General features: G+C 46.2%; 1 protein-coding gene across 1 annotated transcript; it reads left to right on the top strand.

The window, feature by feature from the left end:
• Positions 1-17,612: 17,612 nt before the first annotated feature.
• LOC144508245 (protein-glutamine gamma-glutamyltransferase 2-like) lies at positions 17,613-74,335 on the top strand. The gene is made up of 16 exons (XM_078236061.1): positions 17,613-17,803; positions 18,059-18,329; positions 18,586-18,744; positions 20,705-20,810; positions 39,395-39,580; positions 44,128-44,367; positions 50,043-50,161; positions 51,149-51,277; positions 57,906-58,083; positions 60,162-60,297; positions 64,397-64,500; positions 64,970-65,212; positions 65,461-65,730; positions 67,417-67,577; positions 69,312-69,448; positions 73,248-74,335. Exons 1-16 carry the CDS (start codon positions 17,613-17,615, stop codon positions 73,414-73,416), a joined length of 2,799 nt encoding a protein of 932 aa, XP_078092187.1. The 3' UTR covers positions 73,417-74,335.
• The last annotated feature ends 52,124 nt before the right edge of the window (positions 74,336-126,459 follow it).

Below are 126,459 nucleotides of genomic sequence, written 5' to 3'. Positions count from 1 at the left end.
AGTATCATGTTTAACTTGAAGGGGAACCTGAGATTGTGTGCTTACTGCTTTTGTCCTTATAGGTGGTAAAGAATATGGGTTTAGGGGCTTAAGCCGAAGAAGCTTTGTGAATTGCAGTAGTACATCTTATAAATGGTGCTTACTGCAACCATGCTGGTGGATGCAGTGAATGTTGAGTTGACGTGATGAGGTACTAAATTTCCTTGCATTTTTAGGGTCTGATCAATTAATCTGCCAAAGCATGTATGTTCTCATTTAACGTGGCCAGTATTTATTGCTCATCCCTAACTGCCCTTAAGCTGAGGGCATTTAAGAGTCAACCATGGATCACATGTCGGCCAGACCAGATAAAGATGGCAAATTTCCCTCCCGATAGGACACTAGTGAACCAACAATTGAAAATGGTTTCATGGCCATCACTAGACTGTTAAGTCCAGCATTTTTTTTATTGAATTGAAATTCCCCCATCTGTTGTGGTGCGATTTGAACCCAGGTCCCCAGAGCATTGGATCTCTGGGTTACTAGTCCAATGACAATACCACAACACCACTACCTCATATAAAATAGAAAAGTCTTGCTACAACTGCACAGGACACTGGTAAGATCATACTGAGAGTATTGTGTACAGTTTTAGTCTCCTTATTTAAGAAGAGGTATACTTCCACTGGAAGCAGTTGAAAGACGTTTCACTGGTTGATTCCTGGGATTAAGTTATTAGTCTATGAACAAAGGTAGAACAAGTTGAGCTTTTACCCATTTAGAAGAATGAGAGAGAATGACAAGATTCTGGGGGATAGACGCTGAGAGGATGTTTGCCCTTGTGAAGGATTCCAGAACTAGGTGCAACAGTTTCAAAATGTGGGCCATGATTCTTCAATCTCCACCACACTGCCAGAGAGAATGGAGAGGTTGGCGCTCAGCCAAAACTCCATTCATTGCAGCGGGACTGGAGAATCCCAGCGCGGTCAGAGAATTCCAGCCATGGTCTCCTATTTAAGGCAGACATAAGGGATTACTTCCCTCAGAGGGTCATTGATGTTTGGAATTCTCAGGCTAGGTCATTGAATATATTCACGACTGAGTTTGACAGACTTTTGATCAACAAGGGAGTTGAGGAATGCGGGAGTTCAGGCAGGAAAGTGGATTTGTGACCACTATCAGATCAGGTCAGATCAGATATGATTTTATTGAATGCACAGCAGGCTTGTGTGGATAAGTGACCTACTTCTGTTCGTATTTCTTAACTTACATTCTGGTGGAAAAGAGATCTGAGATTTCAGCTGAGGACTAAAGCTGTAGAATTGTCCATTTCATAATCTCTGCTCAGATTTCTGTCCTATTTACCTGTATTACACACACACAGCTCCTTGTAAATGTGCCTTTTCTATTCTCCCCTCTGATGCAGCTCTCCTTTGTACTTTACAGTAGCAGCTTCTTTGCCTGCCAGCCACATGACTTTTGTATGTTAACTTCCTTCCTGCTGGTACAACTTCCAGATCAAGGGTTGTCAAGCCACATGGATCAATGTTACTTATTGTTCAAGGAAGATACAACTGATCCCGTAACAGTTGATGCAAACTCTTGAAAGTCCTTTGCAAACATTCTGACAAACAAAAATAGATGCCTCAGATGTTTTTAAAAAGTTACAAATCTTTCTTACTCTACAGTTTCCAGGGAAAAGGTCAATATAGTAGGCATACTTCACATGTCTTGGATAAAAATCAGAACTCAGGGTACAATGCTATACAAACTGGGCTCAAACAGATTTACTATTCTCAATCAAGTGACATGTGATGAGGTTGATTAAAATAGGTATTTTTGCTGACTTGACAGTTGAAGCAGTAAAGTCTCCCATTGATAATCCCGAACAACACAGATAAGGACAAATAGTATGAATGGAATTGTGTTCCAGATTGAGTTGTTGGCTTCAAATGGGGGGAAGAATGAAGAGAGAGAATCTTAGATTAAAGAAAAACGTTTGAAATTCCTTAGGTTTTTCTATTGGTTTCTAACTCTCACTCAAGCAGCCCATCGGTAGAACCTCTGCGGTAACAAAAGTGGTTCAGGTGCTCGGGCCTCTGCCATTTCTTTTGAATTACTTGGTAAAGTGATAAATTCTGTCTGCCTTTGACAAGATAAAGGATGGATGGGATAGTAGAAGCTCCCTCCTGACTTTCCATGCTGCTGGCACATGTATCAGGGATGATTTCGCATCTGCGTTCACCATGAGTGAAACAGCGATGTGGGTGCAAATTCTTATGAAAATTAGAAAATGAGATTCTCACCAACAAGGTCTCATTATCCACTTTTTCCTTGTTGTTTTCGACAAGGTTTCCACCCAGAACGGCGTGGACCTCATTTTAATACATTTAAATAAATTTCAATATGCTTAGCGGGCTTCCCTGCCATATGTCCCTCCCACATTTAGAATTCCCCCTTGCCAACGTGATGAGGTTAATCAAAGGGAAACCGCTGGGGGTGCACAGGTAAATATAGGCCCCAGGAGGAGTGGGTCATGCCTTGGCAGTGCCCGGGATACTGCCCCCTGGCACCCTGACACTGCTTCCTGGAATAGCCATGCCAAGAGCAGTATCAGAGGACAGTGCCAAGGGCGCCCCTCTCGGGAGCTCCATTAGGGTGGGTGTTCTCTTATGTGGACTAGAACGTAGGGGGTATGATTAAGAAGTTTGTAGATGATACAAAAAATATGTGTGCAGTTGATAAACAAAATGGAAGCTGTAGACTGCAGGACACTATCAATGGACCAGCGTTTCTTAAAGAATACTTTGCTTCTGTTTACACAAAAGAGAGGGACCAAGCAGACATTGCAATCAATGAAGATGAGTGTGACATGTTAGATGAAATTAAGACAGTGAGAAAGACAGTATGAAGGAATTTCTGAAAATGGATAAATCGCCAGACCTGAATGAAATGCATTCTAAGTTGTCAAGAGGCAAAAGAGAACAAATAGTGGAGACTATGAGTATAATTGTTCAATAGTCTGTGGGGGGAGGGGGCGGAGCTGTGTTCCATTATCAGAGGGTATAGATGTGGTAAGAGGGCAAAGGTTTAGAGGGTTTCAAGGAGAGGGTTTTCACCTTGTGCGTAATGGCGATCTGGAACTCACTGCCTAAAAGGGTAGAGTCAGAAACCACTATAACACTTAGAAAGGACTTGGAAATGTGCTTGAGGTGATGTAATCTAAGAGGTTAAAGACTAAGAGCTGGAAAGTGGAATGAGGTTGGACAGCTTCTTGTCAACATGAGGGCTGAATGGCTTCCTTCTGTGAAGTAAATTTCCATGATTTTGCTGCTGACATGGCATGTATGTCAAAGGTGTGGCTGAAGGGGCTATCGTTGCTATCTGCCATACATATCAATTATCATCCCACTGACCTTACAAACTCCAGCAAGCCCTGAACTAGAGATAGCCAATGGGCATGATTCTCTTTAAATCATGGGGAATACTGGGGCCTTCATCTTTAAGTACTGTAAACCACAGATATATCCAGTCCTGTACGTCAAATCTTCCTTTCAGTCTGACTTCTCTAATCTATTCATCAGAGAAGCAAGAACATTTTTAAAAGTGTGTCTTTGCACAGTTTGGTGTGAGAACTATATCTTTGATTTGTTTTATTATTGTCACATGTATGTTTCATGCACACTGTACAGACAAAACATACCATTCATAGAGAAGGAAACGAGAGAGTGCAGAATGTAGTGTTACAGTCATAGCTAGGATGTAGAGAAAGATCAACTTAATGCAAGGTAAGTCCATTCAAAATTCTGACAGCAGCAGAGAAGAAGCTGATCTTGAGTCGATTGATACATGACCTCAGACGTTTGTATCTTTTTCCCGAAGGAAGAAGGTGGAGGAAAGAATGTCCGTGGTGCGTGGGGTCCTTAATTATGCTGGCTGCTTTGCCGAGGCAGCGGGAAGTATAGACAGTCAATGGATGGGAGGCTGGTTTGCGTGACAGATTGGGCTACATTCACGACCATTTGTAGTTCCTTGCGGTCTTGGGCAGAGCAGGAGCCATACCAAACTGTGATACAACCAGAAAAAATGCTTTCTATGGTGCATCTGTAAAAGTTGATGAGAGTCGTAGCTGACATGCCAAATTTCCTTAGTCTTCTGAGAAAGTAGAGGCGTTGGTGGGTTTTCTTAACTATAATGTTGGCATGGGGAAACTAGGACAGGTTGTTGGTGATCTGGACACCTAAAAACTTGAAGCTCGCAACCCTTTCTACTTCGTCCCCGTTGATGTAGACTGGGGCATGTTCTCCTTTACACTTCCTGAAGTCGATGACAATCTCCTTCATTTTGTTGACATTGAGGGAGAGATTATTGTTGCCGCACCAGTTCACCAGATTCTCTATCTCATTCCTGTACTCTGTCTCATCGTTTTTGAGATCCGATCCTCTACAGTGGTGGCGTCAGCAAACTTGAAAATCGAATTGGAGGGGAATTTGGCCACACAGTCATAGATGTATAAGGAGTATAGTAGGGGGCTGAGAACACAGCCTTGTGGGGCACCGGTGTTGAGGATGATAATGGAGGAGGTGTTGTTGCCTATCCTTACTGATTGTGGTCTGTGGGTTAGGAAGTTCAGGACCCAGTCGCAGAGGGAGGAGCAGAGGCCCAGGCCATGGAGTTTGGACATGAGTTTCATGGGAATAATGGTGTTGAAGGCTGAGTTGTGGTCAATAAATAGGAGTCTGACATAGGTGTCCTTGTTATCTAGGTGTTCCAGGGCCAGGGAAATGGCATCTGCTATGGACCTGTTGCGGTGGTAGACAAACTGTAATGGTAGTCCAGGAGGCTGAAGTTGATTCGTGCCATGACTAATCTTTCGAAGCACTTCATAATGACAGATGTCAGAGCCACCGGCCGATAGTCATTAAGGCACGCTGCTTAGTTTTTCTTTGGTACCAGGATGATGGTTGTCTTCTTGAGGCAGAAAGGGACCTCAGATTGTTGTAAAGAGAGGTTGAAGATGTCTGTGAATACCTCCGCCAGCTGATCCGCACAGGATCTGAGTGCACGTCTGGGTACCCCATCCGGGCCAGTTGCTTTCCATGGGTTGACCTTCAAGAAAGCTGCTCTGACATCTGCAATGGTGACCCTAGATACAGGTTCATCCAGGGCTTCCAGGGTGGAGCGCATGCTCTCACTGACCTCTTGCTCAAAATGGGCATAGAATGCATTGAGCTCATCAGGGAGGAGTGCGTTGGAGCTTCTTTGGCACACAGTCTATTTGCATGCATTTAAATTGAATTAATGAACTGCCCGCCCAACGTTATCAGCATTTCCCCCTTTACCACTGCGTTCACCAATCCGGAACCGCGCCGTAATGGACCTGCTAAATAAAAGTCTGAATCGGGCACTCCAGCTGCTGAAGAGCGCGTTCAGAGCTTCCAACGGCTCTCTGGCTCAGATCAGTGGGGGGGGGGGGGGGGGGGGGAGGACAGAGACGGGTCAGATCATTCTCTGGTTGGGGGGCAGAGGGGAGTGAGGCCAGATCGTTGTCTGGTGGTAGGGGCGTGGAGGGCTGATTGTTGTCTGGTGGGGAGGGAGGAGGAGGTGGGTCAGATGTTCCACTGGGGGGGGGGGGGTGAGTGAGGCTAGATCATTCTCTGAGGGGGGGGAGGAAGGAGGCCCGATCGCTCACTGGTGGGGGGGGGGCAGATGGATCTCTGGTGGGGAGGTCAGATGGATCGCTAGTGGGGGGGAATGGGGGCAGGGATCTGCTGCCACTTTGTGGGTGATCGGTGCTGGGGGAGGGGTGGCGATCGGTCTGGGTAGTTGGGGGGTGGGTAAGGGGGACAGTGATGTGTGTGGATAGCGGGGGGGGGGGTTGATAAGGGGGACAGTGATGTGTATGGATAGCGGGGGGGGGCGGTTGATAAGGGGGACAGTGATGTGTATGGGGGCCATCACTCCCGCTTGTCGCTCCCAGGCCGCTTTCTCCACTTTCTGCGGCCCACGAGCGATCTGACATGGGCGCGCTTTTTCAAATTATTTTCCAACTGCGCATACGCAGTTCAGAGCTCCGATCGTTTCAGGACTGGAGATGTTTTTTTCAGACTGAGTGCGTATGGGGGCACCTGAAAACAGATTTCTAAGTCGGATCTGCATTCCGCCCAGATTCAGCACTTAGAATGAAAATGGTAAAATCAGGCCCAAAATGTGACATTGCATTTCTCACAATATTTTCCGCTCCTTACACCATACACGAACAGGAGAGGAAATGCCAGGCCCATGTGCTAATGCCAGATTAAAACCTTACTTTACAAAATGTTGCCTTTATTTGGTAACACCATTTGTGCAATAGAGGTTCAAACAAAACAAAAACAGAGAAAACATTTGCAGAATGAGTAACAGCTGTTTTGATAGAAATTAAAGTTTCCAGCAAATATTTAAAGTTAATGCTAGTTTCTATTTGTTTACCTTCTATTACCAAAAGTGTGGACCAATGCATTTGATTAAAACCACAAAGTGACCTCAACATTTCACCATTTAAGCTTTTCATGCAGTTAGTACATCTAATATAGGATCAAGTCCATGCACTACTAACAACATAACGTTGCCTTGCTGGTTAATGAACATCATACTTTAGTAAAAGCAAGCAAGATGTCACCACCTATGAGCTAAGGTTACCTACCCTGTCATCTGAAAAGTCTGTGTTCGTCATGTAAACATATTTGCAAATTTACAATAATAAGCTAAAATCAGATGCATCTAAAATTCCAGCTATTTGATGCAGTGAGAGGGAAATCAGACAGGCACAAGCAGCTTAGTAAATTAGTGAAAAAAACCAAGGAGAGGATTTCCCAGTTCCACCTGCAGTGCGAGTCATTGTGGGTGGGATGGAAAATTCAACCAACCAGCTAAAGGCCCGTTGACATCAGGTGGGGATTTCCGATCCCACGATGGGCAGGACTGGAAATTCCTGGTCCAAATAAATTGGCACGGTTCTCTTCTTATTTCTCATTGCCTCCTCATTCTGCTCCATGACAGGAGATGAAAACGTGACTAACCTTCTCTCTTCTGGTTGCTGCCCCTGTTCTCTGTACAAGCAGCACCTCTGTGCCCTACCCAGCCTCCTTTCTAGTCGATTCCGTACTTTTTCATTTCTTTGTTTTTCCCAAGTCCCTGTCCAGAAGGATGTTGAAGGTTCGATTCAGACTGGTCGTCACAGCTCCTGAGAATATAGATGATTGCTCCAGTCCCTCCAAATACAGGTTCCCTACCTCCTACCCTTGTCACTCCAATCATAGCTTCTCTCTGGAGGAGAAGCCAGTGTAGGAGGGTGGGAATCTGACACTGGAGGAACGGGAGTAGCAGCATGCGAGAGACAGAGGCTGGAATTCTCCGACCTTGCTTGTGGCTGGGATTCTTCAGTCCTGCTGCAGTGAATGAAGTTTTGGCTGAGCATCAAATTATCTGTTTTCACTGGCAGTGGTGGTGGGGTTGAGACTGGAGAATCACGGCCAGAATCTCTAATTGGGTGAAAAGCTTAGCCCTTATGCTTGTATGCTGCACCTCCAATTAAATTGCATGTTGTTACTTGCCTCCGCCATGTGCCCATGCTGTCAGTTCTTCATATGCAGACCAGAAGAGCCAGCAGGAGTGAGCTTTCCTGTATGTGCTGTCTTTAATTTCTCGCAGGCTACTGGAGGCACCTGCCAACCTCTCCTATTTATTTTAAACCCTGGCCAGGAACACTTAGTGTCCAGATTTCATTACAGCCTTGTTCCAAACATGGGTGAAAGAGGTGAATTGAAGAGGTGAATTGAAGATGACATCAAGCCATGCTTTGACCTTGTGTGGTACAATGGAACCTTAGGAAAATTGAAGTCAGTGGGAATTGGGGGAAAATCTCCACTGGTTGGAATCATACTTGGCACAAAGGAAGATGATTGCTATTGTTGGAGCCCAATCATCTCAGCCTTAGGGCAAACATCGTGACTACAAAAGTAGGTCAGAGACTGGGTGTTGTATAACAAGTAGCTCGCCTCCTGACTCCTCACTCAAGCATCTCCACCATTTACAAAGCACAGTCAGATTGTTATGGGATGAGTGCAGGTCCAACAACACACAAGAAGCTCAAAAACATCAAGGGCAAAGCAACCCACTTTATTGGCACCCCATCCCTAACCTTAAGCATTCACTCCCTCCTCCAGAAGGGCACTGTGGCTACTGTGTGTTCCAACTACAAGACGTATTGTTCCAATTCGAAAATGTTTCTCCTGGAGCCTACTTCAAATCCGAGGCCTCTATCACCTAGTGGCCACCATTGTCACCAACCTCCCACAAGTCACACACCTTTCTCTATTAGAAATATATTGTTCCTGGATTATCAATGGATCAAAGTCCTGCAAATCCATACCTAACAGTAATGTGAGATTACCTTCACTGCATAATCTGCAGTGTTTAAGAAAGTGACTTATCACTAGCTTCCTGAGGGGCATTTGTGCTTGGGGCAATAAATTCTGGCCTTGCCAGTGCGGCCTAGATCCTTTGAAGAATAATAAAAATAATTAAGGGGTTCAAAAGGATGGATAGTTTTAATAGAGTAAATAAGGAAAAACTTTTTCCGGTGATAGGGTCAAACAGAGGACACAAAGTTTGAGGCGACTGGCAAAAAAAAATCAGTGGTACTATGGGACAACATTTGTTTACACAGAGAGTTGTTTGGATATTGAATATGCTTCCTGAAAGGGTGTTAGAGACAGATTTTATGGCTACATTTAAAAGGAAATTGGATGATTGGTTGAACAGATAAACATTTACAGGGTTGTGGGGAAAAAAAAACAAATCAGCGGAACTAATTGTTCTGTCTCTTTTCCAAAGAGACAGAACATGTTTGATGGGACAAATGGTCTCCTGCACTGTATCGTTCTATCAGTCGATAATAGATTTGGTAGGGAAATGTTACTTCCACCAGGTTGACTTAGGATAATTGTCAAAAGATGGGAGACGCGATTTTTAAAATATATACGTCTATACAAACCTGAAATGAAAGATTTGAGTGACTGGAAGAAAGGAGTATAGGGCTAATTGGATAGTTTCCTAGTGAGCTGCATGATTCGATGACTCTAATTCTATTCTTGCAACATCTATGAGAATCTGGGTGTGTAGAGGGAATTACCAGTTAAACCCTCTCTATTTTAAGCTCATTATTTTTCATTTCCATTGGAATTGCTGAGTTTGTTTTGATTGGCCTCAAGTAGAAGTGGATAAAGCCACTCTTGCAAGCTCTCTTTTTTGAATGGTTGGGAAACAAATACACATTTGCCCTTTCCACACCATGGGTCGGATAATCCAACCTTGCCCGCAGTTGGAATTCTCCGACCCTGCTGCTGTAAATGAAGATTTAGTTGAGCGCCAAATTCTCCGTTCTTGCTGGCAGTGGCGGTGGGGTATGAATGGCTGGAGAATTCCGGTCCATGCCTTTAAGGATAGAAATCTTGCAGTTTTACTGTGTGTAGAGCAACAAATATGAAAGGATTGCAGTCAAAGTGTGCTGAAAACATTATGAGTCAGGACCTTGATAATCTATTGAGACAGTTTACAATATTTTTGTCACATCTTGAGTCACAAGACAGACATGATCATGGTTAAATGCATTGCTTAATAAAGTGTAGAAATAATAACCCAAGTGTTACATCATGCAAAATTACTGCATGTTATTGACACATATGTATGAAACTACTTCAACTGAGGTTGTGACAGAAACTTGAATTCAATTAAAAACAACAGATAGTGACGGGTCGAGCAATTTCATGGGACCAAACTCCCCAATTATATCCTCATATCACAATGTCTAGGTTTAGCTTGCAATATGTGTTGGAGCACTTTCCATCATGATCTCGAGCCCACTATCCATCCGTAAGAATGCCGGTGAGGGCTTAAGATTTGGAGTAACCCAGAAATTGCAAATCTCTCATCTCCCCCTCAACGCCCCAAACCTCACATCCCTCACCTTGAACTTATGTCCTCTCGTAACTGACCCTACAACGAAGCTCCTTATCCATTCTGTCCATGCCTCACATAATCTTGTACACCTCAATCATGTCACCCCTCAGTCTTCTCTACTCCAACAAAAACAACCCAAGCCTATCCAACCTCTCATCATAAATTAAATGTTCCATCGCAGGCAGAAACCTGGTGAATCTCCTTTGCAACCACCCCCACCCCCTCCAATGCAATTGCATCTTTTCTATAATGTTGCGACCAGAGCTTCCTTTTATAATCCATGCCTTAATTGGTAAAGGCAAGTGTCCCATGTACCTTTTTCACCATTCCACTAATATACCCTTCCGTCTTATTGGAAAGTCTTGTTGAAGTTGTACAAGATATTGGTAAGGCCACACTTGGAATACTGTGTGCAATTCTGGTCACCCTATTATAGAAAGGATATTATTAAACTAGAAAGAGTGCAGAAAAGATTTACTAGGATGCTACCGGGACTTGATGGATTGAGTAATAAGGAGAGGCTGGATAGACTGGGACTTTTCTCCTCTGGAGCATAGGAGGCTGAGTGGTGACCTTATAGAGGTCTATAAAATAGTGAGGGCCACAGATCAGCTAGATAGTCAATATCTTTTCCCAAAGGCAGGGGAGTCTAAAACTAGAGGGCATAGGTTTAAGGTGAGAGGGGAGAGATACAAAAGTGTTCAGAGGGGCAATTTCTTCACACAGAGGGTGGTGGGTGTCTGGAACAAGCTGCCAGAGGTAGTAGGAGAGGCGGGTACAATTTTGTCTTTTAAAAAGCATTTAAATAGTTACATGGGTACGATGGATATAAAGGGATATGGGCCAAATGCGGGCAATTGGGATTAGCTTAGGGGTTTAAAAATAAATGTGCAGCATGGACAAGTTGGGCCAAAGGGCCTGTTTCCATGTTGTAAATCTCTACGACTCTATGGGCCTGATTTTACCATTGCGTCACGCCTGAAAACAGGCGCAAAAACGTGGTAAAGTCGGGTGTGAGAACATTAACGCGATCCGCACCTGCGTCCGCGTAGATTGCCACTTTACCGAGACCCGGGAATGGCTGCGATCCGATTTGCGCCCAAAACGGGCGCAACAGCGATTTAAATGCATTTGCATGCATTTCAATTGAATTAATGAACTGCCCGCCCAACTTTATCAGCATTTCCTCCTTTACCACCGCATTTGCCAATCCGGAACCACGCCATAATGGACCTGCTAAATAAAAGTCTGAATCGGCGCCCCAGCTGCTGAAGAGCGCGTTCAATGTTTCCAACGGCTCACTGACTCAGATCAGTGGTGGGGGGGAGGAGAGAGGCGGGTCAGATCATTCTCTGGTTGTGGGGGGGAGGAGGAGGAGGCGGGTCAGATGTATCTCTGTGGGGGGGGGGAGTGCCGATCGTTGTCTGATGATGGGGGGGGAGGGCTGATCATTGTCCAGTGGTGGGAGGGGTGGGCTGCTCGCTGTCTGGTGGTAGGGGGGGGAGGGAGAGCTGGTCGTTGACTGGTGGTAGGGGGGTAGGGTTGATCGTTGTCTGGCGGGGGAGGAGGAGGCGGGTAAGATGTTTCTCTGGTGGGGGGGGCAGATGGATCTCTGGTAGGGGGGGCAGGGGGCAGGGGGGTCCGCTGCCACTCTGTGGGCAATCGGTGGGGGGGGGGATGGGGGCAGGGGCGATGATCGGTCTGGGTAGCGGGGGGATGTTGATAAGGGGGACAGCGATGTCTGTGGGTAGGGGAGGTGATTAAGGGGGACAGCGATGTGTGTGGATAGTGGCGGGGGTGGATAAGGGAGACAGTGATGTGTGTGGGTAGTGGGGACGGTGGATAAGGGGGACAGCGATGTCTGTGGGTAGTGGAGGGGTGGATAAGGGAGACAGCAATGTGTGTGGCTAGTGGGGGGGGTGGATAAGGGGGACAGTGATGTGTGTGCGTAGTGGGGGGGTGGATAAGGGGGACAGTGATGTGCGGGGGTAGTGGGGGGGTGGATAAGGGTGGGCAGTGATGTGTGTGGGTAGTGGGGGGGTTGGATAAGGGGGACAGCAATGTGTGTGGGTAGGGGGGGGTGGATAAGGGGGACAGCAAAGTGTGTGGGTAGAGGGGGGGTGGATAAGGGGGACAGCAATGTATGTGTGCACCATTGACCCGCTTTTCGCTCCTGGACCACTTTATCCGCTTTCTGTGGCCCGGGAGCAATCTGACATGGGCGCGCTTTTTCAAATTTTTTTCTAACTGCGCATGCGCAGTTCAGAGCTCCGATCGTTTTGGCCATGCTAAGCCCTGCCCACAGCGCGAATGGGACTGGCGATTTTGTTTTCAGGCTGAATGCATATGGGGGTGCCTGAAAGCAGATTTCCAAGTCGGCTCTGCATTACACCCAGATTCAGCACTTAGAATGAAAATGGTAACATTGGGCCCTATGACTACGACTCTTCAGATATATATGGACAAATACGCCAAGGTGCCTTTGTTCCACAGAACGTCCTGGTGTCATGCCGTTCATTGAATACTTCCTTGTCAAATTACTCATTCCAAAGTGTATCACCTCACACTTCTCAGGTTAACTTTCACCTGACATATATTTGCCCTTTGGACCATCCCATCTGTATCTTCTTGTAGCCCAAGACACTCAGGGCCTGATTTTACCATTTTGAGTCTAAGTGCCAAATCCGGGCATCAAATAGATCCACGCCTGGAATCCTCTTTCCAGCGCGCCCATATGTGTTTTGCCGGCTCTGGTCCAATTCGCGCTGTGGGCGGGGCTTAGCACTGGCGGACCGATCGGAGCTCTGAACTGCGCAAGCGCAGTGCGAAAAAAATCTGACAGAGCGCGCCCGGACGCGAAAGAAAGACAAAAGCAGAAAGCGGAGAGAGCAGCTCTCTGACGATCATCCTCTGGTCGGGGGACCCAGATCATCCTCTGGTTGAGGTGGGGGGGGAAGGGGTGGGACCCAGCTCATCTTCTGGTCGGGGGGGGGGGGTTCTGCCGCCAGTCTGCGGCCGATCGGTGGGGAGGGAGGGGGCAGGGGGTTCCGCCACCACTCTGCAGGTGATCCCTCCTCCCCATCGGAGGAACAAATCCCTCCTGCCGGAGTGGACGTGCGGCCATGCCATCCCACAAACCCCCCCGACCAGAGGATGACCTGGGTCAGAGAGCCGTTGGAGGCTCTGACCCTGCTCTTCGGAAGCTGCAGCGACGACTTCAGATTTTTATTTTGCAGTTCGCTTACAGCGCGGATGCAGAACAGGCCAGAAGACGGTAAAGTGGGATTTGGCGGTAGGGTTGGGCACGCAGTTCATTAAGTCGATTTAAATGCATGCAAATGACACCCGATTCGGGCCGGACCCGCGCCCGTATTGGGTGTCGGTAAAGCTGCGATCTGCTCGGAATCGGGTGCAGATTGCGGTATAGGCCCAACGCCCAACTTTACTGCGATTTCGCGCCCGTTTTGAGGCGCGAAGTTTTGGTAAAATCGGGCCCTCAGTTTCACTGTTAACCTCCTGGCTAATCTTTGTGTCATCCCCAAACTTAGTAATCCTACTCCCCCACATAGTCATCCATGTAATTTATATAAATGACGAATAATGGGGGACCCAGCATAGATCCTTATGGTACACTACTGGACACTGGCTTCCAGTTACTAAAGCTGCCTTCTGTCATCACCCTCTGTCTCCTACAACTGAGCCAATTTTGAATCTACTTTATCCACTTACCCTGCATCCCATGTGCATTTGCCTTCTTTACAAGTCTCCCATGTGGGACCTTGTCAAAAGCATATAAACTACATCAACTGCATTACCTTCATCTACACACCTGGCCACCTCCTCAAAAAAATTCAGTCAACGTTGTTAGGCATGACCTCACTCTGATGAAGCCATGCAGATTGTTTCTGATTAAGCCTTGCCTCTTCAAGTTGAAATAGATGCTCTCCTTCAATATTTTCTCCAATAGTTTCCCTATCACTGATGTGAGGCTCACTGATCTATAGTTCCCTGGCTTATCTCTACAATCCTTCTTCAATAGTGGAATCACATCAGCTGTTCTCCAGTCCCCATGGCCAGAAAGGATTTAAAATTTTGGGTTAGAGCTCCTGCAATTTCCTCCCTTGCCTCCCACAGCAGTTTGGGACATGGGGCGGCACGGTAGCGCAGTGGGGCGGCACGGTAGCGCAGTGGTTAGCACTGCTGCTTCACAGCTCCAGGGTCCCGGGTTCGATTCCCGGCTCGGGTCATTGTCTGTGTGGAGTTTGCACATTCTCCTCGTGTCTGCATGGGTTTCCTCCGGGTGCTCCGGTTTCCTCCCACAGTCCAAAGATGTGCGGGTTGGGTTGATTGGCCAGGTTAAAAATTGCCCCTTAGAATGCTAAATTGCGTAGGTTAGAGGGATTAGTGGGTAAATATGTGGGGGTAGGGCCTGGGTGGGATTGTGGTCGGTGCAGACTCGATGGGCCGAATGGTCTCCTTCTGCACTGTAGGGTTTCTATGGTTTCTATGGTTCATCTGGATCTTGAGATTTCTCCACTTTTAAGCCTGATAACCGCTCCAATACCTTGGGTTTCCCTCTGTCAATTTGCTCAAAAACGTCACAGTCTCTCTCCCTGACTTCCTTACCTTCATCCTCATTCTGTTGGGTGAAGACGGATGTGAAGTATTAATTTAACGCTCTTCCAATGTCCTCTGTCTCCACCCACAGATTGCCCTCTTGGTCCTTAATGTACCCGACTCTTTCCCTGGTTATCTGCTTCCCATTGATATACTTTTAGAATATCTTGAGACTTTCCTTTCTTTTACCAGCCGGAGCTTTCTCATATCCCGTCTTTGCTTTCCTAATTATTTTATTTAGTTCCAACCTGCATTTTCTGTACTTCATTAATGCCACCTCTGATTTGTTCCCCTTGTACCTGCTAATAGCCTTTCTTTTCCTTCTCATCATATCCTGAATATCTCTTGTCATCCATGGCTCTATGGACTAGTTACTCCTTCCTATCACCCTGGAGGGAACATGCTAGCCTGGTACCCTCCCCATTTCCTTTTTGAACCACCCCTCCCCTACTTTTCTGTAGATTTCCCCACGAGTAGCTATTCTCAGTCTAGTTTGGCCAGATCCTCCCTTGTTTTTGTAAACTCTGTTTTCCCCCATTCCAAAACTTTTTTTTGCAACTTGTCTATTTCTTTGTTCATAACAAGCTTAAGTTGTATCATGTTGCGATCGCTATCACTAAAATGCTTCTCCACCACAACCTCAACCATCTGTCTGGCTTAATTCCCCAGATTTAAGTCCAGCACAGCCCCTTCCCTGGTTGGACCCTCTAAATATTGACAAAAAAAGTTCTACAGTACACATTTCAAGCAATCCACTCCATCCAATTGGACAGTTATTTTAGGAGGCTGGATACAATGGTGCTGCATTCACTCTCTAGTTCAAAACCCTGTCAGAACTGGGTGTGGAAAGGTAATTGTCAGTTCTGCCTTTTGCCCATAATTTTTAATTTCCATTGGACTTGTTGAACTGGTTTAGATTTGACTAATGCAGAAATGGATAAAGTGAGCTTGCAACGTATTTTTCCAACCTTTGGGATAATTGAAGAAAAAGTCTTGAATTTTTATGTGTGTAAACGCAGCAATGTATTTTCAGTGTCAAATAATAAAAGATTGCAATGAATGTATGCTGAATATGATATAAATCTTTGATAATCTATTGTGGGTAGTTAAATGCAGACATAAAGTGTAGAGATAATGGCCGTGATTCTCTCAAAAGTGCTGAATTGGTGGGAGAACAGTTCTAAATCCTGACTGTTTTCTCAGTTCAGCTTCTCACCTAAATCTCCGCACTCTGTGCACACAGAGATCCCAGTCATGAATATCATTAAAAACCCAGGGGGCGGGGCCTATTCATGCCAAAGAGCCTGAAATCGGTGGGATAAGCGGGAACCCGCGCATGCGCACATCACTGGGAGATCATGGAAAAGACCTCCCAGCATCCAGATCACTGCCCTGAAACCCCCACAGACGTCGCTGGCCTCACCGCTGGCCCCCACAACCCCCCAAAGAGACATCGCTGGCCTCACCGCTGGCCCCCACAACCCCCCAAAGAGACATCGCTGGCCTCATCACTGGCCCCAACAACTGCCCCCCCCCCACCCCCCACCCCACAGAGACATTGCTGGCCTCATCGCTGGCCCCAACATTCCCCCACACACATCGCTGGACTCATCGAAGGCCCCACAACCCCCCACAGAGACATCGCTGGCCTCCACAACCCCTCCCACATAGACATCGCTGGCCTCCATAACCCCCACAGAGGCATCGCTGGCATCACTGGCCCCCAACAACCACCCCCACATAGACATTGCTGGCCTCATTGCTGCCCCACCCCCTGTCTCCCCCCACATACAGACATGGCTGCCCGCTTACCTCATGCCCCCATGGTTGCGGATAATGCGGGCATGCAATCCCTCCATCCCTTGAACATACTGTCCTCACTGCTGCCCTGCAGAGAACTAGCATTGTGCTGACATGCACAACCCCAGCGTGTCATCATTCCCTCTCTTGAATGGGAGCCCTGAGTATTGCACCCCGCCTGGAGACAGCAGCCTATTGAATGGCAGTCAATCAGCACCCTGAGGGATGAATGACATTCAACTGAATGCAGTCTTCAAAATTTCTCACAAGTATTTGTTGCCAACTTGACTGGCCACACTCACTGCACCCGCACTCTCCTTAATGAAGCAGGCTGCTAAGTGTTTGCATTCTGAGCACTAGAGTTGGAATAGTGCCGCGTACTGGCACTTTAACAACCTGTTGCTGGAGGACAAGCGGTTCCACCATAGCCTCAAGGAGGCTTCCCTCCTTGAGGCTATGGTGGGATGTGGGCAAGACTTACATCCGTACCTTCAGGAGTGAGGGGGTCGACAAAGAGGCGGAAATCCAGGGTCGAGGAGCTGGAGCAGGAGGTTTTCGACCTGGAGTCACGTCTCGGTCAGCCTGACGCGGACCCGGTCCTGCAGCTGGAGTACAGGGAGAAGAAGGGTGCACTCCAGAAACTGCAACTCGTCAGGTCTCACGGCGCATATGTGAGGTCGTGGCTCCAGTTCCGCGTGGACCTGGACCCCCTTCTTCTACTCGCTGGAAAAAGGGTGGGCTAACCATCAGCAGTTCCTTATGCTGCTGACCGACGATGGTTCCCCCGTCTCGGATTCAGAAGGCATCAGGGCCATCACACGACACTACTACACTGCCCTCTTCTCTCCAGATCCGTCCAGCGAGGATGTCCGTAGAGTTTTGTGGGAGGATCTGCCGCATGTCGGCCCAGGGGGCGCCGGGAGGCTTGATGCTCCTGCAAGCCTGGAGGAGCTGGCCGGCGCCCTCGGCAGCCTCTCCAGGGGGAAAGCCCCGGGGCTGGAGGGGCTGACCATGGAGTTCTTCAGGGCATTCTGGGACTTCCTGGGGAATGACTACATGGGGATCCTGGGGGAGAGTCTTGCAACAGGGGAGATGCCACTCTCTTGGTGCAGGGCTGTCATTGCCCTGCAGCCCAAGAAGGGGATCTTCGCCTACTAAAAAACTGGCGCCCGGTCTCCCTCCTCAGCACAGACTATAAAATCTTTGCCAGGCCAATGTCAACACCCTTTGGCTTCGTGCTGGACCACATGATCCACCCTGACCAGTCCTACACAGTCCCGGGCCGTTCGATCCACGATAATCCCCATCTGGTCCAGGACCTAATCCACCATTCCCAGGGGGCTGGTCTGTCGAGCGCCTTCCTGTCTCTTGATCAGGAGAAGGCGTTTGACAGGATGGATCACAGGTATCTGCTCAGAACTCTGCGGGCATTCGGGTTCGGGATGCATTTTATTGCCCGGATCCAATTACTGTACTCTGCCGCAGAGTGTCTCATTAAAGTTAACGGGTCCCTGATGGTGCCCCTTCGCTTTGGGAGAGGAGTGCGACAGGGCTGCCCCTTGTCCGGCCAAATGTATTTGATTTGCGTGGAGCCATTCCTGCGCTTCTTGTGGAGAAAGTTGTCAGGTTTGACTGTGCGCGGACTGGGCTGACCTGCCAGGATCAACTGTGCCAAGTGCTCCGGACTCCTGGTCTGTCTGTGGGAGACGGACTCCCTTCCGGAGGAGCTCAGGCCTTTCACCTGCAGTAGGATCAACCTCCTCTATTTGGGAGTCCATCTTTGCCCGGCTGAGGAATCCTGGCTGGCGAACTGGCAGGAGCTGGAGACCAAAAGTCACCGCTCGCCTGAGCCGCTGGACAGGACTGCTCCGAGTGCTATCTTAAAGGGTGCAAGTTCTCGTCATAAAAAAGCTGATTGTCTCCATGTTGTGGTAACGGCTGGCCATTGTGACCCCTCCCCCTGACTTTGTCACAAACATCCAGAGAACCCTTGTCCAGTTCTTCTGGGACAACAGACTGCACTGGGTCTCTGCTGAGGTTCTGTATCTCCCGCTTAGGGAGGGCGGTCAGGCGCTGGTGTACCTTCGCACCCAGGTGATGACCTTCCGCCTCCAGACCCTGCAGAGATACCTTTACGTCGAGCCTCCTCCACGATGGTGTGCCCTGACAACGTATTTCTTCCTCCAGGTGCACTGCCTGAATTATGACGTGCAGCTCCTGTACATAAATCTGGGGAATCTTCGGACCTCCTTGCAGGCGTTGCCCGTCTTTTACCAGGACCTCCTCAAAGTCTGGAACACGGTGGCCTCACGACACAGCTCTCCCCCGTCAGGAGTAGCGGCTCTCGTATGAGAGTCGCTGCTGAGAAATCCACTCCTCCAACTATATAACTTCGGGTGGCTGGCGGAGAGGAGGGCCGTGGACGCCGGGTGAACAGGATCGGGGACGTGCTGGATGGCGGAGGAGTGGGCTGGATGAACTCTCACACGCTGGCTGAGCGCGCGGGGGTGGCCGTCCGGCACGCAGCCAAAGCCATCCAAGACCTTAGGACGGTCGTGCTTGGACCCGAGGGCACACGTGGTCTTGAGGAGGCGTAACTGTGCGGTGGGATCCCGCCCGAGCGTGCCCCTGCTCGGACGGAATTTCACATTGGCCTAAAGCCTAGACCCCCCTCCCAGGTCAGGCACCCCACAGCTTGAGTCGCCTCATGGAAATGCCTCTGTATCCTTTGCTACCGCACGGAGGCGTTTCCTGTACGGGCTGCTGCTGCACACCTTCCACTACCGCATCTCGCCCATCGCCCGGATACATCTTGACGGAACTTAGAACCATAGAACCACAGAAAATTACAGCTCAGAAACAGGCCTTTTGGCCCTTCCTGTCTGTGCTGAACCATTTTTTGCCGAGTCCCACTGACCCCCATTTGGACCATATCCCTCCACACCCCTCTCATCCATGAACCCGTCCAAGTTTTTCTTAAATGCTAAAAGTGACCCCGCATTTACCACTTTATCCAGCAGCTCATTCCACACTTCCACCGCTCTCTGCGTGAAGAAGCCCCCCCCCCTAATATTCCCTTTCAACTTTTCTCCTTTCACCCTTGTTGGCGACTTGTTGCCGCCGGGTGGTGGAGGTCCCCAGTGGAGGTCCCTCTACAGAGGGATCTCCCCCCCCACTATCTCAGGGACCTGGGGTGGAGAGTGTTGCAAGCATCAATTGTAGATTGTACTGGTTCTTGGCTCCAAGCGTGCCCTTTTTGCAATCTTGTGGAGTCCGTGGACCATGTCTATGTTTCATGTCATAGCCTGCACAACCTTTTCAGTTTTCTCAAAAACCTTTTATTGATGTTTTATTTGCACTTCAGTCCCACGCTCCTGATCTACGGGCACCCAGTGCGGAGGGGGGCGGGGAAGAAAGACGACTTCCTCATGAACCTGCTGCTGGGCCCGGCAAGGTGTGCTGTCTACAGGTCCAGGCAGCAGGCGATTGAGGGGGTCATCCATCCAGGTGCCCCTGGAAAGGGAGCATGCGGTGTCCGAGGACACAGTTGATGCCTTCCGTGCCCATTGGGCACCGCAGGGAGTGGGGTGTATTATTGACCCCTTTAATCACATTTTAATTTGATGTTTTAAGTTTCCTTTCCGCTTTGTCTTTTGTTTCAGGCAGTTCCCCTCCTTTTAGGGAGCTGCCCCTTTTGAGTTGCCCCTGAGTTAATTTGATTTCATTTATTTGGTTGGGAAAGAAAAGAGTTCCCTCATAAGCCAGAGTTGTTTATAAGCTGCAGGAATGGACACACAGCCAGTCACGCCACAAAGATGGCTGCGCGGGAACCAGCTCCCAGATTTTCGGAGGCAGACCAGAAGCACCTGCTAGATGCCATGGAGGAGAGGTGTGAGCAGATCTTCCCCGGCCAGGGCCCCAACCCAAGGGGTGCATCTGCCACGGCATTGTGGGAGGAGGTGGCAGAGTGGTGAATGCCAGGAGCCTGACACCACACCCTGGCTGGCAGTGTCGCAAAATAATGTTCAACTTTCTGTGAGCAGCAAGGATGAGTGAGCATCCCTCTTGAAACAGCACACATGCTTGGCACAGATCTCCAATCCTGCTTAGACACCTGAAGGGCATGCAACAAGTGACCCTTCCCCCAGGAACAGAATCTAACTCCTTCCCCCCACCCCTCAACAAGCAGCCTTCAGTGGTGACTGCTTTCCCCAAACTGTCAGCACAACGCCCAAAACACAGGCACACATTGCACATCATGTACTGCAATATGTTAATGCTTGCTATCCACCTTGTGTCCCCACAGGAAAAGAAAATCCACAACGCACGGAAGACGACACAGACTGGTGGTGGTGTGCCTGACCTGTGGCAGCTGAGTTACATGGAGGAGTGTACCATGGGGCTGGCAGGGGGTGATGGGCCATACCGACAGCCAGGTCGACGTACAGCATGCAAGTGAGCAGAAGCGCACCCTCAACATTGGTCCTCCTCTAAATAAGTGCGATGCTGCATGGAATGTTTTGCCTCCCTCCCCCTAACATGTGCTTTTTCTTTCCAGCTCTGGACCCAGAGGAACCCGGAACTTCGGGTGTTGCCGCCGCTCCCGCTGATCTGGAGCAAACTGCCCACGACTCCTTGGATGACACCTCGGAAGGAGGCACTGAGGAATCCTCCGAGATGTGAAGATGCCAGCGTTGGACTGGGGTAAACACAGTAAGAAGTCTCACAACACCAGGTTAAAGTCCAACAGGTTTATTTGGTAGCAAAAGCCACTAGCTTTTGGAGCGCTGCCCCTTCATCAGGTGAGTGGGAGTTCTGTTCACAAACAGGGCATATAAAGACACAAACTCAATTTACAAAATAATGGTTGGAATGCGAGTCTTTAAAGGTAATCAAGTCTTAAAGGTACAGACAATGTGAGTGGAGTGAGGGCTAAGCACAGGTTAAAGAAATGTGTATTGTCTCCAGCCAGGACAGGTAGTGAGATTTTGCAAGTCCAGTCAAGTTGTGGGGGTTACAGATAGTGTGACATGAACCCAAGATCCTGTTTGAGGCCGTCCTCATGTGTGCAGAACTTGGCTATCGGTCTCTGCTCAGCGACTCAGTGTTGTCGTGTATCGTGAAGGCCGCCTTGGAGAACGCTTACCCGAAGATCAAAGGCCGATTACCCGTGACCGCTGAAGTGTTCCCCAATAGGAAGAGAACACTCTTGCCTGGTGATTGTCGAGTGGTGTTCATTCATCCGTTGTCGTAGCGTCTGCATGGTCTCCCCAATGTACCATGCCTCGGGCCATCCTTTCCTGCAGCGTATCAGGTAAACAACATTGGCCGAGTTGCAAGTGTATGTACCGTGTACCTGGTAGATGGTGTTCTCACGTGAGATGATGGCATCCATGTCGATGATCCGGCACACCTTGCAGAGTTTGCTGTGGCAGGGTTGTGTGGTGTCGTGGTCACTGTTCTCCTGAAGGCTGGGTAGTTTGCTGCGGACAATGGTCTGTTTGAGGTTGTGCGGTTGTTTGAAGGCAAGAAGTGGGGGTGTGGGGATGGCCTTGGCGAGATGTTCGTCTTCATCAATGACATGTTGAAGGCTCCGGAGGAGATGCCGTAGCTTCTCCGCTCCGGGGAAGTACTGGACGATGAAGGGTACTCTGTCCACCGTGTCCCATGTTTGTCTTCTGAGGAGGTCGGTGCAGTTTTTCACTGTGGCGCGTCGGAACTGTCGATCGATGAGTCGAGCGCCATATTCTTTTCTTATGAGGGCATCTTTCAGCGCCTGGCGGTGTCTGTTGCGATCCTCCTCATCCGAGCAGATCCTGTGTATACGGAGGGCTTGTCCGTAGGGGATGGCTTCTTTAATGTGTTTAGGGTGGAAGCTGGAGAAGTGGAGCATCGTGAGGTTATCCGTGGGCTTGCGGTACAGTGAGGTGCTGAGGCGACCGTCCTTGATGGAAATGCATGTGTCCAAGAATGCAATCGATTCCGGAGAGTAGTTCATGGTGAGTCTGATGGTGGGATGGAACTTGTTGATGTCATCATATAGTTGTTTCAGTGATTGTTCACCATGAGTCCAAAGGAAGAAAATGTCATCGATGTATCTAGTGTATAGCATTGGTTGAAAATCCTGTGCAGTGAAGAGGCCTTGTTCGCACCTGTGCATGAAGATGTTGGCATATTGAGATGCGAATTTGGTCCCCATGGCTGTTCCGTGTGTCTGGATGGAGAACTGCTTGTTGATGGTGAAGACATTGTGGTCTAGGATGAAGCGGATGAGTTGTAAAATTGCATCTGGAGATTGGCAGTTGGTCCGAGGGCAGCACTACTGAAGCGTCACCAGCATGTACCACACAATCCACTAACACAGAGACTATCACTACGGTGGGTACCTGTTTCGGTGCCACTCTGTTCATCTCGCTGGCCCTGAGATGCCCCGTTGTGAGGAAGGGGGGAAATCGGAAGGTCTCTGGATGTCCAGGATCTCCTGGGTGAAAGACACCGGCATGGCCTCAAGACCTTCCTCCTCCCTTGGGGTGCCCAGAGGCCCTAGGGGCATTCTATGGGATGCCAGCGTAGCTGGACTGAGCTCCACAAGCTCCGGCGTCACCTGGCACTGCCAGTCCTGGAGGCCCAGGTGCCCCATGACGTGTGATCCCTCAGTATGTCCCTCTGAGTGTTGAGGCTACTGGGTCACGATCTGGTGAGCACATCACAGCCACTGATGCATATCGGATGGAGGCGGGCACATCCAAGGGCTCGAGCACACAGAGGTCTGCCGGAGGCCAGGATTCAGCTGTCCCCAAGCCAGCTGCTGGGCCTCTGGGTTTGTTCCTTCCAAGGCTGCTGGAGATGCATCAGGAAACCCAGGGAGTTGTGGAAGAGCTGTCAGCAACCATGCTGTGACTGCAAGGATGTTTAGGGGGGTCAAACAGAGTGCTGTGCAGGAGGTGGTGCCGACGCAGCGTGCGAACCAGGTCAACACTGCAAGGGTGGCGACCGCAGAGGAAAGTCTGGCTCAGGGGTCTGTCCTCATGGGTGTCAGGGTCCAGGCCATTCTGGAAACACTACGGGCTATGAGCGACTTGTGTATCGGCATCCAGGAGGCACAGCGTTTGATGGCCATGGGTGTCGGGGGCATGTGGGAGACACTGCTGGTCATGGCTGGGACTCTCGCTGGCTGTGAGCCTGGACAACTTAGTCCAGGCTCAGAGGGCTGCTGCTGAGGGGCTCCAGAGCCTGGCTCGCTCACAGAATGCTGTAGCGGAGGGGCTCTGGAGCTTGGCCGAGTTTCAGAGGAGATCCTGAACATCCAGAGATCTTCCGATTTCCCCCCTTCCTCACACCGGGGCATCTCAGGGCCAGCGAGATGAACAGGGTGGCACCAAAACAGTGCAAGTCAGCCGGGGCCCTCCAGGTCCCGGCCACCCAGGGGACTTCCACCAAGGGCATCACAGGCAACGGGGCATGCATCACAGCTGGACACCTCCACCTCCGATGTGCATCCGGGGGTAGTACCTAGAAGAAGCAGTAGACAGCACAAAGTTAGAAAGTTGTAGTTCACTAGAGGGCACGGGTGAAGGTCAGCATTAGTCAGGGTTTGGTAATCATTTATGTTAAGAGCACAATAAACTGTTAATTGCACATCAAGCTGTGACAAATGTGTCTCTGATTCTCTCTCCACGCCCGCCCCCCCCCAACACACACACACACACACACACAGCTCAGTGTTCCCGATTCCCAAATATAGAGGTGCTGTCTGTTGAGCCTTGCAGACTCAGTCCATGTTTCAGAGTGCCTGTCCTACCTTCCCCAACATCCACCAGACCCTTGGTGCAAGTGCACCCCTCTCTTGGCCAAAAACATGTATCCTCAATCTTTACAGCTGCGTGGGCCAGGATGGCAGCGTGCATTCGGAGTACAGGTAGGAGTCAGACTTGAGTTGCACCAGGGGCAGGATCCCAGTGAGCATAACAGCGAGTCGTCACCATCCTCCAGCCTTCAACCAAGACTCGCAACCATTGCCAGCCCAAGCCCATTAATAAGGTCGGATGTTTCTGGGGAATAGGGTGGTGGGATGATAGGAGCAGGGGAAGGTGATGTGGTGGTTTGAGGGCCCAGGTTGGTTTGGAAGGGGAATAGTGGCTGCGCTTGCTCCTGGGGTGTGGTGGATGTGTGGTGGTTGCAGCCCCCTCACTGCACAGCACCAGCTGGTGAAGCGGGCTGCAATCAAGACATCCCTTGCTGCCCTACCTTGCCGGACGCCTTCCATTGCCGCCCGCTGTCTTTCCTCCGACTTTTCATTTGGCGGGACGCCCACCTCGTCCCCTCGCTGTTTCTCCGCCTCCTCCTCCTCCTCCTGCTCCAGCTCATCTCCCCGCTGCTGGGCGATGTTGTGAAGAGCGCTGCCCGGGGTGGGGCAGGGGGAGCGGGACTCCCTGACGGAACCTCACCCAGAGAGCTGTGAGGAAATAGAAGCCCCCCCCCCCCCCGCCCTCCACCTCCCCCGGACCCTCCCTCCCCTCTACAGATATCACTGGTCCATGGGCCAACACCTGAAGGCAGCAGGAGGAAGGCCACCAGGCATCTCCAGGGCCTGCCTGCAACATCCCCCACGCTCCGCTAGCAGCACTTACCTCCTCACTCCAGTTCAAGGCTGCCATGCCAGGTTGCGACTTTTAAATATCTATTCTGATTTGTGCCAAAATTACATCACGACAAAGAGGTGGGAGATGCAGACGTGGGCGGAGATTGCCGTGTGGATTCCGATAATTGCATGCAAAGGTATGTAAACTCATGCTAATCAGCGGTCCACCGGTTTTCTGCGGGTTCCCGGTGGCGCCATTTTTCTCCGGCTGGGAGATGCGCACGGGTCGTAAAAGCTGTCAGGGAACCCGTGAAATGGCCGACATGCGCATCTTCTGGCCCAACCGACAGAAAAGTTGCGGGTCGCAATGGGAAAATCACGGCCAATAATCCAAATGTTATACCATGTAAAATTACAGCAATAATTGACACATTTGTAGGAAACGATACTTTATTTACTTAAAAATAACATTGATTTGATTTATTATTGTCACATGTATTAGTATACAGTGAAAAGTATTGTTGCTTGCGTGCTATACAGATATGCAACATAAGACAACAGGCAGAATAATTTCATATGTACACACTCAATAAACATGTCCCCATATCACAATGTCTCGGCTTTGCTAACGGTATGTGGTGGAACACTTTTTATAGTGAAACTTTTTGTCACTTAGATGAATTTTACTGAGGGTTTGCTGAAAGTAAGACAATGGGTAAATCCAGGTCTTTAACAGTGTCAGACTCCCTCACCTTGAAATTGCAGCTTTCTGAGCTCTGACAAGAGGCAATCTTTTACATATTGCATGGCGAGGTTGGATTGACACTGAACGCATGCTTTACAAAGCCAGGCAGAGACCCTGAATGACTCTTTTCAGAGCAGAAAAATGGATAAAAGTCTTTTTACTGTGCAACATGTGATGGGGCGTGCTATAAGGCACTACAGCCTCTTCTAGCCGTGGGGGAGTAGGCTGAATTATGAGAGTTCGGCAGGGGCATTGGTTCCGTTGGCTAGATGGATAGCATGTGGTTCAGATTAACACCAATACATGAGACAGAATTCTCCCAAGAAAATTGTAAGTGTTGAATTCGTGGGAAAACTGGAGTAATTCGCGTTGGTTTTTTCAGTGGGAGTTCAGACTAGAATCTCCCACACTCTGTGCACTGCAGAGCCCACCAGCGTGAATACCATTAAATTTCAGAGGGTGGGGCCTATTCCCACTCCAGTGGGAACCCAGCGACATAGACCATCTCTGACAGAGCATCTTACACAGCCCCCCCCCCCCACCACCCCCTGCCATATTCCTGTAAATCCACATATTTACCCCACTCATCCCCCTAACCTAGACATCTTGAGACACTAAGGGCTAATTTAGCATGGCCAATCCACCTAACTTGCGCATCCTTGAACTGTGGGAGGAACCCGGAGGAACTCACACAGACACGGGGAGAACGTGCAAACTCCACACAGAGGATAGAATTTTCCTGCCCCCTATGCCACAGGAATCATCGTGGTTGGGGGGAGACGGACAATGCAAAGGTCTGTTGACCTCAAGTGCGGCCAGAAATTCCCACCCTGAGAGCCACTCAAGGCTGGAATTGAACCTGCGTCTGCTAACCACAGTGCCTCTATGCCGTCCTTGTAGGTTTCAATGTGATCACCTCTCATTCTTCAAAACTCTCGAGAATGCATTGGAGACTCTTCATTGGAGAGTCCCACCATTCCAGGAACAATATCCATGCTGAACCTTCACGATACACACTTTATGGCAATAACATCCTTACCAAGGTAAGGGGACCAATCGGCACACAGTATGCCTGGTGCACTCTAACCAAACTTCTATACAATTGAAGCAAAACCTCACTACTCTTGCGCTCAGATCCTCTTGCGATAAAGGGTAACCTACCATTAGCCTTCCCAATTTCTTCCTACACCTGCATGTTAACTTTCAGTGATTTATTAATGAGGATACCCAAGTCCCATCTGCACTTTGTAATCTTTCTCCATTGAGGAAATACTTTGCATAACTGTTCCTCCTACCAAAATTGATAACCTCACAATTTTTCACTTTTTACTCCATCTACCATATTCTTGCTCACTCACCAAGTCTGTCCAAACCCTCTTAAAGTTACCTTGCATCTTCCCCTTAACATACATTCCGACCTAGCTTTGTGTCATCCACAAGCTTGGAGAGATTATATTTGGTTCCCAAGTCATTAATATATATTGTGAACAGCTGGTCCAAGTATTCATCCTTACAATATCCCACTAGTCAAAGCATACCAATGTGAGAATGACCCATTTATTCATGCTCTGTTTTCTACCTGTTAATCATCCTTAATCCATGTCAGTATATTTCCCATTCCACATCCTTTCATTTTGCTAACCAACCTCTTGTGGCGCCCCCATATGCACTCAGCCTGAAAAAAAATCACAGGTCCCATTCGCGCCGTGGGCGGGGCTTAGTGTGGCCAAAACAATCGGAGCTCTGAACTGCGCATGCGCAGTTAGAAAAAAATTGAAAAAGCGCGCCCGTGTCAGATTGCTCCCGGGCCACAGAAAGCAGAGAAAGCGGATCGGGAGCGAAAAGCGGGAGCGATGGTGCACACACGATGGTGACAACGATCTAGCCTCACTCCCCTTCCCCCTCTCCCCCCAACCAGAGAATGATCTGACCCGCCTCCCTCCTCCCCCCACCACCGATCTGAGTCAGGGAGCCGTTGGAAGCTCTGAACGCGCTCTTCAGCAGCTGGAGCGCCCGATTCAGACTTTTATTCAACAGGTTCATTTATCCACCCACCCACCCCCACTGCCCAGACCAATCGCCACCCCTGCCCCCCTCTCCCCCCCCGCCACCGATCGCCCGCAGAGTGGCAGCGGACCCCCCTGCTCCACCCCCCCCCCCACCAGAGATCCATCTGCTCCCCCCCACCCACCAGTGAGCGATCGGGCCTCCCTCCCCCCACCAGAGATGCAGCTTACCTGCCTCCTCCTCCTCCCCCCCCCAACCAGACAACGATCTAGCCTCACTCCCCTTCCCCCTCTCCCCCCCCAACCAGAGAATGATCTGACCCGCCTCCCTCCTCCCCCCACCACCGATCTGAGTCAGGGAGCCGTTGGAAGCTCTGAACCCGCTCTTCAGCAGCTGGAGCGCCCGATTCAGACTTTTATTCAACAGATTCATTTTGGCGCGATTCCGGATCAGCGAACACGGCAGTAAAGGGGGAAATGTTGATAAAGCTGGGGGGGCAGTTCATTAATTCAATTTAAATGCATGCAAATCAGGCGCGAATCGGATCGCCGCCATTCTTGATTTCGGTAAAGTGGCAATCTGCGCAGACGTTGTCCAGATCGCATTAATGGCCTCACATCCGACTTTACCACGTTTTCACGCCCGAAAATGGGAGCGACGCAATGGTAAAATTGGGCCCTCAGTCAGTTCAAATTATAATTCATTGGCGTTTAGAAGGGTGAGAGGGGATCTCATGGAACCTTATCAAGGTATCGCATGGTAGGTTGTTGCATAAAGTTAAATCTCACGGGATCCAGGGTGAGGTATCTAATTGGATACAAAATTGGCATCTTGCCAGAAGCCAGAGGGTGGTTGTAGAGAGTTGTTTTTCAAACTGGAGGCCTGTGATCAGCGGTGTGCCTCAGGGCTCATTTTGTCATTTGTTATTTGTCATTTATATTAATGATTTGGATGAGAATATAGGGGGCATGGTTAGTAAGTTTGCAGATGACACCAAGATTGGTGGCATAGTGGACAGTGAAGAAAGCTATCTCCAATTGCAACGGGATCTTGATCAATTGGGCCAGTGCGCTGACGAATGGCAGATGGAGTTTAGTTTAGACAAATGCGAGGTGATGCATTTTGGTAGATTGAACCAGGGCAGGACTTACTCAGTTAATGGTAGGGTGCTGGGGAGAGTTACAGAACAAAGAGATCTAGGGGTACATGTTCATAGCTCCTTGAAAGTGGAGTCACAGGTGGACATAGTGGTGAAGAAGGCATTCGACATGCTTGGTTTCATCGGTCAGAACATTGAATACAGAAGTTGGGACGTCTTGTTGAAGTCGTACAAGACATTGGTAAGGCCACACTTGGAATACTGTGTGCAATTCTGGTCACCCTATTATAGAAAGGATATTATTAAACTGGAAAGAGTGCAGAAAAGATTTACTGGGATGCTATCTGGACTTGATGGATTGAGTTATAAGGAGAGGCTGGATAGACTGGGACTTTTCTCTCTGGAACGTAGGAGGCTGAGGGGTGACCTTATAGAGGTCTATAAAATAATGAGGGGCATAGACAAGGTAGATAGTCAATATCTTTTCCCAAAGGTAGGGGAGTCTAAAACTAGCGGGCATAGGTTTAAGGTGAGAGGGGAGAGATACAAAAGTGTCCAAAGGGGCAATTTTTTCACACAGAGGGTGGTGAGTGTCTGGAACAAGCTGCCAGAGGTAGTAGTAGGGGCGGGTACAATTTTATCTTTTAAAAAGCATTTAGACAGTTACATGGGTATGATGGGTATAGAAGGATATGGGCCAAATGCGGGCAATTGGGATTAGCTTAGGGGTTTTAAAAAAAAAGGGCGGCATGGACAAGTTGGGCCGAAAGCCCTGTTTCCATGCTGTAAACCTCTATGACTCTATGACTCTGACTCTAAATTCTAACGGGATTAGGCAGAGCAGATTCAGAAAGAATGTTTCCGATGGTGGGTAAGTCTAGAACTAAGGGTCATAGTTTGAAGGTAAACCTATTCGGACTGAGGTAAGGAGAAATTTCTTTGCCCAGGGGGTTGTGAATATGTGGAATCAGCCATGATTAAAATGAATGGCGGAGCAGGCTTGAAGGGTTGAATGGCCTACTCCTGCTTCGAGTTTCCATTTCTGTGTTTAGAATAGGTTCTAGCATTTTCCCTACTACTGACCTAAGGCTAACAGGACTGTAGTTCCTTGTCTTTTCTCTCCCTCTCTCCTTAAACAGTGAGGTGACATTTACTACCTTCCAAGCCACAGAAACTATTCCAGAATCTATAGAATTTTGGACGATGATTACCAATATATCCACTGTCTGCATAGCTACCTCTTTCAACAATCTGAGATGTAAAATATCAGGTTCTAGGGACTCCTCAACCTTCAGTCCCAGTAATTTCTCCAATACAACCTTCTTACTTGCACCAATTTCATTCAATTTCTCATTCTTCCTCATCCCCTGGAACTCTAATTCTAGAGTTTTCTTGTATCTTCCTCAGCAAAAGCAGACACAAAGTAGCTTCTCTACTATTTCTCTATTTCCCATTATGAATTCTCCTGACTCCCTGTAGTGGACTAACATTTTTCTTAGTCAAACGTTTCCTTTTATGTACCTACAGAAGCTTTCATGGTCTGTTTTCATGTACCTGTAGAAGTTTTCAGTCTGTTTTTATGTATCTGTAGAAGCTTTCAGTCTGTTTTTATGTACTTATAGAAACTTTCACAGTCTGTTTTTATGTTTTTTGCTAGTTTTCATCCAGATTCTATTCTCCCTTTCATTTTCTTCTACCTTATTTGCTGTATTCTAAAATGTTCCTAATCCTCAGGTTTATGATTATTTCTGGCTGCTTTATAGGCCTTTTCTATTAAGCTTATTGATTCTTTAACTCCCTTTGTTAGCTACAATCGATTGACTTTTCGTTTTGTCTTTTTGTGCCTTGAAAGTATGCACAATTGCTGTAAACTATGTAATCATTCTATAAGGACTATCCATTGCCCTGTTCGTCTATCCAACACTGTGGGATATAAAATATCAGATAAAATATCTGGGGGCTCATCAACCTTTAGTCCCAATAATTTCTCCCATACAACCTTCTTATTTATACCAATTCCTTTCAATTCCTCATTCTCCCTCATTCCCTGGAACTCTAATTTGGGAGTTTTCTTTATCTGTCTTAGCAAAGGCAGACACAAAGTAGCTTCTCTACTATTTCTCTACTCACCATTATGAATTCATTCACCTTCATAATTTCCTTTGTTCACTTAACACCCTAGCTTCAGATTGAACTGTCTTACTTTCAAACTGAATATAAAATTCTATCATATTATGATCATTCATCCCTATAGATTCTTTAACAACTAGATTATTAATTAGTCCTTTCCGACAACATAATACTAGATCCAGAGTAGCCTGTTCTCTGGTTGGTTTCTCAACATACTGCTCTAGAAAACTGTCCCTAGCGCACTGCAGAAATTAATTCTCAACAGCATTGGTGCTCATTAGGTTTACCCAGTCTATATACAGATTGAAGTCACCCATGATTACTGTAATAACCATGCTACATGCTTCTCTAATCTCCTGATTAATACCATACCCCACATATTTCTGTTATGTATGTTCCTATGGACCAAGGGTTCATGAAGAATCACAAGGTAGGCCTGGCAACTTGAACACTGGGAGCTCTTTATTAGGAGTGTGCACTGTTCCACAGTCAGATTTCAGACTGCCCAACTGGATCCCACACTGAGCAGAGCTAATTGCCCAGACATCACCTGACCCACACTCTTAGCATACAATATATACATATGTCACAACTCTTTGGTGTCCTATAAATATGCCTACCAATGTTTGCTGACCTTTGCTGTTGCTCCATCCAAACAGATCCCACATTTTGTTCTTCTGAACTGAGATCCTCCCTTATTAATGTACTTTTCCCATCCCTTATTATTAGCACAACACCACATCCTGTTCATTTGTTCCTGTCCTTCTTATGTTGAGTGTCCTTGACTATTCAGTTCCCAATTTTGTTTACTATGTAGCCATGTTTCTGTAATGGCAATTAGATCATACCCATTTACCTCTATCTAAACGATCTGACTTGTTACGAAGGCATTTGTATAGAGGGCTCTTAACTTTGTCTTTTAACATTATTCCAATTTTAAGCCAAGGTGATGCTTTGTCTTTGTTTCACTTACCGTCTAATTTCACTTGCTACTTTCTATTTCCTGTTATCAGCTTTACTTCCTTCCAATCTGCGTTACCCCTCAGGATTCCATGCCTCTGATAAGCTAATTTAAACCTTCCCCAAGAGCACTCACAAATCTCTCTGCGAGGACATTAGTCCCAGTCCTGTTAAGACGTAACCTGTCTATCTTGTTCAGATCCCACCTGCCCCAGGCCTGGTCCCAATACCTCAGAAATCTGATAGCCTCCCTCCTAAACCAATTCTCCAGCCTCATCTTCAATTGATCAATCCTCCTCTGCTTATTCTCACAGCACTTGGCACTGTGGGTAATCCTCAAATTACTGCTCTTGAGGTGCTGCTTTTGAATTTCCTTCCTAACTCCTGAAAATCTGCTTTCACGACCTCATCCCTCTTCCCACCTGTGTCATTGGTAGGAATGTGGACTACGACCGTTGGCTGTTCACCCTCCCATAGAAGGATGTCCCACAGCCAATCTGTGACATCCTTAACCCCAGCTCCCAGTGCAGTCAAGAGCAACACTCAGGAAAGCCTGTTTTTATACTTTCTGAAAAACAACTGATTTGATGATTTGGAAAAGCAGTTTAAACCAGCTACCTAATTAACTAGCTGCTCTCAGAAAGCTTGTGTATCCCGTTTTAAGGCTAGAATTTACTTAGTGGGTGGAGGGGGGAGGAAGGGTGGCCCAAAATGGTTTTTACACTGACGGGATTTCCCCGCTCGATTGGCCCCTGCTGCCAATGACATAACGGAATCTGACTTTAAAAAAGCAGCATGATGGTTAGCACTGCTATCTCAATTGCCAAGGACTCCGGCTTCGGGTGATTGTCTGTGTGGAGTTTGCACTTTCTCCCCGTGTTTGCATGGGTTTCCTTCGGATGCTCCGGTTTCCTCCCACAGTCGCAAAGATGTGCCGGTGAGGTGGAGTGGCCATGCTAAATTGCCCCTTAGTGTCCCAAAATGTGTAGGTTAGATGAATTAGCCATGGGAAATGTGTGGGGTTGTGGTGATAAGATGGGGAGAGGGCCTCAGGAAGATACTCTGTCAGAGAGTGGATGCAGACTTGATGGGTCGAAATACCTCTTCTGCACCGTAGGGATTCAATCATTCTATGAAGAATCAGGATTCCCATTTGCATCTAATTGTCTATGCGTTCCCCCATATTAGACTATCCATTTATCATAACCCAGGCAGTACCCTGGCACTGTTCTCAGCACTGCCCTCGCCACTGCCCCCAGCACTGCCCCCAGCACTGCCTTCACTTCCCCGGATCTGCCCTAGCACCACACAGGTGTGGCAGGGGGCAATGCTGAGTGTGGGGGGGGGGGGGGCAGTTTTCCATGGGGATGGGAGAGTTCCATATCTGTGGGATGGGGGGGAGGTGGGGGGGAGAGTGGGGGGATGGGGCGGGGGGAAGGGGGAAGAGTGGGGGGGGGTTGGGAAGGGGGGAGGGAGGGGAGGGGAGGGGGGAGGGGGAGGGAGGGGAGGGGAGGGGGAGGGGGAGGGAGGAGAGGGGAGGGGGGAGGGGGGAAGGGAGGGGGGGAGGGAGGGAGGGAAATTCTGTATCTGTGGGGGGAGAGATTGTGGGGTGTTCATTCTTTAATTTATTTCTTAAATTCATAGTGCCCCGATCTTCCAAAAAGCTAAGCTGCTGGCAGGGTGGGCTCAATCAGAGGCAGCATTACATCATGGGGCCCACCCCATCCATTTCTATCTTCAAAGTGTTTAAAAATATGACAGAAAAACCCAGCAAGGCAGCCGACGGGATGTCCTCTGCTTTTCCGGCCCAAGACAACATTTGGAAAAAAAGTCATAGAATTCCACTCAGAACGTTTCCTGACTAAATGAGTAATAATTAGTTAATTGCTAAGTTAAAGAGAAAAATAATCTCTGGACAGACATTAAAGCTCACTCACTTACCCCCAAGACTCACCAGCACTCAGTACAGGCTGAGACAAAACCCAGCAGACACATCAATGTTTGAAAGCAGAAAGTATTTGTGCATGGGATGGAACCCCTTTGTCAACATTCAGGGCTAGATGTCATACAAATTGAGCTCAAAGTGATTTTCTTCCCATAGTTAACAGGGTACACACCATGTCCAGTAACGGTGTGCTAGTTTAACAAGGGCGTCTCTGAAGAACATAGTGGCTAATCTGTTTGGGGTGCTGATATGTGAGTGGGAATCATCAGTTAAAACAAGTTTAGCAGTAGAATTGGCCACTCTTACACCATTAGAACTTGGATATTTCAAACATACGAACATACAAAGAACAGAAGGAGGCCATTCAGACCCCCAAATCTGCTCTGCCATGTAATAAGGTCACGGCTGATCTGAAAGTAACCTCAAATCTGCATCCCACCTACCTCCAACAACCCATTACCCCCTTGCTCACCACGATTCTATCCGCCTCTGCCTTAAAAATTTTACCGTCCCGCCAGCCACAGGAATCGGAGAGGGCGAGGGGCAGACCATGCAAAGGTCTGCTGACCTCGGACGAGATTTTATGATTTTGAGACAAGCGAGGTCATAAAATCCCGCCCAAAGACTCTGCTTCCACCACCTTTTCCAGAAGAGAGTCTCAAAGACTCGCGACCCTCTGAGAGAAGAAGTTTTGCCTCCTCTCCGTTTTAAATGGACAATCCCTTATTTTTAAACAGTGACATCTATGATATTTGTTCAGCCAGGATAACGTAGAGTGTGCCTAAATTATCTATTTAATGTCAAACAATTTTATTTGATAAGAGCATTAGACCAGTCTTAGAAGTAGGGTGGATAAGAGTATCAAATCATGGGACAAACATGACTCCAAAGAACATGACTACCTCAAGGTAGTGGTGATCCCTAAGTTGATCTTGTGTCAGCAGACAAATTGTCATAGGTTGATAATAAAGTTATAGACTAACCCAGAATCAATGAGCTGGATTTTCCCATGGAGGTAGGGCTGCAGGCCAGGAAAATAGGGAGGAAATAAAAACAGAAAGTGCTGTAAAAACTCAGCAGGTCTGGCAGCATCTGTGGGGGTGCTTGTGGTGTAATGATAATGTCACTGGACTAGTAATCCAGAGACTCCGGCTAATGTCCTGGGGATGTGGCTAAATCTCACCATGGCAGCTGGTGGAATTTAAATCCAATGATAAATCTAGAATTAAAGTATAGTCTAATGGTAACCACAAAACAATTGTCAATTGTAGCAAAACCCTATTCTCATTAATCCCCTTTAGGGAAGGAAATCTGCCATCCTCACCTGTTCACCAAGTTGTAATACAACAGGAAAGGATGCTTTCTATGGTACATCTGTAAAAATTGGTGAGAGTTGTAGTGGACAAATTGAATTTCCTTAAGGCATTGGTGGGCTTTCTATAGTGTCAGCGTGGAGGGACCAGTACTGGTATTGGTGACCTGAACACCTCGAAACGTGAAGCTCTCGACCATCTCCACTTCATCACCTTTGATGTAGACAGGGGCACTACGTCTCCTGAAATCTATGAGTATCTCCTTCATTTTGCTGACATGGAGGGCGAGATTATTGTTGTTGCACCATTTCAGCAGATTCTCTTATGGCCGTTCATGATGGCAGGAGATTCCCATCCTGCTGCAGTGAAAGGAGATTTGGCTGGCTGCCAAATTCTCCAACCTCACTGCCGTGGGATCGTGGCATGAACGGCTGGTAAGATTGCACCCTCTATCTCTTTCCTGTTGCTGTCTCTGCAGGAATGCAGACAAGCTGTATTTAAAAATAGGCATATGCCTGTCAGAAAGCAATGCTGCAATCTGATTTAGTTTGGAGTAACGCTGTTGTAGCTGGGAGTGACGGTTTAGTTTGTCAAGAAATTCAAATGGAAATAAGACATATCACAAAGCACTCCATCTAGCTTTATAAAGAGCACTTCCTGAAGGAACAAGTACTGTGCTGCACATATCTTTTCCAATGGGGGAGAAACAGTGCATCTTTAAATAAAGAACAAAGAACAATACAGCTCAAGAACAGGCCCTATGACCCACCAAGCCTGTACCGGTATGCGGTTACTATCGTTCTGTTCACCTCCCATTCATGTTTTGATCAAGATACGCCTTAAACATTGCTGATGTGCCTGCTTCCACCACTTCCACTGGCAGTGTGTTCCAGGCGCCCACCACTCTCTGTGTGAAACACTTTCCCCTCATGTCTCCCCTAAACTTACCACCTCTCACATAAAACCTGTGCCCTCTTGTAGTCGATCCTTCCACCCTTGGAAAAAGCTTCTGACTATTCATCCGATCTATGCATCTGATAATTTTGTCGACTTCTATCAGGTTGCCCCTCAACCTCCCTCTTTCCAATAAAACAATCCGAGTTTATCCAACCTCTCCTCATACCTAAAACCCTCCAGACCAAGTAACATCCTAATAAACCTTATTTGCATCCTTTTCAAAGCATCCATCGCCTTCTGGTAGTGTGACAGCCAGGACTGTATGCAATATTCCAAATGCGGCCTAACAAAAGTTATATACAGTTGTAATATAACTTGCCAACTTACTCGATGCTCCAGCCAATGAAAGCAAGCATTCTGTATACCTTCTTGACCACCTTATTCACCTGTGTTGCAACTTTCAGGGATCGGTGGATCTGTACGCCCAGATTCCTCTGTATGTCAATGCTGCTAAGGGTTCTGCCATTTACTGTATAACTCACATCTGAATTTGATCTTCCAAAATGCATCACCTCACATTTGTCTGGATTAAACTTCATCTGTCATTTCTCTGCCCACATCTGCAATCTATCTATATCCTGCTGTATCCTTTGAAAATCATTCTCACTAGCTGCAGCTCCACCAATTTTTGTGTCATCTGCGAACTTACTAATCAGACCACCTACATTTTCCTCCAGGTCATTTATTTTTATTATGAACAACAGAGGTCCCACTAAAAAGCATCTTCCACTGCTACTTTCTATCTCCTATGACTAAATCAGTTCTGTATCCATCTAGCCAGCACACACCAGATCCCATGAGACTTTACCTTTTGTACCAGCCTGAAATATTGAAATCCTTTGAAGAATTTACACCATTCGATGATAGTCAATCAAATAAAGAATTTGCATTTTTAAACAAGACTATGCCCCTTTGATGCTGACAATTACCCCAGAGGTGCGGTGATTGGCAGCGATTGAAACTACAAATAGGCACAGACAGTACCTGCAAATAAATGCTCTGGGTCTTAGAGCAGAATTTGCAGCCCGCTCTCTCAGGGTATCGGAGTAGTGGGGTTGAGAAAGATTGAGAAAAATCATCTCATTGAAACAACATTAGCAGCATGGCGATGTGTAAGTTCTTCTAATTTCCAAGAATCCTTTCCTTTGATTTCCCCTTTCTGTCAAACTGTTTGTTCTTTCAAATAAGTTTTCTTTTTGGCTCCTCAATGTGCTGTTTGAGGTTTTGTGAAACAGTTGAAGGATGGTGCTTTGGAGGGATTAAGGATAGAGTCCGCCACTGTTAGCTTCTGATCGTATAATGTTGGCTTTAAGGCTCCTGATTAGTCTTTTTCCATCCCTCCCTTTGATATCATGTAGATTATGGACAGAAGTTGAGAGATTGAATATTTACGGCTCTGTTTTAAGCCCTGTTTTTGTAAGTGGATATTCAGATTCTTCTGAGATAATTAACATGCATTTTCAAATGTGCAATTGGAAAACCGCAGCAGAATGTGCCAATCTGATTTTATTTAATATTAGCAGGAAGTGGGCAAAAGTATCACTTCTTAATGGTAGATAAAGTAACCTTTCTGAATGGCCCTGACTGCACACATGTAATGCGTTGTCCTGCTGATCCTGCCTAGTTCTGTGAAGATGTGGAAATGCCGGCGTTGGACTGGGGTAAACACAGTAAGGAGTCTAACAACACCAGGTTAAAGTCCAACAGGTTTATTTGGTAGCAAACGCCACTAGCTTTCGGAGCGCTGCTCCTTCGTCAGATGGAGTGGAAATCTGCTCTCAAACAGGGCACAGAGACACAAAATCAAGTTAGACATTACCAGAGCTAATTTATCATTGCAACAACAAACTGGGTTTGGACTTTGGATCAATGCAGGATTAAAGACTGAAGGAGAATTTTGGAGAGGATGCTTTGTCAGGAATGTCATGATAAAAAAAGGAGTGTTTGATGGTAAAAGACAAGGATTAGAATGGACTATATTACTATTATGTTTGCATGTTTTGATTTCTGTAAAATTTATGTATATTTATTGTAGAGTACTAGTAATGTGAAACTGAACGGGCTTGAAAAATGAAACCATCTTTGAATGTTGATGGTTCATTTTTATTTAAGGGGGAGAGGTGTGACATTAGTGTACCTTTAAGAAATGTTTTTTTTATCATATACGCTACAATTGTAAGCAAACCTTTTCAGTTTGTTTTTCTCATTGTTGCTGGGCTGTCTTCTACGAGAGTCTTTTTATTGCTGCTTAAACAGGAGTTTGTTTATTCTTACTGGGATATTTATGCCTCTGTGTTGTTAGGAGAAAAACTGGTTGGCAGGTCAGGTGATAGGAGTTTTTTTAAATTTTCAGTTTGGAGCTGCAAGTTTGGGGTTTAGTTTTAGAAGGGGTATCTAGCTGAAAAGAAATCTCTCTCTCTCTCTCTCCCCTTGGTTTTGGAAATTCTGCTGATCAGCTGAAAGTAAGGTCTTGCCTTTCTGAAGGGGGGAATCAGCTGTTGGTGGCTGGCCTAGAGACCCTGGTGTTTTGGGAAGCTGTTCTGAGTCTATCCAGAGAACTGCAGACTTCATCCAAAACTTTCAATTCCAGTATCACATGAATTTTGCTGTGTTGAACCTGTTTAAAGGGTTTTGTCTATGGCAAGAATTTTGTTTGACTGGAACATTTTAGATATACTTGTTGAAGATTATACATTATCATGGTTGTTTTGTGTGTTTGGAATTGATAGAAGTTATTACTAATTTTCTTACTATAAATGTTAACTATATCCTTAAATAAACTTTGTTTGATATAAGCTCCCTAGTGGGTCATTTGAACCATTGAAGTGAAACCTATCATGTTTATCCCAGCCAAATTCAAGATGCAAAATTTATAATCTAGGCGGGGTCCATACAACACTTTCTGACCTGAACCATAACAGCCCACGCGATGTCTGACCCTCTCATCCCTACCCGATGTCCAACCCTCCTGATGTCCAACCACCCACGATATCCAACCCCTCTGAAGTTCAACCCCCTGATGTCTGATTCTCCCAATGTCCAATGCCTTCCTGATGTCTGACCCTCACCATCCCCAGATGTCTAACCCGCCCCAATGTCCAACCCCCCCAAAGATGTCCGACCTCAACCTGATGTCTGATTGCTCCCCCCACTGCCTGACTCCTTGATGATTGACACACCCTCCTGATGTGCAACAACCCACCCTGTCCAAAACACCCACAGACACCCAAACTTAATAAATGTTCTTTATTTTTTACAGCTGTCCCATTTACTACAGGTTGTCAGGTTGACTTTCAATTTGAGAAGAATAACAAGGAACACAGGACTGATAAGATCAGCATTAAGCGGCTGATTGTCAGAAGGGGCCAGAGCTTTAACATTAAGGTGAACTTCAAGGATGGATTCAATCCAGCTGAGGCCAAATTGAAAATGGTCTTTGAGACAGGTAAAGAGTCAGGATAAGTAAAAATTCAACTTTTAATCATAATGTAAAAGAAAAGTGATATATATGCAAATATAAATCTTTTGGAGCTTTTTCATACTCTTGCCCTGTCGAAACTGCCGTTACCACCCACTCTGCAACAAATTGTATCTTTGCCACTGACTCCATTCCTCTCCCCAGTCACTGATTGGTTCAGACTGTTCATAATATTAGCACCCTGTCGACCCTAGGCTGAGTTTGAGACCTCATGTGCTCATCATCACTAACTCTGCCCACTTCAGCTTCATTCCATATCTCATTGCAACTGCTGATGAAACTCACATTCATGACTTTTTACTTGCCGTCTCTATTAACCCAATGCTCTTGTAGCCAAGGACCAACCACCACTCCCTCTGTGAACCTCAGCTCATCTCAATGTTTCAAGTCAGGATGACCCTTCATCAGAGCCTTCGTCAGACACTTCGTCAGGGTCATCCAGACTCGAAATGTTGGCTCGATTCTCTCTCCACAGATGCTGTCAGACCTGCAGAGATTTTCCAGCATTTTCTGTTTTTGTTTCAGATTCCAGTATCCACAGTATTTTGCTTTTATCTTAGTGAGTCAAGGATTATGGAGGACTGTCAGGAAAGTAGAGTTACGACCACATTAGAACAGTCTTGATCTTATTGAATGACAGAGCAAGCTTGATGGATGGAATAGCCTACCCTGTTCCAATACTTATGTTCTTATCCCTGCCCTTACTGACTTACTCATTCCCTCTACAATTTAAAACACTCATCCCTCTGTTAATCCCCTCCATGGCTGTAAATCTCCTTATCTCCATCCTACATTTCCTTTCTCCAGTGATCTGACTCTGGACTTTACTGCATCTTCCCCTCCCTTTCCCCCATCCTTGATGGTTGTATTTCAGTTCCTCGACCTTGTGCTCTGGAATTCCTTCTCAGAACTCCTCCATTTCTCTGCCTCCACACTTTGTTCCCTTCTTTCATTAATCTCTTTCAAGTTATTTTGTATTCATAATTTGGTTCACTGATGAAATGTTGAAAGGCAAAGCGTTTTCATTTTCTTCACTGTTGATGCATTTACACAACAGTTAGCATTCTGAGACTGGTAGCTGCAATCTGGGATTCAGAGATTGTCCAGCAAAGAGTTCTGCATATTTGTGTTTACGGCGTTATACGAAGGACCTCTGCCTGCAGTTAACATGTAAATGCTTGCACCATATGAGGGTCCATGTCCTGTCTGCACTGTCTAAATATTTAAAACTAGCTGATGATGTGTGTAGGAAGTGTCTGGGAGGATTAAGGTTTTGATATTGCTTTGGGTTTATACACCAAACAGCTCTGAATAAATGTGAGATGAGACAGGGTGATTCAAGATTCAAACAAAATTGCTTTAGAGCAATGTTGAACAACATATTCATCACTCGTCAAATGTGGCAAATTAGGAATCCAGATTTGCTGAATTTAATTTCTAATTAGTAAATCAAAACTGAATAACAGACACCAGACACTCATACTCAAAAGATGAATGCATATGAACTTTAACAGTCTATTGGTAAGATAAGTGTATGTGAGTGCTTCAATTTCTTAATTCTGGAATGATTTGGTAAGTAAATATGCACTCACCAAGTGCATTTGCTTGTAATCGTGTTTGTATTTTAGGTGCTTCCAAATAAAACGTCACTAACCACCAAAGCTATGCAGAAGTTAATATTGGACAACATTGCTTTGGAGTAACGTCAGAGACGTGACTCCAGGTTTATACTGAAGGGTTCATGCAATCTGGGAAGCTCTTTACATTGATGCTAAATCTGCATTGCAGCTGGATCATAGGGTTTGTACTAATTAGACATAAGGAGACTATTAACTTGCACTAAGTTCCGAATAAGTAACTACAGTGTCAGGAACAAGCAGCATGGCATAACATCTATCATAGCAAAAAGGCCACTTCTTTTTATACTGCACATTTCACATAATAAACATTCCAAGGTGCTTCACAAGAGTATTATGAGGCAATGGGGGCGATTTTACCATTGTGCTGCGTCCGTTTTCGGGCACGAAAACATGGTAAAGTCAGGCGTGAGGTCAATAGTGTGACCCGCGCCCACGCAGATTCCCATTTTACCAAGGCCGGGAGGCAGGTCAGATGTATCTCTGGTGTGGGGGGGGGGGGGGGGGGGGGGGGGGGGGGGTAAGGGAGGGCCAGATTATTCTCTGGTGCAGGGAAGGAGGGAAGGGCAGATCATTCTCTGGTGGGGGAAGGTGGGGGGAGGGTGGGAGAAGGAGGGCCAGATCGCTCTCTGGTCGGGGGGGTTGGGGGGGGGGGGTGGGAGGAGGAGGGCCAAATCAATCTCTGGTGGGAGGGCTCGTTGGGTGTGGGGGGGGGAGACTAGGGGGTCTGCTGCCGCTCTGCAGGCAATCGGTGGGGGGGAAGGGGGTCCACTGCCACCCTGCGTGCGATCGGTGGGGAGGAAAGGGGGTGGGGGTTGTGATCGGTCTGGGTAGCAGGGGGGTAGGTGGATAAGGGGGACAGTTATGTTGTGGGGGTGGGGCGATATCTGTGGGGGCCATATCTCCCGAGCCGCTTTATCCGCTTTTTGTGGCCCAGGACCGATGTGACAGGAGAGCGTATTTTTCAAATTTTCTTTTACTGCGCATGTGCTGTTGAAGGCTCCGAGTGGAGCTGCAGTGTTCCAGGCGTGTGTAGCCCAGCCCACAGAGCGATTCAGACTTGCAATTTTTTTTTCAGGCTAAGTGCATATGGGGGCGCCTGAGAACAGATTTCCAAGTCGGATCTGAATTGTGCCCAGATTCAGCACTGAGAATCAAAATGGTAAAATCACCCCCAATGGTTGGGATTCATCCAGCTCACTGCGATGCTTGAGCAGCGCACCGGGAGACAAAAGCAGGAGGCATTTTGTGAGATTCCGCAAATCTCCACCGCTTTTTTTAGCGCAATCAGCTGCATGCCAGAAATTGGCACGGAGCTGATTATCACATGGAAATGTCATTGAAATTGACATTTCCATATAACTATGGGCACGGGATGGTATTCTCCAGGTCTGCTCCCCTCTCCCACCAGGAGTGGATCCCACCAGCAGGGTTTAAAACTACTCCCCACTAATGGGGAACAGGTGGACTCCTCCTGCTGGTGGTGCAGAGGCCATTGAGGGCCCCCGACAAGGTTGGTTGCAAAGGACTGTCCCTTGTATAGTTTGGAACCCTATCACTGTCCTAGTGGCACCTTCGCACTGCCCATTGGCACCTTTGCACTGCCCACTGGGCACCGGGCAGTGCCAAGGGGGTGGGGCAGAGGGGACAGGGCCGACTGGAGGGACGGGGTCTATTATGGGGGTGATCGATGGGGGAGGAACCCACTGCCACTCTGCAAGTGGGATTGGTGGGAGAGGGAGCGAGGAGGGCGATCGGGGCTGGTCATCAGAGTGGGGGTGTGGTGGGGAGGGGGAGGTTGGGCATGGTCGTGGGGTGGGGGGAGGGGTTCGGGATTGGCCATCGGAGTGGAGGAAGTTGATCAGGGCTGGCCCAGGGGGGAGAGCAAGGCTGACCTGGGGGGTCCAGTAGGCGATCGGGGGATGGGGTGGTTGGGAAGGCCAGCGATCATGGGGGTTGCAGGGAAGGCCAGCGATTGGAGGCCAGCGATGATGGGGGGGACACTGACAGATTGACGCATGCTCAGTAACCTACTCAGCACTATGCCACCTGCCTCTCCAGCGGGATGAGGCCTTACCCCCACCCTCCCCCCCCCACTTGTCAGCGTGAAACACTGTGTGGCACTCTGCATTGCACAGAATGTCAGAGACTCATTCAGGTAAATACGCCCAAAAAATGGGCGGGAAATACTCCCGTTTGCCTGCACGTTGGGCACCGAGTTTTGTTTTGGGAGAATCCTGGCCAATATTTGACACTGAGCCACATAAAGAGGTACTGGAGCAGGTGATCAAAGCTTGGTCAGTCAGGTAGTCTTGAAGGAGCGTCTTAAATGGAAGAAGAGAGATAAATAGAGAGAGGGGCTCATGGAGAGATTTCCAGAACAAAGGACCAATCTTGGAGAATTGTGGGGTTGGAGAAAATTAGACTAAGGAATGGGGGCAACGCCATGGAGCTAATTAAAAATCAAGGATGAGAATTTAGGTTCATGATCATGAAAACCTGATAAAAATCTAAGGGCAGCACGGTGGCACAATGACTAGCACTGCTGCCTCACAGCTCCAGGGACCTAGGTTCGATTCCCAGCTTGGGTCACTGTCTGTGTGGAGGTTGCACATTCTCCCCATGTCTGTGTGGGTTTCCTCCGGGTGCTCCGGTTTCCTCCCACAGTCCAAAGATGTGCAGGTTAGGTGTATTGGCCATGCTAAATTCTCCCTCTGTGTATCTGAACAGTCATGATGTGGTGCCAGAGTGTGGCTACTAAGGGATTTTCACAGTAACTTCATTGCAGTCTAAATGTAAGCCTACTTGTGACCAATAAATAAACTTTGCTTTACTTTACCTATTGTTACTCATTTAACTATATCTGCCTTGCTTTAGGTCCAGAGCCTAAGAACTCAAATGGAACCAAAATAGAGGTTCTATTCACAAAGTCACTAAATCTAAAAAGATGGAGTGGAATCATCACCTCTTCCACCAGCAGTGAATTGTGCATCGCCATCTCACCATCACCAAGAGCCAAGACTGGTTACCATCGCTTAACTCTGCAGCATGCTTATGATACAAAAGTGCAGTACTATCTTGGAAATTTTGTCGTGCTTTTCAATCCATGGTGCTCAGGTACAGTATATTTTTAACTTCACAATATTTCTACAAATAGCAAGTTATTGCGTTTGCTTTGTTTATTTGCAGGATTTGGGTATTCTTGGAAAGATCCAAGAATAAAAGATCCAAAAGATCCTCATTGTCCTTAGGAAGGTGGTGGTGAGTCTGCATCTTGAACCACTTCAGTCCTTGTGGAGAAGGACTGCAGTGGTTCAGTCCTTCTGAACCACAGTGCGGTTAGTGAGTGTCAGGATTTTGACTCAATGACAGTGAAGGAATGACAATACATTACTCAGTCTGGATGGTATGTGACTTGCAGATGGTGATGCTCTCATGTGCTGCTAAGCAATAGACATCATGCGTTTGGCAGGAATGCTCAAAAAATCTTATTGACTTGATATTGTACATGTCATGTACATGTACATGCCATACACTCCATATACACAGGAGTGAGAGAATGCTTATGGTGCCAATTAAGCTGATTTGTGCCTTGCAGATAGTGGACAGGAGTTCGGAGTCAGGAGCTGAATCAGTCGCTCCAGACCATCCAACCTCTGACCTACTCTTGTAGCCATTGTATTTATCTGGCTGGTCCAGTTAAGGTTCTGATGATCCCAAGAACATAAATGGGTGGTGATTGAATGACGGCAATGCCATTGAATGTCAAGATAAGGTAGTTAAATCTCCTGTTGTTGGGAATGGTCGTTGCTTGGCATTTGTGTGGCACAATTGTTATTTAACATTTATCAGCCCAAGCCCAAATTTTGTCCAAGTCTTGCTCCTTGCAGGCATGGAATACTTCATTATCTGAGAAATTGCAAATGGCATTGAATATTACAATCATCAGTGAACGTCTCCACTTCTGACTTTATAATGGAGGGTAGGTAATTGAAGAGGCAATTGAAGGTGGTTTGTCCAAAGTTGTTGTTTTGATCCCAAGCCGATTATGAATGATGAAACCCGAGACATGAAATAGGTAATAGGATTATTCACAGAATGCAGTATTATTTTTTATGTCCTTCTTACCTCCCAACCCCAGTGCCCCAGAAGTCTCTCATTATACTCGTTCAAGTATACCAGTAACCAAGTAAAGGAGGACATGTTTTAAAAATTGGCAAAAAATCAAATAAGCCAATAAAAGTGGATACCCCTTAAAGTGACAGCATAACCAAAGAACAAAAGGGCTCTCAGTACTTAATTAATAGAAATCACAGAAACCCTACAGTGCAGAAGGAAGCCATTTGGCCCATCGAGTCTGCACTGACAACAATCCCACCTAGGCCCTTTCCCTGTAGCCCCACATACTTAACCTGCTAATACCTCTAACCTACGCCTAAGGGGCAATTTAGCATGGCCAATGCACTGAACCTGTGTATCTTTGGACTGTGGGAGGAAGCAGGAGCACCCAGAGGAAACCCACGCAGGCATGGGGAGAACATGCACTCCATTAAACAATCCTTCACCAATGTATCTTAATAACGTTTAATGAACATAGAACAATATCCTGAGGAATCCTTGCAATGATATCTGGGGCTGAGATGATTGCCGACACCAGTCTTCTTTGTGTTCAGTATGACTCCAGCCAGTGAAGATTTCTTCACTGGGGCAAATGGGATCTGTACAAGACAGATGGCTTACATCTAAAATGGAAGGGCATAAATTTTCTGGCTGGGAGGTTTGCTAGTGTCATATGGGAGGACTTAAACTAGTTTGGCAGGGGTTTGGGAACCAAAGCAAAGGTGAATTAACTGAAGGGGAACCAGAGAATAGTGCCAGTAAGACTCCGAGGAAGAGCAGGCAAGGTGTGGTTGCTAATCAAAGAGAGTCTGGTGGACTAAAGTGCATTTGTTTCAATGCGAGAAGTGTAACAGGTAAGGCAGATGAACTTAGAGTTTGGATTAGTACTTGGAACTATGATGTTGTTACCGTTACAGAGACTTGGTTAAGGGAAGGACAGGATTGTCCGCTTAACGTCCCAGGATACAGATGTTGCAGGCGGGCTAGAGGAGGATGTAAAAGGGGTGGGGGAGTTGCTCTACTGGTCAAGGAGAATATCACAGCTGTACTGCAGGAGGACACCTCGGAGGGCTCATACAGCGAGGCAATATGGGTAGAGCTCAGAAATAGGAAGGGTGTAGTCGCAATGTTGGGGGTTTACTATAGGCCACCCAACTGCCAGCGGAGATAGAGGAACAGATATGTAGGCAGATTTCGGCAAGGTGTAAAAGTAACAGGGTTGTTGTGGTGGGAGATTTTAACTTCCCCTATATTGACTGGGACTCATTTAATGCCAGGTGCATGGATGGGGCAGAGTTTGTAAGGAGCATCCAGGAGGGCTTCTTGAAACAGTATGTAGATAGTCCAACTAGGGAAGGGGCCATTAAGGAATTAGGGAATGAACCCAGCCAGGTGGTCGACATTTCAGTAGAGGAACAGTTCAGGAACAGTGACCACAATTCAGTAAGCTTTAAGGTACTAATGGATAAAGATAAGTGTAGTCCTCAAGTTAGGGTGCCTAATTGGAGGAAGGTTAATTACAACAATATTGAACAACAATGAAGAATGTAGATTGGGGGCAGATGTTTGAGGGCATGTGGGAGGCTTTCAAGTGCAAGTTGATCGGGATTCAGGACTGGCACATTGCTGTAAGGATAAAGGATATGCATGGCAAATTTTGGGAACCTTGGATAACAAGAGATATTGTGAGCCTAGTCAAAGAAAGAAAGGAAGCATTTGTCAAGGCTAGGAGGCTGGGAGCACATGAAGCAAGTGTGAAATACAAGGAAAGTAGAAAGAAACTTAAGCAAGGAGTAAGGAGGGCTAAAAGGGGTCACGAAAAAGCATTGGCCAGCAAGATTAAGGAAAATCCCATGGCTTCTTATACATATATAAACAGCAAGAGGGTAGCCAGGGAGAGGGTTGCCCCACTCAAGGACAGGGGAGGGAATCTATGTGCGGAGCCAGAGGAAATAGGCGGGGTATTAAATGAGTACTGTTCCTGAACTGCTCCTCTACTGAAATGTCAACCACCTGGCTGGGTTAATTCCCTAATTCCTTAATGGCCCCTTCCCTAATTGGACTATCTACATACTGTTTCAAGAAGCCCTCCTGGATGCTCCTTACAAACTCTGCCCCATCCATGCCCCTAGCATTAAATGAGTCCCAGTCAATATAGGGTATCTCGCATTAAATGAGTACTCAGTATTCACCAAAGAGAAGGACTTGGTGGATGATGAGTCGGGGAAAGGGCGTCTAGATAGTTTGAGTCATGTTGAGATCAAAATGGAGGAGGTATTGGGGTTCTTGAGAAACATTAAGGTAGACAAGTTCCCAGGGCCTGATGGGATATACCCCAGAATACTGAGAGAGGCAAGGGAGGAAATTGCTGGGGCCTTGAGAGAAATCTTTGTATCCTCACTGGCTATAGGGGAGGTCCCAGAGGATTGGAGAATAGCCAATGCTGTTCCTTTGTTTAAGAAGTGTAGCAAGAATAATCCAGGCAATTAGAGGCCGGTGAGCCATACGTCAGTGATAGGGAAATTATTGGAGATAATTCTTCGAGACAGGATTTACTCCCACTTGGAAATCGTGGACGTATTAGTGAGAGGCAACATGGTTTTAAGAAGGGGAGGTCATGTCTCACTAACTTGATTGAGTTTTTTGAGGAAGTGACGAAGATGATTGATGAGGTAGGGCAGTGGATGTTGTCTACATAGACTTCAGTAAGGTCTTTGACAAGGTCCTTCATGGTAGACTGGTGCAGAAGGTGAAGTCGCATGGGATCAGAGGTGAGCTGGCAAGGTAAATACAAAACTGGCTTGGTCATAGAAGACAGAGGGTACCAGTGGAAGGGTGCATTTCTGAATGGAGGGCTGTGACAAGTGGCGTTCGTCAGTGGTCAGTGCTGCGAACTATGCTATTTGTAATATATATAAATGATTTGGAGGAAAATGTAACTGGTTTGATTAGTAAGTTTGCGGACGACACAAAGATTGGTGGATTTGTGGATAGTGATGAGGACCATCAGAGGATACAGTAAGATATAGATCAGTTGGAGGCTTGGGCGGAAAGATGGCAGATGGAGTTTAATCTGGACAAATGTGAGGTAATGCATTTTGGAATATCTAATATTTGATCTAAATCTTATATCTGATATAACATTATCTAATACAGAGGGGAAATATACAGTAAATGGCAGAACCCTTAAGAGTATTGATAGGCAGAGGGATCTGAGTGTATAGGTATGCAGGTCACTGAAAGTGGTTACGCAGGTGGAGAAGGTAGTCAAGAAGGCATAAGGCATGCTTGCCTTCATCAGCCGGGGCATTGAGTTTAAAAATTGGCAAGTCATGTTGTAGTTTATAGAACCTTAGTTAGGCAGCACTTGGAATATAGTGTTCAATTCTGGTCGCCACACTACCAGAAGGATGTGGAGGCTTTGGAGAGGATACAGAAAAAATTTACCAGGATGTTGCCTGGTATGAAGGGCATTAGCTATGAGGAGAGGTTGGAGAAACTTGGTATGTTCTCACTGGAACGACAGAGGTTGAGGAGCAACTTGATGGAAGTCTACACGATTATGAGGGGCATGGACAGAGTGGATAGTCAGAAGCTTTTTCCCAGGGTAGAAGAGTCAATTACTAGGGGGCATAGGTTTAAGGTGTGAGGGACAAGGTTTAAAGGAGATGTACGAGGCAGGTCTTTTACACAGAGGGTGGTGGATGCCTGGAACTCGCTGCCGGGGGAGATAGTGGAAGCAGATACGATAGTGACTTTTAAGGGGTGTCTTGACAAATACATGAATAGGATGGAAAAGGATAGATATGGTCCCCGGAAGGGTAGGGGGTTTTAGTTCAGCTGGGCAAAGCATGGTTGGTGCAGGCTTGGAGGGCCGAAGGCCTGTTCCTGTGCTGTAATTTTCTTTGTTTTTTGTTCTCTCCCTTCATTTTCATTGACTTCAATCTTGCTAGAGCTCCTTGATGTTATATTTGGTAAAATGCTGCACTGAGATTAAGGGGAATTATGTTTCTTCACCTCTGGAATACGATTCTTTTCTCATGGTTGCACTCAGGGTGTAATATGGAGATACGAGATTCTGTTGGAACCCAAACTTAGCACTGGTGAGCAGATTATTGCTGAGTAAGTCTTGCTTGATAGCACTGTTGCCGACACATTCTGTCTCTTAGACCATGATTGAGAGTTGCTTGATGGGATAATAATGGTAATGGGCTTGTTCTGCTTTTTGTGGACAGGACATACCTGGGTAATTTTCTTCTTTTCAGGGTAAATTCCAGTGATGTAGCTGTACTGAAACAGTTTTGCTGGAGGCACAACTTGTCCTTGAAAGCACGTCTTCAGCAGCAAAACCAGATTGTTGTCAGGGCCCATAGCTTTTGCTCTATCCAGTATTATTAACCATTTTCACATGGAGTGAATTGAATTTGCTGAAGAACGATACTGATGATGCCTGGGACCTCCAGAGGAGACTGATATGGATCATGCCCTCAGTGCAACAGGTTGAAGAATGTGGCCTAGACTCACAGCCTGACTGTGCTGGAGTGGTTGCCTTACAATTTTCAGCTGATTTTGACTGGTTCTTCTAGCATCAGTGCATCACCAGGTCCAAAATTCCAATTGTTCTTTTGTCTTTTCATCCCAAATGATTTAATGAATACCACATCTAATTTCAGAGGATGAGGTTTTTCTGAACAGCGATTCTCAGCGAGATGAATATGTGATGAATGAAACTGGAATTATTTACGTTGGCAGTCGTAATCACATGCAAGGAGCTCTCTGGAATTTTGGACAGGTACCGTATGTGAAAATGAGGCAATATTCTGAGTCATTCTCTTAATTTGCTAAAGTCCTGTAACATTTCAGATGTTTACTTACATCGTTTATTAGGAATGCTGTTTCAGATTGCATTTTTGATACAAGATCAAATTTAGGTTTACAAAGTGTTTCTGAAATTTACAAAAAATGGCAGAATTCCTAAAGATGCACAGTGTTTTATTGTTTTGAGTAGGATGATTTCTGAGTTGATTTTCAAACAGGGCAGCTGTCAAACTGTATGCTTTGTAATGCCAAACGGAGCCTTGAAAGCTGTCACGTGGAGTGCTGTTGTGGAAGATCTGATATTCCTCTATTGGTCTATAACTCCCCAATTTGCACTGCATGTGGAGTTAGGGACCAGATGAATTTTATAAGGATGTGCACAGCACCCTGATCTACAGCACTGGAACTATTGTATCAATTGAACAATGCAGTTTAAGAGAAATATTTAAGAGAAATGAACAGTTATAAAATTCTGAGGCGCTAAGAAACAATGAGTTACTCTTTGGAGTTGCAAACTTTGCATAAGGATGCAGAGAAGACATAGCTTATATATTACCGAACTGATTAGTATTAAGAACGGGAGACAGTCGTAGTCCAGACTGTTGCTCTCGGGAACCCGGGTTCAAATCCCACCAAGACAGATGGTGATATTTTGAAATTCAATAGAAATCTGGGATTAAGTCTGATGATGATGAAACCATCGTGAATTGTCATAAAAATCCATCTACCGTCATTTTCTGATCTGACCCAGAGCAATGTGGTTGACTCTTAAATGTCCTCTGAAATGGCTGAGGAAGCCCCTCAGCTCAATGGCAATCAGAGAAGTCTAATCCTATGAACGAAAAACAAAAAAGTAAAATGCAATCAAATGGAGTCCTGTAGCCCGAGAGAAACTCAAGTATTTCATGTTGATGAATCATTTCTAATACTTTTATTAATTGATACATGTGAATATTTACAGTTTGAAGAAGATATTTTGGACATCTGCCTAAAGTTATTGGACAAAACACCCAAATATTTGAAAAACCCATATAATGCACTCAGCAGCAGAGGGTTTTCTGTTCATATCGCGAGAATTGTCTCTGCCATGGTAAGTATTTAAATCTCAAAGGTAAAAGTACAGTTTTTCCCAATGGTTTTGGTTTTAAAGTCATTGTATTCTGAGCCATGTAAACCTGAAGGTCTCAAGTTGATTCCCAGTCTGTGATGATAACTGATCTCTGCCTCAATATCTGTGTCAAGAAATAAAGAATTCACTTAGGGCTTTCTATGGATCGCTGCTGCATTTGTGCAGGTGTTTTCTCAGATCAGAACTGGGTCTGGTGCTTTGCCCACATTATTTTGCTAATACTCATTGCCAGGATTTTCTGCCCACTCTGCTCGCGCCATGTTTTGCTGCGGTGGAGGCAACCCATCATTGGCTGGTGGTGGGATATAAAGAACAAAGAACAAAGAAAATTACAGCACAGTAACAGGCCCTTCAGCCCTCCAAGCCTGCACCGACCATACTGCCTGACTTAACTAAAACCCCCTCCCCTTCCGGAGACCATATCCCTCTATTCCCATCCTATTCATGTATTTGTCAAGGCGCCCCTTAAAAATCACCATCGTATCCGCTTCCACTACCTCCCCCGGCAACGGGTTCCAGGCACCCACCAACCTCTGTGTAAAATATCTGCCTCGTACATCTCCTTTAAACCTGGCCCCTCGCACCTTAAAGCTGTGACCCCTAGTAATTGACTCTTCCATTCTGGGAAAAAGCTTCTCACTACCCACTCTGTCCATGCCTCTCATAATCTTGTAGACTTCTACGAGGTCGCCCCTCAACCTCCGTCGTTCCAGTGAGAACAAACCAAGTTTCTCCAACCTCTCCTCATAGCTAATGTCCTCCATACCAGGCAACATCCTGGTAAATCTTTTCTGCTCCCTCTCTAAAGCCTCCACATCCTTCTGGTAGTGTGGCGACCAGAATTGAACACTATATTCCAGGTGCGGCCTAACTAAGGTTCTATAAAGTTGCAATATGACTTGCCAATTTTTAAACTCAGTGCCCCAGCCGATGAGGGCAAGAATGTCGTATGCCTTTTTGACTACCCTTTCCATCTGCATTGCCACTTTCAGTGACCGGTGTACCTGTACACCCAGATCCCTTTGCCTATCAATACTCTTAAGGATTCTGCCATTTACTGTATATTTCCTACCTGTATTAGACCTTCCAAAATGCATTACCTCACATTTGTCCGGATTAAACTCCATCTGCCATCTCTCCGCCCAAATCTCCAACCGACCTATATCCTGCTGTATCCTCTGATGGTCCTCATCACTATTCGCAAATCCACCAACCTTTGTGTCGTCCGCAAACTTACTAATCAATCCAGTTACATTTTCCTCCAAATCATTTATATATATTACAAACAGCAAAGGTCCCAGCACTGATCCCTGAGGAACGCCACTTGTCACAGCCCTCCATTCAGAAACGCACCCTTCCACTACTACCCTCTGTCTTCTTTGAATGAGCCAGTTTTGTATCCACCTTGCCAGCTCACCTCTGATCCCATGCGACCTCACCTTCTGCCATGAGGGACCTTGTCAAAGGCCTTACTGAAGTCCATGTAGACAACATCCACTGCCCTACCCTCATCAATCATTTTCGTCACTTCCTCAAAAAACTTGATCAAGTTCGTGAGACACGACCTCCCCTTCACAAAACCATGTTGCCGCTCACTAATACGTCCACTTATTTCCAAGTGGGAATAAATCCTGTCTTGAAGAATCCTCTCCAATAATTTCCCTACCACTGATGTAAAGCTCACCAGCCTGCAATTACCTGGATTATCCTTGCTACCCTTCTTAAACAAAGGAACAACATTGGCTATTCTCCAATCCTCTGGGACCTCCCCTGTACAGTAAGAAGTCTCACAACACCAGGTTAAAGTCCAACAGGTTTATTTGGTAGCAAATACCATAAGCTTTCGGAGCAATGCTCCTTCGTCAGATGGAGTGGTCTCTGTTCTCAAACAGGGCACAGACACAGAAATCAAATTACAGAATACTGATTAGAATGCAAATCTCTACAGCCAGCCAGGTCTTAAATGTACAGACAATGTGGGTGGAGGGAGCATTCAACACAGGTTAAAGAGATGTGTATTGTCTCCAGACAGTACAGCTTGTGAAATTGTGCAAGTCCAGGAGGCAAGCTGTGGGGGTTACTGATAATGTGACATAAATCCAACATCCCGGTTTAGACCGTCCTCATGTGTGCGGAACTTGGCTATCAGTTTCTGCTCAGTGACTCTGCGCTGTCGTGTTTCGTGAAGGCCGCCTTGGCATGACCTCCCCTGTAGCCAGTGAGGATACAAAGATTTCTCTCAAGGACCCAGCAATTTCCTCCCTTGCCTCTCTCTGTATTCTGGGATGTTCTGGGATTTCCCTTTGTTTGCTCTCGCCACTGCCAAGGGATCTGTGGCAGGATGTCACCGTCGGCAGGACTGGAAGATCCCGCCAGCGGGAATGGCCAGAAAATTCCATCCATTGAATAAGCTCACCCATAAAGAATGGTCACCTAGGCCAGGGAGTGAAAGATGTCTAGTGTTCTAATCTAGAAAGTGAGTGGATAAAGGATATTACTCAGTGTTACATTTACAAGCAGATACCAACAGAACCACACCACTGTTTCAATAAGTGTCACTTTACATGTTGTCAAGTGAAACCCCAATAAATGCCCACCACCCGCATACAATTACTATAAAATTAACATCTGGCACTGATGAATCAGCATAAAATAACATCCTGAAGAAAGTAGAAAGGACACATCAAATGCTGATATTGATAGAATAATGTTAATTAATAATAAAATAACAATTTTAATTACAGAAGTTCAAGAATTATAGAATACCTACAGTACAGAAAGGAGGCCATTCGGCCCACCGCGTCTGCATTGACTCTCTGACAGAACATCTTACCCAGGCCCACCCACTTAGCCCTATCCCCGTAACCCCTTACATTTACCCCATTAATCTTCCTATCCTACACATCTGGGTCACTTAGGGCAATTCAGCATGGCCAAATCACCTCATCTGTACATCCTTGGAAAAGGCCATGTGGCCTCTTAAGCCTGTTTTAATGAAAATGGGACTGATGTGCGACCTAGCTCCATTATTCTGACTTTGCTCTATATCCCCAGTGCCTTTGGATATCAAAAATCCATCAATCTTACCTTTAAACTGATTATCGACTCAGCATCAATTACAGCTTGCAGAATGAAGCTGCAAATTCCAAACACCCCTTGTGTGAAGAAGTATTGGTTTACTTGCTATTCGATCGGTTCCCTTCTTGCTTGAAAACATCAATCAAATCACTCTCCAAACATGAAAATTCCAGGGAAAATGGCCCTGATTTGAGTTTGATGTGTCCTTTTAATTTAACTCTAGGAATCCAGAAATCATCATGGTAAACTTATGTGTAATGACTCTGGAACCCCGACTGGAAAGGAACATAGTTTATTACAGAATGCAAAGTAAAACCACTACCATGGTGTACACACACTAGTCCTTGCCTGAAACTACTGTTCAGCAGGCCCAGTCCTGGGCCTGCCTTATAAAAGGATCGGGCAATGCGTTCCAGCTGGGTAAGTCACTGCCTGTTACCATGGGAAATCATAGGCAACGAGCCCCATGGGGAGATCAATCACTGATTCCCCGTGGACGTCATGAGGGTTATCACAGTATGGCACATTTCTTCCAAATCACGGCACATCCTTCCTAGGGATAGTGCCCAGAATTTCTTACAGTACACCTAGTGTGGTCTAATCAGAGTTTTTATAATTAAAGAATGAGGTTTACTTCCAGGATTCAAAAATAAAATCCAGCTTTTTTACCAACTGTTATAAACCAAATGACTCAATATTTTACTGTTTTTATAGAATCATAGAATCCTTACAGTACAGAAGGAGTCCATTCGGCCCATCGAGTCTGTACCGACCACAATCCCACCCAGACCCTATTCTCATAACCCCACACATTTATCCTGCTAATCCCCCTAACATTAGGGTCAAATTAGCATGGCCAATCAACTTAACCCGCACATCTTTGAACTGTGGGAGGAAACCGGAGCACCCAGAGGAAACCCACGCAGACATGGGGAGAATGTGCAAACTTCACATAGACAGTGACCCGAGGCCAGAATCGAACCTGGGTCCCTGGTGCTGTGAGGCAGCTGTGCTAACCACTGTGCCACAGTGCCGCCCCTAATTTTTTCAAAATTACTCTCTTATGCCCCAGCAAAGTACATTGCGCCATTGTTGAGCACCCTCTATTTAATCTCTTAGCTGTCTGGATATTATCCTTAAAAGGAAAGGTGATAGCTAAGTCTGAGGCAGGCCATATTAACTGATCCCTTTTGGTCATAGATGTATTCTGATGTGATGAGCTGTACTACATATTCCCTCAGATCTTCATTGGAAGCATTTTAAAATCAATTCAAGACAAAGGTTGTGATTCAATTTTTCTCTCCCCTGCAAATTTCAGTCTTTTCATCCCCTCAAATTTACCTTCCACTATCTTGATTGGAACATTTTTATTCTTCCTTGGTCTGGATGTGTGTCTTTTTTGGTGACTATTCACACTAGTATCAATTTTCATGCATTTTCTCCAGGCACGTGGATGACAACACTGTGCTCAAATAAGGGGAGATTTTTCCTCAATGGGGATCACTCAGCTCCCAAGGGATAGCAGAAAGGAAAGAGGGTGTTCCCTCTCCCTTTCTCCCCCACCATGCTGCCTAAGAATATCCTGGGGCTCCCCTCAAAGAAATATTGCCACAATAAATCAAACTCTAAGCTTTGTAACAGACATTCCTGAGTTATTGGCTGGAATTTTACCACTCCGCCCGCCATAGGAATCGAAACGGGCGAGGGGCAGAGCATAGGAAGGTCCGTTGAACTTGGGTGGGATTTTATGGTTTCGGGACGAGCGAGGCTGCAAAGTCCCACCCATTATTGAGAAATCCAGGTGAAGGGCAAGGCTAGTTCAAGTCATCTTCAAAGTTAAAGTAAAAAAAAGGAGAACATTCAGAGTCGCTGGTTGCAAAATTAGGATTTTGGAAGATTGTGAATTAAAGCACCAAGTGAAAACAAAGGGAAAATAAAGAGTTCTGTTACAGACAAGGTGAGAGAGAACCGTTGAAACCGTTGTTTCCTTCCCCAAAGCTTTTGAGAGGACAATGTGCGCTTTGTAAATCCTGAATGCATAGTCAACTTGACTAACCAGCAGAATGTGTTTTCTGGGTTTAAATAAAGATGATTGTTTCTTTACGCACTTACCCTGAAATCTAATGCTATTGCACTTCCTCACACAGTTACACATACAAATTCACTCAAGGCAAGTACAGTTAAAGTGAATAGTGCACTTTTATGGATTAAAACAAAAGAATAGTTCATAATGCACATGATTATCTTGTTCTGCAAAACACACATTGCAGGCCTGATGAAGAGGTCCTCTTTGCTATTGAAAAGTGATTTAAGAGCATTTAACAGCCAAAGGGATAGGCTTTCTGCAGGTCATGAAGTTTGTTCTTTGTAATCTCATTACCAGGAAGTCAGTTTGCTATATTGGTGAACCCACAAAGGGACAAGCTTGGAGACCCTGCAGTGTTACAACCTCAGGCTCTTTTAAGAGATAGATGCTACTGCCATTACTGTTGCTGCTGCTGCTAGCTCTTACTTCTGCAGTCACCAATTAAAAAATTATGAAGGGACAAATATAGCTGTCTTAATGTGTCTCCTCTGAATAACAGTTCCTCTTCCAAATATGATGGTGGTCTTGAGTTGATTAGTCACACTCTGGTCAATTGATTTAACATATTCAACTGAGGGATCTGTGGGATGGTTAAGATCTTTCTTGTTTCAAAATGACCCATTCAAATTGGAAATGTCTCCTGATGGTTTCAGGGAAATGTACAATTAACAGTCTTTTGCCTGTTAGACAGTAAGGCAGTTTTTCATTATGGGTCATCTGACTTTTTGCAGCTCATTGGCCAATTTTAAAAAGAAAAGTCAATTTCAAAGAGTCCATAGTGAATAATGTTCATCTCTTGAGGTTAAGCTTATGATGTCTTTTTATTGGGCAAAAGAATGTGCATTTATGAACACATCTTTTATGGCCTTAGGCCAAAGTGCGTCACAACCAATAAAGTACTTCTGAAGTGTAAACATGGCAATCAATTTGTACACAGCGAGGTCCCACAATAGCAACATAATATGGAATCAATGCGGATTGTAATGTCTTTAACGAGGTCTGCGAGATGGACCTGTTAGAATATGAGCTCCCTGATTGAGGCAATTATTGCTGTCCAATCTGGGAGCCCTGCAGAGTTATATAATGTGGCATGTCCAGGTTCCCGGAACACAGAGTGTATACTCTGTACTGGGAAGTACCTGTCTGAGTATTACTAACTATTTGTAAATAAAGCAGGATCTGGCAAAGAGACATTGGCCTCGTGGGAGTTATTTAATGAGTTATTTCCATTAATTTAGTGTATTTTATTGCAAAAATCTAGAAACTAGTAAGTGCTAAAAGCAACAAAAGAGGGTTCCATCGAGCTACGCTGTAACTGACCATTAATTATCTAATGCCTTTGATTTCTTCAATGTGTTTGCCTTTTTCATTGCTGTCATGGCTTCACAACAATGCCAATAAAAATGTATTGTCTACTCCTTTCAGGTAAATTCCAATGATGATACCGGAATACTTTTTGGCAGATGGAGTTCCCCATATAGTGGTGGAGTACACCCAGGGAAATGGAATGGAAGTCCTGCAATCCTTCGCAAATGGTCTCATAGTGACTGCAAAGCAGTTCGCTATGGGCAGTGCTGGGTGTTTGCAGCAGTCACCTGTACAGGTAGAGAGACAATCTGTGTGACATCTCAAAAATAAGGAACTTACAGTTGAAATTGAACTGGTAAATGTGAATATGTATTTAATTATTCCCAAAGAAATTTGGACAGAGATAGACGTTTCGAACACATATTTTAGTGGGTGGTGAAAGAATGTTTTGGGCGAGACTGCCCTTAGATTTTGGCTGACTTAATGTTCAGTGGAGGATCAGGAGAAACCTTAAAGGAGAAATGTAAATAGCTGTTTATGTTAATCTCCAGGATTTTTGGCAATCTCTTCCTGGAACTTGCAGGAGTTCAGGGGAATGCCTGTGAAAATTCCACATGTGTACTTTCAATGACGTGTGGGGGGGTGTGGGGGGAAAGGGAGGGGTGGAGGGTTGCGTTGTGGTGGTTCTCCAATGTAAGATTGGCTGAAGGAGTGGTGTGGGAGAAATTTTTAAAAAAAGTTTATTTATTAGTGTCACAAGTAGGCTTACATTAACACTGCAATGAGGATACTGTGAAAATCCCCCAGTCGCCATACTCCAGCGCCTATTCGGATACACTGAGGGAGAATTTAGCATGGCCAATGCACTTGACCAGCACGTCTTTCAGATTGTGGGGGGAAACTGGAGCACCCGGAGGAAACAGGGAGAATGTGCAGACTCTGCACAGACAGCAACCCGAGTTGGGAATCGAACCCGGGTCCCTGGCACTCTGAGGCAGCAGTGCTAACCACTGTGCCACCAGAGATTCCATTTCAGACTGAAGGAGTGGTGTGGGAAACTGGCACCAGAAAATAAATAAAAATACAATTATATCAAGAGGACTATATTGAAGAACTTGTACTTCAGCTAGTTAGATCACACCTGGAATACTGTAAACAGTTCTGGGCACAACACCTTTGGAAGGATGTATCAACCTTGGAGATATGTTGCATATGTTTACTCGATTGATACCTGGAATATAATGGTTAAATAATGAGAAGAGATTACACAAAGCTAAGATTGTGTTCTCTCAAATTTAAAAGGTTATGGGATTATTTGATTGCTGGAGTCTAGCACCAGGAGAGGTCGGGCTGGATTACATGTGCCCCATGGTTGTATTTTGGTTGTGCCCGGCACGTAAAATAGCGTCAGTGTCAAATCCACCTCCCATCCACAAGCTCACCATCATATTAAGGGAAAGGTGGGGGGGGGGGGGTTCTGAAATACCACCCACCATATTTAAATAAATAATTAAGAGTAATTTAACTTGTTAAGCTAATGGACCCTGATAATACACTGCCCATAACATAACATAGTCAAAGTGTCGGTAAGTTGGGAGTGGACAAGCGATTTTTATCAAAAATACATTTTCAAAGGATGGGAAGGAAGGTGGGGTCCTACTTTGGGGTGTGTCCTTTTTGCCTCAGGAAGGGCAGCAGCCACCCTAAGATTGTTGCCCTCCTCCCTCCCATTCTTCCTACAGCTTGCTCTATGAAATAGAGCACCACCCCCATCTACCCCTCATCCCTCCTTTCCCTAAACTGCCCAAATTCCCCCACTCAAGATCCCAGACTTACCTTGCTCTGGGATCCATGGGCCTTCTTCTTGGATCTACTCTCTGTCTCAGCAGCACCCATTAAATCTCTCATGGGACTGCTGGAGCTGTTGGCCAATCTGACTGGCTAGTAGTCCCCGAGGGTAGGGTTTTCTACCCAAGTGTGGGGTGGGTGCAAGTTCCATGGGCTCCCTATTTAGCTCACCTGCAGTGCATTAGGCTATAGGAAGGGCTGGTGTGTCAGCTCCACACCAAACTGATTTGTTGCATTATTTTTGCAATAGATTGAAACTCAATTGCCCATATTAATTGCCATTCGCCTTATTCACATCAAAGTCAGTTTATTATGCATTTAGTTAGGATCCAAAAAGTTCTAATAATTGAGCTCCATATTGCATGCTGAATTGTTAGACTTAAATTTTCAACAAATGGCCTATGTAACCTGCATCCAAATGTCACATGATTGCATTGTTTGAGAATTGACATTTTAAGAGCATTGGGATAGTCATTCTTCTATAGTTGGAAACACATGGAATTAAATTAATAACTCTTTCTTTAGTTTTAAGGTGTTTAGGAATTCCTACCCGTGTGGTCACAAACTTTGATTCTGCTCATGATACTGATGCAAACTTAATCATTGACGTGTACTATGATGTAGGCACAAACAGGCCGAAAAAATCAAAAGATATGATTTGGTGAGTTCAACAATGAAATGAATATTCAAGCAGCATGCCTAGTTAACAAATGCACTCAGAATAACATAATGCTACCAATATAGTTATACTGTGTGGAGAGAACTTTACGGCAACAATCTCTAGTGCCAGTGAGAAGTGGAATGAATGAATATTTTCCATCGTAAAAATAAGTCTGACTACCAGTATTTAAACAAGGAGCCAGAGGGAGAACCTAAGAGAAGGAAAAGAGGAAAGCAAAATGGATTGAATATTAAGCAGCATGAAATCAGAAGCATGGTCATACCAGAGGTGGTGCTGAGCTGGGGAATAAAGGTAGAAGCCACCATTGTCCCAGATGACCATAGGTTGCCCTCCCCTTTGAGGGGAAGAGCTGACTGGTGGTGATTTAAACTGAGGATCACCACACCTCAGGCGAGGTTAGTAATCTCAGCCAGTACAGGAATTGAACGCAACTGTCCAGCCAACTAAGCTAAACGAAATTGGAATGTCAGGAATGGGAATGGCAGGCTGGGGAATACAGCTTTCAGGCCTGCAAGAATGGGGACAGGTGTGCATTTCAGTATACTAGAGAAGTGGATTGCAGCTAATATTTCAAGTAAGTTAATGTACAATTGGAATAAATTGATATAGTTGCGTTGGCAGCAGACCAGAGACAAAAGAGATTCTTAATCTGTAATTATGACATAGGATAGCTGGAGGGGGTTCAAGGGTAAAGGGCCTGCAAGTACAGCCCAATGTTGTCATGAGCTTTGCCCATCATGACAGGTTTACTTAAGGTTTTGGATATTTTAAGAATTGATATAAAGAGTGGGGATCAGGACAAAGCTCAATGTAGACAGGAAAAGTGTGCAACGATGCAAAGTTTTGACTGTACTTTTTGCCTATCAGCAATGGGTTGATCACACATGGCATAGTTCTTTGGAATATGCAGTGTCCAATTTATTAATCAAAATAACAACTCATACTCATGGATGCTGATCATCAGCATTGGAAATTGGAGACAGAATTTCTCTTTATTTTCAACAATGATCAGAAATTTTGAATTTTGCAAGCGGAGGCTGAAATTATGATAGACGGTGAGCAATCTTAAGAACTAATAGGAGGTTTTAATCATGTCCCCCAATCTATCATAAAGATTCTCAAACTAAGTCCTTGAGGAGATCTCAGCTGGTGCATGAAATTTTCAAATTTCTGCATTTGTTGACTTATGATGTGGAGATGCCGGGGTTGGACTGGGGTAAACACAGTAAGAGTTTTAACAACACCAGGTTAAAGTCCAACAGGTTTATTTGGTAGCAAATACCATTAGCTTTCGGAGCGCTGCTCCTTCGTCAGATGGAGTGGAAATGTGCTCTCAAACAGTGCACAGAGACACAAAATCAAGTTACAGAAATAAACCTGTTGGACTTTAACCTGGTGTTGTTAAAACTCTTACTGTGTTCACCCCAAAGAACAAAGAACAATACAGCACAGGAACAGGCCCTTCGGCCCTCCAAGCCCGCGCCGCTCCCTGGTCCAAACTAGACCATTCTTTTGTATCCCTCCATTCCCACTCCGTTCATATGGCTGTCTAGATAAGTCTTAAACGTTCCCAGTGTGTCCGCCTCCACCACCTTGCCTGGCAGTGCATTCCAGGCCCCCACCACCCTCTGTGTAAAATATGTCCATCTGATATCTGTGTTAAACCTCCCCCACTTCACCTTGAACCTATGACCCCTCGTGAACGTCACCACCGACCTGGGGAAAAGCTTCCCACCGTTCACCCTATCTATGCCTTTCATAATTTTATACACCTCTATTAAGTCTCCCCTCATCCTCCGTCTTTCCAGGGAGAACAACCCCAGTTTACCCAATCTCTCCTCATAACTAAGCCCCTCCATACCAGGTAACATCCTGGTAAACCTCCTCTGTACTCTCTCCAAAGCCTCCACGTCCTTCTGGTAGTGTGGCGACCAGAACTGGACGCAGTATTCCAAATGCGGCCGAACCAACGTTCTATACATCTGCAACATCAGACCCCAACTTTTATACTCTATGCCCCGTCCTATAAAGGCAAGCATGCCATATGCCTTCTTCACCACCTTCTCCATCTGTGACGTCACTTTCAAGGATCTGTGGACTTGCACACCCAGGTCCCTCTGCGTATCTACACCCTTTATGGTTCTGCCATTTATCGTATAGCTCCTCCCTACATTATTTCTACCAAAATGCATCACTTCGCATTTATCAGGATTGAACTCCATCTGCCATTTCTTTGCCCAAATTTCCAGCCTATCTATATCCTTCTGTAGCTTCTGACAATGCTCCTCACTATCTGCAAGTCCTGCCAATTTTGTGTCGTCCGCAAACTTACTGATCACCCCAGTTACACCTTCTTCCAGATCATTTATATAAATCACAAACAGCAGAGGTCCCAATACAGAGCCCTGCGGAACACCACTAGTCTCAGGCCTCCAGCCGGAAAAAGACCCTTCCACTACCACCCTCTGTCTTCTGTGACCAAGCCAGTTCTCCACCCATCTAGCCACCTCCCCCTTTATCCCATGAGATCCAACCTTTTTCACCAGCCTACCATGAGGGACTTTGTCAAATGCTTTACTAAAGTCCATATAGACGACATCCACGGCCCTTCCCTCGTCAACCATTTTGGTCACTTCTTCAAAAAACTCCACCAGGTTAGTGAGGCATGACCTCCCTCTCACAAAACCATGCTGACTATTGTTAATGAGTTTATTCCTTTCTAAATGCGCATACATCCTATCTCTAAGAATCTTCTCCAACAACTTCCCCACCACGGACGTCAAGCTCACCGGCCTATAATTACCCGGGTTATCCTTCCTACCCTTCTTAAGTAACGGGACCACATTAGCCACCCTCCAATCCTCTGGGACCTCACCTGCGTCCAGTGACGAGACAAAGATTTGCGTCAGAGGCCCAGCAATTTCATCCCTCGTCTCCCTGAGCAGCCTTGGATAGATTCCATCAGGCCCTGGGGATTTGTCAGTCTTTAAATTCTCTAACAAACCTAACACTTCCTCCTTTGTAATGGAGATTTTCTCCAACGGTTCAACACTCCCCTCCGAGGCACTCCCAGTCAACACATCCCTCTCCTTTGTGAATACCGACGCAAAGTATTCATTTAGGATCTCCCCTACTTCTTTGGGCCAACGCCGGCATCTCCACATCATGACTACCATCGACACCGCAAACTGCCGGCTCCAAGTGGAGAGGATCTCCAAGAAGATCGCGCATATCGACACAGACATCAAGTTTCTACAAACATGCAAGAATCTAATCAGTATTCTGTAACTTGATTTTGTGTCTCTGTGCACTGTTTGAGAGCACATTTCCACTCCATCTGACGAAGGAGCAGCGCTCCGAAAACTAATGGTATTTGCAACCAAATAAACCTGTTGGACTTTAACCTGGTGTTGTTAAAACTCTTACTTTGTTGACTTAGTCATACAATCTGTCAGTTGCTGTATAATAATACATATTTGCTGCAATTATGTCCCTTTAGATAACTGATTTTCTTTTTGGATGGGACCTTTCTGGAGTGTGTCAATATTTGCAGGAAGAAGTCACTTTACATGAGATTTCCATGTCAATTTTTGATGGTCACTGCTAAGAATCTCTATTTTACTTTTCATGGGATGAGGGCATCACTGGAAAGGCAATCATTTGTTGCCTATTGCTGAGTTCCCTTGAACTGAGTGGCCTAATAGGCAATTTTAGAGTCAACCAAATTACTGTATCCAAACGTAATTTAGACCAGGTGAGTATGGCAAATTTGCTTTCCTGAAGGGCACTAGTGAACTAGATGGGATTTTATGACAATTGGTACTTTCATTGTCACTATCACTGAAATAAATTAATTCAAATTCTCCCAGCTGCCATAGTGGGTTTTGAACCCATTTCATCAGAGCATTAGTCTTGGTCCCTTGAGTTATTAGACCAGCGACATTACCACCAAACCACCAAGTCCCCTATATTTGTCAGTATTTGTACCATTTCTGCCACCTTGGCTATAACTATTTAATATTTTATCTCTCTGAGAATTCCAGTGATCTGTGACTTTACTATTGTCCTTTTACTTCAGGAATTTCCATGTGTGGAATGAAACTTGGATGGCACGAAATGACTTAAGTCCAGGCTATGATGGATGGCAAGCAGTGGATGCAACACCACAGGAGAGAAGTAATGGTAAAGACCAGGAATGAGGGGACAGCATGAGAGGACCTGAGTGCATTATGAATGAAACACTGACACATTGGTGACATAGAAACACGAGCCAAAGATTCAGGCCCTGCAACCCCCCACTCCAACCTGAGGATATAGTTTCTCTTCATCTGAACTTAGATCCTCTAACCATCTCAATTAGATCTGATGAGGCTGTGAGAATACAAGTGTCATTTAAACAATTGGCCCTCATATCTTAACACTTTTGCCCCTTTTAGGAATGCAATGCACTGATTATGAATAGGGTAAATGATGAAGTGATTAAATACGAGACAGTAATTGAAGGGAAGAGTTCACCCAGTGTGAATGTGCATATGGGCGATAACCTATTTAAATTCAGTACACAGACAAAGAAATAACCCCTTTAAGTAGCCGTTCATCTCATTTGGCTATAATCCACTCGAATTCGCCATAATTTCCCTGTTATTTTTAGGAATTTACTGCTGTGGACCAGCTCCAGTAACTGCAATCAAAGAAGGGGAGATGGAGATGAAATATGACGTCCCATTTATTTTTGCTGAAGTAAACGCCCATTGTGTGGATTGGCTGATTTCTGAAGATGGAGAGATAACAAAAATGGAAGTTGATAAGTCACGTGTTGGCCACAAAATCAGCACAAAGCGCTGTGGTGCCGAAGAACGTGAGGACATTACTAGCAATTACAAATATCCTGATGGTAAGAACAGAATTAATTAAGGAAAATGTGTTTAATCTCTAAGCAGGAGTTTTGGTACAAACTGGGATCAGAATTTGGTCTGTGTGCAGACTATTTCAGAAAGGATTCCGCTTTCAATCAGCTGTTTAATTCATGTTCAACAGTGCTGATGATAAAACTGTCAGAAAGGCAGGTTATCACAGAATCATTCAAACCAGCTAACATGCTTGTCTTGGATGCAATAACGCTCATTTGTTTTTGACTCCAAGGCTCCATTCAGGAAGAAGATGTTTTTGCAAAGGCTAGCATAATCCAAAATGTTCCAGTACCAGCCAAGACACTAAATGTGTCTATGACAACTGACCTGCCTATCTACAATGGAAATCCATTTACGGTCTCAATGGTCATCTCCAACGAGACTTCACAGGGAAAGGTCTGCGATGTCAGAGTTTGGGCTCAGAAAAAAAATTACAGTGGCGTATCGGAGAACGAAATTATCAAGAGATATAAACAGGAGATCACTATTCCACCCAATGAAGGTAATGAAAATTATGTAATGTTTAATCTGGAAATACAAGATCAGGCAGCAATGATGGAGAGAGAAACTGAACTAACTGGCCAGACTTTCAAAGAGGTTGCAGGAACCTGAAGTCCAAACAATTGCCCGGTCTCAACTGCTATTTGATTCTGCTTGTAAATGTAAATGCTCTAATTTGGCAGGATGGGAGCGTTGTGCCCAGTGATTAGCATTGAGCATCTCCAAGTAATGGAAGCTGCCTGCCTGGCACCAGCAGCAAATGCAGGCGGCAGCCATGATGGTGTCCGCCACTGCCTTGCTGAAGAGAGAAGGCAGCTGCTCAGAGGGCCAGCAGCATAAAGGCATGAGACTGACTGGGAATGTACAAAATTGGTGTGAAGTGGGTGATTAAGTGCAGGATATTGTTATTCTATGGAGCAGTCATCTGGTAAAGGAACAAACTGGGGTGGGCCTCTCTTCAACATAAATTTATCCACAAAACCCAGTGTAACATAAGTGCAGACTGCTTTTACATTCTACACTGTTTCTCCCCCACACAGCTGGAAACTGGTTCTTATCTTTGTGTGGAGATGCCTTATCTTTGTGCCCAACCTTACTTCAATAGTTATAGCCGCTCTTAATCACAACTAGAGCCTGCATTCCATTATCACAGCGTTTGCAGCACTAACACTCCCAGGGAAACAGAGTGTTGGGTTTTTGAAAATCTCCATTATAAATTTTCAGTCCCGCCTGCCCAGCACATGTGCCAGAATCTTACTGACCTGGGAATCGGAACAATTCTGATATGTCCTCTGGGACAATGAGTTCTAAATTGTGTCCTAACTGGGTACTGACCCCGCCAGCAATTTTGTGTCTGGATAAACTTGTGTTGCAGTTCAATGATCTACCATCAGGACAAATGAAATGCCATTGACACGAAATCTTAACTCTGTTTCTATTTCCAAAATTGCTACCAAACCTGCTATGTATTTTTGGAACATTTTCTGTTTAACTGGGTTGAACTTAAAGGAACCTGGCAGATGGTTACAGGAGTGAGGGGGTGCGGGTGTGCAGCAGGAGTACGCAGCAGGGGTGTGGAGGGTGCCAGGACAATGGTAGCACTCACTTCTGATTCATAGGGCTGGAATTTACGGCCAACGGAGATTTCTGTTCTGGGAACCTCGCCCGCCCCGATTCTAGGATGGGCGAGGTGGTAGGGTTTTGGCCATAATCTCAGGAAAACTATCTGCAATTTAGTGGAGGGCAGGAAGGGTCTCACATGGGAATCCCACCCACTGGGGTGGATTGGAATGGTGAGAGTTGGCTGCGGTGGGAGCCTGGGGATCTGCTTTGCCGGAACTAAATTCCACCAATTTGCTCTGTAATAGATTGTCTTAAAATATTATTCGTTGTTGCAATGGGCAGGATTTTCCAGTCCCGATCGAGGTCAAAACACTTTTGGCTTATTGGTCTTGTTTACCGTCCCAGATGCAGTGATTCCCACAGCGGACGGGACCAAAGGATTTAGGTCAAGATGTCACATCCATCAGTGATGTCACCAGGTTCATATGGAAAACTGAATTGAATGGTGTCTGTTTAAATATTGAACCACATTTCAATTAATGCACCTCCAGTTTTTAAATTATACTTAAAAATTAAAAACGTGTCAATTTTATAATCTTTTTTTTCCTTTCCTGATATTTTGCAGATCTGAAAATCCCTTTGAAATTTGTTTACAAAGAATATGGCTTGTTCCCTGACATGTACAACCTGATAAGGCTGATATCTGTTGTAACTGATGTGTCATCAAAAAGCAGGGCTTTTGCAATAAAAGACCTTTCTTTGGTCAACCCTCCCCTAATGATTAAGGTAATGGTGAAGAATATTCCCACCTCGTTCAGTCTCCACTGTGGAAACTAATGCTCTTTGTGCTCGTGTCCATTGATGAATTTATTTTCCCCTTGTCCTCGTTATGTTCGGGCAGATTGTACACAGCAGTGAGAAGTGTGTGCACCAGAGTCAGCAAATCAGATCATCACTCAGACTGTAACTGAAGAGTAACAACATGAACTTACTAGTGTCTAATGACATCATAAAACAACCCAAGACTCTTTGCAAGAGAATTAATTAGAAAGCAAATCTGACAGAGAAATTTTGCTGATATTAGGATAAATGGCCAAAAGCTTGGTGAAAGCGGTAGTGTTTTAGGAGCATCTTAAAAGAAGGCGCAGTAGGAAGGTTAAGGAGCAAAAGGCAGAGCTACAGAGCCTTAGCAACTGAAGGCATGGCTGCAAGTGATGGAGCAATTAAAATTGGAGATACTGAATTGGCCAGAATTAGAAGTGTGCAGGTACCTTGTGGGGGTGGTTGGCTTGAGGATGTTACAGAAATAAGGACAATATGGACACAAAGGGTTTTGAAAACGAGCATGAGAATTTAACAATTGAGATATTTCTTGACCAGGAGCCAATGTAGATCAGCAAGCACCAAGGTAATGGATGAACGGGGATTGATGCTAAGAAGTATTCAGGCAGCAGAGTTTTGTCTGACCTCCAATTTACAGCAGGCAGAATATGGAAGGAGCTAAGTGTGTGTTGGAATGGTCAATTCTAAAGATTAAAAAATGAATGGAAAAGTGTTTCTGTTACTGATAAACTGATGCAGGAATAGGGTTGGGTAATATTTGATGCAATTTTTGAGGCAGTCCTGATGTATTCTTGCATAAAATGTATGACCACATTGATTAATGCAGTTAATACCATAAAAATTTGAATGTTGATTATACTTACCCAACTTCACATTGTTTATGAAGGGACTAAACCATGCATTTATTTTCCATATGAAGTTTGCAGAAAAAGAAAGACCTGTGCATAAACACAACACCCAATAGTTACAGATTTGCAAAAATATTTAGTTCATTTTACTTTATTTACCAAGAACAAAATCTGAATTCCCCCGTTTATGGGCATTTTGCACATTTTTTCATGACAGGAGTAATGGGAATATGGGATGCTATCTCCCAAAAAGTTTTGGATACGATGCAAATAGGAGCTTTCAAAACTGAGGTAGTTTATTGTTTGTTAAGGATATCAAGTGGTCTGAAGCAAAGATGGAAAAATGGAGCTGAGGTGAAGGGGAGCCTCGAATGAATTAAATGGCAGAACAGATTCATGGTGTAAATGTCTTATTCCTGGTCCATCCTGTTGCTATGTTTCAGCATTCACAATAACTCTTTAATAGTTGAGATGATCAAGTAGTTCTGGATCACTAACACCTATTACATCACCAACCATCCCTGGAGGCCTAAGAATACTTGGCTGCCAATGACAGGTTTGGTTGCCTCCGCAAATGAGTCACTGGAAAAGACATTACCCACCTGGGATGGGCAGTGTGGGGGTAAAAATATATTTTACTTGTCAATTGCCAGCTGCCCTTTTCCAGCATGGTCTTTGATACTCAGGAAAATATCGAAATATAAATCCCCAGTGTCTAAACACATATTGTGAGCTGCATCTATAAAGTCACGTTAATACTAATTTCAATGTTTCTATGGTAGTGAAGTTTCATTTTCAAAATGTTATAAAAACTTATTTATTTCACCAGATGCTAAGTTACTCTGCTGTTCTGAATAAGAAAGTTGAGATAGAGATCAGCTTTCAGAACCACTTTCCTGAAATTCTGAAGGATTGCGTCATGACTCTTGAGGGGGCAGGTCTGATTGAAGGTGAAAAGGAAATAAAGTAAGTATAAGCACTTTGAAAATGTACATTATCTCTGATTGACAAAAGCAAATGTATCTCCAGCATCTGGCTACAGATTATCATGCCATTGGCACAGGGTTAATAAGGTCAGAGAGGTGAATGTATAGCTCAGAGATTGATGTGCAAACTTCCCTTCTCCTGAGTTGGAACCCAAACATTTTCCTGTTTTTCGCAGGGGCCCATATTGGGAGTTTCAATTCCTGTAGCTATAATCTTCAGGCCTCATAAGATGACTTGTTGTCTCTTCTGGTGCTGCACTCATTGTAATACCAGAGGTTCCTCAGGGATGCTGCTAGGCATCATTTTGATAGCAGGGATCTCACTGGAAACCTACCATCTGTATACAATGAATTCCAACTCAGGAAGTAGCTCTGGTCCTGTGCAGATGTGGTGGGCTGGACAAAATTCCTGCCCCATTGAAACTCCAAAGGAATTTAGTGCCCCCTAACTCTAGCGGCAAACTCCGAGCCAGGAGAGTTCTTCGATAAGACAAGAGGATGCAGGTGGAGACTGTCTCCACCAACGCCCCCCTCCCCAGTTAAATCTGGTTTGGGAAGGCCCACGGATGACCTTTGCGCTTAACTGCTAAATGCAGCCCTTCAGTGGACAATTAATGCTCCCTCTATTCATGGGCAATCAAAATGCCCCAGATAAATTTTTAATCCAGCTTATCTGGTCCCATCATTTCCTTCATTCTTTGGGCTAAACTCCTGTGGAGTGACTGTGGGAGTGTGGTCAAATGGCCAGTGGAGTATTTGACTATGCGAGTAGTATTTAATAATATTACTCTACAGTGCTTTGACCCCATTGATTGTTGATAACATAACTTATTCAGCAAATGGAACTAAGTCATTTTCAGTTTTCATAGAAACCATAGAAACCCTACAGTGCAGAAGGAGGCCATTCGGCCCATCGAGTCTGCACCGACCACAATCCCACCCAAGCCCCACATATTTACCCACTAATCCCTCTAACCTACGCATCTCAGGACTCTAAGGGGCAATTTTTAACCTGGCCAATCAACCTAACCCGCACATCTTTGGACTGTGGGAGGAAACCGGAGCACCCGGAGGAAACCCACGCAGACACGAGGAGAATGTGCAAACTCCACACAGACAGTGACCCGAGCAGGGAATCGAACCCGGGACCCTGGAGCTGTGAAACAGCAGTGCTAACCACTGTGCTACCGTGCCGCCCGTTGGAGACTCCTGTCTTTGAGACACAGAATGGAACTTAATAAAGGTGGCTGTGAGGTGGGGAGGGAGTGGGGGGGTGGGGGAATGCTGACCTCCACCAAACCAATTTTCAGGAGCCCCGAGGGAGTTAATTTCAGAATTGGAAGTAGGAACCTGTCGTATGTGAAAGTGATTGCCTGTGACTAGAGAGAGAGCCCTCTACCCTCCTCTAGGAGGCTAATCGTGTCAGGAGGTGTGAACTATTTTAACACTTTGAAGTTTATTTATAAAGCTGTGTATGGTTTACATACAGTAAGAAGTTTAACAACACCAGGTTAAAGTCCAACAGGTTTATTTGGTAGCAAAAGCCACACAAGCTTTCGGAGCTCCAAGCCCCTTCTTCAGGTGAGTGGGAATTCTGTTCACAAACAGAGCATATAAAGACACAAACTCAATTTACATGAGTAATGGTTGGAATGCGAATACTTACAACTAATCAAGTCTTTAAGAAACAAAACAACATGAGTGGAGAGAACATCAAGACAGGCTAAAAAGATGTGTATTGTCTCCAGACAAGACAGCCAGTGAAACTCTGCAGGTCCACGCAACTGTGGGGGTTACAAATAGTGTGACATGAACCCAATATCCCGGTTGAGGCCGTCCTCGTGTGTGCGGAACTTGGCTATCAGTTTCTGCTCAGCGACTCTGCGCCGTCGTATGTCGCGAAGGCCGCCTTGGAGAACGCTTACCCGAATATCAGAGGCCGAATGCCCGTGACCGCTGAAGTGCTCCCCAACAGGAAGAGAACAGTCTTGCCTGGTGATTGTCGAGCGGTGTTCATTCATCCGTTGTCGCAGCGTCTGCATAGTTTGGTTTACATACACAGCTCAAGCTGACCTTCAGAAGAGCTTTGTTGTAAAGTGAGAGTTTTAAGGAAAGCATAGAACATGCAGAGGGCAGTGCTGAACTCAATGGCTGGGATTCTCCCAAAAAAATTCCAAGTCCCTAATGTGCAGGAAAATGGGAACAAATCCCGCTGGCTTTTTCAGTGTGATTTCCAGAATGAATCTCCAACACTCTGCATCACAGAGTGCCCTCACGTGATTCAATTTGGAAATCTGTGGGTGGGATCTATTCTCGGCAGCATAGTGCTGAGCGGGCCACTGCACGTGCGCCAATCCGTCAGCGTGGAGATCAGTGTATGCGCAGCCTCCAGATTACTGGCATCCAGTCACTGACCAGTTCCACAACACCCATCGCTGGACTTCAAACCCCCCCCCCGCCCCAGCCACAATGACTGGCCTTCTGGACCTTCCCGGGCCAGCTCCTAAGTCACCCCCTCCCACCCGTACATCGGCAGCCTTGATCTTCCCCCCACCCACACCCGCCACCCACCCAGATGGCCAGTCCCAACCACCTCTCCTTCCTTCTCCCAGTCATCCCAAGTGCAGAATGGCAGCGGGACTCCTCCACCCCCTCACACTCCCACCGATTGCTCACCACCCCCCGTAGGCAATGTCCCCCCTCTGGCCCTGCCTCCTTGGCACCGCCCAATGCCTGGTGGGCAGTGCCAAGGTGCCTGGTGGGCAATGCCAATTTGCCCCTTGGGCAATGCCAGGGGGCCAGGCTGGCACTGTCAGGCTGGCACTATTCAAGGGATACCACCTTACCCCCGTCCACCTGGGGTGGGGGGGGGCCTCAATGGCCTTTGTTTCCTTCAGCGGGGTCGGGCTGCTTGTTCCCCGTTACTGGGGAGCAGAAGTAAATCCCGCTGGAGTGAACTACACCCAGCGATGGGGGGAGACACTAGCAGGACTGAAGTCTCCGGACCAGGTAATCAAATCCAAATAGCAATTTCCATATTGAAATCAGCTCTGCATTCATTTACGATTCCTATTTGCCTTGGAACAGAACATTTCCGAGGCCAAATAAGAGTCAACCACATTGCAGTAGGTTGGAGTCACATGTTGGCCAGATCAGGTAAGAATACCAGATTTCCTTTCCCAGAGGGCATTAGTGAAGATAATGGGTCTTTACAACAATTGATAGTTTCATGGTCACAATGAAACTAGATTTCAAGGCCTGAATTTTCAGCATTGTGAGCACCCAGCGCCCACCAGCCTGTAAGTCGGCATCTAACCCATTTCTACCGAATCCAAGTGACCAACTGCCATTTTATTCTCAATTGAGCATTGATTGGCAGCAGGTGGGCCTTGTGCTTGAGCCTAAGTTCTGGGACTGCACTTCAGGTGAGTACTTGATGTCCAGGGGCAGTGGGGTAGGGGAAGCCCTGGTGGCTGGAAAGGGGACGAACACAGTGTTGGGAGGTAGGCCGACAGGAGTGGTGAGGAAGGAAGAGAGAGGCCTGGAGCTCCTGACCAGCGGGAAATCTGCCTAACAATTGAGATTGGCGAGTGCCAGTAGTAACACGCACGCACCCTCACTCCGCCCCCCCCTCCCCCCCGCAACCCCCTCACCCCCCGGGGGAGATTGGGACATCGTATTCTGACCATAATTCCAGATTTATTAATTGTATTAACAATTTTATAATATTTGCCTGAGAATTCTAAAGGATGTTTTTCTCCTTTATTTCTCCCCCTAAGGTTTCCCAATGTAGCACCTTACGAATTTGCAAAAGTGAAGTGTGACTTTGTTCCTTACAAGCTGGGGCTGAAGAAACTACTGGTGGATTTTGACTGTGACAAACTACGGGATGTAAAAGGATCCTTGAACATCATAGTCCTAGAAAAAGAGAGAGCAAGAGAAGCCTAAAAAGGAGCTTAAAACCCAATTTCTGAATCGATGGGATAGTGATTAAAAGATGCGTTAACTTACACTTAAATATATTTTTGCTTTTAGTTACAAATTATAGGCAACTTTAACATTGAACATTTTTAGTGTGTCACAATTATGAGGTTTATAAGGTTGTCACATTTTTAGTCTGTAGTTTTAAACTTAGGGTAAATAAAAGGGGGTTATATAATCTGTTCTGGCAGCTGCCTGACAGTAATTTTGGGTGATTTGATTGTTCGAAATAAGGAAGTGGACTGTTTTATTGGGAGGAAGGTGCTCGGTATTTATAGCTGCAGACAATAGCAGAGTGTCTGTGCTCACAATGGATAGAGCCTGAGACTCTCAAAGTTGTGGCACCAGAAACTATTGTTTATTTCTATGATGAAAAGAAGCTGGGATCAAAGTTGCCTCATTGGCATTTCCATCTGGATGCCAGGTTGCCACGGGCAGAAAGCAGCATTTTTGTGATCAGCTTACAGACAAATCCATGAATCTCACAGACAGACAACAGTTTTGTGTTGGGGTGGTTTGCAGCTACCCAATAGGCAAACAACAGAAGATAGAGGCAACCAGTTCTGCACCTGAAGCAGAGAAAATACTGACTCTATTGTTGGTCACACAGAATGCAGGTGGAGCACAAACTCAAATTGAATAGGTCAAGTTTGTCAGCATTCAAGGGAGGCTGCCAACTTCACGTAGCTTGGGTTAGAGGAAAGGAATCTGCAACAAACCCTCACAATGATTTGCTTACTAAAATAACTGTAATTTTGTGGAGAACATGAGGGGTGATAAGGAGAAACATCACTTTCTGTAGTTTAAAGTGTAAGTTGCCAAAAAAAAGTACGTAATCAATAGTGTTTTCTTCATCATTTATTGCAATAAACATTTTTAAAATGTGAAATCTCGTAGTTATTCTTTCAGCTCGCAACTCAAAGTTTGAATTAAGCCTCATAAAACAATACAACTGATAGATGAGTTTTCAGATAAGATTATACTGAGGCTGCTCTGTCTCAGGTGGATAGAAAATATTCCGTGACATTCTGGAAAGAAAAGCAGTGACTTTCAGCCTGGTGACAAAGATATGCCTCATACAACATTAAAACTAATAGGGTTTTCAAGGAGCGGAGGTGGTTCGCCGTTGGCCTCCTCCAGGATTTTCCAGAAGGAAATGGCCTGTTGCATTGCTTGCTGATTGGACAGCCAGGGAACCCATTGGCCAGTGGCAACCAGCTTCCACCACCAGAAAACCTGCTGCAGATGGGTGGGAAGTGTTGGAAAATCCCAGCCCAGGTCAATAATATCATTGCAGTTCGTGTGGCATTGCTGTGTCTAAACTGTCAAACATTTTTTCCCAACAATGGGCAGGAGTTTACAGCTTCACTCATCCCAAAACTGTGAAATCCCACCCCTGTCCAACTGATCTTCCCATTGTCCACCCCTCGCCGCTCTGATTCCCGTGGTGGGGCGGGGTAGTAAAATTCTGGCAAATATTTCAAAATTACCTCACTGACTATGGAGTTTTTGAAGGTGTATATACAAATGGAAGGGTTTTTTCTTTCTTTTTGAGCCATGGAAGGATAATTTTACAATTGCAGGTATAGTGGCTCAGATCACTGTTCCTGTGTCCTTAGCCTCTTCACCTCCACTTCACCATCAGATCTTCAGTTCTTCAAATAAGAATATTGACTGGGATTCTTCCAAAATAATTCTAAATGCCAAATTCGAATAAAAGCTGGAGTAATTCCCTTTGGTTTGTTCAGCGGGATTTTCAAAATGAATCTTCCACACTCTGTGCATTACGGGGTGCCTCAGGGAGATTCACACTGAAAATCTGGGGGCAGGGCCTATTCCCACTGGTCAGGCTGGTAGCATAGCATAAGTGGACCACTTCGCATGCGCCAATCTGTCAGAGCGGAGATCAGCGGATGCGCAGTGGCTCCACATTGCCGGCCTTTCAATCACTAGCCAGGCTGATCGCTGGCCAGCACAGCATACCCACAGCACTGGCCTGTAGAGCCCCCCAACCCTGCAATCGTTCGCTTCCCAGACATTTCTGGGCCAGCTCCAAAACCCCACCACCCTTGCCCACCTCGATCTTCCCTCCCCCACCTCCCCAGCCCACCTCAATCTCCCCCCCTCCACCGCAGTCTCGACCCTCACCTGCAGTCCCGACCCCATCCCCCAGGAACCCCCCACCCTGATGGCCAGCCCTTTCCTTCCCTCTTCCTGTGACCCCAACTGCAGAGTGGCAGGGGGACCTGCCCACCCCCACCAATCGCAATCCCGACTGGCCCCATCCCAATAAGCCCCGCCCCTCTGTCCCCAGCTCTTGGACATTGCCATGTTGCCCATTGGGTAATACCAGGGGGTCAGGCTGGCACTGCCAGACTGGCAATGCCCAGGGGGCAACCCCCTTACCCCCGACTCCTGGGAGGGGGCCTCTATAGCTGTTAGTAGGGAGCTGTTGTAAACCGCATCAGAGTGAAGCACTCCTGGTGGGGGGATGCGGGGGGTGGGGGGGAGGTGTTCGCGAGAGGCTAGCGGGCCCAGAGACTTCAATCCCATATTATTGTATGCTTACAATAATATTTAAATCAGCTCCACACCGATTTCTGGTGTGGAGCTGATGATGCCGGAAATCCAGGCCTTGGATATGCATGGAGGCCGTGGCACCCAGAGGAGAGGCTGCTAAATGGCCTCCGCTGATGTCTCCTGGCAGTGCAGCGGGCTGGAGAATCGCCACTATCCTGTTCTGCCAGCTTCCTTTCCTGAACCATACATATTCATTACACTGAACAGCAATTAACACATCTTAAAGGCTCCTGGTAATCGATTCATGTAAAACCAGGCACACAGTTTCAGTTCATCAGATAACATTTTATCTATATGAATTTGCATTTTAGTGACTTTGAGATAGAAACATTTTGTATGAATTGGTAAAGTGTATTTAGAACAACAGTTAAATACACTGCAACATAGGAAAGAGACTTTTCTGATTGCTGGTTATTTATTTTGAATCTGTGTTTAAGTTCAATGCCCTTTTAATATAATAGAATCGTAGAAAATCTATAGCACAGAACAAGGCCATTCAACCCATCTTGTCCAGGCCAGCCCAAGGACACTCAGGTGCCCTTTCCAATTTCACCTTCCTGCACTCGGCCCATAGCGCTCTAGCTTAAAGCACTTAAGGTGCAGGTTCAGGTACTTTTGAAAGGAGTTTAGGGTCTCTGCCTCTACCACCAACTTACCCCCTGCATAAAAATGTTCTTCATGTCCCCTCTACACCGTCTGCTATTTAATTTGAATCTATGACCCCTGGTCCTTGAATTCTCTGGCAAAGGAAACAGTTTTATCCTGTCCACTTTATCTCTCCCCTCATAATTTTATACAATTCAATTAACTCAGCCTTCTTTAGTCAAGGAAAATAACCCAACCTCTCCAATCTCTCCTCATAGCTACACTTTTCTAGCCCTGGCAACATTTGTGGCCTCACTGACATTTTATACAATTCCACCATTATATCCTTACTTTTATATTCTATACCTCTGCCAATGAAGGAGAGCATTCCATATGCCTTCTTTACAACCTTGCCTACTTGAACTGCTGCCTTTATAGACCTGTGTAATTATACACAAGATCGCTCACTTCATCTACCCTCTTATTATATTCCAATTTATTGTGTACTCCCTATAACTGTTTGACCTCCCTAAATGCATAATTTCACACTCCTCTATGTTAAAATCCATCTGCCAGTTTACCGCCTACTCCACTAACCCATCTGTTGTGGGAAAAATCCACCAGTAGTCAGACTTCGAGATTCAGAAAATACGATTTATTAAACGGAGCTCCGTGGAGAAAAGCGCTATGTTCATAGAACACTTTTTCTCAATTGTATACCGGGAGCGGTTCAATTTTATACCCTTTACAAAATGGGTAGACCGGTGATTCGAAGATTATCACATTTACAAGTATTTAACATTTCATGAATGGGTACATTTCCCCGTATTTACAAGAATACAAACAGGTATAGACATTTAGCATTTTATGAATGGGTCTATCAATGGCTAGTTTCGTCTTGTGCGGGTGCTAATCGGTTCCCTCGCATTCGTATTTCCCGCCTTCCTCTAGCATTAATCTAAGCTCTTTGTTTAGGGGTTTCCTTATCTTAAAGATGTTTCGACCCTTGGCTTTGGCTTCCTGAGGTGTTTGTTTGCTATGAGTCACTGTCTGTACTTTGTAAGTGGTTTGTCTGTCAGGATTCTGGCTTGACGTTATTTCTGAAAAGCGGGAGCCTGTGGCTGTTTTTCTGGCTTCTTTCCCAGTTAACCCCGTGTGTGCCAGGCAGCCATTTCAGAGTGTGCTTTCTTGTGCTGCCATTTTAAAGTGTGCCCCCCTTGTATTTTCCCCTTACAGTCCCTCCTGTTGGTCGGATTATAGCTTGGACAATCCTCAGACCACCAATCATACATTCACATATACAGGTTCTCTTTCTTCTTTTCTTCTTTGCTTCTTTTGATGTCTTTATTTCTTCCAGTATCTTCATTTCTTCTGACGTCTTCGGGGATCTTCATTAGGGGTTCTTCTTCGATGTACACACTGGCTCCTGGCACAATTCTTGTCAACATTATTTTAAAACAGGCTTTAAGGCATCCCACAGTCAGACAACAGACAAGTATAATGACAATGAGTATAATCAACCCATGTAACAGGTACAATTCCCAGGATTCTCCCACCAGCCAAGCCAGCCAACTACCTCCTCTTGTGGGTCCCTGTCTAAAGTTATCGAGTTGCGTCCTGATGTCATTGATGACTTGTGTAATATTGTAAGACTCATCTGTGACATGGGTTATGCATTTGTCGCCTATGATGGCACATACTCCCCCTTGTTGTGCTAACTGGTAGTCCACTGCGTATCGTGTCTGCTGCGCATACAATCTTAACTCAGCCATTTCTTGGTTGACAGCCTCCAATGCTTTTGAAGTGCTGTTTCCCAGGATTGTTAGCCCACAAACAATATGGTTTCTATTCTTAGCTCCAATTACCCCGGCTGACCCTCCTAGAGATAAAGTTCCGAGGAACCCATACCCCAGTGAGGATCCCAATGTATTTGGGGTTTCCCAGTTAGCGCAGAATTCCCTGCTAATAGCCCGGGTCACTATTCTGCTTCTAATGTACCCCTTCTGAGGGCATGGAACAGTCAGTGGCCCGATTGTTCCTACCGCAAAACGGTTTGGGAGGTTTGGGGTTTCTGTCATGTAGGTACCATTGAAGAGGAATACATACCCCTTCTTAGCCCGGTAGCATTTAGTGTCCCGATTGTGAGTTTGCTCATACTGCCAATTGTTCAGTTCACTTAGCTTCCCGTTTGATCCCACCACCTGGTAAGTATCAAAGGGGTATGTCCATTTGGCTGAGCTTACGTGAGTCCCATTACATTGCCCGCAAATAAGCTGTCTTCCCGCGGTTATATTTAAACATTTTCGTTCGTCACAAATACAAATAATCCGTCCCTTGTTGATCCGACAATGTTGACGGACACACTGTGTCTGTACACACGAATCATTCTTAGGGACTAAGGCATAGGCACATCCCCATCCCTGCCCCGTGAAACAAAGCGGATAGCTTGCAGTGTCTGGGCAAGCTTTTCCTCCCTCCTGTTGGGACCCCTTGCATGTAGGATTTGTGGGGTTTACAAGTCCCACACATCTCCCCTGTAAACCTCTTTTATATTTGCCAATTTGTCCCTTACAGGGTGTCTCTGATGTATCTACAGTATATAAGTCATGAGGGGTCCACCCAGGGGTGGCTACAAATAGGGCTTCTACAGATTGTGTTAATGGGTAACATACAGTTCGATTCCCATGTAAATGTATGTGGGCTTTGTAAAACAAGTTGTCTTCTAGCCCAGTCAGATTTACGGTTACCACAACACAAAATAATACAATTACATACGCGATTACATACATTTTCGCAACAGTTGTAACTTAATATTACACTTTTAATCTTTTACAGTTTATTTCGTTTATTAACCCGCGCACGCCGGCTCTTGCTTGCAGTCTTTGCCTGTGTCGAGGAAAGCAGTTCTGTTAGTTCATCAATTTAGCTACTTATCTCCTTTGTATAATTTCAGCTGTGTCCAGTGCTTCCAGACACCTTTCCCTCTTATGTCTATACAGGCACAGGTGTCCCCACTAATTATAATTTCATATGGCCCATTCCACTTTGGTGCAAACCCTGGTTTGTCGGGTAGTGTTTTCACTAGGACGCGACTTCCCACTGTTGGGACGTCAGGGAGCGTTTCCAGCTCTCTCTCTGCGTCTTTTATTTCCTGATTATCTTTTACCAATTTGCACATCCCTTTTAGCTGGGTGCTCAGGTCCAGAACGTATCTCTTGATTTTATCTTTTAGTGGACCGACATCGGTCCCACCTGTTATGATGCTTTCTGGTAACTGCATCGCTCGTCCTGTCATTAGTTCATAAGGGGTTAATCCGGTGGTCCGGTTCGTGGTCGCCCTTAATTTCATTAGTATGGTGGGCAATACCTCTGTCCACCTTCTTCCTGATGTCTGCATGGCCTTAGCAAGTGCATTTTTTAGTGTTCTGTTCATACGTTCTACCATTCCAGAGCTCTGCGGGTGGTAGGGGATGTGAAATTTTTGTTTTATCCCCATTAATTGGCACACTGTTTTTATTACCTTTCCAGTGAAGTGCGTTCCCTGGTCCGAATCAATTTGTAGGGGTACCCCCCATCTTGGGATTACCTCTTCTGCCAATATTCTGGCCACTGTGGTGGCCGTGCAGTTTGAAGTTGGGAATGCTTCCACCCACCGGGTGAATTGGTCTATGATGACCAGACAGTAAGTTTTGCCATGGGACTGTGGCAGTGGTCCTGTAAAATCCAGTTGTAGATGTTCCCAGGGTCCCTTGGGTCTCGGCTGGTGTCCCATTTTAATTTTTATGGGTCTGCCAGGGTTGTGTTGCGCGCACGTCACGCATCGGTGACAGTGTCGGGCAATATCTTTCCCATTCCCTTCCACCACCACTCCTTTCCGATATTAGTGATCATGGCCTCTCTACCCACATGTGAGAGTCCATGATGTAATCCCAATAGGGTGTTTTGTATGCACTCTGGTGCTATTACCTTATCTTCTCGTCTCCAAATGTTATCTGTCCCCTTGACTGCTCCCTGCGCTTCCCACTTCTCTTTTTCTTCCTTTGGGGTATCCTCATGTAAACCCTGAATGTCTGCTTCGGCTTCTGTTGGTTCTATTGTTGCTATGGGTAATTCATCAATCGTTTCCTGCTCTAGGGCTATCTGTGCTGCCCTATCTGCGGTTTGGTTTCCTTTGAAATTTAGCCAGTCGGGGCTATCTCTTCCGGGTTCCTTCTGGTGCGCTTTAATTTTTATTACTGCGGCTTCTCTAGGTCTCTCGCTAGCTCTTAATAACGCCTCAATTCTCTGCTGGTGCTTGATAGGGGTTCCCCCTGTCGTTATGAACCCCCTCCTTCCCCAAGCTGTCATATAATCATGTATGGCCCCGAAGGCATAGCGGCTGTCTGAATAAGTGTTTACCGCTTTACCTTCGGACAACTCAAGTGCCTGGGTGAGTGCCACCAGTTCTGCCACTTGTGTCTAATTCCTCCCAGAATGTGGTGTTCACGCTTCTGGTTTGTAATTTGCCCAGGGAAGCCATTATCTGCTGTCTTTCCCCTGGGGTAAAGGGTTTATAATTTGCCTTGGGTCGCGCTGCGGTCCCCCCTCTAGTTATGGGCGCTAAGTTGTGTTCCAGCTGTTCCCACTCTCCTGAGGGTGCCGTTGGCCCTTGCTGGGTGGACTCATAAGAAGGTAGAGGATCAGTTTCTCCTCCCCCTTGCCTTTCTAAAACCTGATTTCGTTTTTCCAATTCCCTCACTTGGGATTCTAGTTCTCTAATTCTTTCTTTGTCCTCTCTCCATTTCCTTGTAGAGGCAACTGTTTGTTCAATTAGACCTGCTAACTGATGTGTTAACATTATTCCTATTTTCTTCGTTCTGTTTCTTTTTACTTTATCTATCCACTTTCTCTGCTGCTCTAAGGTTTGAGAAGTATCCCAGCCATCCTTTTGCATTCTCTTTATTAACTCCTTCCTGTCTGTCATGTAGATTTCAATCAGGGAACCTGCAGATCCCCTTTTAACTTCACTATCTGCCATTTCGCAGATTTCACTAACCCCGGCCACGATTATTCTTTAGTAAAGTGTGCTAACTACCGTAGGGACTTCACTACCCCCGGCCACTATTACTACTCTTAGCAAAGTGTGCTAACTACCGTAGGGACTTCACTACCCCCGGCCACTATTGCTATTCTCACACCGTGTTTTATTGCCGTTACAGGGTTTTAAGTTATACTCACGGCTTCCACGATTACCACTTCGGCAATGTGCTTCTCCACCGGATTTCGGTTTAGGTCAGAGTTGATCAAACTCCTGTTCCGCCCCGCTTTTCACCACATTGACAGTACAGTTTCCAACTTTTCAATAACTTTCATGCAATCAGCTGGCACCTCTGCGTCTGTTCGCCACTACAGAGGGTGATGTTAAACCGACTTCTGCCCTTTTGTGCTTCACAATCCTTTAGTGCCCTTGGTGTCTCTCACTCACTTCAATTCCTGACCTTCACGTGGCAGATTTCTGCTCTTAATAGCCAGTCTAAGGCAGAGGTTTTGAGACAGGCACTACCTTGTCCTTTTGTTGATCAGCACAAATCACAGTAATTCTTATTCCTATCAGCAGTTAGTACTTATCACTATAACAAATATTATCACAAATAAACAGTACAAATGTTTCCCCCTTGTAAACCGTATTTCCTGATCCAGTCTGACTGTCACAGATTCCGCGATCTCTACCCCGGTTGCGACCGTGGCCAATCGATCTCACCAGTAATAGGATCCTAGCCGACTACGCCAATTGTTGTGGGAAAAATCCACCAGTAGTCAGACTTCGAGATTCAGAAAATACGATTTATTAAACGGAGCTCCGTGGAGAAAAGCGCTATGTTCATAGAACACTTTTTCTCAATTGTATACCGGGAGCGGTTCAATTTTATACCCTTTACAAAATGGGTAGACCGGTGATTCGAAGATTATCACATTTACAAGTATTTAACATTTCATGAATGGGTACATTTCCCCGTATTTACAAGAATACAAACAGGTATAGACATTTAGCATTTTATGAATGGGTCTATCAATGGCTAGTTTCGTCTTGTGCGGGTGCTAATCGGTTCATATTTCCCGCCTTCCTCTAGCATTAATCTAAGCTCTTTGTTTAGGGGTTTCCTTATCTTAAAGATGTTTCGACCCTTGGCTTTGGCTTCCTGAGGTGTTTGTTTGCTATGAGTCACTGTCTGTACTTTGTAAGTGGTTTGTCTGTCAGGATTCTGGCTTGACGTTATTTCTGAAAAGCGGGAGCCTGTGGCTGTTTTTCTGGCTTCTTTCCCAGTTAACCCTGTGTGTGCCAGGCAGCCATTTCAGAGTGTGCTTTCTTGTGCTGCCATTTTAAAGTGTGCCCCCCTTGTATTTTCCCCTTACACCATCTATATTATTTTGCAGCTTATAGCTATCCTCTACATTATCCATTACTTGGCCAATTGTTGTGCTGTCTGAAAATTTCCCAATTTTGTCTCCCACGTTCATGACCAAATTGTTAACATATAACACAAACAGTAAGGGTCCTAACATTGAGCCCTGTTGAACACCACTTGAAACAATTTTCCAATTGCAAGGACATCCATCGACCATTAACCTTTGTTTCCTGATACTGAGCCAACTTTTTATCCAGTATCCCATGGGCTTTTACTTTTTTGACCAATTTGTGCTATGTGGGATCTTGTCAAATGCCTTGCTAAAATTCATGTACACAACATCCATTGCACTACCTTCATCAACACCTCCTCAAAGAATTTAATGAAATTTTGTCTGTGCCCCTAACTATTGAATCCCCTATCACTATAGCCCTGCCACACATTTTCCTTCCACCCCTCTGAGCAGGAGAACCACCCACAGTGGTGTGAACTTGGCTGCTGTTTTCTCCTAAGAGGCCATCCCCCCAACAGTATCCAAACCATTCTGTCTGGGAGGGGGATGGCCACAGGGGACTCCTGCACTACCTTGCTAAGTCTTTTACTGTTCCTAATGGTCACCCATTCCCTTTCTGCCTGTGCAATCGTCACCTGCGGTATGACCACATCATTAAATGTGCTATCCATTACTTGCTCAGCATCGCAGATGCTCCATGATGAGTCCACCCTCAGCTCCAGGTCCAAAATCCAGTTAAGTAGAAGCTGCATTTGGACACACCTTCTGTACTCATGGTCATCAGGAACACTGGAAGCATCTGTCATTTCCCACATTGCGCAGGAGGAGCATATCATGGGTCTGAGGTTTCCTGCCATTAAGTCCCTCTTGATTAAGCTAGTTACTCCCTTAAAGGAATACGTTAATCCAGGGTCTTATTTACATTAATTATGAACCTTGTTTCTTATCAAACGCTTCTACTGAGAGAGGGACTAAAAAAATGAGTATAGAATAGTCCCTTCCTCAGTATTGAGCAATGAATTACTTCATTAGATTGAAAATACTCACAGGACTCGCCCACCAATCAGCTGCTTTGGTTGGTCCCACATCACTTTCTGAACTCCACTCCAGAAGAGAGTCCATCGCAGGTCCAGTGCTCTCCACTCTCCAAAAGGTAAATGGGGGCCTTGAACCCCATGCTCCCTTTAGCCTCCACTCCCAGAAGTGTCCCTCACAGGTCTGGTGCTCTCCTGTCCCAAAAGATAAGTCTTGCAGTTTCCTTGTAGTACCCCACTAGTCAGCCTGCAAATGTGGGAATGACCCATTTATTCCTATTCTATTTTCTACCTGTTAACCAAGCCTTAATCCATGCCAGTATATTATCTCCCAACCCACATCCTTTCATTTTGCTAACCAACCACCTGTAGGGGACTTTAGCAAAAGCCTCCTAAAAATCCAAGTACACTATTCCCACTGACTCTCCCTTAACAGTTCTGTCAGTAACATACTGAAGAAACTCCAACAAGTTCATCAAACATGATTTCCCATTCATAAATCTATGCCAACCTTGCCCAATTAAATCATTATTCACATGCCCATTTATCACATCCTTTAGAATAGGCTCTAGCATTTTCCCTACTACTGAACTGAGGCTAACAAGTCTGTACTTTCTTGTTTTCTCTCTCCTTCTCTTTGTAAAAAATAGAACACACAAAAGATCCTCAGATATTGTCTTACATATGGCCAAGGGATCACTCTAGTTTCACCTTAGTGAAAAGGGGTAATTGGACACATAGGGGAATCTATTAGAGTGGGTGAACTAATCCATGCGGAGAAGTATAGACCCCCAAAAGAGCAAAGGTATAAATGTGCAACTCTGCATGGATGATACTCCTGACCACATGGTGACTGGGTAAAATCCATAAACCACACCCCCCCCCAAAAAAATGGGGATGTAAAATATCAGGTTCTAGGGACTTATCAACCTTCAGTCCCAATAATTTCTCCAATACAATCTTCTTACTTGTACCAATTCCTTCAATTCCTCATTTTCCATTATTCCCTGGAACTCTAATTCTGAAGATTTCTTGTACCTTTCTCAGCAAAGGCGGACACAAAGTAGCTTCTCTGCTATTTCTCTATTCTCCCATTATGAACTCTCCTGATTCTGCCTGTTATGGACAAACATTTGTCTTAGCCACGTTTCCTTTTTATGTACCTATAGAAGCTTTCACAGTCTGTTTTTATGTTATTTTGCTAGTTTGCATCCAGATTCTACCCTTCCTTTCATTTTCTCCAACTTTGTTTGCTGTATTTTAAGATGTTTCCAATGATTATTTCTGGCAGTTTTATAGGCCTTTTCTATTAAGCTTATTCATCCCTTAACTTCCTTTGTTAGCTACAATTGACTGACTTTTCTGTGTTTTTGTATCTCGAAAGTATGCACAATTGCTGTAAACTATGTAATAATTCTTTAAGGATTATCCAATGCCTATGTACTGTAATGCCTTTTAATGTATTTGCCTAATCCACCTCAGCCAGTTTGTCCCTCATACCTTCATAATTTCCTTTGTTCATTTAACACCCTAGCTTCAAATTGAACTATCTTACTTTCAAACTGAATATAAAATTCTTTCATATTACAGTTGCTCACCCTTGTAGATTCTTTTACAACTAGATTATTAGGTCATCCATTTTGGTAGGAATAACAGCAAAGTGGACTATTATTTAAATGGTAAAAAATTGCAACATGCTGCTGTGCAGAGGGACTGGGTGTCCTTGTGCAGGAATCTCAAGGACTTGGTTTGCAGGTACAGCAGGTAATTAAGGAGGCAAGTGGAATTTTGTCCTTCATTGCTGGAGGGATGGAGTTTAAAACAGCGGGATTATGTTGCAGCTGTATAAGGTGCTGGTGAGGCCACACCTGGAGTACTGTGTACAGTTTTGGTCTCCTTACTTGAGAAAGGATATACTGGCATTGGAGGGGTGCAGAGGAGATTCACTAGGTTGATTCCGGAGTTGAGAGGGTTGGCTTATGAGGAGAGACTGAGTAGACTGGGGCTATACTCATTGGAATTCAGAAGAATGGGGGGAGATCTTATAGAAACATATGAGATTATGAAGGGAATAGATAAGATGGAAGCAGGGAAGTTGTTTCCACTGGCGGGTGAAACTAGAACTAGGGAGCATAACCTCAAAATAAGGGGAAGCAGATTTAGGACTGAGTTGAGGAGGAACTTCTTCACACAAAGGGCCCGATTTTACCAAAAATTCGCGCCCGTTTTCGGGCACGAAATCACGGTAAAGTCGGGCGTTGGGCCTTTAATGCAATCTGCACCCGAATCCGAGCAGATCGCAGCTTTACCGACACCCGATTCGGGCGTGGGTCCGGTCCGCGCCCGAATCGGGCGGGCCGGCGATTTAAATGCATTAGCATGCATTTAAATCGACTTAATGAACCACACGCCCAACTCTACCGCCAAATCCCACTTCACCGTCTTCTGGTCCGTTCCGGATCCGCGCTGTAAGCAACCTGCAGAATAAAAATCTGAAGCGGATTTCTATTCTGCAGGGGAACCTCCGAAGCCCATCCTCCTCGACCATCCTTCGCAGACCTCCCCGCTAACCACCCCGGCAGACGCCACCCCACCCCCCCCACCCCCCCCCCCCGGGATTGGACCCCCCTGGGAGGCAGGCACCCCCCGGCAGATACCGCCCCCCCCCCCCGGGATCAGACCCACTGGGAGGCAGGCCCCCCTCGGCAGAGCACACCCTCAACCTACCTCGATTGCTGGTCTCCCTCCACCATCCTTCCGACCTGCAGTCCTTTGAGAGCCTGCAGCACCTTCCTGGCCTTCCACTGGCGTCCGCTGGAGGAGGGGGGTGGGCTCAGATGGATCTCTGGTTGGGGGGGGGGGGGGTTCTTAATTATGCTGGCTGCTTTGCCGAGGCAACCGGAAGTGTAAACAAAGTCAATGGATGGGAGGCTGGTTTGCGTCATGGATTGGCCTACATTCATGACCTTTTGTAGTTCCTTGCAGTCTTGGGCAGAGCAGGAGCCATGCCAGGCTGTGATACAACCAGAAAGAATGCTTTCTATGGTGCATCAGTAAAAGATGCTCAGCAAGGCTAGATTTTCCTCAGTCCTGTTTAATCTGATGGTCTGAATGTGCTGGCCTTTGGTGAAGCTCAGCACCCAGTTGCCTGTTCCATCTGAAGCTTGATACTGAAGGCCACTCCTTCCTTCAATATAGAAAGCAGTGCAAAGGCCTAAGAGATCATAGTACTCATGTTGGAGACAGATTCCACTTTAATATCTGTCCAGTCATTTGCAATGCCTCTGGAAATGCTGATAGAACCTCACATATTTTCAACTGTTGCTCCAGAATAGCCTTTTCCACATATAGTCCTGATGGTCAAAGCTGATGTCCAGTTGAGTAGGGCTTGGAAGGCCCTACATCCTCTGATAGGTCCATTGCACTGCTGTGTTGACATGACATCATGCCAGGTGAATATTCAGCCTAGCCTCAATATCCGGAGTGTATGCTCGCTAATGATATGCTGATGCATTCAAATCAGTTTTGCGCCCTTCCCCGGCATGTTCCACATCGCTCTGCCGGCGAGGTCACTCAAAATCGGAAAACGCAAACTCACCAGAGAGAATTGCGCTTTTCTGAACTCTCTGCATTTTGCAAACGGCAAACGTGGGCATAAGATCCCACCCAACGTGAGAATTGTTGTGTGCATCTGGCCCTGTGGTACTTATTTTGTCCTTAGGTAGCAGGCAAGATCCCATCTCTCCATATTCAATGGCCATACATTGTCAATACTTGGTTTCTCTCCCTTGCCTCTTCCTCTGCAGTGTTCAAGGTGACAATACCTGAAGGGCCACCTCTAGTTCCCTGACTCTTCCTACTGTTCTGGGCTCTGTTCCTAGAGACCTAGAAATGTGAACAGTGGGTTATTTTAAGGGGATGGAATGACAACATTTGTGGAAGGCCATGGTGACAGATGTGTGTGACATTGCTGTGAACCTAAGGCTAAGTGTCAGTGCTGGGTGGCAAGTGCAGATGTGAGTGTGTGCCTCAACAAAGAGGAATTGGTGCTGCTGTCAGTGGCCTGGTCTAATGAGTGATGTGCAAGAATGTCAGAGTGAGGTTCTTTCTTTCCTTGAATGTTGTTTGCCGCTCACCTTTGCTGTCCTGATCAGATCATTAAGCCTCTTGCCCCACTGTACTCAGGAGTGAGGAATCAACAATCCTTCAGGTTTCTATGGCCACATCCAGGCAAGCCTGCTTGTTCTCAAAGATTGCTTTATTCCTACCACATTTTGAACAGGATTGCCCATTTGGTCCTTACAACCGGCAGCATGATGCCCAGGAATGCATTAGGGAAGCATGGTCTCACATTGCAACTCCATCTGTGAAGTTCTTTGGCTCGCTCAAAACACTTCCACAATTCTTCAGCTCTGAGCCTTGCCGGGACTATTTAAATATTGAAGCTGAAATTGACGGATCTTGGTCATCATCTTGTTCACTTGCTCTTAATGGAAAAGCCTCTGTCAGATATGCTGTTGAATCTTCCAAGGTCCTGATGCACTGCTGGCCTCTCCCATCACCAAAGAAGGTGAAAGTTATAAGTTCAATCCCATAACTGTTTCTGCTCTTTTGAGGCTTGTTGTTATTTTCCCTCTCCCAGTGCTTATCTTCTGCGGAGAGCAGGGTGACTAACTGTCCCATTTTCCAAGGAATTGATTGTTGCTTATTTTGACAGTTTGTCCCATATGTTCCTTAAGGGGGTGCCTTTCGTCCCTTATTCTTAAGATGTCCTTTGGGAGGCCGAGGCTGAGGTCACCTCTTGCCTTTGCCTTCTTTGTTTTTGTGAGCATGTGCGCTATATCGTCTGGTCACATGAACCATCCCGCCCCACCCAACTCCCGCCACTCCATTGCCCCACCCCAATGGCAAAGACTTTGTCTGAAGTGTCTTTTCTTCCTTTTCTGAAGGCCTCTTCCTGCCATAAGGGTTACCAATAGGAATTCCACTATCTTGACAGCTGGGAAAGACCATAGAGGATTCGTCCAGGTAGTTGAGCTGCACAGAGAGGTGCTCTATGTTCATCCACTGGTGGTGCTCTCTCCTGTATGTAGGTGGCACACTTTACTTTACCAGATGGTATAATGCAGGCAGCAACTCCAGCTCTCAATGAAAGGTTTAAAAGGCTGTTGTATTCTCCAGATATATAAATCATTAAAGATTGGCGTACATTGTTCATCTGGAGCAAGATAGAGAGGAGTGTTTGGTGGTTACAGTAAAAAGGGTAAGGGAGCGACTTTAATTATTTATTTTTTGTGGGCTTGGAGTGATTTAAAAGTTTAAGTTTAAACCGGAAGTAGACCGGGCGCAGGGTCACGTGGGCGGACATTTTGTAGTTTTTTAAAGCACGCGAAGTATAAAAGGGAGGCCGCAGTATACAGCGGGCAGCGTCAGGAGCGGGCAGTGGAGTGAGTGGGGAGCAGAGTGTGAACTGTAAGGGCTTTGGTCACAGGGCTTTGGGGTAAGGGTGAGTTTCAAATCTTAGTTTTTTAATTCTTAACTTTTCTCTGTGTGTCTTGTTAAAAAGGGTCAAATATGAGTGTGAGGCCAGTTTGTTGTTCTGGGTGTATGATGTGGGAGGTCCTGGAGACTCCTAGCTTCTCGGATGCCCATATCTGCGCCAGGTGCATTGAGTTGCAGCACCTACAGGACCGGGTAATTGAGCTGGAGCTGGAGCTCGATGACCTTCGTCTGATGAGGGAGATTGAGCAGACAATTGATACCAGTTACAGAAACATGGTTACACCGGGGCCACGGGAGTCAGACAAATGGGTAACAGCCAGGAAGGGGAAAGCTCGGGTGACAGAGAGCACCCCAGTGGATGTGCCCCTACACAACAAGTACTCCTGCCTGAGTAGTACTGGGGGGGACAGCCCGCCTGGGGGAAGCAGCAGTGGCCGTGTCTCCAGAGTGGAGGCCAGCCCTGTAACTCAGAGGGCTAAGGAAAAGCGGAGGACAGCAATGTTGATTGGGGACGGACAGATGTTTTTGCGGAGGCAGGCGGGAGTCTCGGATGGTGGTCTTCCTCCCTGGGGCTGGGATCCAGGCTGTCGCTGGGCGAGTCCCAGAAATCCTGAGGTGGGAGGTGGGAGGGAGAAGAGCCAGAGGTAGCGGTACATATTGGTACCGCTGATGTGGGTAGGAAGGGGGAAGGGGTCATGAAAAGAGAGTATAGGGAATTAGGAAGAGAGCTGAGAAGAAGGAAAGCAAGGATAGTAATCTCAGGATTGCTGCCTGTGCCACGGGAAGGTGAGGACAGAAATGGAGTGAGGTGGAGGATGACTGTGTGGCTGAGGGACTGGTGCAGGGGGCAGGGATTCAGGTTCCTCGACCATTGGGACCTCTTCAGGGGCAGGTGTGACCTGTACACAAAAAACGGGTGGCACTTGAATCCCAGGGGGACCAATGTCCTGGCGGGAAGGTTGGCTAAGGCTACTGGGGAGAATTTAAACTAGATAGGTTGGGGGGAAGGGGATCGAGACGAGGTGACTGGGAGCGAGGAAGTTAGCTCACAAACAGAGAAGGGTTATAGACAGTGTAAGAGGGAGGAGGTTAATAACATTTCAACAATTCGGGTCCAGATAAAAGCTGGAATAAGGACACTTTGCCTGAATGCACGAAGCATTCGGAACAAAGTAAATGAGTTGATGGCACAAATCAGCACAAATGGGTATGATCTAGTGGCCATTACAGAAACGTGGTTACAGGGTGACCAGGACTGGGAAATGAATATCCTGGGGTATCAGGCATTTAGGAAGGATAGACAGGATGGAAAAGGTGGTGGGGTAGCTCTGTTAATAAAGGATAATATCAGGGTAGTAGTGAGGGACGACATAGGCTCTAAGGAGCAAAACGTGGAATCATTATGGGTGGAGATAAGGAATAGTAGGGGGGGAAAGACACTAGTAGGCGTGGTCTATAGGCCGCCAAATAATAATATTGAGGTGGGGAGGGCTATAAACAAACAAATAATGGATGCATGCAAAAACGGAACGGCAATAATCATGGGGGATTTTAACCTGCATATTGATTGGCTGACTCAAGTTGGACGTGGTGGGATGGAGGAAGAGTTCTTAGAATGCTGTCGGGATAGTTTCCTTGAGCAGTATGTTACAGAACCTACGAGGGAACGAGTTATCTTAAATCTAGTAATGTGTAACGAGACAGGTAGAATTAAGAATCTTCTTGTGAAGGACCCTCTTGGGTCGAGTGATCACAATATGGTCGAATTTCTGGTGCAGATGGAGGGGGAGAAAGTAGGGTCCCAAACCAATGTCCTCTGCTTGAACAGAGGGGAGTACGATAGGATGAGGGCTGAATTGGCTAGGGTGGACTGGGAGAGCAGACTGGTAGGTAGGGCAGCTGAGGAACAATGGAGGATTTTTAAGGAGATCTTTTTCAGTACTCAGCAAAAATATATTCCGGTGATAAAGAAGGACTGTAAGAAAAGGGATAGCCAGCCGTGGATAACAAAGGAAATAAAGGAGAGTATTAAATTAAAAACCGATGCGTACAGAATGGCCAAAAATAGTGGAGACTTTGAAGATTGGGAAAGCTTTAAAAAACAACAAAGAATGACTAAGAAAGCGATAAAGAAAGGAAAGATAGATTATGAAACTAAACTAGCTCTAAACATAAAAAATAATAGCAAAAGTTTTTACAAATATATAAAAATGAATAGAGTGGCTAGAGTGAACGTTGGACCCTTGGAGGACGAGAGGGGGGATTTAATAGCGGAAAACGAGGAAATGGCTGAGACTTTAAATAGGTTTTTTGTGTCGGTCTTCACGGTGGAAGACACAGATAGTTTACCAAATATTAACGATCGAGTGTTGATAGGAGGAGAGGTACTCAATACAATTATTGTTACTAGTGAGGCAGTGCTTGGTAGACTAACGGGGCTGAAGGTGGACAAGTCCCCGGGCCCGGATGGAATGCATCCCAGGGTACTGAAAGAAATGTCAGAGGTAATAGCGGATGCGTTAGTAGTTATTTATCAAAATTCACTGGACTCTGGGGTAGTGTCAGCTGATTGGAAAATGGCTACTGTTACGCCGCTGTTTAAAAAAGGAAGTAGACAAAAGGCGGGTAACTACAGGCCGGTTAGCTTAACGTCTGTAGTTGGGAAAATGCTGGAATCCATCATTAAAGAAGAAATAGCAGGTCATCTGGATAAGAATGGTTCGATCAAGTAGACGCAGCATGGATTCATGAGAGGAAAGTCGTGTTTGACGAACTTACTGGATTTTTATGAAGATGTGACTAGTGCGGTTGACGGAGGGGAACCGGTAGATGTGGTGTTTTTGGATTTCCAAAAGGCATTCAATAAGGTGCCTCACAAAAGGTTGTTGCAGAAGATTGGGGCACACGGAGTTGGGGGTAGGGTGTTAGCGTGGATTAGGGATTGGCTATCCAACAGGAAGCAGAGAGTTGGAATAAATGGGTGCTTTTCTGGTTGGCAGATGGTGACTAGTGGCGTGCCGCAGGGATCGGTACTGGGGCCTCAACTGTTTACTATTTACATAGATGATCTGGAGGAGGGGACTGAGTGTAGGGTAACAAAGTTTGCTGACGACACGAAGATAAGTGGGAAGGTGAATTGCGTGGAGGAAGCGGAAGGTCTGCAGAGAGATTTGAATAGGCTGAGTGAGTAGGCGAGGATCTGGCAGATGGAGTATAACGTTCGCAAATGCGAGGTTATCCACTTTGGGAGAAATAATAGCAAATTGGATTATTATTTAAATGGAAAAAATTACAACATGCTACTGTGCAAAGGGACCTGGGGGTCCTTGTGCATGAGTTGCAAAAACTCAGTCTGCAAGTACAACAGGTGATCAAGAAGGCAAATGGGATGTTGGCATTTATCGCGAGGGGGATAGAATATAAAAGCAGAGAAGTCTTGCTGCATCTGTACAAGGCATTGGTGAGGCCACAGCTGGAATACCGTGTGCAGTTTTGGTCCCCTTACTTGCGAAAGGAAATATTGGCCTTGGAGAGAGTGCAGAGAAGGTTCACCAGGTTGATACCGGAGATGAGGGGTGTAGATTATAAGGAGAGATTGAGCAGATTAGGTTTGTACTCGTTGGAGTTTAGAAGGCTGAGGGGTGATCTTATAGAGGCATATAAGATAATGAAGGGGCTGGATAGGGTAGAAGTGGAGAGATTCTTTCCACTTAGAAAGGAAACCAGAACTAGAGGGCACAGCCTCAAAATAAAGGGGGGTCAGTTTAGGACAGAGTTGAGGAGGAACTTCTTCTCTCAGAGGGTGGCGAATCTCTGGAATTCTCTGCTCACTGAAGTGGTGGAGGCTACCTCGTTGAATATGTTTAAGTCACGGATAGATGGATTTCTGATCGGTAAGGGAATTAAGGGTTATGGGGAGCAGGCGGGTAGGTGGAACTGATTCACTTCAGATCAGCCATGATCTTATTGAATGGCGGGGCAGGCTCGAGGGGCTAGATGGCCTACTCCTGCTCCTATTGCTTATGTTCTTATGAACTAGGGCGATGTTTGATTTTCTTTTTGTAGAGGCCAACATTCCCCAGAAAAGTGAGCTCACCTGACCCATTTGAAAGTTTCAAAAAAGGGGAACAGTATTTTTTTTGATGATTCTGTGCATGTTGTGTTGCTGAACTGAGCTGAACGTAGGGATTTTGCTGAAGCAGCATTGTCTCTTAAAAAAAAGACAAAGGGAAAAAATTTGGCTGGCACACTAAATAATGTGCTTTTATTTTTCACCACTCTGCAAATGTTTCAGTCAACGCCTCTCCCTAGGAGTATAATATCAAGGGTAAGACTCTTAGCAGTGTAGAGGATCAGAAGGACCGTGGGGTCCGGGTCCATAGGACTCTTAAATCGGCCTCGTAGGTAGAAGAGGTGGCTAAGAAGGTGTATGGTGTGTTGGCCTTCATCATTCGAGGGATTGAGTTTAGGAGTCGGGAGATAATGATGCAACTTTATAAGACCCTCGTCAGACCCCACTTAGAGTACTGTGCTCAGTTCTGGTCGCCTCATTACAGGAGGGATGTGGAAATTATTGAGCACTGATGTGGTGCTGCTCCTAGTAAGAAGGTTGCAGGTCCCGTTTTACAGGTTGCAACAACCATTGTGCAGTGGCACATTTGATTTCTGTTCCACAACTCCTGCTACCAAAATAGAAACGAAATGCCCAGGAGCATGTTTGTAGATGGGCATGGTTAGTTAGCATTGGAAAACCCCACCTCAGAAGACCAAGCCAAACATTTGAGTTGTTACATACTGCAGAAGATTGATTAGGTGAAGTGTGGTTCCACAGGTCTAATTTTAGTTAAGGTGTTGTAAAAGAATGAATGCATTTTTTTGAAATGGACATAATTAAACTCATGTCACAGTAATATCAAATACCTTCCTGAGCTAAACACTTGAATGTGGCAGTGTTTAAACGTTTCACTGAACAACTTTATTGAAGAAGGAGAGTAATGGCTTTGTGTTGATTCTGGAAAGTAAACCAAACACAATCCAAATTCTCACTTCCCCTGTGAAGAATTTATATATGCTTAATCCCCCACCAGACTTTTAGTCTTCAAGAATCATGCAGTACACAATGAAGCTATTCAGCCCAATGTGTCTGTGCCAGCTCTGAACCACCCCGTTTCTTTGTCTCTTTGTCAATAGCCCTGCAATGTCTTTTTCGTTTTCAGGTATCTGTCCAATTTCTTTTTGGAAGTTCCTGTTGAATCTGCTTCAATCATACTTTCAGCAGCAAATTTCAGATTTATAAATCTCACTGCGTAAAAGAAATGCTCCTCATTCCCCCATCCCCTTTGGCTCTTTTGGAATGATCTTAAACTTAAGTTAGAACATAGAAAAAAACCCAGCACAAACAGGCCCTTCGGCCCACAAGTTGCGCCAGTCATGTCCCTACCTACCTAGGCTTATATATAGGCTTACCTATAACCCTCAATCCTACTAAGTTCCATGTACTCATCCAGAAGTCTCTTAAAAGACCCTATCGAGTTTGCCTCCACCACCACTGACGGCAGCCAACACCCTCTGAGTGAAAAACTTACCCCTGACATCTCCTCTGTACCTACTCCCCAGCACCTTAAACCTGTGTCCTCTCGTAGCAGCCATTTCAGCCCTGGGAAAAAGCCTCCGAGAATCCACCCGATCTATACCTCTCAACATCTTGTACACCTCTATCAGGTCACCTCTCATCCTTCGTCTCTCCAAGGAGAAAAGACTGAGCTCCCTCAATCTATCCTCATAAGGCATGCCAACCAATCCAGGCAACATCCTTGTAAATCTTCTCTGCACCCTTTCAATAATTTCCACATCCCTCCTGTAATGAGGCGACCAGAACTGAGCACAGTACTCTAAGTGGGGTCTGACGAGGGTCTTATAAAGTTGCATCATTATCTCCCGACTCCTAAACTCAATCCCTCGAATGATGAAGGCCAGCACACCATACACCTTCTTAACCACCTCCTCTCCCTGCGAGGCCGATTTAAGAGTCCTATGGACCCGGACCCCACAGTCCTTCTGATCCTCTACACTGCTAAGAGTCTTACCCTTGATATTATACTCCTTCATCCCATTTGACCTGCCAAAATGTACCACTGCACATTTATCTGGGTTGACGTCCATCTGCCACTTCTCCGCCCAGTCTTGCATCCTATCTATGTCACGCTGCAGCTTCTGACATCCCTCCAAACTATCCACAACACCACCAACCTTCGTGTCATCGGCAAACTTACCAACCCATCCCTCCACCTCCTCATCCAGGTCATTTATGAAAATGACAAACAGCAAGGGTCCCAGAACAGATCCCTGGGCACTCCACTGGTGACCGACCTCCATTCAGAAAAAGACCCATCTACAACCACTCTCTGCCTTCTGCAGGCAAGCCAGTTCTGGATCCACAAGGCAACAGCCCCTTGGATCCCATGCCCTCTCACTTTCTCGAGAAGTCTTGCATGGGGGACCTTATCGAACGCCATGCTGAAGTCCATGTAAACCACATCTACCGCTTTTCCTTCGTCAATGTGTTTAGTCACATTTTCAAAGAACTCCACCAGGCTCGTAAGGCACGATTTGCCTTTGACAAAGTAGTGCTGAGTACTTTTGAGCATACTAAACTTCTCTAAATGTTCATAAATCCTGTCCCTCAGGATCTTCTCCATCAATTTACCAACCACTGAGGTTAGACTCACCGGTCAGTAATTTCCTGGGCTGTCCCTATTCCCTTTCTTGAATATAGGAACCACATCCGCAATCCTCCAATCCTCCAGAACCTCTCCCATCTCCATCGACGATGCAAAGATCATCGCCAGAGGCTCTGCAATCTCTTCCCTCACCTCCCACAGTAACCTGGGTACATCCCATCCGGTCCCGGCGACTTATCTATCTTGATGCTATTCAAAATTTCCAACACATCCTCTTCCTTAATGTCCACATACTCAATCTTTTCAGTCCACCTCAATCCTGTAGTACAACCAGCCAGGTCTTTTTCCACCATGAATACCGAGGTAAAATATTTATTAAGCACGTCTGCTATTTCTTCCGGTTCTGTACAGACTTTCTCACCTTCTCTGGCCATTGATCCTCTATACTCGCAAATTTCCTCTTCCCAGTAACCCATGAAATACAATACTTTATTTTGCTGATAGCTTTATCAGTGCTTATCCTGATTCGAGCTTCCGCCCATTTGTTGTTTGCTCTAGGGGTGGTACGGTGGCACAGTGGTTAGCACAGCCGTCTCGCAGTGCCAGGGACTCAGGTTCAATTCCCAGCTTGGGTCACTGTCTGTGTGGAGTCTGCATGTTCTCCCCGTGTCTGCGTGGGTTTCCTCCAGGTGCTCCATTTTTTTCCCACAGTCCGAAAGACCTGCTGGTTAGTTCATTGCCCATTCTAAATTCTCCCTCAGAGTACCCGAACAGGCGCCGAAGTGTGGCAATAAGGGGATTTTCACAGTAACTTCATTGCAGTGTTAATGTAAGCCTACTTGTGACTAATAAATAAACTCTAACTTTAGATGGTCCTATGGGTTGGGGGGGGGGGGGGGGGGGAGACAGTGGTAAGGGAAAAAAGGTGGAAAGTGGGATAAAAAATTGAAATATTAAACAATGGAAGAAATGTAAATAAATTTAAAATAATAAAATAAATTAATGGGAATGGGGTGAAGTAGAGAGTTCATGGCCTGAAAGTGTTGAACTCAATGTTAAGTCTGGAAGGTTGTAAAGTGCCTAATCAGAAGACCAGGTGCTGTTCCTCCAGTTTGCATTGGGCTTCACTGGAACATTGCAATAGGCCAAGGACTAACATACATGTAGACATGGGCAAGCGATAGGAAGGTCCAGGTCATGCTTGCTGACAGACCGAAGGTATTCTGCAAAGCGGTCACATTGTCTGTGTTTGGTCTCTCTGATGTAGAGTAGATGCATTGAGAGCAGTGAATGCAATAGACCAGGTTGAAGGAAGTGCATGTGCTGCTTCATCTGAAAAGAATGTTTGGCGCCTGGGATGGTGACCAGGGAGCAAATAACGGGGCAGGAGTTGCACCTTCCACGATTGCTTGGGAAGGTGTCGTGGGAAGGGGGTGAGGTATTGGGTGTGATGGAGGAGTAGACCAGGATATCCCAGAGAGAATGGTCCCTGTGGAATGCTGACAGGGGGAATGAGGGAAAGATGTGTTTGAGGTGGCATCATGCTGTCGTTGGCAGAAATGGCGGAGGATGATTCTTTGAATTCGGAGGCTGGTGGAGTGAAAAGTGAGAACACAGGGTACTCTATCCTGATTTTTGGAGGGAGGGGAAGGGGTGAGAGCACTGGTGTGGGAGATGGGTTGGACATGGTTTCAGAGCCTTGTCAACCACAATGGGTGGAAACCACAATCAAGGAAGAAGAAAGACATATCAGTAGCTTAAAACCACAAAGGTGTTTTCAAAGGGTGTGTTTCAACGTTTAGTTTCACTTGTAAAGATTTCACACCACATTGGATTCACTTTATTTGTGTGAATCAGCATTATTTGTTGAGATTGGATTAGTCAGAGAGCTAAACTTACTGGCATGCCTCATAGTTTGCATGCATTGATGGTTACAGGGCAATTATCTGGACATCTTTATTGTGGAATAAAAAATGTTGTGCTTTCTTAGTTTAGTCTTTGTTGAATGTTCATGTGTTATGGGATGTGATTGAACCTGCAGGCTCAACTGGCCCTCCCTCTATACATCGTAAAGGACATTTTCTGAGATTATTCTCAGCAGGGATCATAGAAATGTTGTAGATGAACTCAAAGTAAGGTCTCTGCCTGAGCTGAACCCGCATGTAAAACAGCGCTGACACCTGCCTCTCGGCCCCTTATTTTCTTAAATTGACAGAATGTCACCCACCATCACCACCGCTCCCCACTACACACAGGATCACAGGCCCTTCCCACTTCACTTCTCCTGTATGCTACTGCCTTTATCTGAGGGTAGGACTTTATTAACACTGTTTCACGCTAATATGACATTCTATATTTTCATGGCATGCAAATATATTACAAGTATGAACTTGCCACAGGCCAATGTAATGCTCGACATGCCACTGTCTTTTCCACTTCATCTCATCCCACTGTCAGGAAATTGAAATTTTTGCACCCCACCTAATTAAGCCCCCCTTCCCGCCTGCCATGTTTCCGGGTGCTGTGGGCTCCATAAAACTCACCCCCAAACCCCTGGTCTAACTCTATTCTCATAATCAGATCTCTGAAGGGGGAAATTTTTAAGTTTATTGCAATGCTTTTTGTGTTAATTGATTAGGAATGTTTATCTGAAACATATTTTGTCATGTGCGTTGTTGACCGTGATTGATCAACCTTTAGCAGAAGATACCTACAATTCAGAAAAGCCTTTTGACCCATTATATTCTTCAACCTTGAATAAATTTACCCTTTCTTCATTGCAAGATAAAAATATTTTATAAATAATTTTCCTGTGCTGACCATTCTCTGCATGAAGAAGAATGTGTAAAGTTTTGGGTGGCATGGTGGCACAGTGGTTAGCACTGCTGCCTCACAGTGCCAGGGACCCAGTTCAATTCCAGTCTTGGGTGACTGTCTGTGTGGAGTTTGCACGTTCTCCCCGTGCCTGTGGGTTTCCTCCAGATGCTCTTGTTTCCTCCCACAGTTCAACGATATGCAGGTTAGGTGGATTGGTCATGCTCAATTGTCCCTTCGTGTCCAAAGATATGTAGGTTCGATGGACTGGCCATGGTAAATGTGAGGGGTTATGGGGAAAAGGCCTGGGTCAGCTACTGTATCAGGGAGTCAAATGGCCACGATCTGCACTGTAAGGATTGTATGGAATTTCTGTTGTCAATCATAAACCTTGCGAAACTGCCTTCTTGTCTTCTGACCAATGTTTAATTCAAAGTAGTTTTCTGGATGAACCCTTTCCAATACGTTTATTATGCTTATACACATATATAAGATCATCTCCAATATCTGCTTTCCAGTGTGAAGATCCCAAACTGTCTCCAGCCCTTTCTCCTATCCTGTTGGGGTCAACTTCAAGGTTTATCTCTGTACTCACCAGTACTAAAATGTCTTCTTTGTTTCTTAGCTGCACATATTGGGGGCTATTCTCCCAAAATGGCTGAATTGGTGGCAAAACTGTTCTAGATTGCGACAGTTCTGACAATTCAGCTTCTCCCCCGAATCTCAGCACTCTGTGCAATGCAGAGGGCCCAGTTGTGAATCTCATTAAACATTCGGGGGGGGCCAGGGCCAAAAAGCCCGAAATCGGTGGGATGGAGCTGGAGCCCGCACATGTGCACATCGCTGGGAGATCGCGGAAAATACCTCCCAGCATCCAAATCAGTGCCATCAAAACCCCACACACATTGCTGGCCTCATCACTGGCCCCCACAATCCCCCTCCACATTGCTGGCCTCATTGCTGGCCTGCACAACCACCGTACCCCCCCCACACACACATCGCTGGCCTCATCACTGGCCCCTACAACCCCCCACATCGCTGGCCTCATTGCTGGCTCCCCCCACACTGCCCCCCCCCCCCCCACCTCAGAGACATGGCTGCCTGCTCACCTCATGCCCCCATGGATCTGGATAATGCAGGCACGCAATCCCTCCATCCCTTCAACATACTGTCCTCAATGCTGCCCTGCAAAGAACTAGCTGACATGCACAGCCCCAGCTTGTGATCATTCCCTCTCTTGAATGGGAGCCCTGAGTATTGCACCCCCCCCCCCCGGACACAGCAGCCTATTGAATGGCAGCCAATCAGCACCCTGAGGGATGAATGACACTCAACTGAATGCAGCCTTCAAAATCTCTCACAAGTATTTGTTGCCAACGGGCCCTTGACTGGCCGCACTCACTGCACCTGCACTCCCCTAATAAGCCAGAGATGTATATAAACTGCAGGAATGGACACACAGCCAGTCACACCACAAAGATGGCTGCTTGAAAACCAGCTCCCAGGTTTTTGGAAGCCGACCAGGAGCACCTGCTAGATGCTGTGGAGGAGAGGCGTCATTGTCTGTTCCCTGGCCAGGGCCCCAACCCAAGGGGTGCATCTGCCACGGCATTGTGGGAGGAGGTGGCAGAAGTGGTGAATGCCAGGAGCCTGACACCACGCTCTGGCTGGCTGTGTCGCAAAAAAAATGAACGATCTTCTGTGACCAGCAAGGGTGAGTGAGCATCCCACTTGGAACCGCGCACATGCTTGGCCCAGATCTCCAACCCTGCTTAGACACCTGAAGGGCAAGCAACAAGTGACCCTCCCCCCAGGAACAGAATCTAACCCCTTCCCCCCACCCCTCAACGAGCACCCTTCAGTGGTGACCGCTTTCCCCAAAACAGTCAGCACAATGCCCGAGACACAGGCATGCATTGCGCACTATGCACTGCAATATGTTAATGCTTGCTGTCCACCTTATGTCCCCACAGGAAAAGAAAATCCACAACGCAAGGGAGATGACACAGACTGGTGGTGGTGTGCCTGACCTGTGGCAGCTGAGTTACATGGAGGACCGTGCCATGGAGCTGGCAGGGGGTGATGGGCCATCCTGAATGGTCACCGACAGCCAGGTCGACGTACAGCATGCAAGTGAGCAGAAGCGCACCCTCAACTTAGGTCCTCCTCTGACTAAGTGTGATGCTGCATGGAATGTTTTGCCTCCCTTCACCTAATGTGTTTTTTTTTCCAGCTCGAGACCCAGAGGAGCCCAGCCCTTTGGGTGTTGCCACCCGAAGGGCCAGGCTCCTCTGCTGCTCTGGAGCAAACTGCCCAAGACCTCCTGGATGACACCTTGGAGGGAGGTACTGAGGAATCCTCCAAGGTCAGCACCACTAAAGCGTTACCAGCATGTATCGCACAACCCACCAACACAGAGATGATCACCACAGTGGGCATCTTTAGTGTTGAGGCTTCTGGGTCTGATCTGGTGAGCACATCACAGCCACTGATGCACATCGGGTAGAGGCGGGCACATCCGAGGGCTCAGGAACATGGAGGTCTGCCGGAGGCCAGAATTCAGCTGTCCCCAAGCCAGTCGCTGGGCCTCTGGGTTTGTTCCTCCCAAGGCTGGTGGAGATACATCAGGAAACCCGGGGAGTTGTGGAAGGGCTGTTAGCAACCATGCTGCAATTGCAAGACTGTTTAGGGGATTCAAACAGTGTGCTGTTGCAGGAGGTGGTGCCGATACAGCGTGCGACACAGGCCAACACTGCAAGGGTGGCGACTGCAGTGGAAAGTCTAGTTCAGGGGTCTGTCCTCATGGGTGACAGGGTCCAGGGCATCCTGGAGACACTACAGGCCATGGGCGATTGTGTATCCAGCATCCAGGAGGCACAGCGTTCGGTGGTCATGGGTGTTGGGGGCATGTGGGAGACACTGCTGGCCATGGCTGGGACTCTCGCGGCCTTCTGGAGACACAGCAGGCAGTGGCTGTGAGCCTCGACAACTCAGCCCAGGCTCAGAGGGCTACTGCTGAGGGGCTCCAGAGCCTGGCTCGTTCACAGAATGCTGTAGCGGAAGGGCTCCGGAGCTTTGCCGAGTCTCATAGGGCCAGGGCTGAGAGATCACGCATCATGGGGCAGACGCATCTAGGCCTCCAGGACTGGCAGAGCCAGGTGACGCCGGAACTTCTGGAGCTCAGTCCAGCTACTCTGGCTGATGACACCTATGCGGAGGCCCCCTACTCCCCCCTAGCTCCTCCGCCTGGCCAAATAACATGCGTCCCCAATCCTTACAGCTCCGTGGGCCAGGATGGCAGCGTGCATTCGGAGTACAGGTAGGAGTCAGACTTGAATTGCACCAGGGGCAGGATCCCAGTGAGCATAACAGCGAGTCGTCATCATCCTCCAGCCTTCAACCAAGACTTGGAACCATTGCCAGGCCAGGCACATTAATAGGGTCGGATGTTTCTGGGGGATAGGGTGGTGGGATGACAGGAGCAGGGGAAGGGTGATGTGGTGGTTTGAGGGCCCAGGTTGGTTTGAACGGGGAATAGCGGCTGCACTTGCTCCTGGGGTGTGGTGGATGTGTGGTGGTTGCACCCTCTTACTGCACAGCACCAGCTAGGTGAAGCAGACTGCAATCAAGGCGTCCCTCGCTGCCCTTCCTTGCCGGACGCCTGCCATTGCCATGCCTGTCTTTCCTCCGACTCTTCATATGGTGGGACACCCACCTTGCCCCCTCGCCGCTCCTCCTCCTCCTGCTCCAGCTGGTCTCCCCGCTGCTGGACGATGTTGTGCAGAGTGCAGCAAACGCTGATGATGCGTGAAGCACGCACAGGGTCATACTGGAGGGCCCCCGCCAGAGCGGTCCAACCAGCAGAACCACATCTTCAGCAGGCCGATGCACTGCTCTATGACGGACCGGGTGGCTGCATGGACCTCGTTGTAGCGGGTCCCCACCTCGATCTCGGGCCTCCGCACAGGCGTCATCCGCCATGACCCTAGCGGGTAACCCTTGTCACCCAGTCGCCATCCCGGGAGCCTGGGCTGGTCTTCAAAGAGCCCAGGGATGTCCGACTGCCTGAGCACAAAGCTGACATGGACATTCCCTGGATAGCGTGCATCGACCTGCATGATCTTGAGCCGATGGTCGCAGACAATTTGAATGTTCAGGGAGTGGAACTCCGTCTGGTTCACAAATCGCTACGGCCCTGCATGGGGGGCCCACAAGGCGATGTGCGTGCCATTCACTGCGCCCTGCACATTCGGGATCCCGGCGATGGAGGTGAAGCCGAGAGCCTGTGCCTCCTGCTGTGCACCGCTCACATCGAAATTAATGAACTGCCCTGCCCGGGCATACAGGGCATCTGTGACCTGCCACACACATCTGTGCATGGAGGCTGGGAGATTCCAGCTAGGTCGCCACTGGGAGCCTGGAATGACCCAGAGGCACAGAAATTGAGGGCAGCCGTCACCTTCACGTCCACAGGGAGCGGGTGGCCGCACTCCCCTGAGGTGCCAGATGTGACAGCACTTCACAAATGTGACGCACTGTGGTCTTGGACAAGCACAGCCGGCGATGGCACATCTCCGAGAGGGCCTCGAAGGAATTGCGGGGCCTGTACCTCCTTGGCCTCGGCACCCCTCTGCCTTCTGTGCACCCTCTCAGGAGCCTGCTCACCCACCTCCTGGCCCTCAGTGGCAGCCCCCTGCCTTCCTTCCTGAGGGTCTGGTGGTGGCTACTCTTGCGGTGGTCTCTCCATGCCCGCCACTCCTGAGTCATCGCCTCTTCCTCCTCCTCCGCCCCTGCTGCCACCAACATGGCCAGCTCCAGATCGAGCAAACCGAGATCCATCTGCACAGTGGGGTTTGGAAAAAGCATAGAATGATGGATTATTATCACTGGCTGCATAAGCCCAGCACCACCCCAATCCCTCACTTGGGCCAGCATCCCCACTCCTGGCCCGATTAGGGTTGTGTGAGATTCCCACCATGACAAATGTTGGCACAGATTATGCAGGTCAGTGTGCAGATGTGTGCAATGCACACCCCTGAGCCATTGCTATGTGTGCAACTGCAGCATCCGTTACAGGCTTGTGTTGCTGGTCCGTGTCACAGGGCAGAGACAGACTGCAAATCAGCACCAGATGTGTGCCCAGTGGCAGCAGATTCCATGCAGTCCATATCTGAACCTTTGCACCCCGGCCTGGAGCAGCAGCTGCTTCATCTGGTTAGGCCTCAGTCAGCACATGGTACACTGCTCCCCCACCCCGGAGCACCAGCACTCGGTAGAGTCCCTGACCACACCCCACAGAAAGACAATGCCACTGCAAAGTGCTGTGGGGGGAGCAGAAGCCCTCGAGGCTGCTTCCAACAGTCAGCCTCAGCGCTGCTTGGAGAGGGCGTGGGTGGGGGGGTGGTGGGGAGCGGGAGTCCCTGATGGAATATCATCCAGGGAGCTGAGTAAATGGAAGACCCTCCCCAACTCCCCCCCCCCCCCCCCCAACCCACCCCGCCAACCCCCCGCCAGATCGTCAATGGACCAAAACGTGAAGGCAGCAGGAGGAAGGCCACCAGGCATCTCCAGGGCCTGCCTGCAACATCCCCCCATGCTCCACTAGCAGCACTTAAAGGCTGCCAATGCCAGGTTGTGAGTCTTAAATACCTGTTCTGATTCACACCAAAGTTACATCACGCCAAAGAGGTGGGAGACGCAGACATGGGCGGAGATTGCCGTGTGGATTCTGAAAATTGCGTGCAAAGATATGTAAACTTATGCTAAACAGCGGCCCGCTGATTTTCAGCGGGTTCCCGGCCGTGCCATTTTTCTCCGGCTGGGAGATGCGCGCAGGTCGAAAAAACTGTCGGGGAACCCGCTAAAATGGCCGACGCGCACATCTCCCAGCCGGACCCGCCAGAAAAGTGGCGGACACGAATGGGAGAATCACGGCAATTATCCCTGATATTGTTCAATCACAAAATTGCACAATTTAAATACAATTTCTTTGACTTGTAGTCTTATTATTTTGGCTTTATAATTGAACATTCCGTTGATTTTATTGATTACTGCATTACAGACATGTTGGGTTAGAATGTTATCTTGTTGGTGTGGCCTGGGTGCAGACTATGAACCCTGCTCTGGCTGATCAAACTTGGACTGGCAAACCACGGACACATGCTAGGCATCCCGTGGCAGCTCACTGGTGCAGCGAACATCAATGTTGGGCTGCGGAGATATTGTCTGCAGCACTCTGGTAGGTGCTAAATAGGTTATGAGAAGGGATGGGGGGGGGGCACAGTGGCAGGGGGTGATCAGAAAGGGACTAGGCTATCAGAGCAAACTCTAAAGCAGGCTAAGACTCATTTTATTGTGTTCCACCCATAGCAGAATATTTGGATTTGCAGGGATACAATATTATATAGATTGCATAGCTGTCTTCAGCTTTAATTTCTTTACAGAAATCAAGTTCTGTCTAATTATCCAATGTCATTGTACTGATTGTTTTAAATGTATTGCCTCTTCGTTAGACTGAACTCTGGGCCTTACAGTGCCAATCTTTCATTAAGGTAGTAGCTATACCTGTGCGATGAGCCCGTCTTTAGAAAAATGCAATTTTTCACATGGATTGATTTAAAGCGAAGTATTGAACAAAAAATTAAACATATTTGGCTAAGATGTATCATTGCATTGGCTTCTGCCTTGATGCACAATAACCCAATTAAGATACTGTTATTGGGTTATGTTGACACAACATGTATTTTGTCTGCGGCAGGTAGTCTGGGCAAGACATTCAATTCAAATATGAACATTTTGTATGAATCATCCCTGGGCTTGCAACAATTTGCCTAAAGATCGTACACACTATAGGAATAGAGAATGACAGCAACTTCCAAATCCATCTACTAGCTAGAAGAACAAGGACAGCAGGTGACTGGGAACACCAGGTTCTGCAAGTTCTCCTGCAAGCCACACATCATCCTGATTTGGAATTATGTTATCATTCCTTCACTGTGGTTGGATCAGAATCCTGGAATGCCTTCCCTAACAACAGTGTAGTTGTGTCAATATCACACAGATTGCAGTGGCCCAAGAAGGTGGCTCGTCACCACTTTCTCAAAGGTAATTAGGAATGGGCAATAATTGCCAGTGATGCTTACATCTCTCAAAACAAATCAAAAACAAAATCTTGTCCACAGGTGCAAGGAAAATATCTTGTGTAAAGAATATCCCTAAAAATGTAATGAGGTCACCATTTTGTGTTTAGATGAACCTTGCTTTTGTCTCTTATTTAGATGTTTAATAATGCTTTGCTTTTATTGATGCCTATTATTTTCACAATATGTAATCGCGGCTTTCATTGTTAGAGGTTGATGGCATGCGATGTTAGTCATAATATTCCTGATACTAGGTGTGGAGTTTAAACACCCTTTTTAATAGCTGATTACCTCAATGCTATTTTAAAGCTATTATTCATTTGACACAGAGACAATCAACTGCAGCCCTCATGAGATTTCCCTTCCAACAACAAAGGATGTGGATTCACTGCATTTCTTCCTCTATAGGTAGTGTACGGGTAGCAGATAGGTCAGAGAAGTTTTTTCTCTTTGAGTGAAATGTTAACAGGGTGGTACTTTTGTTCGTAAACCATGTCAATGTACTGAATACAGTTGTGCCAATTGCAACTGGATCCTCAGGATTGGAGGGAAAATTAGCAGCTCAACAATAATGGAAAAAAGGATAAATCATGAAGACTAAATGAAGGGGAAAATTGGCAAAAGAATAATAGATCACCAATGGCATTGATGGGGAAACATCAGTGCAAGTGGAACGTTTTATGATGTTGGCAGTTGAGAAATTGAGTGGCGAAGGCATTAAAGGAGCAGTGATGAAAGATTCAAAGAAGAGATCAGCTTGATAAAGACAATGAGGGGGTATTATAGAAGCAAGAGTGATAGTGGTTTGAGGGCACAAGATGGGAGGATGTGGCAGCTACATAGACAATCTCATTTAGGAGATGGAAAACCTAAAGCTTATCACACTTGCTATTGGATGTAAGGATGGAACAGACAAGAGAATGAGGTTCGAGGAGGAAAATTGTTATTAGGAACAAAGAAACATTGAAACATATGAGCAGGAGTAGTCCATTTAGCCCTTGAGCCTGTTCTGCCATTCAATTAGATGATGGCCGATCATCTACTTTAAAGCCATTTTCCTCATATCCCTTGATATATTTTATATCCAGAAATCTATCAATCTTTGTCTTGAATGTTCTTAATGGCGGAGTCTCCGCAGCCTGCTGAGGTAAAGAATTCCAAAGATTCACCACCCTCTGACTAAAGAAATTCCTTCTCATCTCAGTCGTGAATGTCCTACCGCTCATTCGGAGACTGTGTACCCTGGTTCTAGACCCCCAGACAAGAGAAACATGCTTCCTGTATCTACTCTGTCAAACTCTGCAAGGACTTCAAGAGATCACCCCTCATTCTTCTAAATTCTCAAGAATATAGTATTTTTCATCACTCCTCATAGGACAATCCCACCAGGAATCAGTCTGGTGAACCTAACATACCAGTTGTCTTCCCATTTGCTTGGTTAGCAAGATGTAATTAATATGGTGCCACAGGGTTCCGGCCCTTGGGGCACCAACTATTTACAATTGAAATTAATGACTTGAATGCAGGGGCAAAAGGAACTATAGCCAAATTTATAGATGACACTAAAATAGGTGGAACAGTAAGTTGCAATGAGAAAATAAGAAACTTATCTGGATAGGTTAGGTGAATGGGTCAAAATCTGGCAGATGGAGTTTAATGTGGATAAGTCTGAGGTTATTTATTTTGGTCTGAAAAATAGCAAGGCAACTTATTATCTAAATGGAGAGAAGCTTCGGTGCAGAGCGTTCTGGGTGTCCTCATGGATGAATTGCAAAAAGTAGAATGTGGGTACAGCAGTTAATAAGGAAGGCAAATGGAATTTTGGCATTTATTTGTTAAGGAATAGGGTACAAAAGTAGGGACGTGTTGTTGTGACTGAACAAGGCATTAGTGAGATCGCACCTGGAGTATTGTGTACAGGTTTGGTCCCCTTACTTAAGGAAGGATGTTGTTGCATTGGAGGCGATTCAAAGGAAATTTGCCAGAGTTGTTCCAAAGATGAGGGGCTTGTTTTGTGAAGAGGGATTCAGCAATTTTGGCCTAAACTCTCTAGAATTTAAAAGAATGAGGGGAGATCTAATTGATGTATATAAGAGGACAAAGGGAGAATGTTTCCTCCTGTGGGGCAATCTAGAATGTGAGGATAAGGGGTAGCAGATTTAAAACAGAGATGAGGAGAAATTACTTCTCTCAAAGGGACATGAGTCTGTGGAATTCACTATCCCAGAATGGATGCCGGGACATGCTGTAAATTTAAGGAGGAGATAGACACATTTTTAACTAGTAATAGGTTGAAGGGTTATGGAGAATAGGCAGGAAAGTGGAGTTGAGGCTGAGGTATGATTTGATTTGAATTATTATTGTCACATGTATTAGTATACAGTGAAAAGTATTGTTTCTTGTGCACTATACAGACAAAACATACCGTATGTAGAAAATGAAAGGAGAGGGTGCAGAATGTAACGTTACAGTCACAGCTAGGGCGTAGAGAAAGATCAACTTAATACGAGATAGGTCCATTCAAAAGTCTGATGGCAGCAGGGAAGAAGTTGTTCTTGAGACGGTTGTACGTGACCTCAGACTTTTGTACCTTTTTCCTAATGAAAGAAGGTGGAAGAGAGTATGTCCAGGTTGCGTGGGGCCCTTGATTATGGCTTTTCCGAGGCAGCAGGAAGTGTAGACAGAGTCAACAAATGATAGGCTGGTTTGCGTGATGAAGGCGAGGTCAACCCTGATCATATTGAATGTTGGAGCAGATTCGAGAGGCTTAATTGTCTACTCCAGCTCCTGGTTCTTACATTTGTCATAGAAGGAGCACAACAAACATATCTTTCCTTAGGTAAGGAGACCAAAAGTGTACACAATACTTCAGATGTGGTCTCACTAAGGTTCTATACAGCAAGCAAGACTTCACCAATCCTGTATTCTAATACTCTTACAATAAAGGCCAACTGAGATGCTACTGTGCCTTTAAGGAATGTATTTTAATCATGTTTCTCTGCAGTTCTTTTAAGAGGGCCTGGCCTTTGTGCTTGTTGCCACACTGCTGGTATCTTTTATTGTTGCTGTAGCAGGATAATTGCACCAATGTTTATTTTTAATTTGCACCTAATGCAATGTTCTCATATTTACGACTGTTTTAAATTGTCTGGTTTGTGACTGATTGAATGGTCATGGTCAGATGGTTCCTTCATAGGGAAGGAATATTACTTTCAGTTTGGCCAGTTGGAAATTGTTTGGAATCAAGACTGAAAACAGTGTTTCTGTCTCTCTCCCCTGGTATTGGAAGTTCTGCTGGCTAGGCAGAGGCTGTTGTGGCTCCAGGCTATAGGCAGTGTGTTTCTGTCTCTCTCCCTGGTATTAGAGGTTTGGCTCTTGGTGGCTGGCTAGTTAGTAACGAGAGGCAAGGAGTGCCTCTGTCTCTGGAGGTGTGCTGAAAGTTCCATCCAAAGGAGTAAACCAGAGAGTGGGTTGGAATGCAGCAAGATCCACTATCATGTGAGCATACTTATTTTCTGTGCCAAACTTAGGACGGGTGTAGATTTGTAAGGATGTTTGTTTAGTTAGAACAGTACATTGATCTGTTAAGGTTTATACAATATCATTGTTCTTTTTCTTGTTTGTAATTGGTAAGATTTATTGCTAATTTTCTTTCAATGTGTTAACTGTATTCTTAAATAAACTTTGGTTCGATTAAAAACTCCCTCGTGGGTTGTTTGAATCATACCTGGAGTGAAACATCTTATGCTTCCTGGTGCCAAAATTCAAAGTTCAAAACTTACGCGTCGGAATTTTATGACCTCATTGTGCATGTTTTTCGGTGAGAAAATGTAAAACCAGAGTGAGCCGAATAGCGGGAATGGCACCCATTTTCATGCTCATTCCCATCTTACCGAGAAAAATAATAGGCTGCCCTAGGTACATCCTTTTTAGCGAGTGCCATTGGCAGGCAGAAGGGGTGTTGATGACTCGCTATGTGCCATTGCGATGATGCCCTGATGCAAACAAATCTGACTTCTACCTGAGCTCTGCATCCACGCTGGCACCTGGCCCACATCTAGGTGGTGGGTAAGGGAGCACTAAACACCAACACAGGGCCTTGGGGCTGGTGAGGTGGGGGGAGGGGGGAATGTCTCCCTGGTTCTGGGGATGTCATGGCAGATGTTGGAAGTCACTGTCACTGCACGCCACGCGCTGTAACCATTGAACAATTTGAGTGCCTTGATTTTCACAATAGTTGCGCACCTCTGCCACTGACATCAATGTGCAGGGTCCCTCTGGCAAAGTTCAGGGTAAGCACATTCCTGTTGGAGGCTAATCCGAGACATATTAATCACAGCTGTTGGGTGAAATAACATTTATTGGTGCCAATAAAAGTGCCATCAAAATAAGTGCTAATATAAGAACAAGTGAAAGTGAGACTTTAAGCTGCCTGAATATTCTATCTAACTGGTGTTCTCCTTCACCTGTGCCATCTTAGTGCCGCTACAACTTCCTGACTTTATGTGGCCTACCACTCGATCTCGGTGTCTCCCCAGGATGTACACTGGAGGTGGAGGTTGCCAGCTGCCTAACGCACCCTGCGGCCTGTGATGCCCATGGCGATCTTCCTCTGGAGGGCTTGGACCTTGAGGGCCTTGGCCGGCTTCCAGGTGTCACAGCTGTATCCATGCCATCCTGTTCATCCCGCTGCCCCTGAGATACCCCGGTGTTTGGAAGCGGGGAATCAGAAGGTGTAACACTGCTGCAGTTTCATCCGTGGAAGGCCCCGGCATGGACTCGAGCCCTTTCTCCTCCCTTGCGGTTCCTGTGAGCCCCTGGATCACACCATGGGCAGGCAGTGCTTCTGCAGTGATCTCCAGAAGCTCTGGCATCACCTGGCCCTGCCAGTCATGGAGGGTCACCTGCGTTATTACCATGGTGGGCAAGCCTTCAGCAGTGGCCCTTTGAGTCAGGGGCCACCTGTCAATGGCAGCAGCAAGTGCCCTCTGAGACTGGGCCACGCTCTGCAGCCCCTCAGCCATGACCCTCTGTGTTGGCCACTTTCTCAAGGGCTGCAGGCATAGCCCACTGGGTCTCGGCGCTGTCCTGCTGGGTCTTCTGCAAGTTCTGCACCCTCTCAGCCATGACCCTCTGCGACTGGGCCACATTCTCAAGGGTTGCAGCCATAGCCCGCTATGTGTCAGCACTGTCTCGCTTGGTCTGCTGCAAGCTCTGCAGCCCCTCAGCCATGACCCTCTGTGACTGAGCCACATTCTCAGGGGTCTAATGTGTTATGACACTGTCCCGCTGAGTCTCTTGCAAGCTCTCGAGCCTCTCAGCCATGGGCCGCAGAATCGACAGAGAGCCGTGACCCTCTGGGACTCCGCTGTGGCCTGCTGTGACTCAGCCATCGGTTGAACACTGCCACGCATGGTGATGATTTCCTGCCCCAGGCTTTCCACCACAGATGCCATCCTTGCAGTGTTGGCCTGGGAACGATGCAAGACAGGCAATAGCTGGTCCACCTGAAAGCTTTTGGAGTCCTCCCAACAGCCTCGCCCTTGGTCCAGTCTGGCCGTCAGCTCCTCCTGCATTCCCTGGCTCTGTTGCTGCATCTCCAGCAGCTGAGGGAGACATGATTGCAGAGGCCCAGGAATGTAGCCTGGGACCAGCTGAGTCCTCACCTCCGGCAAACCCCAACGTGCCAGAGGCCTCGGACGTTCCCTCCTCCACCTGACGTGTCGTGCGTACCAGAGAGTGATCCAGATGCCTCGCCACTAATTTGACCCATGGACGTGAGAGTCTCTGTGATGGTGAAGTGCAAGGTGGGAGCTTCAGCTTCTACCTGATGCAAAACTGGTGCCAGCCTCAGAGGTCCCATCATCGTCTTCCTCCAAGCTGTCATGGGAGGATGGGTGGGAGCAGCAGGTGGCAGGGGCAGGGGAGTGAGCGCAATGCCAGATGGGCCTGGCACATTTGGGTCCCTTTCTGCAACACAGGACACAAGGTTAAGTGCAAGGGAGGGAGAGGAATCTGGGCTGCATGCAACTTATTTCAGATATCTCCAACGAGTGGAGGATCGGCAGGTGCTCACTTCTATGCTCCAGCTCGACCTGGCTGTCACTAACTGTGTGGATCCCCTCCTCTCCTGCAAGCTTCAGTGCCCGCTCCTCAAAGGGGGGAAGGACCCAGATCTCGGGTACACTACCCCTGTCTTCACCCTCTCCTGGCGATTATGTGCATTCTTCTCCTGTGGGACAAGAGGAGCTGTGTAAAATCAGATGGCATGAGTCCTAGAAGGTGTCAGGGGGTGGCACTCAGAGGGCAAGAGTTGTGAGGCTCTTGCATGGGGTGGGATTGGAGGGAGGTGCTAGGGAGTGAGGGACTGGAAGAATGCAGGGTGCTGGGTGTAGGTGGATCTGGGGGTCACTTTGGGGAATGATGCTAGATTAGGTTAAACACTTACCTTGTTGCCCGGATTAGGTTGTTCAGGTTCTTCCAGCACTGATTTCCAGTCCCCCTGGCCAGTGCCCTAGCACTCACACATGCTGCGACCATCTCCCAAGCTGTCATCCCTTCCCCTGGGCTGCATCCTGCTGGGATGAAAAGGGTCTCACCTTGCCTCCACCGCCTCCAGTGACCTGGCAAGATCTGCATTGGAAAATCGGGGTGCTATCTTCCTCAAGATCATTTTCCTGCACTGCCTGCCTGTCTGTCCATTCTTGGGGCTTTTATGGAGCTCTCCCTTGTTAGGGCAGATCAGCTACAAACAGTTTGGGCGAGTAACGGGTCTGTTAGAGCATTCCAGCACATTTACTGCAGTTTGCGTTGTTACCTTGGAAGCCAAATCAGCACTCGCAGGTGTGCTGACAGCAGGGGAGGGAATTTTTCCTCTGTGATGATCGGGGTCAGGGGAGAGATTGGGTCACTCAGCAATCGGGGCCAGGGAGGTGATAAGGGGGCCATGTGCAAGGGGGGCCCGGGAGGTGGGTGTACAGCAGTAAGGGGGTTGGTAATGTTGGGAGTGTCCCCGATGTCTGTGGGGAGAGGGAGAGTCTGTATCTGACCCGACAGGGTTCTGTCAGGAGAGCTGCTGTTTTTTTCAGCTGTTTTTGCACATGTGCAGTTTGTGGCTCCGATCTGAGCTGCAGGCTGTCTGGTGAGTTAAGTCCCACCCACTGCCTCTTGTGGCTAGAAACATACTTAGTCTAGCCCATATTTTCAATGTCTGAGTCCGTAAGTACTGAAAACTCACCCAAAAAATGAATAAGGAACTCTCCCATTTTCACGCTAGCTGGACAGTTAGAAAAAATCTCGGAAAATTCCGCCCATGATCTCGGCTGACTTCCTAAAAAAATCCTGGGGGTTCTGACCTGGATCGTAACATAACACACCATTTGCCATCTCAATCACTTGTTGAACCTATATGTTCACCTTCAGTAATTTACGAGCAAGGTGTTGACCAACACCCTGCTCGATCAGCTTAGTTGGACACAATAAAGACACCTAAATTTAGCACAACTTTACTTCATTCAGAGGAGCTAGCTCACTCAGATTTCTGAGAATATGGCACAGAGACCAGTCAGACTCATTACTGAGATGTCAGTATTATCTGCACTGGTGAGGGAGCTGGTCAGTCTTCAGTCGCTCAATACGGATATCTTCTCCTTCTCTAAGCTCCGAGCTCAGGGTCTTCTTTCCCTACGTAACGGTGGTTCCCAGGTTGTAGATTTTGTAGACTTTAATTGGGGTCATCCAGGGACTCCAAATACTGACCAAGACCCTGCTTGATCAGCTCAGGTGGACACAATAAAGACACCTAAATTTAATACAACTCTACTTCATTCACAGTAGGAAGTCTCGCAACACCAGGTTAAAGTCCAACAGGTTTATTTGTTAGCACAAGCTTTCAGAGCGCTGCCCCTTCATCAGGTGAGTGGAAAGTTGGGTTCACAAACACGGCATATATAGACACAGACTCAATGCAAGATAATGGTTGGAATGCCAGTCTTAACAGGTAATCAAGTCTTTACTGGTACAGACAATGCGAATGGAGAGAGGGTTAAACACAGGTTAAAGAGGTGTGAATTATCTCAAACCAGGACAGTTAGTAAGATTTTGGACCCAAGATCCCGGTTGAGGCCGTCTTCATGTGTGCGGAACTAGGCTATCAGTTTCTGCTTGGTGATTCTGCGTTGTCGTGTGTCTTGAAGGCCGCCTTGGAGAACGCTTACCCAAAGATCAGAGGCTGAATGCCCATGACTGCTGAAGTGTTCCCTGACAGGAAGTGAACACTCCTGCCTGGTGATTGTCAAGCGGTGTCCATTCGTCCATTGTCGTGGCCTACTGCAGTCCAACGCCAGCATCTCCACATCATGGCTACTTCATTCAGAGGAGCAAACTTAATCACAATTTCTGAGAATATAATAGACAACTCAGACTCTACTGAAATCTAGATTCCCACACTGTTGAGGGAGCTGACAAGGCTTTAGTCACGCAATACAATATCTTCTTCTTCTCTGGGCTCAGGGTCTTCTTTCCGTAGCGGTGGTTCTTGGTTCGTAGATTTTTTTTGCATGCTCGGAGAGTCCTTCTCTTACACAGAATCAGTAAAGTGATCACCACATGCCCAGACTTGCCTGTCAGGTTTCTGCTCCGGGCTCACAAGATATCCTTAACTGGCACTTTCCTGCTATATTCCCCTGTCCTCTTCTTACAAAGGGAACCCAGGTCCCTTTGGATGTTAACATTTCCCAGTTGTTCACCACTTAAAAAATACACTGTATTTCTATTTTTCCTACCAAAGTTGATAAGTTCACATTTTCCCACATTATTTTCCTTCTGCCATGTTCTTTTCCACTCTCTCAGCCTGTACAGGTTTTCTAGAAGCTTCTTTGCATCCTCCTCACATCTCATTGTGTCATCAACAAACTTAGAAATATTGCACAAGGTCCCCACATCCAGATCATGGGTATAGATTGAGATTAGCTGGAGCCCAAATGCGTATCCTTGTGGTACCCCCACTAGTCAAAGCCTATCATGTTCAGAAGCTAGATTTGGGATTGTCCTTACCTTCAGGATAATCCTGAAATTGTGCTATTATTTTGAGTGTGAATTGGGAGTTGCGGTATTGCTGCAGTTAATATGATGAAACCATGTCTGGAAGGTAACGTGAACGACCGGAAAACTCCTCCCATTATATTTGTGTATTTCCCAGATTTGATGCCGGAGCACATCAACTTCTTGTGAACTGTCCCCTGCATACCCTCTAATTCTATCTTTTACTCTCGTTCTATGCTTTTAAAACTGTACTCTAACTCTTTTAAACCCCCTAACTATGACTGTAACACTACATTCTGCATCCCTTCCTTTCCTTCTGCCATATGTGGTCTATGAACGGTATGCCTTGTCTGTATAATGTGCAAGAAACAATACTTTTCACTGTATACCAATACATGTGACAATAATATAGAACATAGAACAGTACAGCACAGAACAGGCCCTTTGGCCCTCGATGTTGTGCCGAGCTTTATCTGAAACCAAGATTAAGCTATCCCACTCCCTATCATCCTACTGTGCTCCATGTGCCTATCCAATAACTGCTTAAATGTTCCTAAAGTGTCTGACTCCACTATCACTGCAGGCAATCCATTCCACACCCCAACAACTCTCTGCGTAAAGAACCTACCTCTGATATCCTTCCTATATCTCCCACCACGAACCCTATAGTTATGCCCCCTTGTAATAGCTCCATCCACCCGAGGAAATAGTCTTTCAACATTCACTCTATCTATCCCCTTCATCATTTTATAAACCTCTTTTAAGTCTCCCCTCAGCCTCCTCTGCTCCAGAGAGAACAGCCCTAGCTCCCTCAACCTTTCCTCATAAGACCTACCCTCCAAACCAGGCAGCATCCTGGTAAATCTCCTCTGCACTCTTTCCAGCACTTCCACATCCTTCTTATAGTGAGGTGACCAGAACTGCACACAATATTCCAAATGTGGTCTCACCAAGGTCCTGTACAGTTGCAGCATAACCCCACAGCTCTTAAACTCCAACCCCCTGTTAATAAAAGCTAACACACTATAGGCCTTCTTCACAGCTCTATCCACTTGAGTGGCAACCTTTAGAGATCTGTGGATATGGACACCAAGATCTCTCTGTTCCTCCACAGTCTTCAGAACCCTACCTTTGACCCTGTAATCCACATTTCAATTAGTCCTACCAAAATGAATCACCTCACATTTATCAGGGTTAAACTCCATTTGCCATTTTTCAGCCCAGCTTTGCATCCTATCTATGTCTCTTTGCAACCCACAACAGCCCTCCACCTCATCCACTACTCCACCAATCTTGGTGTCATCAGCAAATTTACTGATCCACCCTTCAGCCCCCTCCTCTAAGTCATTAATAAAACTCACAAAGAGCAGAGGACCAAGCACTGATCCCTGTGGCACTCCGCTAGCAACCTGCCTCCAGTCCGAAAATTTTCCATCCACCACCACCCTGTGTCTTCAATCAGATAGCCAGTTACCTATCCAATCGGCCAACGTTCCCTCTATCCCACACCTCCTTTCTTTCATCATAAGCCGACCATGGGGGACCTTATCAAACGCCTTACTAAAATCCATGTATATGACATCAACTGCCCTACCTTCATCAACACACTTAGTTACCTCCTCAAAAAATTCAATCAAATTTGTGAGGCACGACTTGCCCTTCACAAATCCGTGCTGACTATCCCGGATTAATCCGCATCTTTCTAAATGGTCGTAAATCCCATCCCTAAGGACCTTTTCCATCAATTTACCAACCACCGAAGTAAGACTAACCGGTCTATAATTACCAGAGTCATTTCTATTCCCTTTCTTAAACAGAGGAACAACATTCGCCACTCTCCAGTCCTCTGGCGCCATCCCCGTGGACAGTGAGGACCCAAAGATCAAAGCCAAATAATAAATAATAAATCAAATCAAATCAAAATCAGTTTCAGCCAAACTCCCTGGAACCATATCTTGAAAGGGGATATGTGCATCTTGGATACAACTTAGAAATAGGATGACCAGGCCTAACCTCATTGAGTGCTGTGACCTCTGCCCTGTGACTTCATTGGCTGAAAGCCAGAGAACATTCCAGAAGGGCTCAGAGAGGGAGATAAAAACAGACATCTGGAGATGACACCCAGTGAAGACTCGACTAAGCTTGCTGCAACCTGCAACCAGTGATGATAGCCAGATCCACCTTGGTAGCAAGAAGACACTGAGCAGGATTTTCTGGCCGTGCCCATCCCAAGTCCAGAAAATCCTGCCTGAGGTCAACGGACTTTATTATGGCTTGTGTCCCGTCCGCTATGATTCCTGTTGCGGGCAGGATGGCAAAATTCCATCCCCTGAGTCCATCCGTCGACGCAAGCTCAGAGAATTGAATCCAACAGCCTGGTCAAGTTCACCAGAGCGGGTAATATGTGTGTTCTTCAGGCAGTCAACCGAGGGAAAAGTTAATTTATGTGATGAGTCATTTATTAAACTTGCAAGTGCTTTAATAAAACTAAACTTGAACTGCAGTCCTTTGTTTGTCTCACTTGGGTAAACGTGTTTTTGAGTAATAAAGAGGTCGAAGTGTCTGCACAGAATATTTCACAGGCAACAATCCCCATGGCAACCTCAATTGCATGCACATTTCTCAGAACCTAATAATGTCATAATCAGGAAACTAATTAACACTCTTCAGACTTCTGCCCAGTTCACTCTGATCTTAAAGGGGACTTTGCACAAAAAGAAGATATGCTTTTCCCAAGACACATGGACCCATCGCAACAATAATAATATGGTGTGGTTCCATTCTTGAGGTAGAACTCTTGATCTACACTTAATGGTGTCCTCCATTAAGCCACATATTAACGATCGTTAAGACGCCAATTACATCAACATTCCAGGAACACAAGCTTCCCATCAGAAAGAAAAAGTGATGCCCTTTCTTTGGAAGAAGTTGGCCAATATAAACTTTTATATAGGAGGACCCACCTAGGCAAAGCTGGAATAGGTGATGTGATGGTGAATTCTTCAATAAGAAACAAACAGCCCTGCCGACCCTGCAAAGTATCGCCATTCCTTCGCAGTTGCAGAGTCAAAATCCTGGAATTCCTTCCCTTACGGGTTGTGGGTCAACCGACAGTATGTGGACTGCAGTGTTTCAAGAAGGCAGCTCACCACCACCTTCTCAAGGGCAACTAGGGATGGACAATAAATGCTGGCCAACCAGCGACGCCAATGCCCCACAAATGAATGAAAAAAAATAGTTTGCATTTTCTCCCCATGTCTGCATGGGTTTCCTTCGGGTGCTTTGGCTTCCTCCCACACTTCAAAGATGTGCGGGTTAGATTGATTGGCCATGATAAAATTGTCCTTTAGTGTCATGGAGATTAGCAGGGTAAATACATGGGGTTAAGAGGATAGGGTCTGGATAGGAGTGATGTCGGTGCAGACTCAATGGGCCAAGTGGCCTCCTTCTGTACTGTATGGATTCTGTGATTCTATGATTCTAAATAGATCAATCGTTTTCTAGTTTTACTGTAGATATCTCAAAATATTTTTGCATTATTTTTGATGTTAACAAGCTGCCTGATGGCGAGCAGTCTCAACTTGAACAGAGCTTATGTAGAAAATATCCTAAAACACAGGAAGAGGGAAATTTAACATTGGGATGGCTTCCCCCACCCCCCCTATTCCATCCATTCAAACTTCATGATAAAGAATAATAATGGTTGGTTAGTAATAGCAGTTTTTGGTTTATGTTTACTTTGCCGTTGCCATTGATGGACTCAACCCCCAGTAGGAAAGGCAGTAAGTGCAGTGGGATGGACTATTCAGGCTTGTGCATTCTGTTTCACTGAGCTTTGTACACTGAAGTCACCACAACAACCCAGCAGGTGCTATGTAAATGCCTCTTAGATTAACAATGGCATGTCAGAGTTTGGGGTGTTTTAATCTTTTGTCATGCCTAAATAGTGTCTAGGGTGCAAGGGCAGCATATTTTCTTTAAATAAAGTCAGTGTGATACAAATACCAAACTACTCACAGATTAGGTTTCAAGATACCTGTCAATCTACTGCCTCTTTTCACTGTGATTAAGTCTAACAATGGGGTTGGTAACAATTCAATGCACTGCATAGAGGCAATTGTGTTCAAGGTTAAAATGCTTTTAGTCCATCAATACCCAATAAGGCAACTGTTGTGCTGTGAAACTGATGAAAGTGTGTGCAAATACAGATACTTCAGGACACTATTGGGACATCTAATGCAGCATCTTGTGCTCTCACTGGTAGCAAACTGGGAGGTGAGAAGGGCATGTAAATAGGTGGATTGTTGGCATACCAGAGCCCCGCTGCATTCCCACCTCCTCCTGAATCAAGTGCTGTGTCGGAAGGCCTTCTTGACAATTAATTACCACTTAAAGGCCTCAAAACAGAAAATGCTGGAAAAGCTCAGCAGGTCTGACAGCATTTTGGAGAGGGAATAGAGCCAATGTTGCGAGCTGGGTGACATTCATAGAGTCATAGAGGTTTACAGCATGGAAAAAGGCCCTTCGGCCCAACTTGTCCATGCCACCCTTTTATTTTTAAATCCCTAAACTAATCCCAATTGCCCGCATTTGGCCCATATCCCTCTATACCCATCGTACCCATGTAACTATCTAAATGCTTTTTAAAAGATAAAATTGTACCTGCCTCTACTACTACCTCTGGCAGCTTATTCCAGACCCTCACCATCCTCTGTGTGAAAGAATTGCCCCTCTGGACACTTTTGTATCTCTCCCCTCTCACCTTAAACCTATGCCCTCTAGTTTTAGACTCCCCTACCTTTGGGAAAAGATATTGACCATCTAGCTGATCTATGCTCCTCATTATTTTATAGACCTCTATAAGGTCACCCCTCAGCCTCCTACGCTCCAGAGAAAAAAGTCCCAGTCTATTCAGACTCTCCTTATAACTCAATCCATCAAGTCCCGGTAGCATCCTAGTAAATCTTTTCTGCACTCTTTCTAGTTTAATAATATCCTTTCTATAATAGGGTGACCAGAATTGCACACAGTATTCCAAGTGTGGCCTTACCAATGTCTTGTACAACTTTAACAAGACCTCCCAACTCCTGTATTCAATGTTCTGACCGATGAAACCAAGCATGCCGAATGCCTTCTTCACACTCTGTCCACCTGTGTCTCCACTTTCAAGGAGCTATGAACATGTACCCCTAGATCTCTTTGTTCTGTAACTCTCCCCAACGCCGGACCATTAACTGAGTAAGCCCTGCCCTGGTTCAATCTACCAAAATGCATCAGCTCGCATTTGTCTAAATTAAACTCCATCTGCCATTCGTCAGCCCACTGGCTCAATTGATCAAGATCCCGTTGCAATTGGAGATAACTTTCTTCACTGTCCCCTATGCCATCAATCTTGGTGTCATCTTCAAACTTACTAACTATGCCCCCTATATTCTTATCCAAATCATTAATATAAATGTCAAATAACAGTGGGCCCAGCACTGATCCCTGAGGCACACCACTGGTCACAGGCCTCCAGTTTGGAAAACAACTCTCTACAACCACTCTCTGGCTTCTGTCAAGAAGCCAATTTTGTATCCATTTAGATACCTCACCCTGGATCCCGTGAGATTTAACTTTATGCAACAACCTACCATGCGGTACCCTATCAAAGGCCTTGCTAAAGTCCATGTAGACAACATCAACTGCACTGCCCTCATCTACCTTCTTGGTTACCCCTTCAAAGAACTCAATTAAATTTGTGAGACATGATTTTCCACTCACAAAGCCATGCTGACTGTCCCTAATCAGTCCTTGCATCTCTAAATGCCTGTAGATCCTGTCTCTCTAAATACCTTCCAACAATGTACCCACCACAGATGTGAGGCTCGCTGGCCTATAGTTCCCAGGCTTTTCCCTGCAGCCCTTTTTAAACAAAGGCACAACATTTGCCACTCTCCAATCTTCAGGCACCTCACCTGTGACTATCGATGATTCAAATGTCTCGGCTAAGGGACCCGCAATTTCCTCCCTAGCCTCACACAATGTCCTGGGATACACCTCATCAGGTCCCGCAGATTTATCTACCTTGATGCACTTTAAGACTTCCAGCACCTCCTTCTCTGTAATATGTACACTCCTCAAGACATCAATATTTATTTCCCCAAGTTCCCTAACATATATGCTTTTCTCAACAGTAAATACTGATGAGAACTATTAATTTAGGATCTCACCCATCTCTTGTGGATCCGCACATAGATTACCTTGTTGATCCTGAAGAGGCCCTACTCTCTCCCTTGTTACTCTTTTGCCCTTTATGTATTTGTAGAAACTCTTTGGATTCTCCTTTGCCTTATCTGCCAAAACAATTTCGTGTCCCCTTTTTGCCCTCCTGATTTCTCTCTTAACTCTACTCCTACACCCTTATACTCTTCAAGAGATTCACTCAATCCCAGCTGCCTATGCATGTCATGTGCCTCTTTCTTCTTGACCAGGGCCTCAATATCCTGAGTCATCCAGGAGCGGCACAGGCTTGGAGGGCCGAAGGGCCTGTTTCCTGTGCTGTACTGTTCTTTGTTCTTTGTTCCCGACTTCTGCCATCCTTGCCCTTCACTCTAAGAGGAATGTGTTTACCCTGAACCCTGGTTAACACACTTTTGATAGCATGCCACTTACCAGACGTTCCTTTGCCTTCCCACAGACTCCCCCAATTAACTTTTGAAAGTTCCTGCCTGATACCATCAAAATTGGCCTTGGCCCAATTTAGAATTTTAACTTTTGGGACAGACCTATCATTCTCCATAGCTATCTTAAAACTAATAGAATTATGGTCACTGGTCCCAAAGTGATCCCTCACTAAAACTCCTGTCACCTGCCCTTCCTTATTTCCCGAGAGGAGGTCATGTTTTTCCCTCTCTCTAGTCGAGAAATTCCTCCTGAATACACTCAACAAATTTCTCTCCATCCAACCCTCTAATACTATGGCTGTCCCAGTCAATGTTGGGAAAATTAAAATCTTCAACCATTACCACCCTATTTTTCTTGGAGCTTTCTGTAATCTCCTTACATATTTGCTCCTCAATTTCCCACTGACTATTTGGGGGCCTATAGTACAACCCTATCAAAGTGATTTCCCCCTTCTTATTTCTCAGTTCTACCCATATAGACTCAGTGGCCGAACCGTCGGATATATCCTCTCTCAGTACGGCCACGATGCTTTCCCTAATCAAAAGTGCAACTCCCCCTCCTCTCTTACCTCCTGTTCTATCTTTCCTATAGCATCTGTACCCTGGAACATCAAGCTGCCAGTCCTGTCCCTCCCTTAGCCATGTTTCAGTAATTGCCATAATATCCCAGTCCCACGTACTCATCAATGCCCTGAGTTCATCTGCTTTGCCCGTCAGGCCTCTTGCATTGAAATAAATGCAGTTTAATCTGGACTTCCCTTGCTCTCTGTCTTGCTTTTGCCTGATCTGTCTGGTACTAGGATTACTGACACTGCCTTTACTACTTAATGTGCTCTCTTTAACTCCTGTGCTGTCCTCAAACTTCTCTTCAGTCTCCCTACTGCTTTGGATCCCACCCAACTACCAAACTAGTTTAAACCCTAAACATTATTTAATTTAAGGGCGTCACCCTGCTGCTGCTGATTGAATTAATCTGCCTACGGGTGGATCTGTCATCATGCGGTGCACACAACTGTGCAGGCCGATTGTCACCTCCAGGGAGATGGCTCCCTTGGTCAAAGGCACTCATGAAATTGGGAAGAAGGAAGGGGATAGGTGGATTGCACTGACCTTGTTTTCCCACTACATTTCCCCTCACCTCAATCCTACCCTTAGGTCTTTCTCCTTTCAAATACCTAAGAACTGTAATCTTGCCTGGTAGTGACGCAGTAGCTTGAACTGCAGGAAAATTAAGAGGGTACTGATTATGGATCATCACCTCACCTCATCTAAACCATCACCCCTGACCCCCACCCAATGATTTTGAATGTCTGTAACTCAGCATAATAGCTGTGCTTGCCTGAACTAACTGTGTGCTGAGCCTGCAATATTATTCAGGTAGCCAGTGGAAGCACAAACAGTTTTTAGGAAACTATCACACCAATTCCTTCCAACTGACGATCATTTAAGGGCAATATTTAACACAATATATCAGTGGGACAGATACAAGGCCAGTGTTCAACACATTAAACATATCAGGAATGTGTTTCACTTGCTGGTGCTTGTTCTTCAGGAGGGACTGAGGCATCTCAGCTACCGTTTGTCACCTCGGGCTGGGTTTGATGGCCTCCCTGCTGATTATGTTTTGGTTGGGGAGCTCTGGGCATGGAAAATATGATGGGAAGCTAGCGTACTGCCTTCCTGCCCACCCTCGACCTGTTCCTCTTAATACAGTGAATGGGGAATGGGTTGAGGGTGGGCAGGAAGGCAGTAGACAAATAATTTTCTAGGATCTCAACATTCAAGAAATCATTCAGTACTGCAAGGGATTCTTCCGGATCACTCTCCATGAAGACCAATTCCAACCCAACAGGTCTTCATGGTAATAGTCACTATCTGCTGCAGTGTCTTCAGTATTCTTCACCACTCGTCTGGTTTTGTAATTAACTGAGGGATACATAACTTCCATATCTGTTCAGGATCTAGTGGATGGTATCTCAGTGAAAGATTGGAACTAACTGTTGATTGAAGAATTTCTCAGCTTCTGAAGGCTGAATTTCAAATGGTTGTGAAACAAAAGGATGAAGATTTTTGAATGAAAGACAGCAAGTCATCTGAATGGTAGACAACAGTTGCTTCGTCTATGATTCCTCGAAGTATGTCAACCTTGCCTCTCAACAGGGCTGTGCATTGATTTTGAAGAACATACAGAGATTCAGTGGCCCACTTGCAGCTAAGCGCAGCAATAATCCTGCCCTTAATTAGAAGATCAATGCCTCCTGGATCTTGCAACTTGATGTCTGATGGATAAAGGGTCATTGACTGAAGCCAGTCGAAGTCATCTGCAAATAAATTAACAGCCATTCCACTATCAATTGTGAAACGAGTATCAACGCCTTGAACTTGGACTGTAATGGACCAGTAATTTGGATGAAGATTATCCACTTCTCAAGAAACTCTATAGATTCATCTTTTTCTTGACTTTCCATGGTACAACTTTGTTTCATATGTACTTTCTGATCTTCAACTTTGAATAAAATTGCTGACTTTGCAGAAACACTTGAAATATCCACTTTAGCAGCACTGGAAGCATTCCATATCCCCTGCTGGGCAGCCTTGGCATTCATGCTGGGTTTCCTTACATGCTCTGTTGTGCAAATTGTCAGGCCTTCACATGTGTAGAGTCACTGCCCATTTAGTGAGCGTGGGCATGGGCCCATGCCACAGTCCATGGGCCCACTCAATCCACCAAGCCATGGAACTGCCCTGAACCACAGCCTGATGTGGCACTGGGAGTTTGGCCCATATCGCACTCTGAAAAGCCTGCTCGATAATGGGGTCTTGTGGTGGTTTAGAAAAAGATGTCAAAAACTTTAATAAAGAAACCAAACTCAGCATTAAACTCCTGCACACCCTGCCTAAGTTTTCTGTTACTGGACTTGCAGCATAAAGCATAATTTAAAGCTTTGGCTCTTTTTTATGAAAATCTGACCTTGCTTGGTAGCAGAGAAAGAAACATTTCCATAGCTCCCACTGCTGGCCTCTTTGAGGGCCCTTGGAGTAGTCAAAAAGGAGGGGCAAGGGCAGGGTCAGCTCACTAAGTATGGTCATCATTACCCCTCTCAAGTGTGCCTCCTTCTCCCGCTGAAATTTCTCGAAATGCTTTCAAAGGTTTCTTCACTTTGTGGTTCTTTTGATAACACTGAAAGTTATTTGGAGATTGATGTCTCCGTGGCTGCCACCATCTTGTGATGTGGAGTTGCCGGCATTGGACTGGGTTGGCACAGTAAGTAGTCTCACAAGACCAGGTTAAAGTCCAACAGGTTTATTTGGTAGCACGAGCTTTTGGAGCGCTGCCCCTTCATCAGGTGAGTGAAGAGCTGGGTTCACAAACAGGGCAGAGCTCAATTACAAGACAATGGTTGGAATGCGAGTCTTAGCAGGTAATAAAGTCTTTACAGGTGCAGACAATGTGAGTGGAGAGAGGGTTAAACACAGGTTAAAGAGGTGTGAATCATCTCCAGCCAGGACTGTTAGTGAGATTTTGCAAGACCAGGCAAGTCGTGGGGGTTACCGATAGTGTGACATGAACCCAAGATCCCAGTTGAGGGCATCCTCATGTGTGCAGAACTTGGCTTTCAGTTTCTGCTTGGCAATTCTGTGTTGTCGTGTGTCTTGAAGGCCGCCTTGGAGAACGCTTACCCGAGGATCAGAGGCTGAATGCCCGTGACTGCTGAAGTGTTCCCCGACAGGAAGAGAACACTCCTGCCTTGTGATTGTTGAGCGGTGTTCATTCATCCGTTGTCGTAGCGTCTGCATGGTCTCGCCAATGTACCATGTCTCAGGACATCCTTTCCTGCAACGTATCAGGTGGACAACGTTGGCTGAGTCGCAAGAGTATATACCGTGTACCTGGTGGATGGTGTTCTCACATGAGATGATGGCATCCATGTTGATGATCAGGCACATTTTGCAGAGGTTGCTGTGGCAAGGTTGTGTGGTCACTGTTCTCCTGAAGGCTGGGTAGTTTGCTGCGGACAATGGTCTGTTTGAGGTTGCGCGGTTGTTTGAAGGCAAGTAGTGGGGGTGTGGGGATGGCCTTGGCGAGATGTTCGTCTACATCGATGACATGTTGAAGGCTCCGGAGAAGATGTTGTAGCTTCTCCGCTTCAGGAAAGTACTGGACGACGAAGGGTACTCCATCCGCCGTGTCCCGTGTTTGTCTTCTGAGGAGGTCAGTGCGGTTTTTCGCTGTGGCGCGTCGGAACAGTCGATCGATGAGTCGAGCGCCATATCCTGTTCTTACGAAGGCGTCTTTCAGCGTCTATAGGTGTCTATTGCAATCCTCCTCATCTGAGCAGATCCTGTGTATACGGAGGGCTTGTCCATAGGGGATGGCTATCTGGTCTCTCAAGATGACATAAATACTGTTGGTACAATGGACTGGTGCAAATTAAAGCCATCATGACTGCTGCCAGGATATCAGACATTGACCTGCACGACATGCTGAACATAGTCACACAATGACTCCAGGTTTAGTGAGTGGAACTCTTTGCAGTTGAGGTATATCTCCGGATTTATATGTGATGAA

The sequence above is a fragment of the Mustelus asterias genome, chromosome 20 (genome assembly GCF_964213995.1).
Source record: "Mustelus asterias chromosome 20, sMusAst1.hap1.1, whole genome shotgun sequence".
In the NCBI taxonomy this organism is placed as follows: Eukaryota; Metazoa; Chordata; class Chondrichthyes; order Carcharhiniformes; family Triakidae; genus Mustelus; species Mustelus asterias.
This window is presented reverse-complemented; position numbering and strand designations above follow the sequence as displayed.

What these genes read in the sequence shown, in the direction of transcription:
- LOC144508245 (XM_078236061.1), top strand. Translation starts at nt 17,613, where the DNA reads ATGTCAACACCCTTTGGCTTCGTGCTGGACCACATGATCCACCCTGAC. An exon ending in TACCATGGGGCTGGCAGGGG is followed by an intron (nt 20,811 to 39,394) that starts GTGATGGGCCAT and finishes TATTTTTTACAG; the next exon opens with CTGTCCCATTTACTACAGGT. An exon ending in TGCAGCAGTCACCTGTACAG is followed by an intron (nt 58,084 to 60,161) that starts GTAGAGAGACAA and finishes CTCTTTCTTTAG; the next exon opens with TTTTAAGGTGTTTAGGAATT.